Source organism: Helicoverpa zea, chromosome 10 (genome assembly GCF_022581195.2).
Source record: "Helicoverpa zea isolate HzStark_Cry1AcR chromosome 10, ilHelZeax1.1, whole genome shotgun sequence".
In the NCBI taxonomy this organism is placed as follows: domain Eukaryota; kingdom Metazoa; phylum Arthropoda; class Insecta; order Lepidoptera; family Noctuidae; genus Helicoverpa; species Helicoverpa zea.
In genome coordinates, this window is record NC_061461.1 from 7,835,721 (window position 1) to 7,979,899 (window position 144,179).

General features: G+C 36.4%; 2 protein-coding genes across 3 annotated transcripts; both read right to left on the minus strand.

The window, feature by feature from the left end:
* Positions 1-23,225: 23,225 nt before the first annotated feature.
* LOC124633860 (alkaline phosphatase-like) lies at positions 23,226-121,222 on the minus strand. Of its 2 annotated transcripts, XM_047169227.1 has the most exons (14): positions 120,948-121,222; positions 91,188-91,221; positions 49,897-50,003; positions 49,045-49,152; positions 45,601-45,682; positions 39,787-39,928; positions 32,949-33,123; positions 30,023-30,201; positions 27,975-28,182; positions 25,123-25,302; positions 24,739-24,933; positions 24,191-24,394; positions 23,975-24,105; positions 23,226-23,703 (listed from the first exon to the last, which is right to left on the minus strand). In XM_047169227.1, the coding sequence occupies exons 4-14, from the start codon at positions 49,139-49,141 to the stop codon at positions 23,461-23,463; spliced, it is 1,836 nt and encodes a 611-aa protein (XP_047025183.1). In that variant the 5' UTR covers positions 49,142-49,152; positions 49,897-50,003; positions 91,188-91,221; positions 120,948-121,222; the 3' UTR covers positions 23,226-23,460. The 2 variants fall into 2 exon arrangements, with proteins under 2 accessions (XP_047025183.1, XP_047025184.1); XM_047169228.1 differs by lacking the exons at positions 91,188-91,221; positions 120,948-121,222 and having other exon boundaries at positions 23,226-23,700; positions 49,897-50,190.
* On the minus strand, positions 62,999-63,901 carry LOC124634141. The gene has a single exon (XM_047169564.1). It carries the CDS (start codon positions 63,899-63,901, stop codon positions 62,999-63,001), a length of 903 nt encoding a protein of 300 aa, XP_047025520.1.
* Positions 121,223-144,179: the final 22,957 nt, after the last annotated feature.

The following is a 144,179-nucleotide window of genomic DNA, read 5'->3' on the forward strand; positions in this document are numbered from 1 at the left end:
ATATCAAAGCGAAGAACCCAGTGCGCTAGACAATAGGTATACCCCTCCTTTGTTCGTGGTCTTGCATGCACGGGCGTATGGATTAAGCGATACACAATGCAAAGTCAACTTGCCTGACTTTGCAGATAAACAATCTGCTGATTAAATTGTGGTGTTAAGTAGGCTGTCTGTTTTGTTCAGGATGGTCTTATAAAGCCAGGTGGATTGGTGATTTATGATTTGGTGTCTTTGTTTTATAACGCTGAGATAGGGCGACCTTTCGGCTTTGTCCCTCAAAGCCGAAATCTGCTTCGTCTTGTTCAACCGCGGCTTTTTCAAACCTGATTATGCGGAGTCAAGATTGGTCCTCTTTAGTCTCTTTAATCCTGTGTTCTATTTTATTTTTATTCTTGTTTAGATCAGAAGATTATTCAAATATAATATAAGAGTTTAACTTCAAACAAATACCCTTAGATAAAGCTGTGTAAATAGTCAAGCTGGTTGCATTATAACAATGGCCGTTCCTCGCAGCGAGTAGGTACTCTCAGAATCACCGCAGTACTCCAGCGAAGAACATCTTTAACTTAATTAAGCCTATTATAACAGTCATACTTGTTAGACTGTAACTTTGCAGTAACCATTTCTGATATTTTTAGAACAAATATTTGTCTAGGTTCATAATAACTTTTATAAGGATTCAAATAATAGGGAAAGTACATTAGAAATTTAATTTTAAGTGCTTTTGTAAAAATGTATCCGTATTTGAATTTGTACAGCCTAGGTGGTTTTGTTTTCTTTTTCAATACCGTATATACTTATATTCTTCACTGTACGAGATGAATCCATGACAGATTACATATTATGTCACATGTCCTTACATAGATAGGTACAACCCGTACAACGAGATCTTACTTCATTAAGCCCAGACAACCAACCCATACAAGGAAGCGTATTCTAGTCACATTCTTACAAACCTCCTTTGAGAACAGTACCTACATACAGTTCGGGTAAAAAGCAACGCAACTTTGAATAGACGGGCGTCACTATTCACAAAACAATGGTCTTTCCACGTCCCAAGTCCACTCAACTTGAGTCACCACGTTTTTCAGTACAACGAGAACGTCCTTTAACACGTTCATGTTGAGTCAGCGGGCTCCACAACTTGTTCGAGCATGTCGTTGTGTAGGTACATACTGGCCAGCTGAACATTAATAAGGGTGTGAGTGTATATGGAGCTAAGCCGCAGTAAGTTCGGGATTTTTCTGTAATTTTTGCAGATGTGTGTGTTTAGGATGCGTGTGTGTTTTGGGCTTGGAATGAATGTATGAATTTTGATTGAAGTTATTGATTGTATCTAATGTGGTGGTCTGATTAGCTGATCATGATGGGGATCATTTCATAACATAACGCAGTTATATTTATAAATTAAAGTTTAATCAAATTGACAATAAAGCTTGATAAAAAAAACATTCTCGATAGGTAGGTATGTGTAATAAACCAGAAAAAATAAAATAATATTTCGTCATAATTGCTCAACTTACTCACTTTAGAATTCGCTGTATTTACTCATCAATATCAGATCAAAAGGATATAATTACAGGTTTAACTTTTAAGTCTAATACTATCTCTTCTTTCACTGGTCAACTTTCCTTACCAAGGGTCGAATAATCCGATCGTGGGATACAAAATTTCGCTGGAAAAGGTCTAAAATTTAGCCACTGACGCACTGAGGTCCGAATTCGGTTTTGTCAGACTAATATTTGACAGACAGAAAGGATTCCGAGGGTAATGCCAGTTGGTAACTTTAATTGTATCTCATTTACTCTTAATATACCTACTGTTGTTTATTTTGAACTCCAAATTGAAATTGTTGGGATTTATATTTAATTGGGCGACCGCTATTAGGTAATTTGTATCCGCTATTATTTATTTATAGACCAGAAAATGTAAGTTTTATAACGTAATAAAACATTCATTTGAAAATTGGTTGAATAATGTCGTAAGCAAAACTGACTTCACAAAAAAGATGCGATAAATTCACATACGCGTCAGTTCTGAGAATTGGACTTTTAACTTGATATTCTCGATATGTAATGAATAAATATACATACAAGACTTGCATACAATTTTATTTTATTGCCAACTCCAAAAAATATTTACCTTCAATCCTTTGAAAGAGTCGATAAAAAACCTTTCAGCCCCCATTCATTAACAACACGCATACAAAGGTTTTTAAACGTAACGTTTTTGTACAATTAAACATGTGCAACTGTTTACAGACCTGCATCTTTTAGCGCAGATAACAATTCAAGCCATACGTTTCACCACAGAGGAAGGAAAGATGCGCAGATATAACACAATGCAGGTAGGTCAGTTGCCTTCTTTTAGGTCAAATACGTACGGTGGGGATAACCGAAACGATTAGTTATGAGTGAACAAGCAAGACGTTCGGGTTCTTTGAGACATCTGTCAACGATTTTTAGTATTACAATAAATGATCGGGGCCAAAGAAGCCGTGTAAGGGGAAGACAGTAACGTTCCTCATCAAACGCACACTCACATTTTGGCAGACTACTTTCTTTGGAGATTTTCTGTTATGGTACCTCTGTAAATCATTTTGTTCTCCGTAGGTTTTACCAACGCGTTTTTGAATGAATAACGACGTAACTGTGGTCGCAGCTTGAACATTAGCATACACTGAAACATTCAGATTTTTTACGGTATTTTTGTTTATTTACAATGCACGCTTGCATCGCAATGCTTTATTGGTTAATGTCAATAAAATGTAAACGTCGAAAGCTATGCGCCATTTGTTTGTTTAAAACAAGTTTATTTGTTTATCTACAAAAGCTATGGTATTTTGTTTATACAAAAAAACACTGTCAACATAAAAACTTACACATGAAAATCGAATACGTACCTATAGTTATTTTTTTAGCTAATGCCAAAATTCAATCTCAAATCGAAAAACAACGGATGGATCGCTTATAGAAATCCGCAATAGGTAAGTAAATTATTTACCCACAACTCGATAAATCTCCGGCAAGGTCAGTTAGGTTAAGTATTGACTATCCCAATGTAGGTGAGTCGGTAAAGAGATTGATTGATGATGGACGTTCCTGCTCTCATAGACATATGAAGTTGGTTTTCCTGTACACTTACCGATAAGTAACTATTCTATACGCTTTGACTCTCTAGAGTTCTCTAGAGTCTGACTAATATCGAGTTTTTATTTTAAGAGGCAGTCTTGAGCCCAGGGATAACGAAGTATGTCAACTACAAAATTATGTATAACTAGCTTTTGCCCGCGACTTCGTTCGCATGATATAGTGACTTCCGGCATATTTTTGGTTTGACCTATTGGTCTATATGTCCCGAATAAATTTTATTTTTTATTTTTATATTTTTTTTTTGAAATAAAAACTATCCTATGTCCTTTCTCAAGTTCCAAACTATGTCTGTACCAAATTTCATACAAATCGGTTCAGTAGTTTAGGCGTGAAGAAAAGACAGACAGACAGACAGACAGAGTTACTTTCACATTTATAATATTAGTTAGGACTAGACGATTTACGAGTATCTACATAAATATGTAAGTAGCTGATAGCTTGGTTTATTTACTAGAACATTCCCAAATATTAGGTTAGCAGCTTAATAGTCGTATTTTCTAAAATACCCGCTCTTTATAGAGCCAAAAATAACCCTTTCCGTTACACATAATACGTGATTTATTTCAATTGTTTTATTGTGCAACAAGATAAGGAAATTGCTTACTTGTAAGGGAAGGCCCTGTGATCACACGCGTCACGCGCTTCGATCATACGGTTAAACGGTCACAAATTCTGGCTCAAGGCAATGTGTTTTGTTTCAGAATTTGTTCCAATTTATGTCACTATTAAAACAGCAACCTTATGGTATAAAACTAATGGTTGTATTTTTGAAATTTTATTCGTATTTGTTTTTTTTTTATTAATAAAAGAAATTGTATGAGGGTTGCTTTGAAAGTACATATAGCAAGCATCTTTTAATTCACTTACTTACTAACTTAATATTTCCCACGGGCATACTTTGATGTAACCTCAATTAATTACTATTAACTTGAGGGTCGGATACCGTCAAAGAGCAATAAGCAAGCGTGATGATTAATACTTGGTCCCTTTGCGCATGAAAAGATCCCTTTTGAGTACAAATATGGAGGGTCGATATTACGTTGATACCATGTTGCCTAATCACCCGATCTCAAAAAAGACGATCGCTGTTTGCCTTCGAGCAAAAATTACTCTCGGAATATTGTGGAAGCAAAAAACGAATGAAAAAACGTTCTACGAGTAATAATCTCATGAAAATTTAACGAATGAATCGAGTCCAGCGATTTTTCGTGATAATCTGAAGTAGCTGCTATTAATTTCTAGAGCTTACTACACTGTTCGAATATTTTGAAGTACGATTTTTCGTTGAGCCAAAAAAGTTTGTAATTAGCGATGAGTTTTTGCTGAAGCATTTATCTGAATTTCACACCACTTTTTATTTGTTTTTGAAGGATGTAGGTATACGAGCTTTCGGCCATAAAAGGTTTCAGTAAATAAAAAATCAGCTTGTAATATTTTTTAGTAACGAGACTGATGAATTTAACTGCCACCACATTAAAGTTGTGCCGTATAATTTTAAGTAACAATAGTAGTAAGTAACATTTTAAGTAACTCTTAAAAAAGCTTTCAATACACTATGGAAGTAGAAACTAATATTCAATTTATTCATCGAAATAACTTCCAAAACGTTAATAATATAACCTACTAAATATTGTGTGTGTAAAACGTGACCTTCGTTTGACCCCTAAATCATACGTTTTAATTGCTGTAAAATTGTTTGCCAAGTCTTTCATGTGTTTGAGAATGTTAATAGCCGAGTTATCTAATATTTTCTACTACAGTAACAATACATTTTCCCTGGGTTTGTTTATGGAGACAATATTTAATTTTATTCAAGTATGGCAGTTGAAACAGCAATTAAGACCCAAGGTCACCGACAGCATAAACTTCAGTTTTTCTTACAATTGTCCACTTTCATTTTTCACGTTAAATTTTCAAAATAAGTAGTTGTTTTAAGAAAAAACGGTCGTTTATGCTGTCGGCAAGGCTAGGGCCCTAATCAAATAGCCTTTTAATCAAACTGCTGAAAACCGCATCAAACTGCTTGAAAGAGAAGAAGGCCTCTTTATGTCGCACATCTTACATGCACCTCAGCTTACTTATATACATATGTTAGATAACACGAAGCCGAGTAACAAAAATAAATTCAATTTAACGATATTTCAATTGTGTAAAAAATATTTTAAAGGCACAAATAGGTGAAAAGTGGGTAAGTTTCAAAATAAACACACATGTTATAATGTCGGGTATTTCCGATATTGCACCATTCATCAAGTGTTAAACAACGTGTCTAGTGTTTTACAATAAACGTCACTGGCTTCATTCGTTAGGGAAGTAAGTATGTAACCTACGGGTATTTATCGGGACATAATTTTGCAACTGATGCGGAGTAATGTTAAAAGTCCTGGTGGCTAGTGGACAAAGAACCAAACCTCTCAAGTATGAGGGCGCGGTTTCGATTCCAAGTCAGGCAAGAACTAATCCAACTTTTCTAAGTTTGTATGTACTTTCTAAGTATATCTTGGACACCAATGACTGTGTTTCGAATGGCACTTTAAACTGTAGGTCCCGGCTGTCATTGAACATCCTTGGTAGTCGTTACGGGTAGTCAGAAGTCTGACACCAGTCTAACCAAGGGCCCGGGTTGCCCGGGTAACTGGGTTGAGGAGGTCAGGCAGGGCAGTCGCTTCTTGTAAAGCACTGGTACTCAGCTGAATCCGGTTAGACTGCAAGCCGACCCCAACATAGTTGGGAAAAAGGCTCGCAAGATGATAAGACAGAGAAGTATTGGAAAACAAAACTACGGTGATGATAATTGTGTACAGGTCTATTTTGGCAAGCAAAACTTGAGAAAATAATAAATGTGAATTGTATGTTAAAGTACATTATGAAAGTAAATGTCTAAATGTATTTAGGTACCTTCCCATTATTTTTCTTGTTGGTATGGAAGGAGATAATATTTTCACTACCTTTTACGTAATCCTACATTGTGAGTAAATATTGGATCATTATCTTCACCAAAGTACTTACAAAATAAAAGACGAATCATATAACCCTGTAACCACAACACATTCTTTATTTAAACACAAATAAGAGTATTGTATTACAAGTGATATTGTCTACACACAAAACGTGCTTGTAATATACTGTACTGTTATAATATAAAGTATTACATTACAGAAAAGGTACCGATTCTGAATAAGTCCTGAATTAATTATCGGCGTGACAATGGATTAAATGTAATTAATCCAGCGGAGCACGCGAGATAATTTTACCGTTGAACCGGGACTGATTTCCGAGAGAATGCTTAAATCATTTAATGTGGGCTAAGCTTGTTTATTGCCGTTATATATAGCAGCCCTTAAAAATAAAAATAAAAACTATTTATTTATACGTTATGTACATAATTGGTACATTAGTGGACTTAATGCCGTAAGGCGTTCTTTACCAGTCCACCATCGGGTTAAAGGGAGATAATAAATAGGTCCAAAAATTACTAAATAATAATATAGGTACTATTCGGTATAGTTATCGGCACGAATCTTGAGCTCTGATCTTCACCTGCGCAGAAGTAATTTATTGGGTCTCTTTTGTGGTATGAAGTGAGGCGCGGGGGCGCCGTGCTAAAGCGGTGATTGGCCCGCAGCGCATCGCGTCATAGCCGTCACTTGGGATTGATTTTTTGCTAATAAATCACTTCTGCGCAGATGTAGGTCAAAGCTGGTCAAAGCTCAAGATTCGCGCCGATAACTGTAGTACTTTGCAAGATAGTAATTTAGGCCTTTTTCAATAATTGTCTTGGTAAATGTAGTATTTGCCTATAGTCAAAGTCAAATCATTTTATTTCATCTAGGGCTTTACAAGCACTTATTTACGTTAAAAATATGAATCAGTTTCATTCCAGTCAATATGTAGGTATATAAATACGTTTTTATTGTATTTATTATACTGTGTTGGTGTAATGAAATTTTGGTAATTGATTAAATAAATGTATCTTTTGTTGCCCAATTCCCATAAAATAATGTTTTCCGTGAGTTTCAGTTTTGGAATGAATGACATAACGTAATAATGGGTTTGCTATTATATTATAATATACTAGCTTCCGTCAGCGGCTTCGCCCGCGTGGTGTGTTGATAAAAAGTAGCCTATGTGTTAATCCAGGGTATCACCTATCTACATACCAAATTTCAATCAAATCGGTCCAGCCGTTTTTGCGTGATTGAATAACAAACATACATCCATACATTCTCACAAACTTTCACATTTATAATATAAGTAGGATTTGCGTTTATAGCTAACTAAACATTCTTCATCGTAAATAGGTGTTAATGTAATGGATATTGTGGTTCCTATAACATATTGGGACATTAATTGATAGTTATATAATTTTGTGTGTATTTGTTGAATTAATGTAACTCAATTACTTATAATACTTACCTGGTATTTCAGATTGTGTTCGCATTAATAAGTATTGAAATCACATTTATATTATACGAGAAGTTTTCATATAAAAGCAATACTTAAAGATTTCAAATTATTTTTGAAACGATACTATCACTATTTTAATCTTTGCTCTAACATTATTTTGAGACATTATCTGTGTCATAAAGATTAGAGAATAGCAGATAAGCATTGCATTTCACGAACTGTGGTGTTAATACTGTTGATGTATGAATAATGTAAGAATACATCAGGTACCTACCTATAATACAGTCAAAGGCTTACAGAATCCTTTTTATGGAAAAACTAACAAATATGTGATATAGCAACCAGCAAACGAACAATAAGCCTAGAATTATGAACATAAAGTCTTTTAATCAATACCCAAGAGAAACTAACATAACGAACTAAGGTCGATCTCGTTAATCATTGAGATAGGTACATAAGGACCACAATAAGCGGCAAATATGCCGCCTCCATCATACCCCATCGTTGGCTCTTGGCACATCCAATTTGCCGGTATGATACCCGAACAATCTCACTAACAATAGAACCACAATGAATGGAGCTTGATCCACCCGTAAATATATCAAAATTATGTTCAGCCTCCACGGTATAAGTTGAGAAAAATTATTCTCTCCTACATTTTATTTTTCCTTTGTGTTCTTATTGAAATTAATTGGTGTAATATTAATTTAATTAAAGCTTTGATCGAGGTTCATTAGTTCAGCTTTTGGTGTGTAATTAAGTTACTTGCATCATTGCGTTCAATTACCTGCACTTGTTAACGGGTAGAAAAGTTCAATCCATCATTAATGGGTTATAATTATTCTGTGAGCATAATATATTTTGTTGTTGTTTGAATGAATTATTCTCTCGATCACGAAATCCAATACAAAGACTATCGGTCACAACTGTAGAGAGATTAGGTGCTGAACCGACAGCTTTAGGAACGTGATCGTCGAGATAAGGCAAGGGGTAAATACTCGCACTAAAGTTGGTAACACACTATAGAGGTATTATTTACGGTGGCTCAAAGTTGCAAAAATATACGATGAAAAAGAGATAGCAAGTTTGTTTATAATATTTATTACAATAATGACTACAAATTACTAATTAAATTAATAAAACGGAGTATCTTAATAACAAAAAAAGTGAATATAAATAACAAACAAATTGCTGAAAAAATCCTCACCATCGAGGTACACATAGGTAACATTTTATTCGGCAACTGGTCATCACGTAACATGCTCAACCTTTTAGATTGTTTCATAAAAAATGTAAGAGCGTGCGAATAGCTTTGTTGCGGCAGTTAGACCGGCCACCACGACCCTGAAGAAAAGCCACAGAGAACGGAATGTTTCGGAGGAGGTAAAAGGCTCATAAATTCTCCGCTAACGTTAAAGATGTTAGATAAAATAAAGGAAATTATAAGGAAAGCTACGACGTGCAATGCTGCACCGAGGTTTAACAGCTCTGTGTTTATCTATTGTGTAAATATTACAACAGCCACGAATATGTTTTAGTTCGAAGGTTGAATATAGGGGCATTGTATTACTGAATAGTGAGATACAATTTCCTAAATATCAGTTAGATGTGAACACAGTTTGATGAATCTATGTAGCTGAGCATTATTATTGTAATATTTTCAAGTACGTAACATATAAATTATTATTAACTGTACTATTTAATACCATAATATAAGGCAGAATGTTTGAATACGCTAGTCTAAGCTAGCTAAGACCGATTTAAAAAAATCTTTCAGTACTACATAGCTTACCGATGGAAGCCTATGGACATTTTATACAGGCTCCCAAAGGTCACGAGTGAGACCGTTGGCGGAAGCCAGTATTTAATAAAGAAAAAACATAAAGCCATACCATCTTACCACAAAAACTTTTAAACGTCAGTTTATGCCTTGTCTAAAAAAATGACAAATTATGACGTTAAGATATTTATTTTTTATTAGTTCATTTTGCAGCCAAAATTTTTTTAGACAAGTGTAAAACAGGGTTTTAAGTTTTTGTAGTAAGGCCACTAATGTTCAACCGTTCACTCCTATTTATGTATAAACGACCCAAAGTCCTAACTGTGAAATCCCAGCTGTGTTGTCCAAAACAGTTCATTCAACATCATTTAACGAAGTATTGTGTAGTAATACTAGATCTAAGCACTAAGCAATAACATATGTCTCCAGAGAATTGGACCGATTAAGTTTACTCGGTCCCCATTCGATCTTAACTACCCTTTCATGTAATTCAATTTTAGAGACTAAGTACTCGTAGGTGGATCTTATTTACTTCTGTTTGTAGTTAGGTGTTTATTAGTAGATTTCAACGGAATAATTGTAGTCGCTGAGTGACATTTGTAGGAGTATATTATATGTATAGAAAGACTGACATCCAGTCTTACCAGGGCGGTACTGGGTTGTCAAGGTCAGATAGGCAGTTGCTCCATGTAAAACTCTGGTTCTCAACTGCATCCGGGTAGACTAAAAGCTGACTCCAACATAGCTGGAAAAAGGCTAAGCTAGATGATGGTGATGACTGGTGATACGACAGTTATCACGTAAATAATGATACTTACTACATATATTTAAAAAAAAATTTGAGTTTTGCTGTATGCGAGAAAACCTTTTTAAAATCAGGCCCAAGATTTCCAGGATTTAGGAACTTATTTTTACCCGATATAAATATTTGCGAAGTTGCTCCTTCATAATTCACAATTTTACCAGTTATCCATTTTATCGCAAAAACAAGTGGATCCAAGCATAATATTAAACTTAAGATGGTTTCTGAAATATTTGCTTCTAGGAAAACTTGTATTTATTGTTTGCTTTTGGTTGTTTTATTTAATCTGGAAGCCGATCTTTTAGCCTCTTAGAATAAGTAGTTTGTTTTTAATTTTTAAATAAGGCGGCCTCGAAATTCACAAGAGAATTGTCCAATAAAACAAGAAAAAAGTTGTGCAATAAAAATTTTGTTCAGTACAATTAATTGCGCAATCTTCAATATTAACCCTAAATGTCATTGCACAATTCGTAATATTGCGCGTTTTAGCCCAAGAGCGGCTAAGCTTATGGGTATTTTTAAAATATCAAAATGTATGTAGGTATATTCTTATGGCCGACATAATCATCTATTCCCGTCCACAATATTGCCTGCGTCATGTGACGTACGAGTTTGTCACATTGTCACACATTTTTTTGCTTCTATTTTGATGTTCTTTCCTTATTGCCTGAGTGTGGTAACGTCAGGTCATAAAACCTTATATTTCGTACATTTCTCATCGACTTGGTTTCCCGTTGCTTTATTTCTTCAACCTGGTAAACTGACCTTATTTTGAGGTAGCTACTCGGCTATGTAAACTGCTAAATGAAACTAACAGGTATTATTGCACTTTGGTATTTAATTTAGGTCAGACGAGTTTGAATTGTATTTACACTGAGTATCAAATAAGTTCAAACATACACGCTTCATTTATACTATCGAAATTAATTTACGAGTTAGGAAAGTTGCTAAAGAGCAAAACATAGTCACTACTTTAGCACCCATATTACAGAGCGAGTACCTACAATGTAGTATTTACTTAAGTAGGTAAGATGAGGAAAAATGCAGCTAAAGTACGTGACATCTATAAAATATTTCTAGTTTATAAAAGCCTTTTACAAGCGATAACCAGGACACATCTCACGCCGTAGCTTAGCAGACCCACAGCTGTGGTGAAGCGAGTTACGATGAATGTTAAGTGAAACGACGCCCGCATCCCCAACTCAAAACTTTATCTAACACGCCAAGTTTGGCTCACGTGCTTATGCTTGTATCGCCGGTTCTTGCAACGAAGTGTTTGCTCAACTTGCAGCGGAAATACAAGACTACAATAATCATGCATTCTGGAATATTGGTTACATCGTTTGTAGGCCAAGATTTCGTGTAAAAAAAATGAATTTATTTGTAGGTAACAAATAAATACTCATTCCATCATAAAACATGGTCTTAAAAAGTGACACATCCCAATGACTGGGTTGGACAGCATACAGGGTATGTCGTTCACAATCACATTAAATCCTACCGCGTACATTTTATGATATTCTATGGCGAATTGTAAAAAAAATAACCTAATCCATTCAGTGGTTTAACCACAGGAGTCATCTTTCGTTTTTATAATTTACAATATCATGTATAAAGCAGAGATAAAGTTAGGAGGCTCGAATGTTTTGATCAGTTGACAGCTGTCAGTTTTCAAGGGAGAATTTCAGTTGTTTTTAATGACTGACTCATATATGGTGTTCTAATTATCGCACATTTTTATTCTATTTACTTTGTTTGAAAAAAATATTTTTTTTATTTGAGTTAATCGACATATATTAACCAGTATATTAACACATTTCATTTAATGTGATTGTGAACGACACACCTGATATAGTACCTATATAGCACTAAGAATAATGCCGTGGAAAATGCGTATATTTTTACTCAAAAAAATTTGTAGATCCGTCTATTTCTTTTTTCGGGGTCTTTAAAACAAATAAAAATTCCAAGAGCCATAAAAACTCCCTAACTTTTCCAAATCCTTCTTTTACATCCATAAACTTTCACAAACGGAGTAATTAAACGAAATAATAGACTCAATTACAATTGAAACGTACGATCCTTCAGTCGTATCTAATATTGACGTGCGTAAGCCTCACGAGATTCCATTTGTCATGTGACGGTCTCCAGACTGTCTATACCCGACATCTGAGTACAGTACATAGACAGTTCTTATCATCTGAACGTTCAGTCAGAATAGAGTTCGTTGGAAATAGGTCCTTTATGAATAACCGATAGGCTTGAAATCAAGTGGCCATTAAATAAAGGTAACCTCGGAGATCGAAAGCCGATAAGCAACCTTGACGTCGTTGTGGAAAGCCCTTACTGCGACGGGTTCTATTAGGAGTACTACACACTGAAGCATTCTTTTTAATCACAGGAAATTATTATGAACAGTTTGTGATGAGAGAACAATTACTACTAAGGTACATTTTTTGTGTAGCTGTCTTCGAAATCCATGATCAAAGTATTAGTTTTATCTACGATTTTTAGTACGACATTATTTATTGCTATACAAATTGTGTCATACCTAACCTTTTCTTGATTATTGACAATCCGATTCACGAACGAACGCGTTATTGTTAAATAACAATTTATAACAGTATTTTATTACAATTATTAATGAGAGAAAACAGCATATAAAACATAAATAGTGTCAAAGGACATTGTTCCGGCTCCATACATGTTCTGCCTAAGAACCGTTTGAATGGAAAGTGACTTCTATAAACTCTTAAAATTATATGGAATCCTATGAAATAAGTTTTCACGAACGGACACTTCAGGAAACTAAAATAATTACGAAAAAAGTTAATATTTTGAGTTTATAAATAAAAAATAACCAAGCTTGCGTGAAATATCAGAGTAGTGTTATCAAACTACACTATACAAAATATCAACAATACTATGTACAGCTCTATATGTTCTCTTCTAGATCTAGGAAAAGACTACTCTACTAGATACTAGGAAAAGAGATAGTAAATAGTCAAGTTTAAGATAATTCTTTGACAATGATCATTTTATAAAGTTGCATTTTCTGTCTGTCCCTATGAATGCTTTAGATCTTTAAAACTACGCGATGGATTTGGGTGCGATTTTTTTTTATTTTTTTTTAATAGATAGAGTAGGTCAAGAGGAAGGTTAACACCAAGGTTTTATATTGCCACCGTGCGAAGACGGGGCGTGTGACTAGTTTTCATAAATGCTTAGAATTTTTATGAAAAACAACTACCTAAACGCTTTTGCTTTCAACGTTACGTTTCTTAATATATAGTGAATCCACTTTGGATTTGTGATAAAACGTATCCAAAATGGAAGAGTTCCATTCACCACAATTCATAAAATATCGATATTATTACGATAGAGAATTATTTATTTAAATGATTGTTAACTACTTTTATATTAGACAGTTACCTAGCTATCTACATGCCATAAGGCGGGAATCGAACCCGCGGTCTATTACCAAGAAGGTACAGACCATACTAAAAATGTCATTACCACACAAAATAATTTAACAGTTAAAGTAAGGTTTACCAATAACAATGAAAGAGGTTTTCGAGGATGTGCAATAAAAACAATATTTATATTCAATTAAAGGTTTTTAATCATCAATATTTCTCAATAATATATTATCTAAGAACTGAGCAGGGGGTTCAATTGAGTTTTGGTATCTCGCCCAGCTTAAATACCAGATAATAGTCATTATGTGGGCACAACAGCCCACTGTTCTACGCCCAAAGATACAATTGCAACAGTATGCCTGATGGTAGGAGCTTCTTACAAAGTACACAATTGCGTCCAACAGTGCATTGCATCTTATTATGCTCGACTGCTTGAGACCAACACGTCGTACATATAAGGTCATGAGCTTCAACCTGTAATAATAAATACAAAAAACATTAGTAAATATCAAGTAACTTGCAATTGTGGCAATTGATTTGAAAACCGAGAAATTGTGTGCTTATGAAAACATAAGTAGGTAGTAACATTCTTATCAAAATTAGAAAAACACTTTCGTAGACCACTTACCATACGGGGAACGGTCCATTGTTGTATGCAACGAAGTATATCTTCGTTTTCTAATACCAAAGAACCTCCAGCAGATCCACAATTTATACAATATACTATATTCTGCATCCATTGTTGTAATTATAATATAACTAAATTCGATCACAGACAGAGCAATATCCGAAAATGCTAGTAAAATCCAGTTCTTCACACAAAGCCGAGTCTACCAAGTACGCAATCTAATCGGAGTCCGTAATCAAGCCAAAGTTGTTAGAATAAAACCATGAAACGCATAGAAAATCACAAAAGAAACGATAGTCGCAAAGCTATCAAACTGACTTCTAGCAAACTGACTGAAGTACACCAGTGTTGCCAATTACGAAAACTATAATCCTACTCGAGTGCCAAGCTAGAAATTCGCGATTTCGCTCAAAACCATCTTAAAACATTATACAAATACTAGTTTTTTTCTAGCTAGTCAGTTTAGGTATTTAAATGAATAAAGTGTTAGCAACTAATTTTAATAACCGACTTCGGAAAGGAGGTTCTCAATTCGATCCGTATTTACCGAAATCCCGAAAACTTCCGAAACTGGCAGCACTGGCCGACGGAAACATTTTATAAGGCATCAATAATTGTGACCCTACTTTTTATTTGGAATTTTTTTATTTGAAGTGTCCGTGGAATACTAAAATATGTTTCAAACAATATAAAAATAAATAAAAATTATAGTATAATTTATATTCACATCGGTTCTTAGGCCAAAATTGAACAATGTCCTTTCATACCTATCTAAAGAATTAGGTTGGCAGCAATGATCCCGGTGACACTAAACTATTTTTCTTCTCGCTCATGGCGTGTGACTATGGATCTTATTACTATTGAAATAAGTTTCATTTTGTCTTGCCAAATATTCTTTCTTTTTTTAGTCAAAGGTTTTGCTAAGAACGGCAATCTTTAATTTGATCGCTAGCCGGGGTCATTGACAGTTACGTAAGTACTTTACGACGTGACTGTCTCCTGTAAACATGATATTCTAAATTCTAAACAATGAAAATGAAAAATAATTCCTGTGGCGAAACCACTGAATGGATTCAGTAAAAAATTTTGGAATTCGTCATAGAATACTTACCTCAAAAATTCTATCATATATACATACTGATAGGATTAAATGTTATTAGATATGACACTCCTGATTGAACAATTTCAAATCTTTAAAAATCACGACTGTTATCTAAGTGCGAAGAGTTGTACTTTGTGCATAAGCCCTTACGGAGTGTGACAGCTTTCCGTTCAAAGAAAAAGCCTATAAATCGATGTACAGAAACCGCTCAATGCGATCCCTTCAGCCCACTAAAAGTCGCCGGTTCTCCATAATACTAATAAAATAGTAATAACTACGGAGAAAGGAAATATAGGAGAGATGCCATTAGGAAGGTTAGATGCCTTCTTGTAGGTCAAGCAAAGGCGTGATTAGTCACTAGAACTAACGAGACGTTCGGGTTTCCTGTGAAATCAAAACAAATCTGTCAAAGATCTTATTTTATTTCGAAAATAATCAGCAGCTTCCATAGGTGTGTTATGGAACAGCTACTAACATTCCTCGTCCCCCGAACAGTTTTCTGAGGAGATTTTGCGTTCTTTTGGTTCTCCATGGTAAATTTAATACGCACACATAGACATGCGACTGTTATTTTTATTCTAAGTAAAATACCAAGGCAATGTATTGTAGGTTTTAGCAAAATGGTTCACTTTCAGTATTCCTTATACAGCGCTGTGTTTTGTTAGAAAATTCCATTTCGTTTGAACGACACAACGAACAATAAAATAACATATTTCAAGCTTTTCTGGAATGCTGAGAAAATAACCTACTTAAGTTTGGTGTTTTCTCTTGGATAATGTAGGTGAAGACTGATTGTCGTGTTGATACAACATCTGTTTAAATGAGGGTGAAACACTTAGCAACGTTAGTGAAATTGAAATCCTTGAAGCCAACATTTGTGTAATTGAAAATTTAATTGTTTTATTTTGTCTAACAATATTAAATCCTATGGTAATTTGTTTGAACATGGGAGGGGAATTAAAATTATTTGTTAGTTTTGAATTAGATTTAAGACTCATTGCAATATTTTATATACTTACTAATGCCACTTCGTTCCATACAAAGTAGGGCAACTGCGTATTTCAATTTTAATTAAAGGGCAAATATGTAGGTACACACGTTTTTGAAATTTCAGTTAATTTCCGCACGAAACTGAGTAGTGAGTACCTACCTCATTAAACTCCCTCTAAGTTCAAATATACGCTCTGCAGAACATACAAAACCTAAGCCATAAAGTCGAGAAAGTTTCGTCACAGTTTGCGGGAACAAAAACCCAATTTAGAAATTCCTAGCCTTGTATGCACCGTATGTTGTCAAAACTTAAACATGAGACCGCGACTAGCTTAGTTCAATTTGTTAAAGTTTATATAATAATGTATTTTATTTTTCTTTGTGCCAGCTATAGTTCGGCCATTCAGAGAATGCGTTCCTGACACGTCGCGATTGAACTGACGACGTAATAACATTCATTGATTATTGATATAATAATGTTGTTTTAATGCTCCTCAATTGTTAAAACGGTAAACAACCAGCAAAAATATTTTTATCGTAACTGCAACGCCATTGCAAAGTTACGTCGTCAGTTCAATCGCGACGTGTCAGGAACGCATTCTCTGAATGGCCGAACTATAATTGGATCACATTTGGTATTCTTTCAAAGTTATTCCCTGTTTTATTGTTATTTCTGATTTTCTATTTCCTTTGGATAGCGTTGAACTTTCCGGCTGATATGTTGATTCACCGCCTATATTTTCGTCGTCCTTTTCAGAGCAATGGCGGTCCACAAAATCACTCTAGCAGCCTTGTTCAGAGATTGCAAGCTCATCCACGTTCTGAACAACATACAATTCATCAAAAGCATTTCACAAGGCGATATCATCAATATTTTCCTCAGCATTTAGTGGGATGGACTGGAAGTTAATCACTTATAGAATTTCCTTGGTCACGATGTCTTACTTCTCGTAAATCATCGTCAATTAAACTGTCACCTTTATAAAGAGATACAACCTTTTTACAAAGGGCCGGCGCCATTTGCCGCAAAAAAGGATCAAGTTCATTTTGGTGACGTCACTAGAACGATATGGACTATCCCAGTTTTTATGACGTATAAGTGAACAATTTTTCGCAAGTGATAAACATTGATGATGTTTTTCCACAGCAGATTCTGTATGGTGTTTACTTTCTACTGTATTAGTTCTGATATTAGTTCGTGAAATACGTTGTCACTTACAGTTTTGTGGATATATATTTAATGGGAAAACTATGTTTCTTTGTTCAGGGAGACCTTTTATTCATGTGAAACTTTTATCATTTTGTGGCTTCATGTTTGGTTAGGAGTATTAACATTTCGGTGTGGCTGTGTAAAAATAGCTTGGTTCTGAAAGTCTGGCAACGAATAAAAACCTTAAAAAGGCTACATAGTAGAATATTATTAAAACCGCACATGGTTAAAAGTCTAGAAAAAAAAATTGTAGATTTATTATGAGACGTAAATGATGATTCAGATTTAACTGTTAAACCATTCTAAGCTTTTCATATTCAGTTGAGTGTTATTAAAATTTGTAGGATTGCAGAATTAGACTATCTACTTATAATTTGCAAATAGCAGTGGAGTGTCGAGGCGAGTACAATTAGTGCATATTTTGATTCTACTTGTATGTTTATTAACTCGCAGCAGAGAAAATTCTGGCATTACGAGAATTTGTATCTAAATAAGGGATTCATATCGGTGCATGAAAAAAATTTAGAAAAGCAAAGAGAGAAATACTTGAAACACCAATAATCCTATCGATATAGCTTCGAGCAGTGTAGTCAATATTAGCACTGCATCTGTGAATTTTCCAATAATTAAATCGCAAAAGTGTGACGAAAATCACGCTCAGAAAATACTGATAAATAAGCTGTAGGTATACGAGTATGAACAGATTATCAGCTATTCCGAACCATAGCTTTTCCGAGGTAGAAGGTTCACTGAAGAATTATGCATTAAATCAATTTGGGGACTAACTGTAAAATAACGTACTTATTTGCACTCGTCACAACTAGGTCCATCGTTATTTTTTTTCACTTATAGATAAGTCGTGGTGGCCTAGTGGGTAAAGAACCAACCTCTCGAGTATGTGGGCGTGGGTTCGATTCCAGGTCAGGCAAATACCAATGCAACTTTTCTAAGTTTGTATGTACTTTCTACGTATATCTTAGACACCAATGGCTGATAAAAAGGTGAAGGAAAACATCTTGAGGAAACCTGGACTATAGTCTGAAATCACCAACCCGCATTGAGCAAGCGTGTTGATTAATGCTCAATCCTTCTCCGTGTGAGAGGAGGCCTGTGCCCAGCAGTGGGACAATAAAAGGCTGTAACAGTATAGATAAAACAGACCAATTTACATAAAACAATCTGAAAACTGCATTTAATTAGAAAAATAGAAAAAAAAATATCCATATACAACTCAATCAAACACTACAAAACCTCACTAAGATTAACAAGACCCACCAAACCATTCCTGAACTTACACAGGCTACCTGTAATGTAACTAACCAGTTTATTATCTCGCTGGACGGTAAACGTGGGTAACCGCCAATACTCACAAGTAATAAAAATCTTTATTGTTACTTACCAAGTTTATAACAGAAGCAATGAAGAGGGATTACAAGGAATGGGTTATGTATGGCTCCGGTCTAGATGTGATTCTTCGAGTGGGTATGAATAAAGCTATGTTTCATAGCCGCCACTGCTGTATAAAGGCCTCGCCGATGAGCTAGGTTTAGGAACTTGAGTATACCACATTCTTCAATTGTTTCAGGAATATTAGCTCTTTAAAGTTTAAAAGTATTACTTAAATGTTGTTATCAAGTAGTTATTAAGGTAACTCCCTAAATATCCAAGTACTTATATTTGTAGATTTAGGTAAAAATCAAAGAAATATGATTAGACTTTTATTAGCCAGGTGTCGTGCAGCGGTAATCAAAACGCACTTTTTGCAAACACTTGATTTGAAACAAAATATTATGCATGCTTGATAAGTTTTTTTTTCCTTCACCTATGTATGAGATGCGCTCCGTAACTCTTCATACTCTTACACCTAACCTTATAAAACAAGGTTCAACCCCGAAACGTGCTCACGTCCGACCTATTTATTGGTACTACCGACTTACGGGCAGCTAGGTAAACACCCTGAAAAAAATATGAACGTAATAGAATTTTTAGTTCGACGCCCAAAGTATACGAAAACGTTTCAGTAATAGGGAGCCCCTTAGTAGTGCGTCCTTTGATCTATGAGCACTGAAAATGTTTGTGATTCAAATATGATTGATTGGATAAAATATTATGTGTAGTGTTGAGTGTGATATATTTTTATCACATTTTATATTGTAAATAATACTATTTGTTTGTACCAAAAGTCTATAATTTATATACAGCATATCTTGCAACTTATGTAAATGCTAAGATGGGTTTCAGATAAGCACATTACTAGAGTTAGCATCTTATATGCGTTAAGTTTATACTTTTTCGAATAGCAAAAGAAAAGCAAATTAATGCCTTGACTTTTATTAATGTTTTTTCTGAGGAACAGATTACTATTTTTTTTCCTCACTAAAATTGATACTCACCCAAACTTCATTCTCTCACAGCTTTTACGCTACCTGCCCACGCACGTAAAAGTATATATCGAGTTTTCATCGTTTTATATGTCACAAAGTTTTTTCTGAGAATTCTGGAAGCTGATCAAAAAAACTTGATTACCAAGCTCTGCATGAAATATCTTATTATGTCTACGCGTATATGATTGTGTGAAAATCTTTTTATCTTTATACAAGATGTAGAACAAGCTAACACAGTTTTCTTTGGCTTCGGGCCTGAATCGTCGTGTATTGTAACAATTTTTATAAACCCGTGTTATGGTTGCAAGCCTCTGTAGGTTTTGGGCACGTACCGTTTCTGTGCCAAATTGTGTACGTAGTAAATAATAATTGTAGTGTATTTAGTGCCGTATTTTCATGTGTCAGGCGAAAATAATTCCTTTGTTTCTGTGTAAATCATAGCAGTATTCGAAACATACCGAATTCCTTTGCAGAAAAAGTGCTGTTTTTTATTTATGATTAATCTCTTCTCTCTACTTAGTGCTGACTAGTGGCCTGATTTTTCTTTTTTATTGAACAACTTTTGCACTCTTCTGCCTCGCATACATACAAATATGAAAAGAGTCCCTATGTCTGTATGTGCATAGACTAGAGTATTATTTGATTATCGCAGATAACTCGGGAAAGAATTTAACAACATTAACATGCACCTAATTTCTATAAGTAATACCTAACATTTTTGCACTGAGCGATGCCGTTAAGAATATCTTTAATATCTTTAGAGTGAGGAAAACAACTTAAAAGCATTTTAACAACTATATGTACGCAATATAAACAATCCTAGCTTTATACAATACATACATACATCCTTAAGAAACTCTTGACTTTTGTTATAGGCAAAAACATAACGATGTAATTAGATGATTCTACATTCGGCACGAATACAAATAATCACAAAGCTATAATTCTGTCGAGACAGTCATTATGTCACCGAAAAGAAGACATACAATTTGCATCAAAAAGTTCCACAGTAAACCTTCTTACATAACTTCCCAGAACTAAAAATCCGTACAAATACTTTGTTACGTGGCATAAAGAGGCGAGCAATTCCTTTCAGTGCCGTTACGAGCATTACTAAACTCCAGGAACGTGTGAAAAATACATTTGGTATAGTTTCCTTTTTCCCTGAGACGGTATAAAGTAGTAACGTTATCTTATTTCTTATGTTGACTTCGTTACGCGCCATTAGTGGTTACCCAACACCGCGGTGGAAAGGATTACGATACTGTTATACGTACTCGCGGCAATGCTGTGGCTTTTGAATGAGCTGTCTTCAACCATCGTACTCGAGGGACGTATATTTTGAAATGAATTCTACTGTTATGATACTTCCTGGTTGGATTGTAATCGTGAAAGTTTTTGAGAGTTTAAGACTTGGTTTATTTGTTATGAAACGAAGATGTATGTGTTACAGCCATAGTGATTAAATCGATATTATTCATAATCACTGGTCATTATGTACAATACCCAAATTGACCTGACAATGTGATAAATTAATCACTTTATCTGGATATTATTCATAATAGCTATTCAAAGTTAGCCAAAGTAATAAATATGGTATAACCAACGTACTACTGACTAATTCTTAAAAACGGTTTAAGTTATTGTCGACTTTTTTTATGATAAATCATCAAATGATTGCTCCCGCTGTGGGTTAGGAGTGTCAGACTGTTAGTGACTTAAACCCAATGGGGTTTGCGGAATCTCTTCGTGGAGCACGTGGAACGACGCGCGCTGTCGAGACGGGCCCGTGTCTTCTAAGAGACGGAAGGGCCATGAGCCACCCAAAACTCACCGCCCACAGACCCACGCCTACGATGACCGGGAGACGTCACTCGACACCCGGGGCGCCCTGGTGTCTTCCACCGGCCATCCATGGCAGCGGCTGGGATGAGAGGTGTTAACTTCTCTAGCGTCTGCATGAGACGAAGGCATCCCATTACCTCTCACCCCGGACCATTGCTTGAACCAGGGCCGGGCACGAGAGGTCGCCGCTGCCTATTGTCTCGACGAGGACACGGCGGTGCCCTTCCCTAGCAGGGCCCACCTGGACTGTGTGGTTCACCGTGTCCTCCGGGCCGTCCGTACCTATAGTGGGCCCGAGCCACACCTCAAAGAGGGGACTTTTCGCTACTATTATGGCGTGCCCTGCACTGGGCTAAATTGCCTTTTTCGAATAATATTAAGGTCAGCTACCAGACACGTAGTTAACATGAAATAATAATGTTTACCTACTTGTTTTATTACGTTATCCAAGTCTATGGAGATATTATATAAAATTGCTAGTTAATGTGATTAATTCTGTGTCAAATATCACTTTATCCAAATTTAGTAGATATTACAAATAATAGCTAGAAAATATATATAATATTCAGACTTATTACTTTGGCCGTAACATATGAAAAATGCTGGTGCAAGCTTCAGCAACTTCAGATGATTTAATAAAGGGGTATGTGATTGTAGAATTATCTCACAATGTATAGAAACGTAACTAAATAAAGAAGGAGGTAAGTGTACTTACTTACACATAGTTTGCTTTAAAGTTTATATTTATCTCCAGAGTGCAAGTTTCGTAATACATTGCGCAGTCTACGGCAGTCGATTCCATCAATAAATAAAAATAAACCACCTTACCGTTGAAATTTGACCAGAAGCCCCAGCACATACGCAGCATATTATTTATTACACGAACTGCGGCCCACGCAAGATAAATGCGATAGTCCAACGTGGTTTCGCGTTATTACCTAGATATAAATCTGGTGCACACCTTGAAAGCGCTTTCATTTTGGAACAAAGCGACACGAGTCACGCTGAAAGCGCCACAAAAGCTGTCACGTCTATTTCGGTGTTACTATTGCGTTATCGCGCTTTGTGACAACCCTACCAATTGTAAGATGGAATTTAACGCTCTTTATTGTACAGCAATCGGAAATTCATGAATATTTTAATGTAAAATAAACATTTTTGCCAAATACATAAGGCATATGAAACCCTTTTACACGTCTACTGACTCTCAAAGTAGGATACTGTATACATTTTTTCATTTTTTCACAAAAAGTTATTGTAAGAGCACACCATGAACTAACATATATTAATAAAATTAGAGATTGCATTTATTGTATTGTAAACCATAGAAGTGTTAAATGTAGACCTCTTTTATTCTTCGCTACATTTCTTATTGAGTTAAGCGGGGTGAAAGCCAATTTACTTGATTGAGTTACATTTACCGGCTCATAGAACTACCCGATAGAAAAGATTAATCCTATGTCTTTGAAATCGTACAGTTTTCCAGTTTCCTGGAGAGAAACCAGCAGCATCTTTTAAAAATCCATTTAATGATGAGACTAAATATATCAATTGTCACTTAACTTCTTTATATTTACAATTGTACTATTTTATTTACAATCCAATCAAAGTAGGTATTTACAATTTCGTATCATGTACAAATTGGATCACTTATAATTTTGATAAATTTACACTTAGAGGCAGTACACAGCTGATCTCCCCAATTGTACTGTTCATATTTTAATATTTACACTTAAGTCAATTCTTATAATTTAACGACAAATAATACAAAAGTCAGGCGGGTGACGTATTCGATTAGCCTTGACATAAGGTTGCGCGATGTGATAAGCGGAGCGGGTAGCGGGGCAGACGACCGTGGCGCGCGCTCGTCCGCCATGACACTTGACGCAACAACAATGCGACGACCACTGGAACCGTCATTCCTAGTTTCGTCCGCGGCCGAAACGCTGCTCACTTCTGGAGGCACGCAGTTCGGAGGCTTTTCCTGCTAAAGAAATAATAATGGCGTCATTCACCTAGTAGTTGACATTTAATTTATTCGACGCCAATAAAGTTTTTGCATTATTAGGCAAAAATTTATATATCAAATACAAAATAAGTGACATTTTGTTTGGAGACAACAGTGTCTTGTTGGCAAAAACATCTACATAATGTGCAAAAACTTGTTTTCTTTCAAATTTTCCTTTGTCTGCAAGTTGTTTTGTAAGTAAATTGTACGGTATTCATTAACTGATTTATATTGATTTGTTTGGACTTACCGGTGGTTGAGTAAAGTTGATTTTTTCTTGACACCTCCGGGATTGGTGTCCAATGCACGCAGCGTACGCTATCGCGTGAGGAATGTAGCTCTGCTCCACTACTCCAGCGAATAATATCGTCGCCATTGGACCTGGTTTACAACAAATTATTAATGCTGAAGTTGTTCAAAAACCTTTTTGTGTTCTTCTACTTCTTGGTGTTCAATAAAAATATACCTAAAGCATAAATAGGTACATCTTCTCCGCCATGGGTTGCCCACTGCCTAGGAACTGCAGCTGCATGAACAGCATCGGCCGAAGCAGCAGCCGATGCGGTCGTATTTAGTGGTAAAGCTCTGGGTTCTGAATGCCCAGGCCCAGTGCCGTAAAGAAGAGTAGTATATCGCAGACCGTCAATGTCTGAGACCACCGTATCCGCACCTTAAATCACACAATAAACTTTGGAACTTCGAAGTATAATAGAAAACAATTTCTAAGTAAATTCTTTCAAAGCCGAAAATCCTTGAAGTTAAAACATTGTTTAATTAATTTTAAGAACTCTAAGCTGCAATTTCAAATGAAAGCCAATAGCTATTACTGTGGTTTAGAGAACATCATGTAAACGAAAATGTTTGGCACACGACTTCAATTAGCAACTTTTGTGCTCTCTGCCAAATGTCTCGATACATTTGGCTTCCCGTTACACACATTTCAACTTTATTATTAAATAGAAAATTGGCTTGAAGAAAGTAAAATGTATTTGAATTTTCTGTTTAGATTGTTACCTAAAACGGGGTGTCCTCTCGGCGTGGCCTGCCCGCCAAAAGTCATTACATGACCGTGATCGGCGGTGACTACGATCAAAGTTTCAGCAGGATTAACCCTCTCTAATGCTGCCAACAGTGCGGTTTCTAACTCCAAAGTCTCGTCAAGAGCTCTATATGGATTGTTGTAGTGATGAGCGTGGTCTATTCTTCCACCTACGTACGAAAACATGAACATTAAATTACAACTTGTACTACAATTCACTCAGACAAATAGGACAATGAACATTTCCAAGGATTACGATCTTTGTGCTCCCAACTCTAATAAAATTCGTGACATTGAATGATCAAAGTACCTACAAATAGTAAGTATCCAACAAAATACAAAATGAAAAAATGTCTTGCCTTCAATAAGTAGAAAAAATCCTTTGTCGTTTTTAGTCAAAATTGACAAGGCGGCGCGTGTCATATCGGCCAAGGACGGATCGTCCGCTTTCACAGCAGAAGTCGCACTCGCCCCCTCTTCCGCGTCCGCTACCGCCCCGCGCTCCGCGTTAAACTCCATGTGCGAGTATTCGAACAGACCTGCATATTAAAAAAACATAATATTATACTACATCTACATATTACAATTGTCTTTTTGAAGTAAATAATTTCACTGAAATGGACATAAAAATACCGTGGCAGGACATTTCAGAGCAGTAATTTAATTTTGTAATTTGCTGCCATGGCCGTTTCAATATCCAACTTCAGTTTCAACGAGAGAATGCTCGATGCCTCTGAATTGTCTACTCAAAAAGGCAAAATCATTAACTTAATAAAAAACGAGGGGTCCTTTCAGATCCGGAATAAATTAAAAATAAAAAAATGTGCGAAGAATCGTCACCCGTCGTACTCTGTTTGTTGAGTTTGCAAATTAACATATAATTTTGTGTTAAAAAATATACACGCATACTTATGAGCTTGTTTTGGTCTCCAGTGAAGTACTGTCTGATATAAAAGGACTCCTTTAGCGCTGATAAATTCATCTAATATCGTATGTAACCCAAAAATTTGCGGGTGACAGATGCAATTAAATACTAAGAAGCGTGGTTAACAATACAATTTTTGAATTAAGGATGTTGGTAACAACATAATCCGCATTTGAAATGCAAATGCTACTTTATGTGGGGCGGGTGAGATTAAAAAGGATTCAAATGGGATTACCAACAGGCCGCACTGATCATAATGTAAACTCGGTAAATGTAATCTGGGCGAACGTAAATATTTCATAAACTCCACAGAGGGACCGGAAACATTTTGGCCGGAGTTTTCTTAAACCAAATGCTGACTTCCACACTCCTGTTGTCTCCCCTTATTAATTTTTCACGAGAAATTCATTACATTTATCGTTTCCTGATCTTTTGCGTAACCGGGAAAAGTTAGGTGCTGTTCAAATTTTGGGATTCCCGTGTAATCTGTTGTAAGGTTGTAACTTAACAAAGAGGTTATTGGGTTTCTGAGTTTTATTTAGAGGTTTCTGGCTTTATGAATAATGTTTTTATTTTTAAGAATCTGAATAGTTGAAATACAATACAATAGTACAATTTAGTATTTGTCAAGTCTAAATGTAATTAAAATCCCCTAATCTCTAGCAGTCTTTTCAATGATAAACTCAGCAAATTGTAATTTATCTTGATATAAAGGCCTTGTAGTTCAATCTTAAATTCGTTAACAAACACCTACGTCAACTAAAGCAAATTAAATACAGCTAGTTCATCTAACGGTTAATTTGAACCTTTTAATTTATATTCCTTCATTGTGTACGAGCTTAAAATGGGGGTCACCCGAAACAGGCTTTGTGGGCACTCAAATTGCTGAGTAAGCTTTAACCCTTAAACAAACCCAACAAAACACACAAAAGGGCCCAGTTTCTTAAATAATCCAACCGGTAGGTGAGGCGTTTTAGAAAATTTGTATAAAAACGCCGTTTCATAAAAGTAATGGCTCTTGAACTGACGCTTTAAGCCATAATTTAAAGACATTATAACGAGTTTTGGGTAGTTTTCCCGGAAGTTAAAGTTTAATACGAGTAATATTTTATTTGCACTACATAATAACACGGAAGGATTTGTCATATTTCTGTTATTTATGAGGTAACTATTTTGAAACCCTAGATATATTATTTAAAATATTTTAGAGAAGCTTTTACAGAAAATAATATCACTCTCGAATGAAAAACGTAATCATGCTGCCTGAATAAAAACAAAAAAAAAAACATGCCCCTAGTTTCTGGCAAAATATTTTTCTTTATAGGTTGTGATTAACACAGTTTCGGTGCGACGAAAATAAACGAACATATTTTCAATATCGAAAGAGCTCCGGCCACCCTTTGGCTCTTTTTATGTTCCCACATTTCAGCCAGAATGTGTACTGTATCGAAAACCATAATTTATATCCTCATTCATATCTTATAAACAGACATTGGCAATATGATTGACTTTTGCGTGGCTATCAGCTACCCGCCCATTACACTGCGGCCATATTTCACTTGGTATTGTGACCTTCCCTTGAATTATGTAGATAAGAATACATCGATAGTATTAGGCTTCTTGCCTATTTTCTTCCACTTAAGTTTTGGTATCCAATGACAAAGTATTGGGAGCAGATGTTGTGTCTACAAAGTTTGGCTTAATCTTCTTGCGGAAGACATGTTGAGCTTAAAACTGATATCCCCCAAAATGGTTGAGAATCTAACCAACCGATTCAAGCTCTAGAGAATCGATTTTCACACTTATTGAAATGCATAGTGGATGCAGACACGTTTGCATAGTACTTAAAATGGAATCTTCAGGTCAAATGGTTTTGAATAGAGGAACGCTTTTAGGATTTCAACGTCCATCTGCACGAATATCTTCATCAAAATTCCTTCAAGGATTTTAACGGGCAGATATATATATCAGCTTTGATATGACTGTAGTTTATGGATGCTCTCTAATCCGAAAATTCATAAATTCAACATTTTGTTTGGACATTAAATTCGCAATTACCGGTTAATGGAACTTGATTAAGTGTATGTACATTGGTGAGATAGTTCAAAGTTCAAGATCCTAGATACATTTTTATACTATTCTTAGTTTTTATTATTCCGTGGAAATTGTATTCAATCTTCAATTGACGTCATTGCGATGTGAACATTGCGAGTATGAGATCTGCAAAGGTCGCGTCGCTTCAGTGTGTAAGACAATATATCAAAAGTAACGCTCTCGTTGTCTTACCTAACAAATAATCCACTGTTCGTGGATCCAATTTTGCGAGTTGTTCTCTTGAGTGTATGTATTGAGCTCGCAATCGCCGCCTTTTCTTTTCTCTCGCCCAATCCTCAGCTAAATTTCTTCCATCTAATCTTCTCCCTTCACGGTTCGGATGTTCAGGATCTGGGGTTACAGTAGGCAGAAAATGTCTTCTTCCCCCACCCATAATTACCTGATAACAGACAAAAGATTCGTCAAAATAATCTTCGGGAATATTATCATGTAATCAGAACTCTTTTCAGTAATTAATAATTAGGAAGCATGTGGTAATATTGTTGCGTAGCTAAAATTAACCCTTTGTGTGCTATGAATGTGGATCCAAATACAATAGAAATTGTATTGTCTGAGGTTACAGAACCCGAAAGGTATCTTTATAAGAGAATAACATAAGTTAGGTAAATAATGTGAATAGTTAGATTATTATAGGTTCTAAACAATTCGGTTAAATGAAGCCGGTATAATTCCAAATAGGTTCTAAGTTTCGTTTGAAATCTAATATTCAGAAATGGCGCGATCTAAAATACTTTAACTTGGACTTAATATTGACTTCATAGAAAGCTTATAAGTATCATAATATTACATTGGAAATAACAAAGGACTATAATGTGAAAGTTATGAATCCCCTTGGAGGAATATTTTTCAGAATTTCTTTCATTTGTTTGGTAACAAGTGAAAAAAATACTGGAAATATAATGGTTAATTTTCCGTTTTATTGTAAGCAATGCAGATTGGTACAAAGTAGCTGAAGGCGGTCACATTCTCAAAGTCAGAAATGCTATTCAGCATTTCATAAAATTTGATTAAATTCCACCAAGAAACTGTATTGTTATTGTTGCTTATTTCATTTGCATTTAACTGAGTTTCATATTAACATTTCCATAAATATTTTTTATGTGAACAGTTATTTAAATTCGGTTATTATGAAATTCGAAGATATTTTTTGGTGTTTTTCCGTAATACGGTTATTGAGAATTCACGTAGATTTTGTATATTTAAATCAATTTTATTATTTGAGTATCAAATATAATAAAAACACGAATAAACCACATATACACATACACAGCGTTAACAGTGAAAAGGTGCGAAATTTATTCCGTAGAACATTACTAAAGACTTCGAATCATTAAAAATTTTCCTCCGTCTTTTCCGTTTACCTTGTGATACTGTGATCTCTCAGAAGGATTATCTACCCAATCCCCGTCGCTTAAAACATTTTGTATTCCCTCCTGATTATTTTTAAGTCCCTAATCTTAACTGTCCACAATCGTTCTTTAGTAAAATGCATCAGGTCATTAACGTCACCACAATTTTTACCTAAAATAATAAAAATGCTCAACACAGGCTTCTTTATAATACCTATTGATAATCCGAAAACTTAAGTACCGTACAAATTAACCACAATGACTAATTTACAAAAGGGCTTAAGTACGATTCGCTATACAATTTTAATTCATCCCCCGAGAGCTATTAATAAAAATAAGAGATTCGTACTTCTGTACCTTTTAAAAATTCAAGGGAAAACTCTCCCTTTCTTGAGCATTGCAAGTTTTAGCCCTCAAGCTTAATTTAATAAAAGATTGTACTGTATTTTGTTTTCAAAATGTTTTCGTTGATATGAATTTTATAAAAAGGAATTAGCGTGTATTTTTAATAAAAATGAACAGAGATTATGTAAAAAGTCTTAGTGCTGTTTTGATGCAAATGTATTTTTCTCGCATTTGTGTCTTTAAAAATATGATAAGGGCTCCTCGCTACGTAAAGGATGTGTAAGATTTTATTTTCTTTAACCTATCTATTTCCTACTTTAATTGAATTAGCTTACCGTAAATACGTAGTTAAGTTACATAGTTACACACAAGTTACATGACATTTTATTAAACACAAAAAAAAAGTGATAACCTCGTCCTTTTGGGAAGTCAGTTAAATTTTTTGTAAACAATTAAGACTGGACCATTCATCGTTTAGAAAAAATGTTAAAACAGTCTACGCATACCAGTAACAAACCTACTTACATTTATACTTCTTCCCGGTTCATTCTCTACGAGCTGCATGGCGATATCCTTGCAATCTTTTCTCACAGTGGGGGGGACCCGGCTGTCATCTTCCCAGTATCTTGACGGCGCGTGCGCGTACAACGCTGCAGGCGTCGCGTGGGTTATCCGCGCTGTTGTTACTATGCCGCTGGATTTACCTGGACATGTTAAAAAGTGATGAGAAAAACGTGTCATGTATCATTATTTATTTATTTAAAATACCTTTTTATCAACACAGGATTTACCCTTATGCGAGAGCTAAGAACTTGAACTAACATTAGGTTGAGGTTCAGAATACATTTCGCTTGGAGACGAAGTAATTTCGATTGGTCGCACTGTCGCTTTTAGATGAAATTATAAAACCTTAAGCATTACAACATTGACGTCGTTAAAGATAAAACTTGTAGTTAATCTACCGCAAAACAAAAAGCGAGACAAAAACCAAACAAGGCAGAAAAATCTGTATCGCTTAATTTTCGCCTAAATAAGCTGAACAATTCAAAAATAATAAATGCAAAAATGTAAAGTGAAAATGACTGAATATTTTAAGAAGCTTTAACCATGAACTTTAAAAAGCCTATTTGGTTGATGACATACAGTTTATAAAACATAAACTTTGCTTTCAGACGTTTTTATGTTTATGATTATGATCTGAAGAGTTTGTAAAGAATATGCCTTGCCGTGACGGAGTTAAACGGTGAAGGTTAGGTTTTAGTAATAAAATGTGTTTTATAAATGACAAGATGGATTCTAAAGGATTGCTTCGTTTTGTTTTGTGGAGTCAGTTTTTTTGAAATAACGATAAGCAAATAAAAACTTTGATTACAAAATTTCTAGATTTTATATTTCTATACGTTTTAAATACAAATTGAAAATAACAACTGCTACTGAACAATTGAATAGGTACTCGATATCGAACAGCCATAATAGAACACTATCTTCACAGGCAGTGATGTAACACACAGCATATCGATGTATCAATGTAATACAGTCTCGATACGTCCGCTCACTTTCCATTGAATAGTTGTCTATCGAAGCGAATACTTCGCACAATGGCGCTTGACGTTACCAATGCACCTATATTTTACCGACGCGACAATTTGCCATACTCTGTAGACATTCCTAATTGAAAATTTATCGATAACTAGCTGTAGGTGTTATGTTCTGACAGAACTACGTCATGTATCCAGCTAAAGCCCTTTGCCTTTGCATATTACTATTGTAATTCCAATTCGTAGTATTACCATGAATATTTAAATACAGTGTGTAGATAGATAAATGAAAAGGGAATGATAAACAAAAACAACAATATTTAATATATTTAATAAAGTTGACTGGAGTATTATCAGAATTGGTTTTAATTCCAACCTCTCAGAATCTTTCATAAAATTATTGAAATCATTACAAATGAAACTGTTGGTTGATGAACATTATCTTTTTATGAGTATTCTTTTACGATGTATTATGTTAACAAGTCATAAATATGTTTATTTTATATTCATATTATGTGTTTTTTTGTACCCTGAATACGCCGTAACTGCCGAGTCTCATTGAAAAATTTCTGGTTGATATAGGACGTATTTTATCTGGTTAACGGAAGTGGTTTCCATGGGACGCGGGTAAACACACAAAAAGCAGCTAGTTTGAAAACATTAACAGTACATAGATAATATCAATGAAACATCCTTCCCAATGAATAAGTAGGTCAGGTTTAAAATATGTCTCAACATTCGATTCTAACTAAAAATGGAAATTGAAAAGATTTCTATGAAAATCTTTGATGTTTGTCACAAAACATATGTGAATGCCTATTGTGTTATTGATGTTACTTTTATTTAACAAATAATGTTCCATATTGATATTAATATACACACATGTAAAGAAAGAAACCTTATTTATTTGGATAGGTACTACGTTTCTCTGAAAGTTCGAGTAAGTTATCTATATTCTTTACATCCTCCGAGCCTTTTCCCAATCATGTTGGGGTCGGCTTCCAGTCTAACCGGATTCAGCTAAGTACCAGTGCTTTACAAGAAGCGACTGCCTATCTGACCTCCTCAACCCAGTTACCCGGGCAACCCGATACCCCTTGGTTAGACTGGTGTCAGACTTACTGGCTTCTGACTACCCGTAACGACTGCCGAGGATGTTCAATGACAGCGGGGACCTACAGTTTAACGTGCCATCCGAAACACAGCCAATGGTGTCTAAGATATACTTAGAAAGTACATACAAACTTAGAAAAGTTGCATTGGTACTTGCCTGACCTGGGACCGAACCCTCGCCCTCATACTTGAGAGGTTGGTCCTTTACCCACTAGGCCACCACGACATTCTATCTTTATTCTTTACAGCAGGCTATTTATTCACCCCAATGGTATCGACTGCACAGATTATAAAGCCGGTATCCACTACGTGACCCCGGCTTAGAAATAGCTTAACTAAATCTTTGCTGACATTGTTAATTACTGTTCGCAGTTATTCACGGTATAATAAGGTTAATTTCGACGACTAAGCCAGCATTTATTACTACTGTAATTTATTAGGGGTGCAATTTACCAGAATTAAGATTTTGAAATTGGTATTGCAGTGTTGAATAACTTAAGTTATTCTGAGACGAAGTTTTGTCCCTGTAGTTTGATGACTGTTGAGTTTTTGAGGCATATTCAAGAGTTTTCTTATTCCAATCTTATTTATAATAATGATGATGGTTAGTGAATTGGTAAATGAAAATATAAATAGATTTAGAGAAGGCGATGAAAGCGTGAGAAATGTCAAGAACATTCAAGAGATTCACACGCAAAACCAAAAGGGCAGCGCAAACGCTTGCGGCGATTTGACAGCTTGCTACGTCTACCCTCTCAATGCAAATTGAACCTTATTCACATAAGAACAATCATACTCACCGGCTTCATGTGCCCAGTCGACCAGCGAGGAGACTTTAGAGTTGATAGTCGAAGCACAGCTGTTGAACCTGCCACCAGCGTCAAGGCCCAAAGTTTCGTACCTCGCCTTCACACCGCAAAGAAGTGCGGTGGCACACGCTGAAGACTCCCCAGTTTGGGCATCTATGTTATAAGTCTGATGGCAAAGAAAAGTACTGTTAAAAAAATAAGTTAAAACAACATATATTTTGAGAGCCTATGTATTATTCCTTTGATGATAGATGAACGTTTGCTAGTTATATTCCTGAATTCTAGTAATAATCTTCCACGCCGATTTCGGCAACGGCGACCACTTCGACCCTAATGGCGTGCGTGTGCTCTCATGTGGCTGGAGTATCCAATTTTGTGCGTGAAAGTCCGCGCACACTGCGGACATGTCAGGGTACCAGCCACAAAGTTGTAGTTGATAGCTACAGGTGGTCGAGCTTTCAACTCATCTCGTTTGGCATCCAACTCAGAAAGTCGGCGTGCTTCAAAGTCAAAGACTTTGGCTTTAACGCGGCTTCTCCAGTCTCTGCGGTTGGATGCCAGATTCTCCCACTGAGACGGGTCAATGGAACAGCTTTTCATGTGACGCTTCAGCACATCCTTGTATCGCAGCAGCTGTCCGCCACGTTTCCGCTTGCCCTCCTGCAACTCGGAGTAGAGGATGCGCTTGGCCACTCTAGTATCCGGCATGCGCAGTACATGCCCGCACCAACGAAGCTGTCTCCTCATGAGGTATGCTTCAATGCCACCTACATTGGCTTTCCTCAACACTTCTGTGTTACGCACACGATCAAACCAACGGATATTTAATATTTTGCGCAGACATTTGAGGTGGAAGCGGTCTAGTTGCTTGATGTGGCGTCGGTACGGTGTCCATGTTTCCGCTGAGTAGAGTATACAAGGCAACACAACTGCCATATACACAGAAACCTTTGTGGTTATCTTTAGGTCATGGGAGCTGAAGACCTTCTTGTCGAATTTGCCGAAAGCAGCGGCTGCAGCACCAATTCTGCTATTGATTTCGGCGTCAAGGTCGCACTTTGCTGTTATAGTGCTCCCCAAATATCGAAATTTATCGACCTGCTTCAGGACATCTTCACCAAGCATAATGGTCAGTTCTTGACGTCCGTGATTGTCTGAAGACATTACTTCTGTCTTTTCGATGCTGATTTTTAGACCAAATGTACAGCACTGCTTGTGAAGGTTCGTGACTAGCTGTTGCAGGACTTCAGGGGATTCAGCCACGAAACAGAGGTCATCTGCATACATAATGTCCTGTATATGTGCATAGGACACCTTTGTGGTCGCCTTGAGTCTATTCAGGTTGAAAAGTTTGCCGTCAGTCCGATAACGAATACGAACTCCTTCAGGAGAAGAATTCAATACTTCCCGGACTACAACTGCGAAATATAATGCAAACAATGTGGGAGCCAGGACACAACCTTGCTTCACTCCACAGGTTACGGAGAAGAAGCTCGATTGGTCATCTTCAACCGCTACACAACATTGCATGTCATCGTGCAGGAGTCGCAGGAGTCTTATGAACTTCTCTGTACACCCCAACTTTCTCAGTACCTTCCAGAGGGCCTCGCGAGGGACGCAGTCAAAGGCTTTTTCCAGATCAATAAAGCAGAGATACAAGTGCTGTCCCTGCTCTCTACTTTTTTCCTGGAGTTGACGGACTGCGAATATTGCCTCACAAGTTCCTCTGTCTGGTCTGAAACCAAATTGGGTTTCCGGCAGAATCTTTTCAGAGAGGTTCCTGAGGCGGTTTAGAAGTACTCTGGCGAAGACTTTTCCAGAGACAGAGAGCAGTGAAATACCGCGGTAAGAACCACATTCCGACCGGTCGCCTTTGTTCTTATAGAGAGCCCTGACGCGTGATAACTTAAAAGTTTCAGGAACTTGTTCTTTCTCCCACATAAGCACAAACATTTCCCAGACGCGCGAATGCAGTTCCTCGCCGCCGTACTTCAGAAGCTCACCTGGTATAAGGTCTAGGCCAACCGCACGCTGATTTTGCTGTTGTTTGATGGCACAAAGCACCTCATGTTTAGACAAGGCATCATCCAATTCTTCTGCTATTTGAAGTTGAGGCAAACTGTCTATGTAGTGTAGTTCGGCTGTTCGATCTACATTAAGTAGATTATTGAAGTGTTCTGCCCAACGATCTAACACTTCATTTTTGCTTTTCAGCAGACTTTTACCATCCAGCGACTTTAGTGGTACCTTTATGAAATTGGTGGTACCCAGGAGATTGCGAATTTCGCTATAGAAATCACCGAGCTGATTACTATCAGCAAGCCACTGGATGTATTGAGCCTTGTCTTGCCACCATTTATCTTTAGTGTGTCTCGTGAGTTTACGCAACTCACGGTCACTCTCTCTTATAAGTGCGCTGTTATTACTGCGCCTAAGAAGGTCTCGGTGTTTGGCAATAGCTTCAGAAAGAACTTCGTCGTTCTCATCAAACCAGTCTTGCTTGCGTTTATTTTTTAGCCCTATGGTGTTAATGGCTACGTCAAGAATGGACGACGATAAAGCGTTCCAGTCTGCATCAATATCACCGGTATTTTGATGAGAGTGTATATCACATGCCAGCGTTTCAGCGTATTTGCTTCGGGGTCCCGGATGTTTGAGTTTCTCAATGTTTATGTTCTGAGGCTTTTTCCTGCTAGCCCTGAATGGTCGCCGAAGGCAAAGACGCAGTTTGGTGACAATTAGTCTATGGTCCGTCCAGCAATGAGCACCGCGCATAACACGAGTGACTAGGACCTGAGAGATGTCTCGCTGCCTCGTGATGGCATAGTCAATGAGGTGCCAGTGCTTAGAACGTGGGTGCATCCACGTAGTTTTGTGCTTAGCAGCAAGGCGAAACATGGTGTTTGTGATTGCAAGTTGGAATTGAGCACATAAACTAAGCAGCAACTGGCCATTAGAGTTGATGTTGCCTACCCCATGTCTACCCAAAACTTTAGGCCACGCTTCATAATCTTGACCAACTCTAGCATTGAAGTCTCCTAACAAGAGAATCTTTTCTCTGTTCGGTATTTTATGGAGACATTGTGTAAGTTCTTCATAAAATTTATCCTTGATGTCGTCAGAACTACCTAGCGTCGGTGCATAGACACTGATAACATTAAGGAAATTGTCACCGTCTAAGTGAAGGCGCAATGTGGTTATACGGTCCGAGATGTGGATTGGACATTCTTGAAGTGTCTTCACAAGATTATTCTTGATCACAAAACCAACTCCCGACCTTCTTGGTTCTGTTGCAGCAGTGCCCTTCCAGTAGAAAGTGTAGCCACCGCCATGCTCGACTAGCTCGCCCTCATCGGCAAGGTGGGTTTCGCTTACAGCAGCTATATCAATATTGTAGCGGCGGAGTTCTCGAGCAACTATGGCTGTTTTCCGTTCTGGGCAGGCGTTTGTCTCGCGGTCGAGAAGGGTGCGAACATTCCATGCACCAAAAGTCAGTAAAGGTGTTTTACGTTTATTACTGTTGTTGTGTCGACCACGAATAAAAAGATGCGGAAGCAGCCGTGGTTACTGCTATCCAAAGAGTGTTTGGGGTGAGCATTTTTTTAGGGCACCTTTTCTAGCCCCCTCCCAGGCTGAGCAAGGAAAGCAGTGCTCCCCTAAAAAGGGCTGCTTTGTCGCTCTGGGTGCTGCCGGATTCCCTCTGTCCCCCCAGCTCAAAGAGAAAACGACCACGGCATGTACTCACACCCCCAGAGCCGCTAGTGTGCAGGTCTCAGACAAAGCTCAGGTTGCATCAGCCCGAACCTCTCTACCTCAACCTATCGCCACTAGTCTTCGCCAAATCGGGGTCCATTATACGGAAGCAGTCAGATGCGCAGGATATATTACAGTACAGTACAGTAGTAGTGAATTCTAGTACATAATAGATATTAATTGTCTTTAGATATCACTTGAATCACGATATCTCCGATTGAAATTCGAGTAACAAACAGTTAAACTTTGGAATTTACTAGGTATCTATTATAAGAAGAGGATATAGCTGATCATATTCTAAGTTAAGTACTTCACATATTGTTCCTGTTGACAAAATTATACTGGATCACTTGAAGTATTTTTGCAACTTATGCGTCGAAATTGTTATCACAAAAACACACATGGGACGGATATTCACAATGAATGTTATTTGTTCGCAGGTAGCTAAAGTCTCAGTATAATCCTTTAATAGCTTACGACACACATAAAAAACAATGGGATACTCTCATGCCGGAAGGCATATGGCAATAACTGCTTATGTGGAAATATAAGAAGAGAATTCTCATCGCTTGATTGCTTCGAAGCTCGTGTATGTAAACAAAAGAATGTAGGTTACAATGTTGAGAAAACTGGGAAGCTGCAACTATGTGTGTATATGTATGCTCGTAAATATCCAACGCTTTGGTTTCCCTCAAACACCGCAACAGAGTATGAGTTTGTAACGATCATGCTGTAATCCTCACTCCCCGCAATATTGATTCGTCACGTCAGTGCTGTATTATTAAAGTGCTAATTTCGAATTTTAAGTTAACGGTCTCGATACGTTTTTACAACTCGGCTGAAATAAAGAGTCGTATGTTACATTATGTGATTTAAATATTCCAACGTCATTCATTTTGCTGAATAATAACTACTATGTCGTGAGTGAGAGCCTTTAAATGCTAATTTTAAATTTTAATGCCGAAAACGGCTTTATTTACTAAACAGTTCTGAAAGTAATGCTACGTGAAAAGAATGATAATTTTCGGAAATGTAAGTAAGTGAATGTTTCAAATTAAAGCTGATTATCATGAAAAGCCTTCTTACAAATATGTAAAAAGAAAATTAGACGGGAAAGGAGAATACAAAAAATGCCCTCCGAAAATTGACTGAAAAAATTAGCAATACCTACTGAGTAATAAAAGGCGTATGAAAACAAAACGCTGCCTTATATTCATTGTTTTTCCATGTTGTCGAAGATTAGATGATATTGTCTATTATACATGTAGATTTTATACGTTGCTACAATTGTCTTAAAGTGGAATTAATTTGATCGACTGACACCGCTATCACATGGGCCGATTTTGCTACGAGCGGGAACGAAGGTTTTGTATTTTGCATAAAGAATCAAATACCCACTTGAAATGAGAGAAATACTTTTCAAATATACGTCCAAGGCTATTTAATATATGATTCCATTCATGAAGATATGAGAAGAAATAAAAATCTTGTCGTCTATAGATGTAATCAGAATTTTGGGAATATGATATAATATTATGTTCAGCTAGATGAGACTTTTCGCTTTAGATTATTTTTGGGATATTTAATAAGTTGTCAAGTTTATTTAGGTAATTTACATAATTAGATTGGTTAGTAGGTTCCATTTCATCCTATAGTTTTTGCAGAATTTCTTAGGACCAAAGCCAATTCTAACTTGCTTTATTATTCAGTACTGATTGTTAGATTTCTGTTTAATCCGCCTGCGCAAACCAGCGTAGTATTATGTTTCATAACATCTATATTTACACTCATTAAAAATTAATATGTTGGTGTTTACTGAATCTTCATTATAACAACTGCTTACGTAATGGAGCACCGTTGCGTATAAAAACAAGCTTTATTACAGTTTCTAAAGTAAGCAAAGAGAACTTAATTGGTATAGTAATGTTTGTGAAACCTTGGAAACTTTGTATCGTATTTGATTATGTAATATGGATTAAAATGGTTGTTAATCTTGCCAATTTTTAATCCATCCATCCATCCGTTTAGTCCATGTTGATATTATGAAAGATTATGCGAAATTAATATTGTCATTCACTGGATGGATGTTTACAACGCTACTTGCTTTACATATCACTTGTCATTGGCAGAATCGTCAACAGTAACATCGACACGAATTGCCATAAATAAATATAGAATAGAATAGCATTATGAAATGGCATTTGAAACTAATTAAAAAAAATCTAACTAGCAGTTACTACGATAACATTACACTCATTTGGGCATTGGTGTCGGTTCCGAGATATCAAGATCTTCAAAATAAAAAATGCTTTAAGCAAAACGGTAGTTTTTGAGAGAAAAGGCCTATCCGATTTATGCAATATCCAAAAGGAGAGATAATAATTTTTAATTGGCACTCAACATGATACTTTTGAGATCGTTAATAGCACGTTGGAAACTCGTGGTAATCCATTTAAGGAGCTTTAATTGGAATAAAGTTCAAGTCAATATCGGTTCTGAATTTATACTTTGTGAATCATGTTCATGTATGTATCGAACATTTTATTTACTTATGTACATTTCAAAGTATGCCTGTTGCAAAATTTATTTTCAGCAACTCAACAAAGTCTTTGGTATACCTAAGTAAGACTCAATTTGCGTCTATCTATTGATAACAAAATCATGATCATTGAATCATTCTGTCTGTCGAGGTTTCACGGTGAAACTACTGATGAACTATATAAATTCTTACACAAATATTCTAGCCGAAGACTTTTCTCATAGGCCGTTTACTACTGACTGTTTTATCCGATTGAGGAAAGTGGTCCTTACTTGGATGTTGGTGAACTGTGGGAAACGGCTAATCTATACTAATATTATGAAGAGGAAAACTTTGTTTGTTTGGTTGTAATGGATAAACTCAAAAACTACTGGACCGATTTTAAATATTCTTTCACCATTAGAAAGCTAAATTATCTGCGAGTAACATAGGCTATATTTTATCCAGGTGTGGGCAGTAGCTCCCACGGGACGCGGTTTCACACCGCGGGAAAACGGCCAGTAATAAATGATAAAATAAAAGATGAGAATACTTTACCTTAGCCAAAGCGACTGCTGGGAAGGTGTCCCAGGCTAAGTCGGTGTCTTCTCCCGACTGGCCTCGTCTCTGACCTCGGAGGATTCTGGCTGCAGTGGCCGTGGTGAGGCTCATACCGTCCCCCACTACTAGTATCACGTTCCTGCACAAAGAAATTGAAGTTTGTATGAGTTTATGTAAGTCTATATTTCTTTATACTAAACATGTAATAACGCTTAAGAGTTTGTGTGCTTGAAAATTAATATGAGCGATAGTTTTTTTTAAAGAGTCTCTTCAGAGTTTTTTGCCGGTTCTTCTCCATAAGACCCACTCTTTGAAACCATGCATCTAGTTTGCCCTTTCAAAATAGCTGTTATAAGCCTATTTGAAAAAAAAAAAAGACTTTTGAGCGTGCTAATCTCAGGACGCGAATCGATAAAAAAAACTTTTCAGTATTAAATAGCTTCTTTATCAAGGAAAGCTATAGGCTACTTTGGTCTGGGTCGTCGCTGGTGAAACCGCTGGTGGAAGCTACTAAAATATAGTCACGTTATTACATTGCATCAAATAAAAAAAAAATAACTTAAAAGTCTGTTCTACAACTCTACTATGTAAGTTCTTATAATTACCCAGGGAATACAAACTTAATTATGAATTTCCACTCCTTTGTACGTGTAATAATTAACGTTGAAAGGGAACGTTTCTTGCATACTGATGGGAATGCCACCATAATATTCCATAGGCGACGTAGAATCTACAATCTTAGTTCTTTCGAGGAATGCTTAATGCTTCTAAGGCAGAATTATGCCTACCTTGTTACAAGTCAGCTTGATCTCTAGGCCCCAATATGGGTCAATGATATGCCTTTTTGGAGTCGTCTTATTCTATAGTATTTAAGTTGTATAATTTTTTTTTTTTCTAAATTCGGTAGTTGTGGTGTGGTGGCAAATGAATAAAGCGTCAACCTCTATATTAAGAGAGTGTGGGTTCAATTGCATGAACTACTAAATATTTAATGAAAACATAGAAAAATACACGTTTATATTTTTTGATCTATGGTTAGAATCCTTGAACACTATGGTTGTTTTAACCACCAATTTATGAACTGTGTTTTAATAAGATCTATAGGTAAGCCTTAATAAAAGCTACTTTTTGATTAACTTTTTCTTTTACAACAGACCCATAAAATCACAAAAGATAAAAACTATGAAAGTAATCGGTCTCTACGGACAAATATAATTCAAAGACTTTTTTATTCCATAAACCTAGCTTAGGTCATTTAGTTAAGAACAGATTACCAGATTGACATAAATCCGATTTCTCATAAAAATAAGTTTAAGTATAAAAAAGTAACAAAAAATAAAATAAAATCTAATCAGATTAAAAGGTCTGTAATTTTTCTTTTAATTTTTATGTGACCTTTGACCTTCTAAATATTACAAGGTCGAGGCGTTCTGTATAAGACAGATTGGCTATCGTTTGTTCTAATTAGCCAAGAAGAATGTTGCTGACATCTTTGTAATGAATCCCCGTCGGACTATTTAGTTAGAACAGTTTAATTGCGTAAATTGTATCAAAAATTAAGTTATGTCACGTAATAGCAATTTGTTTTGATCTTGAAAATATTCTTATTATAAGTTGTGGGTAAGATGAATATTGGTTACTTTGTAAGTTTGAGAATAGCTTTGTGAGCTGATGATACATAAAAAATATTATACCTCATTATCCTCCGAGCCTTTTTTTTCCCAACTATGTTGGGGTCGGCTTCCAGTCTAACCGGATTCAGCTGAGTACAAGTGCTTTACAAGAAGCGACTGCCTATCTGACCTCCTCAACCCAGTTACCCGGGCAACCCGATACCCCTTGGTTAGACTGGTGTCAGACTTACTGGCTTCTGACTACCCGTAACAACTGCCAAGGATCATAAGTATAACAATTGAAAAATAAAATATATTGGACTTCTGCGCAGAGAACTTTCTTTATTTGTTCAGTTTAGAAATAACAACAAAAAACGGTATCACAACAACGGCCTTCCCTATTTTTTGTATCACATTTATCAGCGTCAACGCTCACTGTGACTAATGTACCCCAATGTGAGGATCTGGGGGCTTAACTTGTCCCCCAAAAGGGACGAGTGGCAGGTATGTAAACCGAATAATTAATTACATTATCTGTCTATTGTGGGGAATGGAGATAAAAATATTCTGGGAAACCAACGGAAATCCGAGAAAAACTAAGCACTATTATGTTACGGAATAAGGTTTAACATACAGTACTTTATTCATCAATATCAATGTTAAACGTTAACATACCGACATAAACAGTTATTTTAAAACTACTCATAATAACATTATGATCATAATGTAACGTAGATGTGAATAATGATAGCAGTACTCAGTATGAAACATAATTATGTACCTACTATCTCAATCAAACTGCAACTTTGTCTGCGTGAAACAAAGTTGCACTCACTAAAGGTGGCCACACACTAGCACTTGCTACCCTTCGGGCCACAGGGTTCAATATTCGAAGATTTCCCGCTACAAAAAAGGGCTCAAATATTTCGGTGTGAATACAATATTGTATATTGCATGTCGAGCATACTACACACATTCTCAAACACATGCGCAATTACTGCAGCATCGTAACCTGATGCGAACAGTGTGAGATCCACCTAACGTCATATCTCGCGTCCAATATAAAAGAACGAGTTTGACGTTGACACAGTGCTCCACTTGATATGGAGATTTTGTTTGCTTTAAATTGGACAAGAATAATAGTCTCGTCAGCGTTTCTGGATATAGGAGATGGATTTGCAAGAATCTGAAATATCGACTTGGATAAATGGCACGAATTCATTTTTCTCTATATGATATATCCACATAGTAGGTATGTGCCAGTACTGCCAGTCTAGAATTACTAACGTAGTTGGGTTCTTTCATTGATTCAATAAACAGACGCAACTATCAAAACACTAGTAAGTATCTACTCAGCTGCATCTGGATAGACTGGAAGCTAATTCTAACAAGTTTCGAAAAAAATTATCATGTCATGTCAGTCATGTTATGAAAAGTATTTAAATACACATACCCCAAGATTAACTAAGACTTGGTTCTGACATTAATTGATAGGTAAATTAGGTTAATATTATTCCGCAATTCACTTCAATCTCTGAATAATATTCGTATATTAAAGCTTTGAAATTGCTACGCAACTAGAACCTAGTCATTACCTTTCAAAGTAATTACATTTAACGTAGAGAGCCCATTACAAGAGATATACATTCAGTATATAGTTGTAACTATAAATTACAGAATGATATAGTGTTATTACAAATACACTTCTCGTTTGTAAAGCTCAATATCTTTGATTAATTTACGTAAACATTGACTTATTAGGTACATTAAAATTAAAAACTATGCCAGTAAAAAACTTTAAACTTAAAAGCATAAAATATTCGTCCCAATCGATATGAGAATAACAATAATGTTTCTTTTTTATCGTGAAAAATTATAATCACTCACTTTTCTTACTAAGATAAAAATCATAGGTACTTACAATGTTAAGAGAAAAAAATACCGTGTAAGCATTTTCTAACTTTACAAGCAGAAAATAAGAAATTTCATGAGCGTGGATCGCATTACAATAGGCTCGGAATTAATCTATCTTGAAAGAATGTCCGTACTATGTACCTACATATATTGTCGAACCCATGAAAATAAATGTGGTAGGTACTCATTTAGTATTTTGTTCAAACATTATTATAGCATAATATTTTTAAGGGTGCGTCCACATCTGGCGAATGTGCCGCGAATGTGCAGCTCGCGAGCCGTTTGCGACCTGCCCGCGAGCTGCGCGCGTGCATTTTTGTTCGTGCGCCGCTTCTGCGCCGCCCGCGCGCAGTTCGCGCGCGACCTAAGCGCCGTACACGATCAGCGCGCAGGCGGCGCGCGACGCGCTCTTTATTAAATAATAAACGGAACTGTAAGGGCGAGAACAGTGCGCGCAGATCGCGCGCTCTATACGAGCCTTGCATGAGTTGCGCTAAAGAGGCGCACCAAGCTATTGCAGTGACTGCACGCGCGCAGCTCGCGGGCAGGTCGCAAACGGCTCGCGAGCTGCGCATTCGCGGCACATTCGCCAGATGTGGACGCACCCTAAGACTCTACGAGATGAAATTAAATTTTGTCTAATTTATCACAGTCACACTAATAAAATTTCAACTATCATTTTGGAGTAAATACAATTATTAACACGAATATCCAAATAAATGATCAGTTTCCTACAACATATTATAATTTCCAGTATTGCAATATACGAAGCTTTGTTTTCACAACTCATTCATGTGAATATAACATTCAATTTACTAGTACAACAAGATTCCTAATATTTGTACTGGATATGTTGTTTGTAATATATTGTGTGGGTCTACGAATCATAGCTTGGGCCGAGTGTTTGTTAACATAAACAAAACAAGTGTAATAGTTGGTATATTGCCCCAAGGGACAAAAGCTAGAGAAAATAAACATATGAAGGTTAAGAAAATGGAGAACATGTACCTACCCATTTCTAGGTTCTATGTAGTAATTATGAAATAGTGCTGTCGCGAACACTCCCGCCTGACCACTGCTAAGTTGATTTTATTATGACTTGCCCTTCAGAAATAGAAGCACATTACGCTTTTCTAATACGGTAAATCTTAAGGAATTTGCCTTAAGCAGCGCCATTTGGAACGCTTTCACAAAAGTGGATTTTCCGAGCCGTTCTGTACATATGGACAGTATCGCGTGCCGATGTATCTGTTATTTGCTGTGTTTTGTGTGTGATTAAACTTGATTAAATAACATTCACTTGGTATTACAACTTTTTATTATGTTCCACATTGTTGTACAAAAATTGACAGTTGCTAGTGCTGTGTCCGTTCAGAATGAACCAAAATGAATGACGGGACTAGTGACGTCCCTCAACAGTACCTACTGCAAGAAATAACATGCAAACAGCGAATAAAAGTATCGCATTTAGCAAAACCGATAGTATACGCAAAAGAAAATCCGCTAGTGTGACTGCGCTGTTATGTTACAAATTTTGCAACTGTTCAGCCAGAAAAGTATCCGCTGGTACACACAAGTTTTCATTCAAAATATTTTATGCTGATTTTACGAAAACAGTTTTTCACAAAGTTACAATTTCTATTTAGAAAGTATAAGTCCGATGTGGCCCACATAGGAACTTGACCGGGTTTCCCGCGTAAGTATTGCTTTTGTGCAAATCTCGGTCATGTTACACAACCGACACGTTACGCCAAAATGCTGGTAAATAACCATGTAGGGTATATGGTGCGTTTGGAATCTCAATTTTGCAAAGCTGGCGAAAAAATCCAATATTTTGTTTAGTTACTTTGTAGGTATGTTCCTAAGTCTGCACTTTATTAACTAAGTATCTTATGAAATCTACGAAAACACTTTTATATAATAAGTAACAAAAAAAACCGGCTAAGTGCGAGTCGGACTCGGCACGAAGGGTTCCGTACCAGATCAAAAATAAGCAACAAAATCACGTTTATTGTATAGGAGCCCCCAAAATATTTTTTTTTTATTCTAGTTTAGTATTTGTTGTTATAGCGGCAACAGAAATATATACATCATCTGTGAAAATTTCAGCTCTCGTACTATCACGGTTCTTGAGATACGACCTGGTGACAGACGGACGGGCAGAGGAGTGAAAACAATAGGGTCCCGTTTTACCCTTTGGGTACGGAACCCTAAAAATGAGAAATAAATAAGGTTCTTTCGTAAAATAATGTAGGTTACTAGGAATATGTTATTTCATACTCACTTTGCGACAGGTTTCTTATCAGCTGCGTACTGAAGTCGTTTCTGCAACGTTTCCTGCGCCTGAGTGTACCAGTAGTGGCGATCTGTGAAAGTATAAATCTATGATAATATAATCAGGAGGAAAAAATAATGTGTACGTGCGTCCACATCTGGCGAATGCGCCGCGAATGCGCAGCACGCGAACCGATCGCGAGCTGTCCGCGAGCTGCGCGCGTGTATTTTTGTCCGTGCGCCGCTTCTGCGCCGCCCGCGCGCAGCTCGCGCGCGACCTAAGCGCCGCACGCGAGCGGCGCGCAGGCGGCGCGCGACGTCTGCCATCTTCGATAGTACTGAGCCAATATACGGGACTGTAAGGGCGAGAACTGATTGCGCGCAGATCGCGCGCCGCTCGCGCGCTCTATACGAGCCTTGCGTGAGTTGCGCTAAAGAGGCGCACCGAACTATTGCAGTGACTGCACGTGCGCAGCTCGCGGACAGCTCGCGATCGGCTCGCGTGCTGCGCATTCGTGGCGCATTCGCCAGATGTGGACGCACCCTTAAAGGGTTCGAAACTACAAAACTGATTTGAAAAATTCTTTCACTGTTGGTAAAGGTACACTCTTCTAGAATAATACCTATAGGCTACATTTTATACATTCAGTTTCATATTTCTTCTAAAGAAGTTTCGAAAAAAAAATGTTTCAAGACGTATAAATTGTCGCCTTTGAAATATTTCGTAACGACGCGTCTCAAATAGGCAGCAAGAAATAAATTGACGTACATAAGTAATATCACATATCCAATTTACATAGGTAAAGGTAAACAAAACACGCACAATAGGGCTGTTTGTTAGGAAAACAAAGAAATATTTCGGTGTAGAACACAATGGTAGGATGTAAATTATAATAAGTAGGTTCATAGAACTACTAGTAATGCTCTTAGTAACAAATAAGGCTTCTGTTTAAGCTTACATAGTATAAGTTGGAAGTATATAGCGAAACAGGATTATTGTGTGGCTACCAACAGCTTAGCATTTGTTTGGGTTTTAATGTGATTATAGTTAAGTAAAGAATAACATAATGTGGCAACAAGTTTTCTTTTAACGTAAAGAAATGTTTAGGTACACTGCGACGAAATATGTATGTATATCATATTTTTTTTAGATGGGCGATCTTTGCCCCGTTGAATGTCGAGCTTAAATATACGCAAGACACAATTGATTTTATATTGTTTTATAATTTCGACATACAAGTGGTTAATACATTTCTATAAGTACCTACATAGGTAGTTAAGGTTCGATTCACAAAAATACAATCTTTTGCCAATCCATGAAAGTATCGCCTTCAAGGTGTTTGAATATTTGTTATTTTACTTTCGCAACCCCGAGATTTGGACTTATCTTGCATGACACACAGAAAAGCATCTACATGCAACAAGGTGAAATATTTAAAAAGGCTCACTACATAGAAAAGTTTTCACAGAACAGCTTACAGAGATACAATAGAAACCAATGGCCGAAAGGCAAGCTGCAGATAAACTTTGTGTAAATTGTATCAAGCTTTACTTCTATCCACACAGTTCAGAGCCGTTCATAGTAGAAAGACTATGGATAAAATTGTGTTACTTAGATAGTGACAAAGCCAAGAGAACGTCTCTAAGAAACATACAAAAGGTTCCTGTGAATTCTTTACAGTCTGTTAGAAAATTCTTGTGAAATAAAAACAAGCTATCTACACAGAGACCTATAAAGAGTCTGACTTATAAAAGGTGGCACCTGAAAAGAGCTGCAATAAAAAATATTCGTAAACACTGTGTTTTATAAAGAAAAAACCACTTGATACTTGTTCTATTTGAAATGCAATTAGAAAGTAGAACATTAAGAAAATAAAAAGTATCAAGATGTTTATTTTTTATGAAAAACATTTTTTATTTGTCGCTTTTTTTTGTGTGACCTTTTATAAATGAGGTACACACTATCACTATTACATTATACTTATGAGTCCAATAAACAATACTAAAGGTTATTTTAATAACATAATTGGAGAAAACATCTTATAAAAATATAAAAAATACAAAAACATTCCTGAAAAAAGATATTAGGTAGGTATTGAAAATATTCAATAATCGCCAACAACTAATCCGAACTTCCATTGTTATTGAATATTAACTTTCAGAATTATTAAAATCAAATATTTATTCCGTGAACTGAGTCCATTATTCTTACGAGTCAAATGAGAAATGAGCGTATTTAATCAGAACGAAAACAACTGGAAGTCGTTACTGCCGCTTTGATGCCCATTATTTAAATTTCTTCAGTATTGCTGGGTGCTTAACTAAGCATTTTGTTTATTTGGGCTATACTAATGCTTGTTTTATTACAATGTTTGTTTGACGTGTTATTATGGGTATGGACTGTTTATACTTATTATAGTTCGGCCATTCAGAGAATGCGTTCCTGACACGTCGCGATTGAACTGACGACGTAACTACATTCATTGATTATTGATATAATAATGTTGTTTTAATGCTCCTCAATTGTTAAAACGGTAAACAACCAGCAAAAATATTTTTATCGTAACTGCAACGCCATTGCAAAGTTACGTCGTCAGTTCAATCGCGACGTGTCAGGAACGCATTCTCTGAATGGCCGAACTATAGTGACGGTATTTTGAATTGACTAACACGCCAAATATGGTTCGACCTCTGTGTAAAACAGCGCAGAGATTTTGGTTGAAGAATTTTATTAACGCTATTTAATTAATTAAACATTATAATTATCCTTGTAGAGTAAACACAAGGGCCAGCTATTTAAAGTACTAATATAATAGAAAATGTCCGCTTACATAATTTAATGTACCTACGAGTAGGTAAATACATTTTTAGCATGCTCTTCAAAACCAACGGATTATAATACTATGTAGGTAATATTTTTTTATCGACATAAGAGATTCATTAGATAGCTGGATGAAAAAATCTAAATTGGGCTCTACGTTGGAAGGATTTATTGTAATATGATAAACGACTTGACTGATAACAACCCAATCTACACTATAATAATATTATGGGGTAATTTATTTGTTTAAGGGCGGATTTATCAATCGCCAGATAACTATTCTGAAAAATTTGTTTTACGTTTTGACAGCTTTTGTATTGAAAATATATCAGACCGCCATATTTATTCCCCAGATAAAAGTTTACTGATTGAAGAATCGGCCATAACTAAAATTCTTCTTCTTCTTCTTTCTCCTGCCCTGTTCCCAATTTTACTTGGGGTCGGTGCAATATGTCATTCTCTTCCATTTTCCCCTGTCACTCGTCATACTGACACTCACTCCCTTCCTATTCATATCGTCTTTCAGGCAATCCATCCATCTTTTCTTAGGTCTTCCTCTTCCTCTCCATCCATCTACATTCATACTTAGCACACACTTTGTTGCATGCGTAAAATTAGAGTATGTATAGTTACCGTATGCCTCCTTAGCCTCAGTCTTTTGCGGTGCCGGCGACAAAACACTGGTGCTGATAGCAGACATCATGATCGCGATGCAGCACCAAGCACTCATGATTCGCAAGCCTACAATCAAAAATCGTTTATTCATACACGGCTTACCACCTTAATTATTTATTACTTGCTATGCCAACAGTTCTTTTTTGCATTATGTAAGGAAAAATCGATACCTATACGAAAAAAAGTTACAAGTTAAATACATAACCATTTACAGGCACACACCACATGTTCTTAAAAGTATTAAATATATCTAAATTTAAAAAAGACAGCTCCCAGAGCGCCCACCCTTCACCACTTCCTATGTATTTTTGCTGAGAAGAAGTGACGCAACAAACTCCCCAGCAACACATCTCTGTCTGTAGGTTAGAAGAACCTTTGACTTTGACTGCCTCGTTGGTCTAGTGGTCGCAAGCGCGTCTGCTGTGCTCGAGGTCTCGGGTTCGATTCCCGGGTCGGGCCGAAATCGCTTTGTGGGTTTTCTTAAACTTTCACAAAGCAGCCCGTAGTCTGGAAGTTGGTGATTGATTCACCCGTGCATCGAAGAGCACGTAAATGTCGGTCCTGCGCCCGATCTCTTTCCGGTCGTGTCGGATTGCCGTCCCATCGGGTTATGAGAGTGAAGGAATAGAGAGTGCACCTGTGTCTGCGCAAATGCTCGTGCACTATAATATGTCCTGCGCAGCTGGCTCATCTCCTTAAGTGAGAACAGCCGCCGTGGCCGAAAACGGCCGTGAACGCCATTAGAAGAACCTTTCAACATTGTTTGCTATATACATTTGTTGCATTGCTGTGCACAATATGCAATCATACCTCATCGGTACTGCAGTCTTGTCCGGGCGTATTGAAGAAACACCGAGTTGTCGTTACGCACTACCACTTGCGTTTTCGAAATAATTACCGAAGTTTCTCCACTTTATCTGCAAAGATAAAAAAGTTTTTGTTAATTTTTATTTCTTGAGGAATGATAGCCTGGGGGTACTTGACAGTAAAATTAATAATCCTCTTTTATAGTACCCATAGGGCAATTTGCGTTTATAAAGTAAAAAACAAACTATGGTATTTCAGAAACAAGGTTTTGTTATTTTAAAATTAATCGGCGTGGTTGTAAAATTTCCCATTCAAAATTAGTGTTTTTTTGTTTGTTTGTTTTACTAGGATCGTTTTTATATGTATTGTAAATATGTTAATATCTATGTATATAAATGAATAATTAATATTAAAAATTCCTCAAAAATAAAATAAAAATAAGTTAGGCCAAAAATGCAGTTTCCTTGTATTTCCATTAACAGGTAACTGATTGTAGTCTTTGCATCAGACCGAATTTCCTTACTAACAAAACTAATTTCGGAAAAGCCTACCATTACATGTTTGGATCATCATGACCAATTACGCTTTGATTTATGAAGGAGAAATGTTGGTTGATGTTACACACATATATTACTTACAAAAATAATACTGTAGAATCCCTTCATAATACAGGTTATTTTCCTATAAAATTATATTATGCGCAGAACAAAGCAATATGTTAGTGGGTATCTACCTATAGATATCAGTTTCCTAATGATTTATGCGCAGCCTATTCATCAGTTAGATGTTGTAGGATCTAGAACGTTCCATCAGTAAGTAATATTTTATGTTCCTACATTATGCTGGCGAATATTCGACAGCCAGAATATTGGCCAGAATATAGACGGAATATTAATTAAAAATTAATATAAAAAACGTAATAATAAATAAACGTAATAATAAATATACAAAACGTCGTGGTGGCCTAGTGGGGAAAGGGCCAACCTCAAGTATGAGGGCGCAGGTTCGATCCCAGGTCAGGCAAGTACCAATGCAACTTTTCTAAGTTTGTATGTACTTTCTAAGTATATCTTAGACACCAATGACTGTGTTTCGGATGGCACGTTAAACTGTAGGTCCCGGCTGTCATTGAACATCCTTGGCAGTCGTTACGGGTAGTCGGAAGCCAGTAAGTCTGACACCAGTCTAACCAAGGGGTATCGGGTTGCCCGGGTAACTGGGTTGAGGAGGTCAGATAGGCAGTCGCTTCTTGTAAAGCACTGGTACTCAGCTGAATCCGGTTAGACTGGAAGCCGACCCCAACATAGTTGGGAAAAAGGCTCGGAGGATGATGATTAATTAAAAATATAGTTACTTATAAATTATGATTGTTTCCATATTCTTTAAGGCAAACAATTTGATAATTATAAGTCTTCATCATATTAATGGGTCTTCAATCATTTTTATTATAAAAGCATGACCTATTATTTAAAAAATAAATTATGTGTACGTGTGGTGTGGGTTCGATTCCAGGTCAGGCAAGTACCAATGCAACTTTTCTAAGTTTGTATGTACTTTCTAAGTATATCTTGGACACCAATGGCTGATAAAAAGGTGAAGGAAAACATCTTGAGGAAACCTGGACTATATAGTCTGAAATTAGGTACCAACCCGCATTGAGCAAGCGTGGTGATTAATGCTTAATCCTTCTCCACGTGAGAAGAGGCCTGTGCCCAGCAGTGGGACATAAATAGGCTGTAACAGTGTACGTAATACATTCAGACCACTCTCGAAAAACATTGTCTACGAAATATTTGACTCTGAACTACCTACATTGTTTTAAAGCCCTTTGTTGCTAAAATACAATAGCTCTCATATGGAACTAGTCTTCCCTGGTATCTGAATGTAAATCTATTCAATTATTTTGGGCTAAACGGAAAAAATAAAAGATAATACCTAGTTTGTGGAATGAAAACCTTAGGGTGCGTCCACATCTGGCGAATGCGCCGCGAATGCGCAGCACGCGAGCCGATCGCGAGCTGTCCGCGAGCTGCGCGCGTGCAGTCACTGCAATAGTTCGGTGCGCCTCTTTAGCGCAACTCACGCAAGGCTCGTATAGAGCGCGCGAGCGGCGCGCGATCTGCGCGCAATCAGTTCTCGCCCTTACAGTTCCGTATATTGGCTCAGTACTATCGAAGATGGCAGACGTCGCGCGCCGCCTGCGCGCCGCTCGCGTGCGGCGCTTAGGTCGCGCGCGAGTTGCGCGCGGGCGGCGCAGAAGCGGCGCACGAACAAAAATGCACGAGCGCAGCTCGCGAACAGCTCGCGATCGGCTCGCGTGCTGCGCATTCGCGGCGCATTCGCCAGATGTGGACGCACCCTTACAATGCTACTTGCATTGTATAATTTATATAAAAAAAACATATATTTTGGGATAAATCTTATATGAAAGATATTCATGAAAAACGATTAGCGTGGCACCCACATGCTTATTACCCTTCCCAGCAACTAATTATAGAATCAAGCTGACCTAAATTTAAATATCTGGGTCAATAAACTAGTAAGAGCAAATGATGGCAACCCGTGCAATAAATGACACCACCTAATCGGGGTCACGAACAATAAAGAATTATCTCTCGCTAAATACAATAAGCATTTTTCTGGCAGATATACCACAAAGCGTTCTCATTTCCTCTGTACATCTAAGGAAATAACCTAAATTATGATTTTGATGGTCGCTTTGAGAATAAATCTCGGCACACATAGCGACAGAGCGATTAAAGAACAAGAGAGAATCTCATTTATCTCGAAGGAACTGCGAATACGCTGATAAGAGGAAGTTCCACGAGGTTACCAGGGACCGACAGCCGTGAAGTTCCCAACTCCATTCTTCTGATTGCGGTCAGCGAAACGGCGAACTTTAAAATTGTTTTGTGCCCGAACAGAGGTCCAATCAATAGGAATTTGTATTATATCAAACGATTTATTCAAATCCCTGCGGCTCTCCTTGTTTAATCAGCGAGTTTCGTGTTAACAAGTTCGGTGTCATGGCCCCGAAAGAAAATGTTAATAAGCCCGCCTAATTATTTTGTTAAAGATTTCTTCGGGCGGCGATAATTGAATGATTACGGCGGGTAATTTTGCTTTAAGAAATTAGGTTCTTGATACTGGAATTAGACCGTTCTGAATAGTTTGGTAAGCCTGAAAAAATGAAGGGTAAAAATTCTCCGCATAAGTTAAAAATGTCATACTTAATTTTAATTATAAAAGCGTCCCGTGGTCGGCGGTGTAGTTGAGGCGTACATAATGAACTTCCGAAGCCTTCAACGAGATTGCGTCCCAACGCTTCCTGTATATGACATGTACGTAACGTATATGATAATACCTATACGTATACGTATACGTATACTACATGTCTATTTGTTTCAGGAGGGATGTGTTACAGCGTGTAGGGGTGACACAAATAGTTTCAGCCGCGATAGTTCGCTCGCTCTTGTTTTGAATTCTACTTTAGTGTCAGATTTAGTGCCGATAACTTTGTGTCTAGTCTGGCACGCTAAGCGATGTCCGATATTCAGTTTGCAAATGTTGCGGCCAAATATTCCGGGAAATAGTAATCAAAACAGTTTACAATCAATTAATCTGGTATTTGACATAGGCGTAATTTCCTAATTCGTTGTTGGCACAAAACATAATTTTGACTTTCGGTATGTTTGCACCAAAATGAAAATCAAGCTCTTAGTTTGCATTGATAAAATAATTTTGATAATGCATGTTTCATTTATTCGTCTCATTTTTCAGTAACACCTCAGTTTTCATCATTACCATCATAAAACACACGACCACAATGAGCACATACCACAGCTTACATTCGGCAGCAAACAGTTTAATTCAAAAGTCAAACAATAGCATAGATACAATGGTTCCGCAGCGACATTCCATTATCAAAGTTGGAATGGCAATCCGAAGTTGGGACACGCTGCGTAACGGTCAATAATCTGATATCAACTGCTTGAAATTCTATTCCGTTTATCATATTGTTCCTAATGAGCTTTATTTTCAAACAAAAGTGGCGGACTACAATGGAAATAATAAATCCGCTGGCCAACAAAAGATTTGAGCTTATTTTAGTTTGTATGGAGTTGGCGGAAGTTTTTGGTTTATAAGTTCTTTGTGAGGGATGTCGCCAACAGTGCGGTCTACAGGAATTCAAGGTGAGTGCGCAACTTCTAGCAAGTTTGTTCTTAAGCTACCTACATGACACACTTTGTTGGGGCAGCCACATTAATATTTTACACGGAAATACCGAAACCTAGTAGCAAGCTTTTATGATATAAAATTGAACGGCTTGCTGGCGAAAATTGTCAGCTGGGCTCTTGTGTCACGTCATGCATGAATAACTCAATACGAAACTCATTTCAAGGAAAAAATACTATTTCGTAGATCAAAAATATAGTAAAATATTGAAATTCAGAGTAACGATATGTGTTGTTGCTTTGAGACAAAATAAATACAAATAAAAAGAGAAAAGCCTAACATTTTACGAGTAGTTTCCAAGAAAAATAGAATAGGCATTGTAGTCAGTGTTTTTTCAGATAGTAGAGAAAGAGAGTCGAATATATCTAGGCAAATGCTATTGTCAATTGGCGAATCCTCCCCTGGGACCGGAATATAGAGTAGTTGTGACCGAATGATGTATGACTGACGTACAGCAGATAGATTTATTCACTTTTTCCTTAATCTCCGCAGCCTTGTTCCCATGGAGCCAAATGCCAAACAAACAATTCCGTTTTCCTTAAAATAACACATTTATTCCACATAAATAATTGTTATACCCAATTATGTTCGAGCAAAAAACTAAAACGCCTTAGAAAATTACGCTAACACAGCTGTAAATTTTCAATTCAACATGCGCTATAAAAGTTAAGGCGAGCTATTATGTCAAAACTAACATAATGGCGTAATTAGTCTCAATTACCTTACCGTAGTTTATTTAAGTCGTTTGAAGCAATTTGCACTTATCAAGTCGCCGGAGAAAATACTGCTTTTAGTAAAAGAAAGTTTTTCTTATTATTTCGCGGGTTCTGCTCACGGTTTGATTAAGTCTTCAGAAGATTTTTTTTAAAGCTTCGAAGTAGTGGCGACGTTGCAGTTGCATCTTCTAGTCGGACTTGCAAAAGTTTATGTTTCTACAATCACGTTTCAATATTAAATACTTTTAGTAAGAAGCTATTTCTACCTCTTCAATACTTGGTGAATTTAACCAGCTAAGTTTTTTTTAAATATTTTCTACACAGGAGGTTGGTTTACAAACTCATGTGCACTGGCTACAACTATCTGGGTGTACAAATATTTTGTTTACCGTGTACAGCTTTTGAAAACTTACTCGTACTAAAATATTCTAGTGACTAGAAATAACATTTATGGCAAGGTACATTTTTTTTAATTAGATGTAGTTTCCTTCAACTCTACCTACTCAGCGAAAGATGACTAAGCTATGATTTGTAAATAAGTATAACTTAGAAAAGTTGCATTGACACCAGACCTGAATTCGAAATCACGTACTCGCTTGAGAATGAGGAGCTTTAACCAATGAGCCAGGCGACTACATTTCTATTGTAACAACCAAACTCTAGAGAAACCTAAAGAATTCCTAATAAAGGAACTTGTCATATTAACCATTATACTACCAAATCATTACGCCAAATACAAACATAGTTCGGATAGTATAAGAAAAGAAAATGTAACTACAAATAAATTCACCGAAAAACAACTCCTGAAGGCGATTTTCAAACACAGTCACATAGACAAAAGAACTCAAATAATGAGATTTCCATTTCAACGGAACCTTAAGAATACTACAAATATAACCTGAATCACGGTTTGTCACGCAACCTAAAAGAATTACGTGAATCAGATTCACAATGAAAAAATGCTGAACAATTTTCCTGTAGATGTAAATCAAATTACTACTTCTAGACATTAGCATTTCTTTTTCTCCAAAAAGATTGTTGGAAACGATAACTTAAAATCACCTTTTTGAGGATAATAAATTATCATCAGATACGTTTTAGCACTATATATCATTATTTATTGATAAGCAAGTCAGAAAATAGTACTCTTACATTCAGATTCAGATTCATACGCCAAACAACAAATAAATCAAATGATTTTTTCTAAAGAAATTCTTCGCTGTTCTATAATGCCTAAGTATCAAAAGGCTCCTATATTTTTCCAGTGACTACGTACCCTAAAGATTATTTCTTAAGAGCCTATAAAGAAAATAAAAGAAGTCTAAGTATCTGTTTGTGAACTAAAATAATCCAAATTCAGGTCACAGAGTCACAGCTTTATAAAACTATGTCAACGAGGTATTTATACCAAGTAAATGGGAAATATATTTTACATAAGAGTTACTGCAAATAATTGAGTCTTGGAAATTTCTAGTGCTATGAAATGAATGCCTATTACCAGGCTTCGGAACTCAGGTTTGTTCGTAACCAAGTTAAGTATATGTTGAGAATTCAGGGCAAAAATTAAGCCGCGTAGCGCTTTTAATTTTTTATTGAGTAGTCAAACAAGCTTGGTCGTTTTGCAATAGATTTATATGCAAGTTACATATAGGCTGACTTACTTAAATATTACTGATCAGTTAAGTTCTCTCTATAATAAATTATGTACTTACCTACTAATATAACTATAGAAAAATGCTATATATTTTTCTAAGTCTTGATATATTTTATTGTCACTATGTGCAGAATTTTATATATTAATTTTTTTTACCGCATTACGACATAAGTTAATTACACTACTCAAATATTGAGTTGGACTTTACCATTCGGAGAAAATTAATTAGAAGACCTACCGATGATGTTTTATTAAATGAAATTGCAATGCAGTTTTGCTTCTACGAAATTGCCTCGTTTATTCATACGCTGAACTATAATAGCCCCCTTATTTGGCAGAAAGTTTTTTTTTTCTAATATCGCGATACCGTCACACATGGTCGGTTAGTCCCATGGGGCTATTCCATTTAAGTAGAACTGAATGTTATATTCAGGTTCTAACAAAATTATTAAATTAATCTAAACTACGGAAATTCATAAACAAATTTCCTTTCTTTCCCAAACTCTCGAATGATCGAGCAAGAATTACGACAAATAATTTTCTTTCATTTATTTTTTAATTTATTGCTCGACCACCGACCGGCTCCCGAATGTTACTTTTTAATTTTTACTTCTTTTATGTCTTACGCAGCTGTTATACCGGGTACGTCACGAATGTTCAGCCAGCCATTACAAAGTTATTGAGTACTTTACTTGCCCGAAAATGTACTTAGCCATTCCGGATAGTAATATAATGCTTTTAGGCGAAAGGTCTCAACGATCGTAAAAAACAAAACTTTGGGATGTTGTTTTAATTCTTGAAGAACAACTTGAGTTTTAGGGTTGATTAATGAAGTTATTTGATTTACTAGCTGGTGCCCGCGACTTCGTCTGCGCAGGTTTAGTATTTCGAACAATATGTTTACAAATTGTAGCCTATGTGTTATTCTGATGTATAAGCTATATTATTGTAAAGTTTCATTAAAATCCATTCAGTAGTTTTTGCGTGAAAGAATAACAAACATCCATACATCCATACATACAAACTTTCGCGTTTATAATATTAGTAGGATTTAAACGCAGTTGAAATCATCGCTTTAGAAATGAAAGCTTTCCATTTATATTACAATTGACTTAAAAAAAATACATTCAACGTGATCCATTAAATGAATAAAACCCTGGCGGCATCTCTAAATATTTTCTTAAAACACTTTTATGTAAGAAAGACTGAAAGGTATCCAAAACAGCTTGTAAGTATACATTAAATAAGTAGATTAGCTTTTGTTTAAAAAAACAAATTTAAATATGGAATAGAGAAACACCGACGCAAAAAAGGCCGGGCTGGGGTATCTACCGACTCCCATTTAACTTAACCGGCTTCTAAAGGAATGTTAGAATACTTTTCCCCCTTCTAATTACTTGCCAGATTAAAGTCGCAACAAATTTCTGAACAGTTGAATTGGGAAAAGCGAGAAGAGCTGAGAGAAAACTTCATTGCTTGTTTTTATTTTGTGTATCCAGCAATTGGAATGGGTAGAACGACAAAAACACAGATTTTAAAAGTTTTTTTTTTCAACCGGTGGCCGGTGCTACTCAGCAAGTTTATAAATATGGAAAAGCGATACAGGTTGGAATGTTGTGTTTTGCCACAAAAAATACATTTCACAAACCCACGCAGGTAAAATGTACACTGAAAAGGTTTCAGAAGCAAAAGTCATGTGCGACTTGCGACTATTTGTACCTAATACTCTTTTTTAAATATCTATGTCCATACAACGCATCACTCGAGTTTTTAGAATGAATGGACATAATCCGCTCCTAGGAGAACTAAGTCTTGATTGTAATTGACGTAAGAGAATCAATCTTCATTAAAAAATAGAGATTAATCTGAAAATAAAGATTAACTTGGACTCTGTCTGAAATTGAGCTTCATTATAATTTAAATTAAGTTTTGTTTTCACGTAATTAAAAGTAGAATAATAATTAAACCTTAAAATACTATCAGTTTTGGAGATTTATATCTACTGTTTACAGAGATAATTATTGCAGAATGTTTTTACTAGCTCATAAATCAACCGTTTGATAAATGACCATCTTTAACTGATGTACATAGAACATAGATAATTTACCAAATATAGCATTGACCCAAAGAACCTTACATAGGTAAATGTGTGTACTTTTTCAGCTTAAAAGAAGCTTAATTTTTATTACCCTTTTTTTTTACGAAATATTTTTAAACAGCTTAGTTAATAATATTCAAATCAATCAAATATACTATGCTTTGCCTTCGCAATTTCCTATTTAAGATCGCGGTGACAAAAATACCTACCAATTAACAACAATACAAATGAAATCGTGTATTTGTCTCGAGAGAGTGTTAGGGAAAATCCTTCACAAATGTCCTACAAATTAAGTGTCCGTTGTAAGAATACATGATGTTTCTTACATGACGCGTTTTACTCACTGACGTATTGTTCCCCGAATAAATACATACATATGTAGTTTGATATAATAAGTCGCTCCATTCATTTCTTTTTTGATTACGTTGTACAGGAAGCCTGTCTGTTATTAGTTTCCCATTGTTAGAGACAATGAGGAAATTCACAAAGAAATATATTGGCTGGAGATGAGTGGGCCGATGTTTTGATTCAATATCAGATAATAAGGTTCGATAATGAGCTCGAAACTATTTTCGGCTCACGGATGTTAATTTCGTTTGTTGCCAGCATTAATTATAATTAACCTTTTGGTTGTATTGGTACGATTTATCATTAATTAAAGGTTCATGTACTTACATCCATTGTTTGATTTAAAACCTCAGTACAATTTATCGAGATATTTTGAAATGGTGATGTTCAATATTTGGTCTTTGCGGAAACGGTATCTGAACCGAAATATGGCTGTTATAACCACAAAATAAAATTAATAAGTGGGAAATCAAAAGGAATAATGTACATTTCTATAAATAAATAAATAAAATTCGTTAGTGCAGAAAATTCGCTTTAACATATTAATAAAAGACACTTAAATGCGTTATGAAGTTTACAGTACGTTTGTAACCAATGAATGTTTATTAATAATGTATTAAAATTTGTAAATAATATTATAATGTAATCGTTGACTGACATGTTCTATAAATAGTAAAATTTGTTGAATTTTTTTAAGTTCAAGTATTAAAGCATTTAAACACGTGTAGATAAAACAAATGAAGGAAAAACCTTTTTCTCATCGGGATCGCATGTGCTTGAATATTTTATTTTTCATTTCATGCAAAATGTTCGATGTTTATCCCAAACCTGAGGGCGCAAACTATGGAGGAATTTATTTTTATTTTTATTTTTTTTTTCTTTATTGGCCAACCAACAATTATTTACACTAAAAATAACATAAATGACTTTCAACCACAACATAAGTTAAGTGCAACAATTTCTTATAGGCTAGCACTGCATGCTCCATAAACATAGAAGCTGTGAAACAAGTAGGTACAATTTATAATTTGCTTAAATGTTAAATTAAATTAAGTTAAATTAAAAACAAAAAGAGACACAATAAAATACAAAAATAACTATAAATAAAAGAAAAGACATAAAAAATAACAATTAAACGCTACTGGTAATCGTTCTACGGAACTTGGCATATGAGTCAAAATGGACATCAATGAGGTCGCTAAAGCCATTAAGCAATTTACAAATACGAGGCACGACAGAATTAGCACCAAGCACAGTTCTGCGGAGAGGAGGGTGTAAAGGAGTAATGGGACCACGCGGTAGTCTAGAAGGTGCCCGAAACTGAAATTTGGATAGTAAAAGGGGACAATCTATTTTACACCGGAGTAATTTATATAAGAAAATGGAGTCACTAATCCTTCTTCGTTTCTCCAATGATACCATCCTAAAGCAAGATAATCGGTCCTTATATGATCGTATTCGTTTCGCCTTTCCACTGGCATAGGCTAAATGCCAGAGGAATCGTTTTTGGATTCGCTCCAGTCGAAGAATGTGCGTGGAGTAATGAGGTCTCCAAACTGTGCTACAGTATTCCAATATACTACGAACCATACTGTTATATAATAATATTTTTGTTCTGCTTTGCTTAAAACCAGCAACATTCCTTAAAATAAATCCCAGCATTCTGGATGCTTTTTTTATAACGTTTTCAACGTGAGGTACAAACGTCAAGGAGTTGTCAAAAACCACTCCCAAGTCCCTTATTTGATCCACCTCTTGGATTACGTTATTACCGATATGATAGACACTAGCCGCAAATTTCTTTTTTCGAGTGAATTTGACGTGGTAACATTTTTTTACGTTTAACATCATATCATTATCGGTGCACCATTGAACCAACGAGTCTACGTCCTTCTGAAGTAATGTTATATCGTTTTCAGATTCAATTATCCTACAGAATTTGAGATCGTCTGCGTACATATAACATTCGGAGAATCGAAGGCAGTGCGGGATATCATTAACGAAGACATTAAATACAATTGGTCCAATATGTGAGCCCTGAGGAACCCCTGACGACGTCTTGTAGGTTCCAGATTGGAAACCATTTACAACAACAAAGAAAACACGATTTTCGAGATAAGACTTTAGCCAATCATAGAGTGTACCGGTAATTCCGTACGCAGATAACTTCGACAGAAGTATATGGTGGGGTACGCGGTCAAAGGCTTTGCTAAAGTCTGTGTAAATGACGTCCATCTGCTTGCCGCAGTCTATGGCATCCGATAGCATCTCAGTAAAAGTCGCTAGATTGGTGCAAGTTGATCTAGAGCTCACGAAGCCATGTTGAGAAAAGCTCAAATACAGTTTAAAGTGTGCTTGTATATATGGACAGACTAAGGATTCGAAAACCTTGGCAAAAGTAGACAAGATAGAGATAGGTCTATAATTTCTGACGTCGTCCCTTTCATCACTCTTATGTATTGGAATAACCTTTGCTGATTTCCATAAGTCCGGGAATATACCTGTGCTCAGAGATCTGTTAAAAATCTTTGTTAGTGGGTATACCAAAACCGAGGCACACTTGTAAATAAATATAGGTGGAATACCATCAGGGCCAGCACCTTTCCGAAGATCCAATAACTTAAGCTTATTAAGCAAACTTTCGCGATCGACTACCGGTGCCGTTAGTGGGAGACTATTATTTTTCATATTATTAAGAAAATCGGACCTTGGTTCATTATACTTATCTTTCGCATCACTAAATGCGGAAGAAAAGTTTGATGCAAACAATTCACATATTTGCGGACCATTTGATGTTATTACAGTACCATTAGTCATTGTAGCAGGAAAAGAGCTAGAGCCACCTTTTTTATCTTTAATGTAAGTCCAGAAGCGGTTCGGATTTTTAGTGATTTCATTTTCTATGTCTCTCATATAACTATTATAACAGTCGGTAGCCAATTTGGAACATCGTTTGCCCAATAACCTGAGTTCGATCTCATCCCTTGGGTTCTTATAAATTTTATAGCGAGTTCTTACCTTTTCTTTCTCTTTTAATGTTCTTATTAAGTTTTTATTAAACCAGGCAGGATATTTTTTATATTTATAAGTAGACTTAGAAGGCTCGTGTATATGTATAATATTAAGAAGTCTGTCATAAAACATACGAAGCATTTCATTAACATCACCCGTATCCCTGAAAACTTCATCCCAGTCTATATCCTTTAAATTCTCACAAATTTTTTGGTAATCGAGTTTGTAATAATTCGTTTTTTTAGTCTGGGGATTGTATGGAAGTCCTATCTCTTTACTCGATTTGAGCAGGATTTCGATTGGGGGGTGGTGGATATCAATAGTACTTAGGGAGTTTGGGGCCGAGGCAACGCTACCTGAAGGTAAGTTAGTTAAGACTAAATCCAAAATTCGTCCAGACACATTCACAACACGATTAAGTTGTATCAATTTGTGCATGTGAGTAAAGTCTATTAGTGCATTGCTAATGCCAGGAGGAGTATAATTATTCACTGAGTCATAAACCAAGTTCCAATCTATGTTACCTAAGTTAAAATCACCGATTATACAGACATGCAAGTCTATCTGTTCAAGTATCACATTACAACAGTCCAAAAAATTTTCCAAGTTACTACGTAACACTGGAGGCGGCAAGTAAACTGCGCACAGAGCTATTCGACGAATAGATTTCATAGACGGTACCTCAATAGTAACCCAAAGATCCTCACATTGGCTTTCCCAGTGAACCATGCGTTTTGAGTTAATTTTCTTTAATATGGCGATTAATACACCTCCCCCGTCCTTCTTCCTACCATCTCTATCCCTTCTGTATACTGTATATCTATCGTCGAAAAGCTCTGAGCTCAGAACACCACTATTCAGCCAAGTTTCAGTCAATACAACAATATCATAGCTCTCCAACGATAACTGACGACAAAAGCTATGAGTTTTCGTGCGTAAACCTCTCGTGTTCTGATAGTAAATATTAATATTATCAGTAGAAGCCGAGAATTGTAACATTTTTTAATGCCAATACTGCGATAAAAAAAATGATAGAAAGTACTAAGTAAGCTTTTTTAAAGTGTCCATATTTCTCACCAAGATGTGCTCTGATTCTTGTGTTTTACGCATGAAAATTCTACCATTTCTAATCCACACAAAGCTATAACCAATTTCTCTGGCTTTTATTCTCGCAGCAGCATGCAAAGCTCTGTATGTTGGCGAAAGATGTTCAGTCACAAATATGGCGGATTTTTGTCCTGGGTAGCCTAGGTGCATGCTGTTTAGTTTATTGTCTTTATTATTTTTATTAAAATTAATAATAGATGCCAGGAATTGATCACGAATTCTAGGGGAAGCCAGCTGTACTACTATGGAACGTGGTCTACTATTGTTTGGATTGATTTTCGCAACCCTGGTACAGTGCAATATATCTCTGCTTTCCATGACACATCCCGACACTTTAGCAATTTCTGACACAATGTTAAACAGGTTTTCGTGCTTCTTTTCAGGTAAGCATTGAATTTCGATGTTGTTAGCTCGAGTTTGCTGCTCTAGCTGGTCTACGCGCATGTTTAACGTTTTAATATTATTTCTCATTTCCAAATTCTCCTTCTGCAGTTCAATAATGGTATCCTTAGATGAAACATGTTCCTTTAGGAGGTCCTCATACTGACTGTTAATAAATTTCAAAGAGTCGTCCATGGCTGAAATTTTTTCATTGATAGGCTGTAACTTACTATTCAGTAGCGCAATCATGGTGTCATTAAATTTAGCCAACATTATAGATAATTTAGTTTCCATCACTTCCTCAATAATTTCACGAACATCATGTCTAGATAATAATTTTTCAGTAGTTTCCTGAGGCGGAGATCCAAGTGCTTGCCTTTTGTTGCCTCTAGTGGTTGACACATTTCGCAGAGGAGCTTTTTCATGTTTGTTTGTGGGAGACGTGTCATCAGCCATTTCAAATTAAAGTTAGCGAAGCAAAAAAAAAAAAAAAAAAAAAAACAAAAATCGCTTATTATGGCAGAAATCCAAGCAATCGTTTCAAAACACAAACAAAATGCAAGCAAAAAAAAACTAAAAGGACGTTCAAAAATAATTGTGGTTCATCGGATTTGAACTTGTGATCTACGGCGTGCAGTGTCGATTCGAACTCCACTAGACCACCAGAACATATGCAGTGGTCGCGAAATAAACAATCGGTCTTTCGTACCTGTGTGCCAGTGAGCGGGGCAATAGTAGATTTGTTACCATATATGGTGACGCACCGAGCCGTTTCGTGTCTTCTGACTCACCACCAGCCGACGAATAGGAGCAGCTCACGAACACAAGTCACCGCGTGACTCACCAATGTTTAGAGTTTTGTTGCTTCTCATAAATTTTGATTTTGTGATTTCTTCGTGTTTGATGAAGAAATCATAGATATTATTTCTTCAAAGCTTATATTCACATATGAATTACTATATTAGTGCAATAATACTGTTTTGAAAGCGGTTATATTAACAGATATATTTAATTTTTTACGGAGCGACTTGCAACACGTCTAACTGCTAGCGCTTGCGCGGAGATGATGAATGAATTGAACAGCATGTACAAGACTATAAGCCTACAATTTATAAAAAACAGGCAGTTGAAGTTTCTTCTTCTTTCTCCTGCCCTGTTCCCAAATTTTACTTGGGGTCGGCGCAATATGTCATTTTCTTCTATTTTCCCCTGTCACTCGTCATACTGACACTCACTCCCTTCCTATTCATATCATCTTTCAGGCAATCCATCCATCTTTTCTTAGGTCTTCCTCTTCCTCTCCATCAGGCAGTTGAAGTTTGTTTTATAAAAATAAATTAAGTGACACGGTAGTAAGAAGCACCAATTTACTGATAACATCTTTGGGACGACCGACGATGAAGATTACAAGAACACGAAGAGGATATAATTAAAGGAAGTTACCGAGACGTTAATTAACAAAGGGAGAGGGAAATACTGTCTTATCCTTCTCATATTTGGGGAAATACAAGAATCTTTGAACTGTCAACCTACTTATATCGACAAAATACTTTCAAACTCAAATGGTTATTAAGTAAGTATTCTAATTTATAAAAACCATGCTCGCCCTTAGCAGTTTTGTACCAACCATTATCTACAATATCAAAGAATAAAAAATAAAAAAATGTTCAAGCATTTACTAAAGTGACAAGGGCAAAGAAGTATCATTATCGCAAATTGAAACATCTGCCAGATTAAACGCTTTATAAGTAGAACAATACGGCCTCTGTGTCACAAAGTACCTAACACAGACTCTAATCTCATGTAAAAACAAATAGAATTTTCCTTCGAAGAAATAAGAAACGTTCAAACAAAGTGTAGCTTACTCACAAACAATTCTTCATGTAATCAAATAAGTGCTGCCTGCCAAAAACCCAAAGGATCGAATAAGTTACCAAAAACAATAATGTTTTCGCTTATCATCCTCTTTACCGATTATACCTACTATCGATTAAAAGTTATATCGAGAATCGGAGTCATGGGCTATAGATGTATCATTTTCTGCAATCTTTTTCCGGGTTCTTAGTGGGTTTAACTTTCCCATTGACTCGGTCGTGAGCAAATATCATTTTGTGATAAGAACGTGATCGATACGTTGGGAACACTTAAATATCAAAGAAAAACACGGTTTTCCCTGAAAAATATACCTAGCTATTCTTTCACGTTTATAAGGCATTCCTCTACTGTGATACTTGTAGCATAGACTAATATTTAGTCTATGCTTGTAGTAAGTCTAACTAGTTCTCTGCCTGACACAAGTACCTAGACTTTTGAGTTCAGAACTTAACAGTTGGTGTAATGTAGTAGGGTAAGATATTCGCAAACAAACTCTACACAAAATTGTTGTCATTAATTACGTAGCTATTTTCGTCTTTCAGTTTAAACTCATTATTAAGCTAGCATGAGAACAACTAAAATAAGTAATTTCATTCTGTTTTTCTTTAATTTCCCGTTCATTATAGCAGCCACCTGAAATGGAACGACATTTTCGGTAACGTACATTGTATCGTGGTTACGGGAGACACGGCTCGTGGATGCGGGTGTTAAAATTTAAATATATGTAATTCGAAATGATCTGCTAAAGCGTGTTTTTTAAGTGTATGTCTGTATTTTAATCATACAAAACTTCAGAATTTCGGAAAAGTGAGAGTTTAAACTTACTTAATATTGTCTATCTTGGATAAATAACATAAGTGTTCAAAGATTGTCAGTAAAATACTGGACTGGAAAGAATGCCTATGGCATTAAGTCTGCCTATGTAATATTTTTGTTGCATAAAGTTTAAATAAATAAAATATAGCTTCAGACAACAGTTCCTGGTTATATTTTTTACAACTGTTTTTTGTATCGAGGAAAATAAAACTCTTAGTTAAAGTTTATTCTCAATTATAGCCGTTTCGGATACCGCCCAAGACTAACAAAACTTTGGCTAACTTAATTTTTCTTAGATTTCATTTTGCAGCTTTTTCAATGTTTATTACGGCACAGTAATTTGAGTAATAAAATACATATTATTTAAAAAGGCTGCGCAGCAGATTTCAAGTGATGAATAAGAAAGAGACCACCACGATCGTTGATCATTAACTTAGGTTAGATTAAGTTACCTTACGTAATAAGGTGATCCACAAATAAACTCTTATTCATACATACACTGAAGTTAAATAACAGCTGTCTAGAATGGACACTCTTTAACTGTTCATTCCCATTTATAAACCAAATAAATCATCACATATAACCGCTTGTTTAATACCAAAATTTCCCAGGTGAACAAATGCAGAAAGCCCACGCCGAAATCTGCACAAACGTATCCAACATAATACCGAAAACCCACAGAGCCTTTATTATTTAAACGCAGCTCAGTTCTAACATGGTTGCGGACATAAACTTTCAATATTTTTTCATGAGGCAAACCGAGCCAATCTCTTCGCAGTCCCCAAACGGGATTACAGTCAACATCGAGCATTTTATTTTGTTTTGAAACATTCGGTAACAGTCAACACAAGCGTTATGATGTACCGGATTATTTTGGGCAAAAAAATAAGGTTGTGTGATTGTTTTCTATACTTTTCTATGACTTTCCCAACTTACTACTTACAACACTACAACTATAACAACTTGTTACTACGCCTACTAAAGCTTTCAAGATATCGTGCAATGCTTCTCCCGTGGTCGTGCTTAAGTCAAGGCATTTTTGTCCCTAGCGTACATTAGCACTACATCATATAAAAATAGGATTTCGTACAAAAAATAATCCCTAAAATAAACCATATGTAAGGAAGCTGGTTTGATATGAAAAACAGTACCGCGACCTAAATGCTTTGTATAAAAATTAGTGCAACGACATTCAACCTTTGAAATACCGTAGTAGCTTCGTAGACATTTATTAAAGTTATTGTGCTACGAAATGCAGCTACGAGATGTTGCTACGATGCTACGGCGCTTGTTAAGTCATGTCTGTGTCCCTAAAGTTATATTAAACTTTTGTTTTGTTTTATACAGAATTAAGGCTGTATGCACTGTGGGAATTCGCAGACTTAACTATCCATATTCTATAAGAATAGTTAGATTGCCCATCTATGAGCATAATATAGGTATTGTTTCTGTTATCTATGAAGTTTTCATTGTAATAGTTTAAATGCCACCTCAAATGTTACGATAATGGACAATGTATACAATGTGTATCTGTATACATAAAGGCACTAGGTTTGTAACTATATTTAAAGTTCTATCGAAGCGATTATTTATAGACAACAATTATGTTTAACACAGTTCAACTTTCTTCAAGAAACCTAATACTGTTGTAGAAAGTTAAAACTTTGCTCATTACTGGGAACTTGAAAAATAATTCTGAAATCAAATAAATTAGTTATTTACTTATAATTTTTCAACAAATATATATTACTTTTCAACAAATATATATTACTTTCTGTTCATAGTCCCATATTTAGGCACAGATTTTTTTAGATTCCTTAAGTAGCTCACAGATTCATTACCTATTTTGGACACACTTTAGTTTTAAAAGTTTGCAGACATACTTAAATAATACTGCAACAAACTATGGATAAATGAAAATGTGGGCACAAAGTCATAAGTATAATAATAATAATGTCGGGACACCTTTTCACACACGGTTGGTTAGCCCCATGGTAAGTTATGAATTAACTTGTGTTATGGGTGCTAACACAACTGATAAACTACATATAGCTACAAATATACATGTTTATAAATACATATTGTAACACCCAGACCACGACCAACAAGCATGCTCATCACACAAATGTCGACCGAACCGGGAATCGAACCCGGGACCTCAGATTCGGCAGTCCGGCTTGGTGACCATTGCGCCACAGAGGTTGTCAAAGTATCTAAATATAAAACCTTCATAATCTACAGGCTTAACGAAGTAAGTGATGAACTTTAGTTACCCTATTCCCTTTGCCGTCACTTAACTAAACAGGTAGTAAATAATGAGACAGCTCTTAGTGCTAACCTTTTCTATTATTCACAGTACGAACGTGACCCCATTATTAAGGATGTGTGTCTTTCAGCAGCGTGTAAGCGGAAAACTGTATTACTGTGTAAACTAAAAGGGTGGAAAGTAGCGAGCTTTTTAAAAGCTATGTAAAAAATTATGTCTCTTTCATTTTAAATAGGGATGCACAGTTCTTGACCACCTTGAAAACCTTCATAATCTACAGGCTTAACGAAGTAAGTGATGAACTTTAGTTACCCTATTCCCTTTGCCGTCACTTAACTAAACAGGTAGTAAATAATGAGACAGCTCTTAGTGCTAACCTTTTCTATTATTCACAGTACGAACGTGACCCCATTATTAAGGATGTGTGTCTTTCAGCAGCGTGTAAGCGGAAAACTGTATTACTGTGTAAACTAAAAGGGTGGAAAGTAGCGAGCTTTTTAAAAGCTATGTAAAAAATTATGTCTCTTTCATTTTAAATAGGGATGCACAGTTCTTGAAGCGTAATTTCAAAGTATTTTTTAATAAGTAAAATATTGTAAATATTAATATTCCTTCTCTGTGTGAGAGGAGGCCCGTGCCCAGCAGTGGGACGATAAAAAGGCTGTAACTAACTATAAAATATTCCCTGATACTTATAAGCAATTCTGTGGATGTTTCCATCGTTCTCATCAAACAAGATGTAGACAAAAATAAATAAGAAAACAGATTTCAATAAACTTTATTACATTCCATGACTCCGATTTGCTCCAAAGGTCATGAGATCAAAAATGTAGTGGGAATGTCATTATTTCTTCCACCACAGCTACTGTATTGAATGGCTGAAAACGCAAAAAGTTAACGGTAATCTGTTTTTGGTCCCAGATTTCATATTTACTTTGATATCAAATATTTAATCCGATTGAGTCACCGTAGCTTTTCGATGCATGATGGTATCCCGGGGGTTAACCAAAAGCAAAACTTACTATATTATCCTCCCTCAGGGGTTTAGAAAGTTCCATAAAGGGTAAGCGAAAGGAAATGTTTTTTCCTTATGGTTTGTTCAGATTAGGCGACAATCTTTTTATGTAAAAATGCTTTTCTATATTATAAGATAGGATTATCTGAGTCAGTGTTGAAAAACCAAATACTTATAGTGGTTAATATTTTACGGTGTGTAAACGATGAAAATATTTCTTCAGAGCAACAGTTCTATTTACAAATTCCATAACCCAAAATTGTATGTAAATGCAGAATCCAAACTAATATTATAAATGCGAAAGTAACTCTGTCTGTCTGTCTGTCTTTTCTTCACGCCTAAACTACTGAACCGATTTGTGTGAAATTTGGTACAGACATAGTTTGAAACTTGAGAAAGGACATAGGATAGTTTTTATTACAAAAAAATAAATAAAAATAAAATTATTCCGCACATATAGCGCCATCTATTGGTCAAATCAAAAATCTGCTGGTAGTCACTATTCCACGCGAACGAAGTTGCGGGCAAAAGCTAGTAGATAATATGTTAGCTGAATTTCTAGGATTATATTATGTAAATATACCAAGATATGTTCTATCTGAAATCCCATTTTCTAGGAAAGACACATGTGTGCCAATTTGTATGAATGATCAAACGAAATATATTCACTCTTTGTAGTACCTATCCCTGCTTTAGTAAGTTACTGAACTTACTTATTTATGTCCTTCGGGCCTATACGTCTGTTAGGAATATACGGAAAAAATAAGTAAGTACGTCTTTCTTTGATATAAGTTCTTTTGTAGACATATTAGGAACTTTGTAAGATAATAATAAAAGTTTTGGTATAGTAGGTAGATAAGTGTTCTGGCAACTTGCAAATTGTAGTTTCATAGTTCTTTGATAAGGATTGAAGCGGACTATATACCTTTGATTACAAGAATATATAAATAAAGTAATTGCTAGCTTTCACTGAATAAATTATCATTTTGACCAGTAAGCATCTTAGTCGAAATATTTAATATCAGTCATATAGATTTTGTGTCTTTCATGTCATGTTACATATCTTGTCAAAAATAACAAATAAACTTTTTTACATGTTCAAACTTCTGTATCTCTATTCTCATTTTAAACCCACACTAAACAAAGAATCACTTCTGTAATAATAAAAACTGTGGTGTATCACGTCCTTTTAGGTAAAAGCTCTCTTATCATGAAGCCGAATTCTACGCCAGTAATCCGATTATTCAGTTAATTTCCAGTAACACATTAGAGGATCCCAGATAACAAGAGAATCAGTTTAACTAAATTACTGGATTGTGTTGCACCAAAATGTGTGTACTGAGCTAACTTAGTTGAGTTCGGCTTAAAATCTGTGCACAAGTAAGTACAGCTAACAACACTAATAAACTTAGGAACATACTTTTTACTGCGGTAAGAAACTGACCAAAAATATATTTAGTTTAATCATGAAAAGCTGTTTTAATAAGTACAGCACCACATTTTTTCCTATACAAGGTGGTGCGTATTTTATGTTTTGTTTGTGTTCTCCGAAACTACTAAACCGATTTGATAATTCTTCCACTGCTAAAAAATAACACTTGTACCTAACACAGGCTATATTTTATATAACAAAGTCAGTAGTTCCCACGAGACGCGGGTGAAACCGCAGAAAAACGGCCAGTATTTATTATAGGCAAAAAGTTATAAAATGTTCAAAGTAACGCAATCACTGCTACTAATCGCGGTCGCTCTTGTATTTAGCGCTCTGAGATTGATAAAATGTTTTGTTTTCAACATTCAACCACTATTTAGTTTCTATCCTTAAAGCGCCTGCAGTCAATAAACTACAATGGAGACTATTTGCAAACTCAAGTTACCAAGTAAACATAAACATTCAAGCGCACAAATAAAGACAAACTTGAACTCTTGTTGATCTAAACCTAGTCAACAGCTAAGCTAACCCTAAACTTAATCGCCGAAAGTCGAAGATTAGGCTAAGTTACACTAAGTTATCGAGTTAACTAAATAATTACTCGAAATGAGCACGAAAACTGGAATAAATACTTTCGGTAACGGTCAACTTGAAACTTATGGTTACCCAAATTCCGTCATTACGCATTCACATCATAGAGTAATAAGTGACTGGAGTGTTCAATTAAGACTAAATAATAGTTAACACAGTTGAAAGTGTGATAAAAAAAGCTCTTATGCATTGTGATGAAAATAATGCACAATGGTGAAAGGGACAGCTTCAGAAAGTTTCAAAGGACTCATATAAAAGAGCATGCTGCCAGTTACTCTTGATGTTAAATAGCATTATAAGTGACTGTTTGTTGTGTAAATATTGTTAGCAAAACACGATTAGATACATCACACATATGGTTGATATCAGTACTCCATTGACTACGCAATCAGTGGCCTTACTAATTAATTCATGCTTCTCGTTTGTGGCATATGGCCGTTGAAATACAAATAAAATTTTGTATATAAACCGGATTTTAGGAGCCTGTTGTACATATATCTTTGTTTATTATGATGTTGTGTTGGATTTGTGTGGTCTCGTAAATTACCGAGTTTGAATTTAGGATGAATTTTAAAAGCATTTTCACGTTACGGTTTTTATCGTAAAGTTACATTATATTTGGCTTTTTCAAGAGCGTTTGTTTAAAAATTTAGGTGCTTAGCTATTTGTTTCTTTATTTTTATAAACTTAGCCCAATGTATTTCTAATCTTGTTGGTCTTTGGTTCATTTTGAATCCAAATTGTTGAGGCTACGTTCATTTAATCCTGTAATCCTGTGTTCATTTAATAAGTTCCTGATCTGAATAATGTAAATTAGGCATATGAAGCTTTTAACAATAAAACAAGTAAAATACTGTAGAGGTAAGAAACTAAATTTAAGGTAAGTAATTAAGGTTGGCTTTCAGAATGAAATAAGACAGTTATTAAATAAACAGGCGTCTGTACAAACTGAAAGTTCAACTTTTATATAGAAGTTTCTTCTCCTTAGTGTGTCTAGAACAAAGAACAAAGTCTCAGTCGGTAGTTTGCTTAGCATTCATCATTCAACAAAAACTAAACTTCTTCATAATAAATAGTGTTTTACTAAGAGCATTAAGTTACTTTTTCTTCGTGCAATATCTGGTAACTTAAGTGGACAGGAATTTCTTTTGTGAAGTTCCGTAATATTAAAGTGAAACCATTATGTAGAAACTCAGTCGGAAGTTTTTTAAATATTCTCTCTCTTCTTTTGTTCAATGGGAGCCTATTATATTTACCTGGGTACAGATACTTTTTAAAGCGTATTGTTCTGTAATGTTTTTGATGTGACTTTAACAACTGGGAGTACCCATAAAAATTCGATGTAAAGGAATATTTTTGCACTTGCCACTTGATCGGATGCAATTTGAGCTATAAATAAACACTTGAAATATTTTGTTACCTATGCTTTTACTTTGTGGTATCATGCCAATGAAGTTTAACTTTATATTATCATGCACAACATGTTAGAAATAATGTTCTTACTTATGTGTAAAACGTAGCGTAAAAGTTTACAATACAAGATATTAAGTGAAATGGCCGCACAATGTTATATTAAATAAGTATCTTGATTACAAAATTAGAATTATTATACATAATGTATACTATGAAACACATGGTAATATGCAACATGACGCCCTGCAATCCAAAATGTTAATAACACGCGACACGATGCGACATAATCCAATATCAATTTGCAGTAGTTTCGGCGCTTAGGCTAACATTCCCACAGATATTCCTCATATTACATGGCTTTGGATGAAGGTATAAGATACTAAAAGCTGTACGAAACTTAGGAATATTACTGACATTTGTTTTTAAAAATATTACACGTTATTTTTTGTAGGTATAGGTACTGGGCTTCCGCGGAAAACATCTATACTAATATTATAAAGCTGAAGAGTTTGTTTGTTTGTTTGAACGCGCTAATCCCAGGAACTCGAAAGTCTCGTCTTCTTTACTAGTTGTATTTTCTGATTTAATGTTATATTGCTAACGGCCAGTTTCTTCATCAAAAGTTAAAGTTAAAGTAATGTCTAAAGTAAAAGTAACGGTCAAATACGTTTTTTCAAGGCTAAAGTGACAGCAAAACTAATAGAAAAATTGAATTTGACCGTTACTTTTACTTTAGACATTACTTTGACTTTTACTTTGGCTTTAACTTTTGATGAAGAAACTGGCTGTAAGCAAAATATAACCACACATTAAAGATTCGAAAAACTGCTACGGTAAGCTAAATAACAACGTAACATATACAATTTACGTATTCACCTAATTATAAGTGTATCATTTGTATTACAAATTCTAAAACTATTTACATCAACTAACCAAGTTTTCGTCATACATGTAGTATAATTATTTGGCCATCAAACCACCGCTTTTGGCTAGCACTCGCCACTGCGCTCATTACTACCAACGAACCACAATTTGGTCGCACAAAATCATAATCCAACGTTCATTTGATTTGATTTTGCGAAAATTAGTTAGCGTTGCTCTAATAGTGTTGTGTGAGAAGCGTGTAATATGGTCAATTTTGGTGGCACTTATTATTTATGTATACTTTTGGAATATTCTTAGATTCAATCTAAGAAATAATAGTAATCGTAAAGTATCGGTTTTGTTATTAAGTGTAGTCTGACAGAATTTTTCTAAACGGCTATTCATACAATTGCTACCAGTTCTTTATCCGTGGTTCCTCCCGCTTCATAAGGGTGAGTACCCAACAAACAAAAACGTCATATAAGGTTTAACTTATACGACATAAAGTTGGATAGCAGTCTTATAATGATAGTGAGATGACTACTAGGTCCTGTAGACGTCTTTGATTTAACTTATTAGTAGTGCGACGAATATGTCATAATAAGCTGGTCTTAGCAACGTTGATAAGACTAAACTAAACGACGTTATATTACAGTCTTAGCTAAAACGTTTTTACGACAACGCAAAAGTCACACTAACGTTATAGTCTATTAAACGTTTTGAACTGACCAAATTAGGTCTTTGAAAACCTTTATATGACATCTATGTAATGTAGCAGTTGTATAAACGTTTTCACAGTGACGTTTATATAACGATCACGATCCTGTTTTACAGCGGTCAATTGGAGACTCTTAAATGAATTGGTTGTTTATTTAATACTCAAATATAACATATATATTACATGATGTACGTTTAATGTCATGCCCTAACTTTAATCAAACTTGTAGTCGCATTTAAGTCAGTTTTTGACTGTAAAACGGCTAGTCCGCTCTATTTACGGAATATTTAATTAAGTTGACTACGAAAAATTGAAGCAAAAAAAATGTGGAGTAGACTTAAACGTAGTGGAACTTTCAAAAGGAAAGTAAATCGAGATTTCCTTAATGGATCCTTGGATAACTAGCTGTCATGGCGTATTGCATGGTCTTGAAATAACCTTAATACGACTTTATGTCTTTAAAACGTCGTAAAGAGATAGGTGTGTGACAAAAGCAACAATGTCCTACATTTTTAGAAATAAAAACATTTTTATTAATAAAAATATAATCATTAAAACACAAAATTGCGAGGGGGCATGAAAATCTGAAATAAATACATATAGGTATAGTATCATAAAACTTTAATACCAAGTCGAACTAAACGGCATGAGAGACAGATACATTTATTAGCGAGATATATAAATATAAGTTAAATAACACTCATCACCTTTTATTTCCTTGTAATTTTTTATTACAAAACCAAAAACCCCGTGTCACTATCAAGAAAAATGAATAAGTTTTACAGGTGTTGTTCCTTGACTCAAATAAAACGTTTTAATCATTCAAAAACGCCCTTATGACGACAATACAACAAACAAGCCGTTGTAAAGTTATGATGCGACTTCTGCGCGACGAAAGTGGTAATTCCATAACGTTCATACGACTTTTGAATGACTTAACGAAGTCAGCTTGTGACTTTTGTATGTCCGTTATACGACAATGTTGGTCATATAACTGGGGCCATTTTCGCGTTTAGTAAACGTTATTATAACGCAAGTGCGACTTAGGTATTACGATCGATGGAATTAAGATAACGTTTATTAAACTTTTAAACGACGTTAAATTGTTAGTTGGGTATAGACTACATCATTTACTTGTAACAGAACAACGAGCCGTGTATCATCCTTTTACGAAAAAAACATCGAGCGCGTTCGCCTGTTTATTACAAACCAACGAGCATATTGGTGTAACATTTCGTCTAGCGTATTGGTGTAACATATCGTCGAGCCAAGTGCGAGTGATGCGCGGTTGCTCTCCTTCCACGTCACCCCGCGGAAGGAGAGGGACGAAAGACTTGCTCGCTGTGAGCATTTACCCGTAACATAACGCCGAGCATTCGCACGAACGTTACATTACATGGAAATGCTTTGGAGACTGAGCTTTTGCCTGTATTGTACCTTTGGCTAGAATGTTGCATTAGGTACACAGAAATGCTCGAGAAAATGTTGTAGTCTATACTCACTCTAACAGAAAACAAAAAAAAACAAATGGTGACCTATTTATAAACTCTTGATTTCTTAAGTAATGATAACTCAGGCTACATGTTTACAGTTAACGTTGACGATAATTTCATAACGAAGTCTTAGGTTCAGTGTATTATGATAATAGCCCAAACCATTAACTTGTATCTGACATCTGTACTACGCAATTAGCTGTGCTTGCCCTGATACGATAGTATTAATTCAGGACAACATTTAGTGTTAGTCTAACACAGTAGGTAGGTAGGTAATACCCTAATGGCTCCATTTAGTCGGGTCTCCTTTTTACCATTTCCTAGATAAGCCTCAAGCCAAAAAATCCTCATAATGATAAGGAAAATGCGAAGTTTTCTGTATCATTAATGTTCTTTTTATTCCAAGCAAACAATTAGTGAAAAAAATCTTGTATCAACATCATCTACGTAGTCTTTTCCCAACATATTAGGGTCGGCCTCCAGTTTAACTGGATTCAGCTGCGAAAAACTGTTTAACATGGTATGATTACCTTTATGACCTCCTCAATCTAGTTACCCGGGCAATCCGATACCCCTTGGTAAGACTGGTTGTCAGATTTACTGACTTCTGACTACCCGTAACGTCTGCCAAAAATTGTATTTATTTATTGGATTGCCAACAGAAGCCAAACAATTATATTCGTTAGTATGCCATTTGATTTTAATGTTCAAGATGTTCAAGTGACATCCAGGACCCAAAAGTTTATCGTGTGATGGAAAACAATGTCATCAGCACATTACCAACGCAACAAGAGTCAGGTAAACTGGTAAACATTAGGTTTACTCGTACGTGGCACATTTGGGCCAACACGATTGTTACCTCTGCATCGTGTATTTGGTTCGCGGTTTTCAGTGCACGGAAACGAAAATGCACAATTGATTCTGAATTGTACCCTGGTGATGTTTTAGTGCGGTGATGCGATTTCCTGGCGTTTTGGCAGCTATTGGTGTGAGGAGAAGTCAGTTTTCGGTGTATATTGTACATGAGCTTACCGTCAACCGACTTCCCGTAAAGGATGATGTTCTCGATTCGGATGTTTTATCAGTTTTAAGTGTCAATCGATCTGGCTTGAAAAAATATATGGCTAAATAAATAATTAATTAAGTTCTAAACAAACTATGTTTTAACAGAGAAAAATTACAATTACCTACCTAATTGATTCTCGCTAAACGAAGTCAAAATCATCTACAACTGCTAAATTAAAAAAAAAAATTACACAATTAACCTACAAACAATTTACTGCCTTAAAGTGAAATAAAAAAACTAAGCTACATTTAACGTTCTACGCATCAAATAAACGTTAGTACAATTTGTGTTAGTTTCTTCAGGCAAGGTTTATTTGCAGGCAGGCTACTAAACTGTCACATTTAACTACAACGCGACGTTGCTATCTCGGAATTCTATCACTATCCAGCAACTTGTCCTATTTAATGAACGCTGGAAGTCTTAAAATTACCTTGAAAACACAACATTACCTATACATCTGAAAAAGGTACCTACTTATATACTCGAAAACATGGATATTGTTTCGTCGTAAGTTCTTAATGATTTTTTCTTCTGCTTTGATCTTCTTTTATTTTTAAAGTAACATGACGTGTACGGATTTTAATTTATTTACTATTATGATAGTAACATCAAAATGACCTTTCAAGTAAAAACACAACGGTATCTAAACAAACATCAGATTTATTTACTATTCCACTCATCCTTAACTTCTGCTTTCAGCATTTACTGGCTTCGAAGTAAATAAACGAAATAATCAGAGATTTTTATGACAGATGGACGAGACCGTCTAGCTTCGAAGATCTGTCCCAGTGGCCATTTCCCCCAGTCTTCTTTTACGACCGACACAAGTACCACTCAAGAGAATATAAAAAAAATCTATACAATTCTCTAGCTCGTACATAATAAATACAAGCGCGGATTTCTGATCAAAACTACTACTAACTGTATGAAAATATTTTTATGTGAATTGACTATTTGGCTACTATTCAAAATGAAGATCAAAATTGTAACGCTGGAAGTAATATTATTTTGAGTATTATGGAGGTATATTCGTGTTTATTATAACCATGCTAATCCTTGTTAATAGTATGAAACAAAATAATAATCAAAAATATGAGTTAATTGTTTATAATAATACACATAACCTGCTGAACGTATTTAAATAGGATGTTAGTTACCCCTATAACCTGGATATTAAAAACAACCAAACCAGTCTTCTATAATATTTAGTGAAAGGATTTTATTGCGCTGTAAATAAAAAATAATGCCATTAAAAATAACCTGATTGTCAGAACCGCAACAAGGAAAAAGATTTCTAATCGGGTCTCAAACCGTATAAAAATGTAAATACCTCGATATTGTAGCTTTTACTTCGCGTGATATACGACTATAAAACTATGCTTATTATGTTAATGTCAATAAGAGAGGCAAACAAAATCGACATAGCTAGCTATACTAAAACTTTTTTTCCCATAACCTCAAGTACACTGTTATAACTTGATTCTGTAAATAGAAATAGTTTGAGTTATAAATAATTATAAGCTACAATAAACCACATCTTGTTTGCAAAACAACAAGTTTTTATATTGAAACTTACATAGTTTAAAGATAATAAATTCAGTAAAATAATCACACTGTTTTCTTTTTCAGAATATTTTCACGTTTTTATTAAAGTTTTTTATATAATCAAAATATCGTTAAAGGTAAAGTCCGCAACATTAGGTATTACTTACGGCCAGTTTCTTCATCAAAAGTTAAAGTTAAAGTTATGGCTAAAGTAATGTCTAAAGTAAAAGTAACGGTTAAATTCAATTTTTCTATTAGTTTTGCTGTCACTTTAGCCTTGAAAAAACGAATTTGACCGTTACTTTTACTTTAGCCATAACTTTAACTTTTGATGAAGAAACTGGCCGTTAGTGTACTTAATATTGCTGGATATACCGCCGTGTGCTTACTTATCCCTTCCAAACAACTCAGTTAGACCAGTTAGTATGTAAATAGATGTTCTAACTCTAACGAGGTTTTAACTAGTTTAACTCACAAACGCGAGCGAAATATGTATAACATTATTTCATACATCAATGATTTCATTTTATACATTCTCAGAAAAATCAATAACTGACTTATTCTACTCAAAAGATAATAATGTCTACATAATGTTCATTCATTGTAAAACTCGAAATATAATCACAAAACAATAATAAAAACGATTTAACACCAAATCCCTTTACAATATTTCGCGAAACATACCAAAGAATTAATGACAAGCGTCTCGATACCTATCAGAAAAGAATCAATTGTTATTTTATTATAAAAATCCCGTTCAGCGGAACACAATTCAGCCTAATCGAATTTTTGTCGCACAAAACGAGTTTACCATTTTCTTCGACGAATTCAATAAACCCTGTGAGGGTAACTCGAAAAACAAGTCGACCTAAATCTGGAATTGACGGCGAACTCAAAATCTGACAAGCCAAGTCATTTAACTTTGTTTATTTCCCTAGGCCCTTGAATTCAGAGGCGTTGGTAGGGGAAATCTAGAATACATATTTTCTCGTTGATGAGGAAACAATGAGAGTTTGTTTGCTGAAGGTTTTAAACGGGCAAGAATCGTAACAATAGTATAGTGTAAAATTGTACAGTCATGGACTACCTACTTATAATTGATTCACCTAATGTTTGACAACTTTTTAGAAATTTACTTTCTAATGGATTTAGTGCCTACCTCAAAACTACTTATTTTGAAAGAAATTCATACTTATTAAAAATCTTTCTTTTAAGCTTATACTATCTACAGTGGTAAACTGAACCAACCAACAACTACTGCAACATTGTAAACGCATGCGATTGTGATGCGTTCGGCATTCGCAGATACGTGCCTTTCGCAGGGTTGTATTTCCATTGAAGCTTTTCCCTTGTTACTGAGGTATTTTTGCTACGAAAGCCAATACGAGAAACCAATCTAAAACTGCGTTGCGAAATACTTCGTGCCATAGCGGTAGAAAGGGAATGTGTTATTTTTGCGTTGGAGCTACGTGCAATCTAAGTGACATTCAGAGTTTGAATCCGACGTATCAAAGTGCTTCTCATATGGACTGGTTTAAAAGTCGGAGTCCAATATCCGGATACATAAAGGCTTATACCAATACGTGGCTCAAAAAAGAACACATATTTTATTTGCTATGTCTATGTGGGTCTGTGGGCGGTGGGTTATGGATGGCTCTCCGTCCAACCGTCTAGCGAAGATAGGCCAGTATCAGCGACGTGTTTTGTTCCTCGAGCCGCTCAAAGAGAACTCACCTATCTCTACAGTGCCTAAGCCCGAAATAGCTGAAGCCTGTCAGAGCTGCGGGATTGTTCGAAAGAGTTACCTCAGCCCTGGTTCTCAAAAGGCTTCATAGGGAACAAAGTGGGTTTAAAACAGTAAAAGTCTATAAATCTATGGGGACGGCTCATCTGATAACTTCCCATTTCCAAAAAAAGTTCATAAATATGATATTCGTAGCACAACACTGCTAACTCAAATCTACATATATGTCACAGCATACTCGCAAAATCTGTACAGTACCATCTTAACAACTTCACGCCTCGAGCGTTGCATCTCGGAATACACATACAATGAATGTATAGAAAAGTGTTGGTACAAAACCCATCTGTCATAGAAACAAGATTATAGAGCTATTATTACAATGCATACTGTTGAAATCCGATCTTAGCCTGAACCGCATTAAGGAATAAATTATTATCAAGTGTAAATTAGTTAGGAATTATTCATAAGGCCTGATAGGTTGCTGGACCAACACCATCTGTTATTAACTTGGAGGTAGGTATCCTAACTTCTTGCTTTTGAAAACATGTTTTATTATGTCCAGTAGTCAAAATTGAACATTTGTGCCAATTTTTTATTTTTTTTAATTGAAGAACGATCTCACAGAGACGCATTTTGATAGATAGGTTCTAAGATATTTAATTAGAAAGAGCTTCAATTTTCGATATAATTTAATAAGATATTGGAACTTTTTCGTAGAATTTATATTTCAGTACTTAGTATAAATAACATTTCTTAACAGTAATTTAATAAGCTTGTGAATTCCAAAATAAGCGTTCACTGTTATTAGAACTAATTAATGTATCATGTTTTATTTTACTGTATGAGGCTTGAGCGCTGTTGCGCTATGTCAACCTCGTAAGGTTTGACAAAAGGACAATGGGCAAGTTGTATGGGATTTGGTACCCGGTCAAACAGTAACGTTTGATATATCATTAGAAAGGTATTTAAGTATATGAGGACAGTAAATAAGGGAGTATATGAGGACAGAACATAAGGGAGTTAATTGGGTAAGTATATGAGGACAGTACATAAGGGAGTATATGAGGGCAGAACATAAGGGAGTTAATGGGGTAAGTATATGAGGGAGTATATAAGGACAGTACATAAGTGAGTATATGAGGACAGTACATAACGGAGTATATGAGGACAGTACATAAGGGTGTATATAAGGACAGTACATAAGGGTGTATATAAGGACAGTACATAAGGGAGTATATGATGACAGTACATAAGGGAGTATATAAGGACAGTACATAAGGGTGTATATAAAGACAGTACATAAGGGAGTATATGATGACAGTACATAAGGGAGTATATAAGGACAGTACATAAGGGAGTATATGAGGACAGTACATAAGGGAGTATATAAGGACAGTACATAAGGGAGTATATGAGGACAGTACATAAGGGAGTATATAAGGACAGTACATAAGGGAGTATATGAGGACAGTACATAAGGGAGTATATGAGGACAGCACATAAGGGAGTATATGGGGAGAGTACATAAGGGAGTATATGGGGACAGTACATAAGGGAGTATATGGGGACAGTACATGAGGGAGTATATGGGGTAAGTTCATATGTGATTATATGGAGTAAGCACATAGGGGAGTATAGTACATGAGGGAGTATATGGGGTAAGTTCATATGTGATTATATGGAGTAAGCACATAGGGGAGTATAGTACACGAGGGAGTATATGGGGTAAGTTCATATGTGATTATATGGAGTAAGCACATAGGGGAGTATATAAGGACAGTAAATAAGTTTGACCAGACATTTCAATGATGAATGAACTTCTACTTTTTTCACCCGTTTATTGGGTTTGTCTTTTAATAAATCAAACCGGATGCACCTGGGCACCAATATTTTTCAATGTTTTTTATTTCTTTGTAGTTTCTTTTTTAATCAGATTTCCTCTGGAAAGAAGCCTGGGCAATACAATAAGTACCTCTTGATAAGACACGCTGCCAGTTTTTCTGTATTGTGACGGCCCGTTCCCCGATACCACCCATCCCAACATCTACCATAATACCTACTTTAAGAAAAAATAATGAGATTATCATATAGCTACAACGTATTTAGTGAAAGTGGAAATATTATTCTAACCCATCTCGGTTTCTCTCCCGGTCAATGTTCAAAACAACGAATAGGTGCCAACGTAACAGGAATGCGCTTGTACTGTAACTATCTTCACTGTTTGTGAAGTCAGTTCAAGTTCGAAGTTTGCTTTGAATAAATAAGTGGAGGAAATAGACTGTTCTATTGTTTTAAGTTCTCTAAGTTCCTTAAGTAGCAATTCTGCTAGAACGATAATTATTGTTTTATTGGAGCTTTTGTTAAAGGGTGAAGAAATTGTTTTGAATTTGTGTCTAGAAACATTAACCGTCTTACCACAAAAACTTTTAAACGTCAGTTTAACACTTGTCTAAAAAATGACAGATTAAATTCTTGACCGTTATTTGAAGCTTACTAGTTTGAGATAGGCACCTACGTGTTTTCCGCTTTTATCTCTGTCCTTTTCTACCCCATATCTTGCATGTCTCTCGCACACCGACCAGTTTCACTCCCCACCAGGCAGGAGGCGACGAGTGTTCTCGGCGGCCACAGTTCGTCATTGGCGTCTTGTTTTCCGCCCGAGAAGGTTGGTCTAACCAACCGCTGTAGTATTTCGTTGAAAAATAAACTCAGTGCTCTCGCAGAACACAGGTGAGTTTATAATATTTTATACAATTTGTTAACGGTTTTACCGTTCGATATTCGATTTTGCGAAATCAAGTGTTAATATTTTGTACATCTACCCCTTTTTTGTCACGAGTTTCTTCCGTGTACTTTTTTTTTCAGTAATTTGTTTTCAGAATGAGTGACTTATAAAGCAAATACGGATGCGGTAAATAATAAAGCTACCACAGCCCGTGCACGTGACTATGGAAAAGAAAGCAAGCCCGAAGTTCCTAAGGCACCTGTGGCCCTAGTTCAATCCTGCAAGGCGTTCAACTTTTTGACAAAAAAGAATGGTGTGAGGTGCGGTCCAACCAGCATCTCCTTAGTTCGGACTGGTCACTACCGCACTTGAAGAGGGCTGGTGGTGTCAAGAAAGCTTTTCGGCCTTGAAAGACTTGGTACGCTCCCCTGGGACTGCCAGTAAGTCTGTTAGCCACCCCCCATGGGGGTCGGCTCATTATCACGGCGTGTGATGGTTTTCGGCCTTGAAAGACTTGGTACGCTCCCCTCGGACTGCCAGTAAGTCTGTTAGCCACCCCCCATGGGGGTCGGCTCATTATCACGGCGTGTGATGGTTTTCGGCCTTGAAAGACTTGGTACGCTCCCCTCGGACTGCCAGTAAGTCTGTTAGCCACCCCCCGTAGGGGTCGGCTCATTATCACGGCGTGTGATGGTTTTCGGCCTTGAAAGACTTGGTACGCTCCGCCTAGGACTGCCAGTAAGTATACTAGCCACCCCCCGCAGGGGTCGGTTCATTATCACGGACCCGCGCAGGGTACCAATCTTGCATTTTGCGAGTCGCAGCATCATTACAAAGCAGGGACCAGTAAGTGTACTAGCCACCCCCCGCAGGGGTCGGTTCATTATCACGGACCCGCGCAGGGTACCAATCTTGCATGTTGCGAGTAGCAGCATCATTACAAAGCAGGGACCAGTAAGTATACTAGCCATCCCCCGCAGGGGTCGGCTCATTATCACGGACCCTCGCAGGGTACCAATCATGCATGTTGCGGGTCGTACCATCATTGCAATCTACCCTCGCAGGGTGGCTTTTTGGATCGACTTTCGAAGAGTCGCCATTATAACCTTCCCTCGAAGGGAAATGGTAATCACACTCACGCTGAATGGCGTGTGACGCAAAACTCTAAAAGCTCCCTTGGGATATCACGAGTAAATTACAATAGGAACCATGTCCAACAGAGGAAACAGAAAGCGTCCAGGACCGCAGGCGGACTTTGATGCGTCCAACAAGGCACGTAAGTTATGACTTTCCAGGCGGGTTGCCTAACATTATATCAAGACCAATGGAAAGAAATGGGAGCTCCGCCTTTCTTGTTAAAAATAATAACTGGGTATCGCATACCATTGGCCAAAAGCCACCTTTGATAGATAATGCCAGATTTGACCAGAGAGTCCAAAGAGATGGATGTCGTCATATCCCAAATGATAAAACAAAAAGTTCTATTGATAGCTGCAAATTCTGCCAGCTTTCTTTCCAATATGTTTCTTGTGCCCAAAAGGCGACGGAAAGAACCGTCCAATACTCAATCTCAAGGTTCTCAACAAGTTCATAATTACGGAACCCTTCAGTTTAATAAATGTTTTTCGGGTGCTAGAGTTTCTTCAGAAAGACGAATGGCTGTGCAAGTGGATCTCGCCCAGGCTTACTTCTACCTTCCGGTAGCCGAAGGTCACAGATATGTTCTTCGACTAGTATACAGAAGAAGACTGCTTCAGATTACGTGCCTACCATTTGGCTTAAGCACGGCACCCAAGACCTTCGCCACAGTGACCAATTTGGGTGGCTCAAACTTTGAAAACTCAAGGGTTACTCATAATTGTGTATCTCGATTTTCTGGTGGCTCACCAAGATATATTTGCCTACTTTGGGATCATTTGCACCATGTTTTGGATGGCAAGTGAATAAATCGCAAGCATTATCAACAAGATAATGACAAAACGCACTACGTGACAAACAGCACGACAAACTTAGAAGACCTGCATAGCTTGATAGGACTTTTAAACTTCGCAAGTTTTCGTTGTTCCATACGGCAGACTGCATTACCGGGCTCTCCTCACTTTCCTCAATGCAGTGTTGAACAGCAATCTATACCTACCCTATTCATGGAACCGTGAGCCAAACGGTGAACAAACCATAAAAAGGGTTCTTATAAGTCACGATTGAAATAATGATCATATTTTATAAAAATAACTACGAAAGTAATATACTGACAACATTAGAAATGATATTTTAGAACGATGTCTGTGGAACTTATGTAATCTTTTCAAACTTAATTGAAATCAAATATGTATAATAAATGCCGTAAATTATTTTCTTAATTTTAATGAAATATGTAGTAAATCGTTTACATGTAAAATGAACCTAGAAGTCTTGACTGTCATACATAGAACCCTACTTAATTGAAGACCACAGATACTAAGAACATTTTACATAAAAATGTGACGTTTTTGTCATCGGTCGGGTTATACCCACCATTTTGAAAAAGTGTCATTCTTTGGTTACATTGTGGGCTCACGGCTCGGTGAATGGAGTATAGCAATGTTGAACCTACCAGCAGATACCTTAGCAGATCTAAAGTGGTGGCTGGTCAGCTGCCACCAAACCTTGGATATTCATTCGCCACTTCCCTGTCACCTTATAACCACGGACGCCTCCGATGTAGGATGGGGGCACAACTGAACGGAACTCCCGTAATGGGTTCATGGAACGAGAGAGAAAAAGGCTTTCACTGCGATCTGAAAGAGATGCTTGCAGTATTAACTGGAAAATCACGGCAAGTTGCTAAAGAGATCAACAGCCATTTTTCAATGCAGAAATGGGACTGTGGTGTCATATCTAAGAAATCAAGGTGGCACCCGATCAAGGAGCCTACCGAACTTGACGTACAGAGTATTCAGTTATCTTGAGCTGTATCAAATCTATCACGTCGTGAATCATATACCAGCCCTATTCAACAGTCAGGCAGACCATCTCTCCCGACACAAACCTCCACCGGAGTGGCATCTTGTATCAGCAGTGGACCTATTTGCCTCGAAGCGAGCCCAGGGACACATAGTTGTGTACTACGTGCCCCTAGATCTGAAGGACCCGAAAGCGGGGTTCCACGATGCATTTTTCTCAAGTTTTGACTTACCCGCTAGCATGGGTATTACCGCCACCTTACCTTATACCGTAGGTCCTCAGTCATCTCAATTCAGGAACGGGAGTTAATCTCATAGTAGTTCCTTCGGTGGCACCAGGTATTTTGGCGAGCAGATTCCCGAAGTCCCGATCATTAGCAGTACCCTACACACTGATGAACCTCGAGCAGAAACCGATAGACACAGCAACGGGGATACCCCCTGCCAAGGTCAAGGAAATGGGGGGGGGGGAGGGACAAGGAGTCTCTCCGACTGAAGTCTTCTTCAATCCACACGCAACACTTATCAATCAGCTTGGAGTCGATGGTTAAATTGGGGCGAAAAGTATGAAATTGGATCCTATGAATCCTTGAATCCCTATTTGGACCTATACTTACCCAATTTTTAGCGGACTTACACATAGTAAATAAACTAGCATACAATACTATTTTATTACACAAGTCAGTTATAGCTACACTATGCAATGCAGAAACCACTCTAGAGCTAGGTTCACACGTTCTAGTCGGACACATTTTAAAATCAATAGCGCTGAGTAAACCTGTTCCCCGGGAAGCCGTCCATCTGGAATATTGACCAATTGGTAACCTACTTAAGTGCAGTAAACGTAGACGAGAATAATCCATTCGCAACTTCCAGGCACACTGCTGCTCTTTCTTTTGCTAGCTTGTTTCGGAAAGGCGAGTCCATGATCTTTCCTTGCTTGCAATAGACCCAGAACATTTCAAAAACAACAAAGATAATTTAATCTTATGGCCAGTCTTTGGCTCTAAGACCGACAGTTCTAGTCATAGGCAGTCGGGTTGTTGTTTGATGGATAATCAGGAAAATATAAATCTAAGTCCAGTGTATTGGGTCAGAAAGACTAAAGCCTTGTTAGAAGATAGACGGACATCGGCTAATTCCTTAAATTTATTTATATCCGTTAGAGGCCAACCAAAGGCAGGCACCCGAACGATGTTACGGGTGGATTAAGACATTGTTAAAAGGGGCAGGAATAACTACAACCCCAGGAAGCTTCCACTCGGCGGTAGCGTCAAAATCTGTGTTGACAATATACCTTTGGACGATATATTAGCAATGGGTAATTGGCGATCAGGCAATACATTTGCCCATTTTTACAGAAGGGAAAGATACCCACTAAATAGAAGTAGCAAGTTATCTCGATTATTTAATTAATCCAGCTGATTAATGTCTATATTTTTGTTACTATTGTTATTAAGAAGTATCGCAATGTTTTTGTTAATTACTATTAGAAAATGAAATCAATTTTTGCTTTTGTTCTTGCATCTCTCTTTTAATTTTTATTACTCATCCTTCGAGCCCCTTTCCCAACTATGTTGGGGTCGGCTTCCAGTCTAACAGGATGTAGCTGAGTACCAGTACCAGTTAACTTTGATTACATTAGTATTCCAGGACGCAATACACATACTTACATGTGATTACTCGTGTACCTAAGTACCTATTTACATACACAATTTCATTGTGCTTTTGCTCACATTGGCGTCCACTTCCACCAGGCGATAACAAACACGTCTCAAACTAGTAAGCTTCAAATAACGGTCAAGAATTTAATAGCAGCGTTTTACCTGAAATAAAACGCATATTAAATACTTACCTTATTTGAAGCTTACATTTTAATTTCTGCCTGGTGTTTTCGACTCAATGACGAACTGTGGCCGCCGAGAACACTCGTCGCCTCCTGCCTGGTGGGGAGTGAAACTGGTCGGTGTGCGAGAGACATGCAAGATATGGGGTAGAAAAGGACAGAGATAAAAGCGGAAAACACGTAGGTGCCTATCTCAAACTAGTAAGCTTCAAATAAGGTAAGTATTTAATATGCGTTTTATTTCAGGTAAAACGCTGCTATTATGACGCTGAAATAAGGTCAATTTTGCAACCACATTTTTTTTAGACAAGTGTTTGACGCATGTTTAAGTTTTTTGTAATAAGACCATAAGTAGCTATTGTTGTAGTAAAGGGTTTAAATATTAACATTTCATTCGTCTTAAAATGAAAATAGTATTCAAAAGAATTATCTGGATAGCTCAAAATTAAAAAATAAATAATACTCCATTTTAGACACTTGTTAACATAATTATCGTTTTGAAATTACCTACGGAATGAAAATTAAATTCATTCAATAATTTCACTTTAAACGATGATTCAACTAGTAATTTAAACCAACTTTCTGCAATGTAAAGAGTACCACTTATAACTAAGGTATGATGCTCATACATTATTCTGCATTTTCAGTGAAACGAATTCACAAATGAACGTCAGCCACATGCGAATTAAATTTCTAAGAACTGAAAATCTAACGGGAAACATTATGTTCCACAAATAACTGCTCACCGAATAACTCGTAATAATTTCACTACACAAACTCCACTCATAAAAAGTTTAGACTGATATTCAAGTATGCGTGCAGTTACCAAATAAACTGCTATAAATTGTGAGAAAACTAGTTAACAACTTTTACTGTTTATCATTCACCTCATGTTTACAAAAAAAATTAAACCGACTTCCCAAAACACTAAAAAGCAAAAAAAAACTATTTTTAGGTGCATCGGCCTAGAAGTCGGTGTCTAATGGATGTTACTAAGTTAATTTTGCCACCGACTTGTAGGCCGATGCACCTAAAAATAGTTTTTTTTTTGGTTTTTAGTGTTTTGGGAAGTCGGTTTAATTTTTTTGTAAAAAAGTTTTTTATTTAAAGCTTTTCAGTGATACGAATAGTTGTCACTATCCATACAAGTGGGAAGTTCTCATCAATACAAAGAATATAAGTCCAAATACGAGGTATTTTACATATTCAGTTGTCGAATTCCCTCGACTTTCTCTGGTCTCCATCATCAGGTCAGCTCCAAACCTTCACTGTTGCAAAGGTTTTGTCAATACAAATAATTTAAGCCCAAAGACGAGGTAGTTTACATATTCAGTTGTCGAGTTCCCTCGACCCTCTCTGGTTTCCATCATCAGATCAGCTTCAAATCTTCACTGTTGAATAGTGCTTTTGGGCGTACACCTGAGTGTCAAGTTTTTACCCTATGTATGCCTACAACTTTCGAAGGTTGCCCTCGATTTCTCAGGGTTTCCATCATCAGATCCTGATCTGATGACTATGGGACCAACTGGCAGCTATTCCGAGTCGAACAAAAAAAGAATCACGTAAATCGGTCTATAAACCTCGGAGTAATCGATGTACATACATAGAAAAAAAAAAAAAAAAAACATACCGGCCGAATTGATAACCTCCTCCTTTTTGGGAAGTCGGTTAAAAATAGAGTAACATTATGTTCGTTTAAATACCGGTAAATAAAAACTGAAAATACAAAAGGTCTCAAAAATATTTCCTTATTTTCCTATTAAATATTGAGACCATCAATTTTCGTGAAACAACAGGAAATACTATATCATACTGCCAATGATATAAATCTGCCTGGACTGATTTTACTCGAAAATATAGATAGATTTTTTAATTAAATTAAACGATAAGAATGGTAACGAATTTAAACCTGTTAGAATGTAACACGACGGCGAGTGTTTAGAATTGTAAAATATCTTTCTAATAAAAATTCCACAAATACCCATCACGAATTTCTCTAGAATCTAAAAATCTGGAGTGACACTTAATTAGCGTGAACTGGGTAGCGCGAACCAAGTAGAGCGGGTTGGAAGGGCAGCCAAAACGGTACGTTTTTTCAGTTTAACTTTTTACCCTCGGACGGTAGGTATTCAATTAGTTAAATTAAGCGGCGCAGTCGCTTTGCGTTTTAAATATTTTTTCATTCAAAACGTTTTTTTACTGACGAAAATAGTAAAAAAACATTCGAATAACGAAAAAGTTTCTTTCACAGGCAACCTCTGTTTACGCAGAATTGCAATCCTAAAACAATATTTGAAAGTGTAGCGATTTTCACTCGGTTTCTAAGAACTAGGAAAATCATATAACATAAATATAAAATTACTTATTTATAAAAGACTGACAAGGTAACGAGTTTTGTTTAATGTAAGTGATAATAATTAAACTGTGATTGTGTGAAGAACAAAAATAATCTAAAAACATTCGTGCATATACTTGGAAGAGTTCATGAATTTATCTCATCCATAATTTCTAATTTTATTATTAATTTATGCCGTCATAATTCTCTGTAGATCGAAATTTAAATAAAAAACGTGAAAAAATAGATAATACTTTTTCTTTCACCACAATCTGCTTGAATAGGATCACGAATTTACTTATTTTCCGTTTTGAATTTTGTTACTGGAAGCTGCGGGCTATTATCGAATGAAAGAATATTCTAATCGCTTGGGATGTTTTTCTAGGGTGAATGAACCCTTTATGGTTACCCAGAATAATGACAGTCTTGCTTTCTATATTTCTTTTCTGGGTATAATACATATAATAATTTAGAGGTTATTGAGAAATTGGCTTCTGGCCAAGTAGATACTTGATATAATAGTCCTTATTTGCCGAAAAAAATGGGACCTATTATTATTTTCTTTCAAAATATATTAGCATCACTAGCAACTCCAAGTTTCGGTAACTAGTTTTATAGATCGTTTAAAAAAACTTCTGAATAACCGCGCCAAAACAAAGCAGTAATAATTCAGGGATTAAAAGGCAATTCACACGTCACGTCATTGCCAAATCCCGTCAGAGTTGACGTGAATAAATATTGTTGCATACATTTTGCACGATTTGTGCGGTTGCAGTGATCGACGCGATTCCGTCACGTTTCGGTCGACGATCTCGTGACGTGTAAATATACCGAAAAGGACGGCCAAATTGGGATTTACAAGGATTTGTCTTTAGTGAACTTGCGTAGAATTCCCAGCGGTTTTTTGGGGACAGACTTTCGCGAATTGGGATGTAATATGTCGACTATGGTCCACATTGATTGATATTCGTTTCTTGTTCTAGAGTTTTTAGTCACTAAATCTGCATTCTTTGCATCTGACTGTTATTGCTATAAAAATATATTTATGCAGCTTACCTTCAACAAGATTGCGAGTGCATTTCGTCTCGATCTGCAAAAAAAGAAAAGTAGCTTATAGAGAGTCGTCTTCAACATAATTTTCGTTAAGTTATTGTACATCATAAAAAAATTGATCTAGACAAAAACTGACTAATAAAACCTGCAATAAAACTTACACTGAAATAAAAGAAACCGAAATCCAATAGAAGTCGATTGCAAAGCACTCTACAGTGGCTTATAGCTACATCGGCAACCAAAAAATGCTTTTTATGGTGCACACGCCACTGACTTTTGCTTGAACACAAACGCACCGTTCTTTGACTTTCAAATAAAGCTTTTCAATAAACTCAGTCGTCAGTCCACTGGACAGAAAACCTTTGGTATTTTACTGACGGACGTAAAATTTTTTTCAGTGTTGATTTTACGCGTGGCGATGGAATCTGAGAATTTAAATAAATTTTTGGGTATTTGATGTTTCCGACGCATGCCTCTTGGCATATAATTAGTAGTGGAAGTTTAGTACTTCGGATGATGAAAATGAATATTTTCGATTAAGACAACTGGTCTAGTACATTATGTGCAGGTGAATTGCTTACTTTTAACCACAAAATAGTAGAGTAAATATAAAGAAAGAAGGTTATAGAACCTTTTGGTAATGGATAAACCCATAAATTATAATTACGTATAACATGCATTGACTTATACACATGCACATAAACTATAAATCATACGGTTGTTTAATTGTTTATAACGACGGATAAAGCCCACTTTAAATTTTTAACACATTATAAATTATGCAACGGCGAAACCCTTTACCACAGTCCATAATGCATTGGCCGAGTAACAGTCGATTAACTCTCGAATCACAGTAAAAGCTTTCCTACTGAAATCCCAACACAATATGTTTTACACTACCATCGGAGTCCCTTTCCAAGTCTCATACTTATCTCCATTTATCACAGGAAGCAATAAAGACGCTAGTAGCAAATATATTTGCGTCTTACTCCCGTATATTGTTGCTAATGATACAGTTCACAAATAAAAGGGAAGCTTTTAGAAATTGTGGACACGTTCTTATATTGTGAGCCACTTAATAGCACGTGTTTATTTCGTTTTTTGACAAATCGTTCCGAGAGCTATTGTTGCGCATCGTAAGTGGGTACGATGAAACATAAGGTGGATTGAATCGATAAGAAACCGCTTATGTGACGATCAAGTTAAGAATGTGAATGATCTTACGGTGGTTTGCGCCATTTAGCTATAACGATAACCAAACCATAACCTGTGTCAAATGGGCAATTTCAAGGCTGGTTATGGTTTGGTTATCGTTATATGGTGCAACTCACTCTTACAGTATCAAGATTTCTGTCAGTGTTAATCCAAAATATTTTTTCGAATGCTTACTCTTATTTCTTACTTTACCTATGTAGGTATATAAAAGTATATGTTTACTTTGCATGACACCACAATATGACCCGTATATAAAAGTCCCCTTCGTAAAGTGAGTTGAAGCAAGCCACAAAATGTTTACAGCTCATTACGTTCCACCACATTTTGTCGCTCACGTGTTTCATATAATTTTCCATACATTGCGTTATGGCAGTACATTGTCGCGAATCCCCCGATGCATGAACGATTAATCAAGATGAACATAACGTAGGACGATATATTACTTAAGCCTGTCTGCTTTTACAGAAGGAATCGGTAAAGTGGATTACACAATAATACAGTCTGCGTCAAGACCGCCGTCACAAATCACCGATCCTCTCGAAATATATATAGAGAGTTGCTACCCAATTGCTACCAGCTACCATTAGTTGCTACCAATTGCTACCCTCGTGGTTTTGAAGATATTTAGCATCCTAAGGTGACAGCCATTCTGATATCAGGATGGCTGTCTCTTTTCCCAGTGTGAAGAAACGGCGCAAAAGTATTGAGTTTTTTTTTCACCCAGAGTTGCTACCTAATTGCTACCCTCCTAATTCTGGAGGGTAGCAATTAGGTAGCAACTCTCTATATGTATTTCGAGAAGATCGGTGATTTGTGACGGCGGTCCTAACGCAGACATAATACAAGCTTGTTTTCAAATGTTGGCACGGGTTACGATTTGTTTTTGTACTGCTGATACAGTCGAGAGAAAAGTTTTGTTTGTTCAAGATTTCTATCGCAATAGCTGTGAACTGGCTGATAGAGTGCACTGCTGAAGTTAATGTATGTTACTTTTTAAATCATCAGAAAATATATTATACTAGTTTCTTCCACGGCTTCGCCCGCGTAGAGTTCGGTTATATCGCGATATATATTCCAAGAGAATTCTTCAAAAGTCCGGGATAAAAACTATCCTACGTTCTTTCTTAAGGTCAATTCTATCTCTGTACCAAATTTTATTAAAATTAGTTCAGTGCTTTAGACGTGAAAGCGTAACAAACAGACAGACAGACAGAGTTACTTTCGCATTTATAATATTAGTAGGGATTTTTTCTAATAGCGTGACATAATGAAGTAGAGTGAAGTTGTTTGTAGCCAAGAGGTATAGTATATGTACGTACCTCTATAATAAATCGAAGTGCACCATCTGCACTTTTGGTTACTTGCTTTTTTTTTCAACCTACTTCAAGAATCTAACTACCACTGATTGCAAGCTAGTCTTGGCAAAGTATCATTAGCGTCGGCATAACATTTTTTTTAATACGAGCGCTTCCGAGCAACTTAAGTACTTTCGTAAAAGCAATTTTGTTGAAAAAAGTAAACGTACATTAATTTTATCAAAAGACATTAATAAAGCCTAAGGAAATTAAATAAGGAACATTTTTTAAGGTAAAGTTTTGTGTACAATATTGTGAGCACGATAATAAAGTAAAAAAAGAAAATAAATTATATTACGTACCCAGAGAATTCACGGGGGAATACTTTTTGGTATATTTAATATGCCCGTACAAGAACTCAATCCATAACAACTTCATAATTTTGAGCTTTTAGCAATGAATAATTTTACTAAAATACTTTTCTTATACACGCATAGAAATGTCATAGTAATTTTCAAAAGAAGAAGCATTTCGCCTGACCTAAATAACAAATTGGTGGCAAAACTGAAAATTCATTGACAATTCTTCTTAATTTGTTAATAACATACTTAGATAAATATAAATTTAACAATTAAAATGAGGTACAAAGATTCGGAGAGTGAAATATTCCTAACGCCGATTTTCAGGTATCAAAATGTACAACAAACTTCGTGCTCATATATTACATAAGTGTGAGGTTGTAGACTCAGTTACACTATCTTAAGTAAATCGGTCGGCAGACAGACGCAAGCGATGAGCTATCAGGCGTTAGGCTGTCTCTACGTGCTCTGCGAACCATAAGGAGGATTGAGATGAAACGGTCAAACATCCAAGTATTGACCGCAAAATAAACTTGAGTCACTGTTAATAAGCTTCAATGATCAATGAAATGAAAAAATGATCGGTAGATTATGTAGTTATAGTTATCGTTTAAGTGCAAATTTCAATAAGCGATCTATCTGTTGTTTTGCCAACTAGAGATAGGTATTTGAAATTACTTGTATGGAGCTAATGACACAATTCTATAGCTAGTAAGCAAATCAACTATATAGTAGGCAAAATATTGGAAATGGCCGCAAGTCTATTTCTTCCCAGATCGATTTTGAGTTTTGGTATTTTTACCAATGTAGTTTTTCAAATCAATATGACTATCTATTACTCCAACAGTTACAAAAAAATAAGCTAGTTCTTAGTATACCACTTGCAAACGATTAGAAATCTAAACTCGCGAAATGAGAATTACTCAACTAGTATGAAATAGACATAAAACTTCGTTTCTATTTGCAGAAATAAGTTAAAGTTTATTTATAAATCACTTACTTGTATGTGAGTTTAATTACGGTTTTTAATTCATTTTTTCCTTGCTGTGCAATATACAGGTATTTTTAGCAGTTAGAAAATCTTGTTGTACTTAGGTAGCCTTCTAGGAAAAACAAACCGTAAAAAAATAATTTTCTTTTAGTAAGTAGATATCTAAGTTTATTAATTGTATTTAAATGTGTGAAACTGTCTGAAATCTCTTTTTGTGCGCTTTTTGCCCAAGTTAAAACAATTTTATCTATTTATTTTAAGTATTTGCTTTAGTCACAAATCTGTAGTAGCTACCTGTGCCCATCTTTCCCTTATGGTAATGACAATATAATAGTTAATACACGATCACCAAACAGTTTATTACTAATGATGTGTCATAATGTCAAATCTAATGGAAGGGAAGCGCTATTATGGACTATCGGGGAATTTCCGACGGCTGGTGATATTGATTAGGCTAAGATTATGTATATTATATTATCTTATATCAGACGTAAAAGATAATTATACCTATTAAAAATAATAATTTATTACTCTACCCACATATAACTACCTAATACTCTTCCAAATATTATTTTGAGCAAACAGCAAATTCACCTCGTTTTTAAAATCGAACCTTATAAAACTATTTTTCTAGTTCGCATTAGGTGTATCCTCCGAACTGCGGCTCAACTATCTTCAAATATCTTTTGAGGCAAAACTTCAACAAAAGGGAACTTTGAAAAATAGAATCGACAATCTCTTTGATATTTCTCTCGTTATTTTATTTTTCTGTAGTACCGCATCAATAGAAAGTTTCCATCGTTACGTATAAAATTTGGAAGAACTAGCTACTTATGGAATTAACTTCGATTCTGTTTTCCGCTGGTATTTTATTCTATGTTCTAAGTAATTGCTCTGTTTCAGATGAAATATGTTTAGGCCTTGTGTTACATGGGAAAATTGTAAGCAAAAAGTTGGTTATTTTTTCACAAAATCTCCTTTTATTAAACTTCACAGTGATATAGATATAGCTTACTCATCAAGATAATAAAAATATTGGTTGGTTTCGGTCTGAGGACGGCACTGAAGCTGGCCATAAAAAACTCTATAAAGCTATAAGTAGTTATAGTAGCACTCATATCAATTAATATTGACGAAGTTAATCGAACTAAAACAGATTATACAACATGATAGATTGAACAATATCTAGAATTGTTAGATCGGTTCGCCCTATCGAATGGAAACTAGAAGCCAATGTTTATAATTACGCTGGAGGCCATGTTATGTAAATTGCCATACGGGTATTCGCAAAGCAATTAGATGCAATAGTTTCAAGTGTGGACTAACCAACTACTACTACTAGTGTGTGTGTGTGCGTTCTTTTTTTAATGTGACGTGCCAGTTTGAGTAGTGCTTAAAGAGTTAATAAGTAGGCACTCTTCTGTTTCGAAATTTGTGGAAAGTTTGTTCCCAGCAAAATCACATAGGAAGCGGTGAAATGCGGATGTTTTTGGGGGCTGTTTTATAAACTTGACCTTCAAAAAGTGCTGATTTAGGTATAGCTTCCTTTTTTCAATGTTTTTCTAAAACACCGTAGTGGGAATAAAATGAATAGCTGTTAGTAAAAAAGACGACCCTTTGACTCTCTTGGTTAAGTGTTTGTGTGTGTTTAGGTTCAATTTGCAATTTCCATTAGGCGCTATCCGAAGGTCAAGGAACACATTAGCGCCTAAACCTCACAAACTCTAGCCATCATCTGCTTATCTATCAGGTACAAAAAACAGCATAAACGTAAGTACACAAAAAGGGGATCTGACCCAGATCCTAAATAGTGAGTTTTTGTAAAGAAAGCTGTACGAGGCATCATTACTAACAGCCGACGTCAATTTGCACGCTCGCTCGAACGTTCTTCCATTTATACTGGAACTTACAGACTAAAGATCACCTAAGATAAAAAAATATTTTGGATACAGGTGAAAACGGTGATAGGAAAATACGTTCAAGAGCACACTGCAAACTTTTAGAACGCCGATAGTTATTTTGGGTTCCTAAATCAATGTGAAGATGAATGGTTCACACGCACATTAAAAAGATGAGGTTTTATGAGGATTTATCCAGTTTCAGACCGACTGAAAAATCAATTGTCGGCCGACTGTTTAGGCCGACTGTGCAGTGTGCTGTTAAGATCACCCAAGAGTAAAAAAATATATTGATTAGGTACAGGTAAAAAGGTGATAGGGAAAAAAACGTTTAAAATGGACTTCCATATACCAAATTTTCATCAAAATGTAAAACTAAATGTAGTACAAAAACTAGTTAAAAAAAGTATTTGTAAAATCCAGTGATTTTGTTACACGTGAGCTATGCAATACGATAGTTTTTGAATTCGAATTGACAGGTGGATGTTATCCATTTGAAAAACTATCATGTATGATAAATTGTATAAATCAAAATAAAAAAGTTTTTTATTTAATATTCCGAACCAACAACGTTGCCATATTGGAACACTTTTAAAATATATTTTTTTGTGTTGATATTTTTTTCATAAAAAAGCAAAAAAATAAAAATACCTACTCAAGTTACGAAAATCAAAGTATTTTACCCGTGCCTAGTTTTGATGAAAACAAAGTTAAAGAAAAAAATTAAACTTTTATATCATAACTTCTGCGAGGCACAATATTAAATCGTTTATAGTTCAGGTCAGGTCAACCTACAAAGCCTTCCGTGACGCCATAACTAATGATTTGAAATAGTAAGCTACAAAGCAGAAAAAATAATTGGATGATTATAAACTGGTAGAAGCACGCAAAGCAACGTTGTATTAGAACATTCTTTGATGAAAGTAATCAACTGCTTAATGACTACTTATTTTCCGCCTTATACTGTAGAAGCAAAGAGCTTTTATAATTTCATCCTTACTTATAATTTGTACGATCGTTCGGTCTGAATTATTCATCAAATAATTGTTGACAATTTCGATCATTACCGTCTCTGCGTCTGTCCTTAATTCGTGCTTCGCTGCATAGTATCAAGCAAAGTCGCTTTTTCTGTCCCTATATCCTCGTGTCCCTTTGTACACTTATATCTTCAAAACTACGCAACCGATTTTCATGTGGTTTTTTTTGAGAAAGGTTTATATGTGTAGTAAAATACATTAAATATAGGGGAACTAATGTTATACCATGCCAAGCCGGATCGGATCGCTAGTCTATAAATAAAACAACAAAATACATCAAGTATGATATTACCTACTTTAGGTCCAAAAATATATTTTCGAAAAACTCACTCGGAGTAAACCAACCCGCAAAACGTGCCCATACTTCTGAATTCCATTTGAGCATTAAACTAGCGCGACAGATGCCTAGTTAAAAATGCATCAATCCTTATTCTGTCAGAGTAATTATGTAACATGCCAACAGTATTTCATATTGTTATTAGTGAATAAATTATGTAAACTTTATTCATGTTGAAAAATATAGAATCCTTTGTTTTTTTTTTTTTGCTTTTATTAGGTATATGTATATTTATCTTATCACTTTGGAAAATCACAAAAAATAAACAGGTAACTCGTGTGCAGTGACCGTAGTCCAGATTCTACAGTACATTGCCAAAAATGACCACATAGATTTGAATACATTACATTACTCCTATCCCACAGCGGGAGGAGGAAATAAAAAAAAGGTCACATACTATTTAGAGTTAAAGAAGCAGAAAAAATATTACTTAAATATTCAAGTAACGAGTAACAGGAATGCATTCGAAAAATATTTTAGTATCCTTTTCAGGTTTCCAGATAAAAGTAAAATATCTAGATATAAAGGTAGGAATCGCGACCAAGGTGCGAGACAGTTTGCGGGAATTCTATTACCGTGCAATATTTTCCCCTTTATCAAGTTTGTAGAAAAGCTCACGTATGATCTAAATAACATTATGGTATGAGGATTTTCGCTGTAAAATTTCAAGCGCTAGTTTGATGCGGAGAAGGGGTAATTTTAAATTGGTATAAAGCTTCTTGTAGGTAAAATATAATATCTTGTAAACTAAAACAACGTTTTAACAAATATGAAATTGGTGGTCCCTGTTATATCAGAGCTATTATCGCATTTATAATATAATATAACACTTCGCATATATTATGTAGGTATTAGGCAACGAAGTCAGGATTGCAGAATATCTCATAACAGAATCAATACCTGATCTCAGTACATAGGAAATAATTACAACAATTACCTTGATTTCACCAATTCCTGGTACTCCTAACAAGAACATAAGTTTGGGAATTTAACTGAACTACAAGCCGTACCTACTAGACATAGTTCGGAATCTCGACTGTAGAACTAATTAAGTGAATCAACCTCAAACACAAGAATGAAGCTTTGAAACTTGTAGAAATTATCCTTATCATCACTTTTGTTTAAATTGCATTAGATAAACGAAAATAGGAAACGCTAAGGAATATTAGCCAGATCTATTCTCATGATTTTAATTAAGCATACCTATTTAACAGTTAGTTCTTCTTAGAAACAGTTTTTTTTGTCTAAAAATGATGTACATAGGTATAGCCAACTTGCACATTGGACTAATTCATAATTTTTATTGTAGTAAATAGATGTAATTTAATAAAGAAAATAATAATATGTTTGTTTATAAGAACCAATGATTTTTATAACAAATAATCTGTTTAGTTAATTTCTAGGTTACAAAATAAATAATTTCAGCATAGTTTGAAAGCTTTGCCAAGTTTGTTATTCTGTCTGACTATATAATTTAAACGTAATTTAGACGCAATCTCATGGCTACGTCTGCTCTACAAAATTAGCTAGACTGGAGATGTCAAAAAGGAAAAAAATAATTACAGTTCAAGTACTAATAGCTGCCTAGAACGAATATATAGATTACTTAGAAAAACACTTCAAGACTGTTGTTTACGATTTTCTTTCTCTATTTTTGGAGTTTACGGCGTTTGTTTTGTCATAATAAGGAGATTCAGAATTGACATTAATCCTTATTTTTTTTAATATATAGGGCTTTTTTTGAATAGTTTTGTCAGGTTTTATTTAGGTTGTCATTAATTAGTTAGTAACAAAAAATGTGTACAAGTGTAAAGTATTAAGGTTATTAAAATATACAAGAAACAAGTAAGTTATTAGTAAAATAACAAAAAATATCGACCCAACTGAATTGAAAAATATTTTACGCTGCATATAAAACACTGACTCTAATATTGAATATTAAAAGAAAATTCCAGCAACTCAGGTACACTATCCATGAATCGTTCAGGAGCTTTTGAAATTGTAAATTCCTCTTGCTATTAGCCTTTCAAATATGGCCTAATTAGCGACCCACTTAATGAGTAGGCAGCAACCCTAATTTCTTCTCTACGTTGCATTAAATGAGCTTTACTTAGCTGACAATTTAATTATTACGCTTTAAAATGCCAGTTTTATTATTAAAAAATAATTTAAAGCAAGGCATTTTTTAATAAAATGTTTGATTAAAATACCAATTCACTTTCATATAAACTTTACTTAATTCCGCAGGTGCCACTGAACTCCACGTGTGAGATGCAACAAACCTCAGACGTTATAGGTGCAACAAATATTTGTTCTCTGCAGTGATGAGACCGGCAAGACCCAACGCAAAGGCTAATTCCACTACTATGCCAATCTTCCTGACATTTGCATAAGACTACCGCCCCATACCTATGCATTCACAGCGTCTTCAAAATTAGAGCATGTTTGTATTCACTACGGCACCGTTGCATCGAAGATCCTTGACCATATACAGCAAATACCGGTTCAAGAATTTAATAACCTCTTGTCTTAGAATCAGTGTACGCTTTATAAGGTATAGCTTTAACTTCCGTATTGATTTATTGTCAAAAAAAGCTAAAAGCATTTGATATTTCTTTTTATAATTTTTGTTGTAGGTTTGGTATTAATTTCAGGATACAATTATTAGGTATACCTACGTATATATATTTCAGTCTGATTGCGTAATATACTCACAATCAGACTGTGAATAATATTAGCATCCACATATCGATACGTAATTCTTTAGGCACCGCCGACGCTTTTGACGCTCTTTCAGAATTCTTATTCGATGAAACTCCATACACGTAATAAGACATTCTGAGAGCCTTTGATTGCCAAAATGTGACACAATTAGGCTTTTATATCAAAAATAGTCCTTGAAGACGCTAATTGAGTTTTATTTTTTGCGTCAAGGGCAAGGAATGTTCGTTCACATACATATAATACTGGTATGGAGGACTGATCATCACTACCTATATCTTAAAAGGATTTGAGGCTCCTTTTAGCTCCTCATGTGTCGTTTTGTCTCGCTTTCATCTGTATACCAATACCTAGTTAATTTATGACTGCATACAAAACTAATAAGCTTGTGCAGGTGCTACACGTCTAAAATTATCAACAATCATAAGCAATAACCAGTTACGTGTTCTTAGTGTTATAAAGTAAACAAATTCGTATTTTGCCCTCATTTAAAAGGCTGAGATTTGCTTCATGGTGGTGCTGACTCAATAACGCGTAAAAAGTCTGTAGGAAACAGAGCCGAGTGGAAAGGGGGGATTATCGCTGACTATCCCATTGTAACTCTTCAAGCTTCTGAACAGCAGCTTTAATTAAAAAACGAGTTAATGCGAGTGCACTTAGTGCTGTAATAAGTAAGTGTACATAGCATTTTGATACTTTTGTCTTATAAATTATTCGGCACCTCGCACTTCTATCTTAGTTATAAGAAACATTGTCCAGTTAGTAGGAATCACGGATAGACTCAACCGCATTACGCGAATATCAACCATAAAATAAATGCTTAGAGTACATATTCAATAATAAATTCAACTCGCTTTTCATAGTATATCTTTGTAAACCATTCCAAATGCTGGCCACACAGTGGTCATGCTTCATTGAAGTCGAGCATTGTAAAAGCAAAAGGCGATTTATTAGTAATTTCTCAGTAGCAGGATGGTGGTTCAGAATTAACCTGGTGAAATTATAATCTTCCATTTACATAAGTACACTCAAATACATAAATAAATGCTTACCGTCGATTCAATTCTGAGAACGAATTGTTACTACAAGCGGGTAATAATGTCTGAAAATAAACTACGCTAACATTTCAAACACTTATTTTTCCACGAACGTACATATTCAAACAAACCTCATTTTGTTTCAGAACAAATCAATCTCGAGCTAGACGATGACTGTGTAAAAGGAAAAAGACCTTGTCATTTACATGTTACATAACTTGTCTTCGAGTTGACTTCAATTGGCGAATGTAAGCGTTACTGAACCTTTGTTCCTTTATTTCTTTCTTTCGTGTAACGTGAGTCGAATAAGTACGACTGTACAAACTGTTTTTTTTTTCTGTTCAATCTCTTCTCTAGAATTTATTTTCGAATTAGATAAAAATACAGATAGAAAATCGTCTGAAAGGCTCTATGGAATCCTGAATAAATAAATCTGACGGCAGCGGAGTTATTTTCTATCTTGAACTATCAATCGTTTGGTACTCCGCCAATGCAAATGTTTATAAGAAATATAAAATATTTCACACAATAAATCTCCGTATTTTGGTGTTCCCTACAAAAGCATACCGTGTCAATGTTTACCTATCCATTGACAAAACTCAAACGCGACAACAGGAAAGCTATAAATCAAACAACACAACAGTATGTTAGCAACAGATTGTACAGAATATAAACACCGTTTGACGATTCCACTTGTGCGTGGATTGTCAGGCCCCTGCTTCAGGGCAAAGGTCCCAGGGCTGCGGGATTGTTCAAAAGAGTTACCGCGGCCCTGGTACATAAAAGGCCTACGAAGGGACATGGTGGGTTTTAGTCAGTAAGAGTCTGACACTCCCTCACCGCTGCTAACCCACAGCGGGATAGTTGTCATTTGATAATTTCCCATCGGAAAAAAGGGCAAACTATCTAGCCATACTTTTATATAGTTGACACCATAGGTACACTACTACATTACCCTTTGTGTCTTGCAAAAACAAAAAACGTTCGCAGGCATGACAGCGAAGTGCATCCGATTTTACGAATTAATTCGATTTTCACAATCGATTATACCGCTCGTAAAATTTTTATTCATATCGATGGCAACGCTAGGACACTTCAAAAGTTTCAGTGGATATATGAAAGTGCACTTTGGTTTTTCTCTTTCAGGATTACTAGGCTGGAGTAAAAAGCTATTATTGAATATATAACGCTCAAAAGAAGGCCATAAAAGGCATCAGAGAAAAAGTGTAAAAGGTAGGCTTTTCCATTTTTTAACCGACTTCCCAAAAAGGAGGAGGTTATCAATTCGGCCGGTATGTTTTTTTTTTTTTTTTTTCTATGTATGTACATCGATTACTCCGAGGTTTATAGACCGATTTACGTGATTCTTTTTTTGTTCGACTCGGAATAGCTGCCAGTTGGTCCCATAGTCATGAGGTCAGGATCTGATGATGGAAACCCTGAGAAATCGAGGGCAACCTTCGAAAGTTGTAGGCATACATAGGGTAAAAACTTGATACTCAGGTGTATGCCTAAAAGCACTATTCAACAGTGAAGATTTGGAGCTGACCTGATGATGGAGACCAGAGAGGGCCGAGGGAACTCGACAACTGAATATGTAAACTACCTCGTGTTTGGGCTTAAATTATTTGTATTGACAAGACCTTTGCAACAGTGAAGGTTTGGAGCTGACCTGATGATGGAGACCAGAGAAAGTCGAGGGAACTCGACAACTGAATATGTAAACTACCTCGTATTTGAACCTATATTCTTTGTATTGATGAGAACTTCCCACTTAGGTATATGGATATTGACAACTATTCGTATCACTGAAAATCTGTAAATAAAAAACTTTTTTACAAAAAAATTAAACCGACTTCCCAAAACACTAAAAAGCAAAAAAAAACTAATTTTAGGTGCATCGGCCTAGAAGTCGGTGGCAAAATTAACTTAGTAACATCCATTAGACACCGACTTCTAGGCCGATGCACGAAAATTAGTTTTTTTTTGCTTTTTAGTGTTTTGGGAAGTCGGTTTTTGTATGGCTTCTATTGTCAATGCCGAATATCAACGACAATGTAGTGAGGTTTCAAATTCTTTCACGTTCATCAGTTACGCACTAGAAATATTTTGAGTTAATTTTGCCAGCCCCAACATAGTCATCCACGACTCAGATAGAAAAGAATTCCAGACAAATGGTTCTCAATATTACTTTTAGCCGTCAAGTGAAATAATGATGTGTAATGAAAACTCCGAAGGCCACGTACGAATATAGGCGAATAAAATTACATTTTATTGAACAAGAATATGGTACCTATATTATTCGTGTGTGGGATTTTAGGGTCTAACAGAGTTCCAATAGGTTAGGCTCTGTCTGACAAATGAAGCTGAATAACGAAATTGATGAACTGTGGATTTACTCAAACGTTTTGGGTAGCTTTAATAAACACGCTTTTACGCACATAGGAAGGTCGTATAGGCCTGAAAACGTCAGTTACCTATTTAATTAAACATGGCGGTAAACCAAGCTTTTGTGATAAGTACACAATATAATTTACTACCAGTTCGCTTTGCAACGCTTTATAAATAAACATAATAATTCCAAACGATTCGGTTTAATTTTTGTTTTCCTCGAAATTTCACCTCAGATTATACAAAATTGAGCAAAGCGTTTCTACTTGTTTTATTTATCAAGTATGGAATTTACCGCATGCATTTTACACAGTTTTCTTATTCATTGTGTAAATATTAAATGATGAACAATCATTTATTCGGCCGTTAGTACCGACATCATCAAATTCATAATTAATTAATTTGAAAATTAACTTCATTCAAAATGTGTTAAGTGTAAGTTGTTCCTTGTTTTTCCTAAGAAGAAACACAGTCTTTCCAAACAAGTAACATTTCCCAGCCATTTAAAGTGCAACAAAACAAAAACTCAGTGAATTGAATTGCTAAAGTGTCAAGACAATAGTCCATTTCTCTTAGTGGATCCTTATAACCTGAGAGAATGAACTGTTGTCGTATACCGTTTGCATTATACCATTTTAAAGCAGCTAGTTAAATATTGGACAACGTCACGACGTTGAGAAGTTCACATTTTCCTGGAAAATATTCTTTAGTAATAAATTGCGCAGAACAGAAACTGGTTAATACCCTTCCATTTTACTTACCCACATTTATTACAGTAAATATAATTAGTAAAGTAACCTCAATCAAAACGACGTTGCTTATCAGTAAGTAATTTTGTAAAATTATACAAAACAACCATTACATTAAAGTAATTTTTCAACCACAAGATCGCATTGATTAGTTAACTTTTATTGAGACACTGAAAGTCAGGTGCGCTCAACATAGAAACTTATAATTAGTTCCAAAAATATCATAAAATTATTGCAAATACCCATCTAATTTCCCGAATACGCACTATGACCATAAAGTAAATGTCTTGTCGCGAACGTTAGGCCGTTTCATCGAAGTTAGGAATGCTATCACGTGTGTGTAATACCCCTTAATTGTACTTCGGCGGTCGTTACTTTTTATTGCTCCTAACTGTTCTTAATTTCTTTCGCTCCTTCTATTTCTCTTCAACTAAGTCCAGGGATCACTAGGACACGAATGACCATGGCGGTGAAAGGCTCTGTAATTTATAGTTTCTCATAAAAAAGAAAGATTTATTCGCCAGCTCTTGGTCGGCGCAGAAATCTTTGTGGCCCGGTCACATAAGTGTTATAATATCAGAATTCATGTATTCGGTTATAACCGTTATTCTTGCAAAGGATGACAGTATCAGGCTTATTTTTATGTTGGCAACTTGAACTATGACCGATATTGGTCATCTGTCGAGATATTATGACGTATGAAATGTTTGGAACGTTCTTATGGCTGTGAACTCTCTCGTTGGATTTTTAGATCCATTTTAGTGTCAATGGAGTTATATGACGCAATTTTATCTTTGTTCAAGAACAATAAAATTGCTAAAGAAAATATGAAAAGTTGTACCCAAATCGCACACTCGAGAATGTGAAAATTATTTCTTATCCCAAGTTGCTCGTGTCTAAGTTTTAACAAGTCTAGAAAAAGAAATAAGAACAAAAGCGTAGATTTCTTTTACTATGAATAATATATTCATTGTTTGATACAATGCATTCTAAAGTCATCATAGGACTTTAGTTTCCTAACGAACTTTCACTTTAATCAACCTAGCCAAGATCCCAAAAAAACATTACAAACGATAAAACTCATTTACTACAAATTAGTTTCTTACTAAGACGAACAGATTTGTTTTCGGGCAATAAAAACTTTTTTCATAGCATTCCTTACTTTATATCTGTTGATAGCACACTACGGTAAAGGGTAAAAGTCCTACAAATCTCCAAACACATTGGGAAAGTTAAGGATGTTGATGTTTTCTTTAGGAACACAATTCCATCGGATGTCACGAGATGAGTACAAAGCCTACACGCATTCCTGAACAAACAACGGTTCTTCGCTAACATTACCGACTTTATTCGAGTAGGTAAGGGGAGTTGCACAAAAAATACTCGTGGATAATGTATGTATACTGTAAGGTATAAAAGATACAGTGTTAGATAGAAAAACTACCTAAAGGAATCGATTGCGAGAATATTTACAATTATTGATGATTTATAAAATAAATAGGTATTTTTTGTAATTTAGCACTCGAAAAGTCGTTCTTGAAAGGCATTCGGTTCAAGTGTTTAGTTAAATAACATTTAAATTATAAATATCCTGCTGTTTTAAGGAAATATATGGTATTTAATTTACTACTGAATATAAGGTACTTACTTTCTTTTATACACTGATTTGTGTACTGTTAATTAAAATAACAAACCATGCATTACTTTGCCTAAAGTGCAATCTCGATTGATCTAGACTAATGAATGTGTGTAAATAGAACAAAAAATCAGTTTGCATTGTGAAACCAGCCTACAGCCATAGTTGAACGCAATACCAAGCGTGCCGAAGTGAAGCCCAATAAAACGTTATTTGCTTAATTCATACCATCCAGTGTTTAATTAAATGCGTTTTTCATACTAAATAGTCACGTTCAGCTGTGTCTACGAATTAGAATTTAATTGAACCGTCTACTAATTTGTTGCAAGGGAATATTTTACACAGTTTAAGAAGGCAATTTTCGATGCTTCGGATTTGTGTAAGCAGGGTGGACAGACATTTTAATTTGGAGACGGCTACATATTTTTTCCTTAACTGTTGGAACTTTAACAATGTAAAGAAATAATTTTGCAAAAATGGACCAAATTTCTTCATAGTTAAGAGCTCATCACGCCAAGTTTCATCTAACTTGGCGTGATTAGCAAAAGACGTTTAAATCGAATGTTACGCAAGTTTGTAAAACACATATCTACTCAATACGTAATTATTATTCTCGTGAAGATAAAATTGTGGGTCTCTATTTCACAACGCAGCAAAATAATATATCTTTGATTAAACCAGTCTCATCGAATGTGAATAGGTATACTTAAAAAAAACGTAGATACATCAAAGTAGGTATATAAAGACCATATCGGTAACGACCACCTAAAACCCGAGCTCAAACTTAACGCTACCAATTCCCTTAAAATTGTAATGTAAGTAATGCTTTTCAACATAACTCAATAGCTATTTGGTATACAAATTCAATAAAATGGCGACGCAATTCAAACGAAAATTGTGACAGAGTCAATAATCTGACCGTTGAATTTATTCAGGTAAAGAGAAGTGAACGCGATAGAAAGACCTTATTGAATTTATTTGAACTGAGCCCGAAAAGCTTTATTACTGAGCGAACGATAATCCACAAGCTTTCTGCAGTCAATATGCATGTAAATGTAGATATTTCCTGGTATTTCTACTTGAAAGTTTATTTTTAAATCGCTGAGAGATGTTCAATCATTGGATTTTTCTTCGAGAAACTTACGAATTACCCAATGTATTTTTTGAATGAATTAATTAGCAAATAGAGTTCATTGCAGTATCGGATAGTAATGTTTATGAATAACATCCAACAGTTAATAACTCAATTTTAAAGAAAACTGTTCCTCCTTTGAATAAACAAACAAGCTGACAAATAAAACTGATCATAGCATCAATCACTTATTTTTGATTATCTCAAACAAATGACGGTATTTGACCACTATCGCCTGTTATATCAAGAAAATATTTTCTGCATGGAATGCACAATGCACCAGCTTACGCTTGAACCCATTTTCCTAACCAATTTCCGTCCACGGTCCGCTTCCCTAGTAGGTACCAGTTCTCTGTAACAGATTTCTCGTTCCAGCACTTTAGCGGAGCTACTTAGAATAGTTTAGTATTAAGGAGGTGTAAATTACTCTAAGTTCATCTAGATGGCCTGATTATACAGTAGGTATACACCTGTACCTACTATGTGTTCAAGCGGGTCAAGCCTTGAACATGACCACTATCAATGGCACTAGAGTAAAGTTGTAGGTACTTACGTACATATTTTAACTGAAGGGGGGTCGCTAAAGCCTCACTTGGTTATCAAATCACCCTCAGTGAGAAGTAATTATTCATTTTTTTTTCAAGTCCTGTGCCAAAATCTATCACTGAGCTATCGACTAAAACGTTAAAAGACCTTAGAATATTTGCAAGAGTTCATTAATTTAAACAGACAAGAATACTCTTCAAAACATAAAACTAAACCATTTAAAATTCACCTCTAATTAAAACCAGGTGTCCTAGTTTCACGCGTAAACTAGCTAGCAATGTTCCTTCATAACTCGCCAAACTAAAACAAAGAAAAAATTCCCACACAACAATTATATAGCAATAAGTCTTAAGAACAAAGAAACTGTGACAGTTATTGGAATGTGAATATTCATAGACCAGTCTTAAGACTTTTGTCTAAAGTGTAACGAGGTTACTGCGACCACCAACTTATAATGTCCCACCGTACTACGGTCTCTGCATTGTAGTTTTGGAGTATATTTTAATTGCAGTCGAGGATAATGAGTCCGTTTTCTTGAGAAAATTACTCGGTGCTAGTAAGTTTCCTTAACGAGACAATTGTGTAGTTCCTTTTTATTCTGATCTAGGTTGATTAAGAAAGAAATTGCTCGAACATTTCGTACGAGCATTGGTCTGTTGGTAGTCTTTTGTTTCACTGTGAAATTAGTGTAGCCTAAAATATAAAATGACAGCAATCAATTCGTATGTCACAAAGTGTGTAGTCAAGCGTAGAACTAAGGTAATTTTGCCGTAAACAATAGATTAGATCATGTGGAAGGCTCGTGCAGGTTCATTATTGACCAGGGCACGTTCAATGGTCACTGTGTTCCGCCTCACGTCATGCACAATGCTCTTGTGCATTATTACATTATTGGAAGACGACATGCAATATTAATTGGCGTATAGTTGTATTTCACTCGGTTGGGACAGAACAGAATCAATTATGTGAAATAATTAATGGTTCAGAAGCAACATGAGTATCTAAATATAGCATCGATTACTTATTATTTATAGATTTGTCAGCAGGTAATGTTATTTTTTACTTTTCGCTAAACAAAAAAGATTCTGTTTGGATAAGCTAAAATTAGATAAATAAAGAATTCATGACGTGTGTTTTTCAAAAAACCACTGCCTATTCGACGTCTGGAAGTAGATTTCAGCTTACATTATTCATTTTCCCAAAATAGCCGTAAATCGGAAAAGCCATACATAAACTAGAAGCCAAAGGCACCTATAATAGTTGGATGTATGGACTCCTACGTAATGTTTGAGTACTAGTGCCGCCCCACGCCTGCGGTTAAAACTTTTAACAAAATTATTGGCCCTTTCAGTACGTGATGAAATACGAATATATTTCATTTTGAATCCGCGGGGAGCTATCCATCCTGACGGGGCTTCCTGCGGCCTTTTTAGTAATGTATGGATATTAATATGGATTTATTTATCCTATACGTACGGCTTAATGGATTTGTCAACGAGCGTCAAAAGGGTAACGTTACAGTTTATACTGATGGAAATAATTTTATATGCGTAATATGCGAAAAAGCTATGTAAGTACCTAAGTGTATGCTAATTGTAATGCTCGTAATATTTAATATAAATTTCTTTTAACAACACTGTCAGAGAGTATAGTACTGTTTATAACCAGAAATTACAAAAAAATGTCATTATGAAAAATATCTTAAAATCAGTAGGTATGATAATGTAACGTGAAGGCATACAAAACCAATCAAGTTTCACAATACAATTGAAACGTACCAGGTACCTATCATACAATTTCATCATACAGATATTCATCTTGAACATAGTAGCGGAATTTCGTGGAAACTAAATTGGATCGTACGAGTACGTCAGCGTCACTCGTTTCAATATTGGTACCTACACAACCTTTGATAAATCTGAAACTGAAACAAATATGCGGCATAGTTTTTTTTAGCACTACAAAATACACCTTCACGCAAGATCGGTTTTGGTACAATATTCTTTTGAATAAGTAAACGCTATTTTTGTGAGGTTTAAAAAAAACTTGCCTATTCTGAACGTAGTTCTAAAAGTTGCAAAAGCTTGGTCAAGAGTATCAATTTGGTAAGCGCTGAAACAAATAGTTTTTGGCGATATTTTCATCATTTGTCGGAATTCTCAGCCTCAGTGCGAACCAAATCCATAATTTAGAATTACTTAAAGCTGAAAAAAGGGCCGACCAATACTTTTATATAGTTATTGTCTAGTATACAAATATTGTGATTTAAATCACTTAACTCTATGACAAACACTTATAAATTTTATGTAATACCGCATATAGGTTAAGAACCCTTTGAAAAATTACAATAGAAACAGCGTCCCACTTTCCTCTGCGTATGATAATGATACCAGTAATTCGCAGTAACTTTATTGACATACGTTCCTTTACAATTTCCCTTCTCGTTATCGCCTAGTCTGCTTCGTTAAATTCATTAGTTAGCATATGAGTTGCGAGTATTCTTGATGGAATAAGTGCACAGCGTATAGAGTTTCAAGGAATTATTTTTAATTGGAATCATGTCGACTGAGAAAGTTCATTGCACACCTACTTGGTGTACTTAAAGATTAAAGCTAGGATTTTACACTTTCTAGTTAGTTTTTGCACAAAAATATAGAGACAAAAATATTGGTTCCGAATATAATTATATGATACAGTATGTGGTTAATTTACCCTGTGCTTAAGGAGGGTAAAAGGTGAATGGCGTGAACCAATTACTGCTCATAAAAAAGACCTTTACAAATATCAATCAGTCTTATATTTAACGTTTAAAAATACATTGTTTATGGAAAAAAAAACACGAGGAAAGTCATTTAAATGTGAAACTCGCGGAGCTGCGGATCTGGTCTACACGTGGAAGATTCATAAAAAGTGATTTGTAACCGAAATATTACACATAATTAATCAAAGAAACGACCACAGTTTTCCTGATTCGCGGAAAAATATAATATCTTTGAAAATTGATCATAGCATTCGGGAAAGGACAATGCCCGGAAATAAAAAAAAACTAATTTTTTGGTAAAATTTACAAAATGTGTAATCATCATTCAGTCACGTTTCAAAATTCTGCACCAAACATCAAGAACTACTCGCTGACAAGACAAGATAAATGCGTTTCCTCCAAAACGGTCTTTACGGGAATATTCAATAAGTGACGACACTTTTACGAGTTTGATAGGATCGCTCGGCAACAGTCTGGACGGGTTGCACCATCTGTCAAATGTCTGTATGATCTTTGACACTTTATCGTTGAGCTCGTAAATCTTGTCCGTGTTATCCAGCATATTTTACTTTTAGAGTCACATGTGTTTTACAACTTGCATAAAGTGAATGTATTTTATTTTGTGCTTGTTCTATGCAAAATGTTTGATGCTATTTTTACATTATCTACCAGGAAATCATAATTTTAAACCATATTGCTTGTAAAGAAATTTCTTGGTAGTCATCTCATCGCTAATTTATTTCGTAAGAACCAATCTTATACCCAAAAGTGTGCTCTCAACAAAATTATGTAAAGAAGTATTATATACTTAACTAGCAAACCCGGCGAACTCCGTTCCGCCACCAGATGGCTTCGTTTTATGTAACATATTGTTTGGTGATATTTTTTGTTTTTCCTGAATTTTCTTTGCTATAAACCTCACGGAGCCCGAGACCTTTCCAACGAATGCAAAACCGTGGAAATCGGTTCGTGCGTTCTGGAGTTATAGCGTCAGGGAGGAAAACCGGACTTATTTTTATATAGTAGATAATATTCACTGTGCTGATTTTCGATTCAACTGAAATACGTATTTTTGATATAACGAGTTACTTTGGGTCAAGGGTCAATTTACTTGGGACTGCTGAATTTTTACTTCCTAATAACCCTAAAAAAATATTTTCTATAAAAACTGCTATTATAAATACGATTTCGACCTCGTGGTTAATTCATTCTCGAGAACTATAGGCACATCTTTAGGGTAGGCATAACGGTTGTCTAAAGGGCACTTGTTGGCATAGGTACTCAAACTCAACTTTAGAAGTAAAATATTCAGTAACCCAGACATAAAAGGCACTAGGCCAGAAAGAGGCCAAAACTAAGCTAGATAATATGATAAGATGTGATAATCAGACTATCATTAACTGCTACTTAGAGTTACATGGCGCACCTGCACGTATCATCGGATTTGATTCCCGGTTCAGGCTGAAATCGTTTTGCGGGCTTCATGAAACATTCACACAACGGACCCGTATCTGAAAGTTAGTGATTGATACACCTATGCTTCGAAGAAGATTTCATTCACATACACTGCGTAGTGCGTTTTGCGGAAAATACTGCCTGCAGCCGAATCAAAAGTAAACATGTCGTTTCTTAGGCTTTACACTCTCTATGTACCTAAAATTTAAACTGGTTCTGTAGACTTGGCGTCGAAGTGACAGACAGACGACGGATTAAATTGAGAAAACAAAAAAACTACCGCTATCTGACTCTAGTGGAAAACCTGTCGATAGTTATTAATTCAATTAGTTATTGGCAAACTGCCCTAAAACAAAGTTAGCATCAGCTATATCAATTTCAACTTAAATTGCGTTTCAGTAAATTCCATCAATTGTTTAATTCAATTCGAAACTATCAGTTATATAAAAGAAACCATATAGCAACCAATACTTCGAACACTTTTGACTATCAACTGTATTGTTTTAGTTACCACGTAACACGGGCTTCTATTCTCTTTATTCAAGTTTCCAATAATTATATTATTGTTTGACTAATGCTAACGTAATACCTACCTCTGCAAATGTTACATAATATATGAAGCGTGTTCTTGTATTGTTTAACCCCCTTACTTATAAAATCTCTAATCACCTTCTAAGCAACATTTTAACTAATCACTACTTAAAGTCTTAAGTAGTGATTAAATGTTAGTTAAGACGTGCTTAAGCAACTTTTATAAGTAAGAATTTTCTTAAACAGCCCTTAAGTATTACCTATATTTAATTCACGTTTATAAGTAAGGCTGTAAAATCTAAACTGTATTTAAATACCTACGCAATATTAGTCTGATTATATAACATATTCATAGCCAACTTTGCACAAAGACGTCCCATAAATAACTCAGCGAGTGTGCCCGTTAATAATTTGAGCAAAACTTTACTTACTACCTCGAGAAAGTTACTCTTAACTGCTAGTAAATTTAACACCAGCAAGTGTGGTTTATTATAAAACCTCATACTTTTAAGTTGTTGGTCAGAGCAACTGGCTAACTTAAATACTAACAGCCTTACTTATAAACGTGAATTAAATAATAAGTAATTCTTAAGGGCTGTTTAAGAAAATTCTTACTTATAAACGTTGCTTAAGCATGTCTTAACTAACATTTAATCACTACTTAAGACTTTAAGTAGTGATTAGTTAAAATGTTGCTTAGAAGGTGATTAGAGATTTTTATAAGTAAGGGGGCTAGTCTTTATTTCCTAAGTTCCTTCATAAGCTTAGCTTTTCCGGACTATGAGAAAAATTGGTTTAACTTAATCGACCGCGTACTAGAGAGTACAGTTTTCAGTAGAGACCAAGGCACTGAGTCATAAAAAGACAATGCATATATTCATGCACAAAAGTATGTGTCACCTATAATCGTGAAATAAAACATCTATACCAGTGTTATACCTACATTCTTTATGTTGATATTATACAATTATTTTTTACAATTACAATTGAGATTTCAGATCACATTTATCAAAATCTGAGAAAAGTATCATTAGCGTGCAGGTATTTATTTATCTAGCCTATCTGTTTTTCAAGTGTTGTTCACCGTTAAATTAATTACCATATTTTTCAAAGTTCAACATTAATTTTCAGTTTTAATTGATGACAGACGACAGCTTCGCATTAAAGCAACAACAACTCAGCCGAAGGGCCGCTTAGCGCAATATTAAAACGTTTCGTTGCGTCACTGGCCTCTGAGAAAGCACCGGAGATAAATCTTTCAAATACATTAGTCTAGATACCAAGTGATTACGGCCTTATAAATTGCAGCAACAAAAAAACTTTGTCAAAAGCTAACATTCATTACTGAAATCGGTTTATCAAGGAAGGAATATAGAGGTACATATAAATTATGATGTTCTAATAACAATTAAATGTTGTACGACAGATGTTAATTGGTTCATTAATAAAACGTCATTTACAGAATCTCTGCTTAGTTATTGATATCTATTCGATAAATTAAGTTTTGAAGGCAAATTAATTCTATTGGAATACCAATTAATTAATTGTATATTGATGTAAATAGTCAATTAGTTGTTATGGATTTGTAATTAAATTAGCTATCGACATTTTGGTACGATTGACATTAACATCCTATTTGATTTCAGCATACCTTTCTAGTAGATACATTTCATTAGAGGTCATCATCCTCCGAGCCTTTTCCCTGCCATGTTGGGGTCGGCTTCCAGTTTAACCGGATGCGGCTGAGTACCAGTGTTTTACAAGGGTGACATAATAGGTAAAAACATTATTAAAAATGAAACGGCATTTTTTTAATATAACCAATATTCAAAAATGGAATACAGATAGGCGAAGTTAAATAAGTTTACGGGTATCTGATTCCAAATAGAATTTCATAACAAATAAAACTGAAGTATGGAAATATATTAAATTTGTAATTCCCAGACTAAACCATCGGATTAAAACAATGGCATAATTATAATATCCACAATAATGAGGTTATTTTAATTAACTGCCACTATGATGACATCGAAACAGCACCGCATATCATCGACTTTATAACGCAGGACAAACAATATTGAAAACCCGCGGAATATATTTATTGTTGATCATTGTAAATACTATTAATATCGCTTATTGTTAAAAAGGCATATTATAATGTTAATGATTATTTCACAGATAAACGCAGAATATGGCAGCTCTGAAGTGGAACAAAAGTGCTTTATTTTATTTTGTATTTTTCGGTGTTTTAAATTAATAATTGATGAAATTGAATTGTATAATTGTAAAATAAATTAATAATAATTAAATTGTAACAGACAGCTGTGTTGCTGGGAAGTTTGTTTTTCACCGCTTCTTCTTTCCAGCCATAACACTAGGAAGTGGTGAGAGGGGGGCGTTTTGGGGGTGCTGTCATTCTTGTAAAATTTTGACGTTAAAAAGTGCTAATCGTATTAGCCTACTTTAATAAATGATTTTGACTTTGACTTTGACTTTATTGAATTAATCGGACATTACGGTATTTATACGTGCAATACCCAATATTGAGTACTTTAACCAATTCGAGATTATGCAATTTTCTAAATAAATCACAAACTGGACAGTGCCATCCTTTGAATCAATATTTATTTATCAACTACACGAATTAATACCTAACTACGGAATAATATACCGTCTGATAAAACCCCAAGACTTGTCAAAAACTTATGAAGAAAAAAATAAGACAATAAAAATAAGGTTCCGTTTGCCAATTATATTTATCTGTCCCCAGATTGTAGTGAGCCGCAACACTTTCCATTTACAAAACCCAGCTTATCTTCCCATGAAAATTTAGGCAACGCACCCCTGGGGTTGCGGAACAATTCCTAAGATTGTTAAGATGCCAAGGCATTTTGCCACAAATGATTCCCAAGTACATCCACTGTGCGAAGTGGAAGATTTTTCTTTGTCATAACATCAATGGGAAGGAAGTAATAGCGAAGATGGTCGTTCGCAGATTGAAGAGGGGGAAATAAACGAAATTATGTTAGAACGGTTATTTGTAACGTTATTATGCACTTGAGTTGTCATTTGTTTTTATGAGTGTTCGTGGATTGCGCTCATTGTTCGTTGACTTTTGGTGACTAATTCATTAAGGAATCTTAATTTTCTGTTAAACGTGCACTAAACTCAATATAAAGTAGCAATATAGTCGGTTCCGAATTAACTCTCTTGTCGCAGAGGACGAAGTTTTGGCGAGAAAAAAAGGGGTGACAATAATTTATTTTACGCAGCTCTGCTTATAAGCGAAACCGAATATACATTAGTGGCGCGATAATCGTCTGTGTGGGACACCGAGCAAAAACAAAGTAAACGAGGGAAAGTTTTTGCGTGGCCGACACCAAAGCAACGCGTTCAGAATTTCCCCCATTAATTTTGTCCACAGGAAATCGTTTGACAGTCCACTGGGCATGTCGTGAACCTATTATGCCTACTTAGACAGAACACTGACCCTTTTATGTACGACTTTAGAATAAAACTAAATGGACCAGTTGAGTTTTATCATAATACCAAAATAGGATGCGGGACCTACCGCTAACAAAAGTAAGGATACGTTTATTTTCTTTCAACCTTTTGTTCTAAAACGAGTACGCCTACTGAGACGTGATAGAATTAGATGTCAAAACATGAAAGAAACAAGTCATTTAGTTGACGAACAAGGAATATTATTGAGTTACTCTTAAAATACTCTTGAATAAATTCGTATAAACGGGTAACTAGGTAGATCAAAGGCGTAAAAAAATCATACAATTTTAACATGAAACACAAGGTAAGTGCCCAAAACAATATCATAACATTTATATACCTACATAAAAGAACGTAAAAAGCTTAGACAGACATGTGGTATTTTTCACCTTCTCAAAATAAAACTTTATTTTACTACAAGGTATACCTAATAAGATTCCCTAAATATCCATCTAATGAAATCATAATCGTGCTAGTGTAATATATAACACAGGTCATCCACGTAGTAGCACTAGAAATAATTAAGAGCCATCCTTATATTGGACACAAAGGGTCATTAAGCGTGTGCCTACGTAACCGCTTTCAAATCGTAGTCAGAATTTTAGAAATTCAACAAAGGCTTCAACAAAGAGCTTTGCCACCAACAAAGCTCCCAAATTGGTAGGATACAGTCACTATTACTAAGTGGGTGGCAAATTTACGAGATCCCCTTTATAAAAGAATAAAGGATTCGCACATAAAACGTGTTATCTTTTTGCTAAAATATCAAAAGGCATTCAATTGAAAAAAGGTCGCGTTCTTCGAAGCTGGCTGAACATTCTGTAATTAAATTGTCACAGTTGCTTGATATTGTTATCTTAGTTGAAACTGGTATAAAAGAAAAACGGTAAATGTAAGTAGAACATTTTATACCACATCTAAGTAATTAGTGTGGAGGAGAAAATCTGGAAATGTCAGCGGTGACTGGGTCCTTTGTAGAACTAATTCGTGGTAACTAATACTCTATGAGTAGACGACGATGATAAAAGCCAGGATCTTTTTTATCCACTATATTCCACAAAAGCCTTCCAAAAATCGTATATGATAGATGCAAATCCAGGTGTCCTTGGGTCGAGTCATTATTCAGTAACGTTGCATAATATTATATCATATGATAGTCACGCTCAATTTTTGTGCCAACCTCCCTATTCTTGAATCGGGTGCCGGTGTCTTATTCCAGCGATAGATCCTACTTATATTATAAATCCTACTTATATTATAAATGTGAAAGTTTGTGAGAATGTATGGATGTATGTTTGTTATTCAATCACGCAAAAACGGCTGGACCGATTTGATTGAAATTTGGTAGGTAGATAGGTGATACCCTGGAATTAACATATAGGCTACTTTTTATCAACAAACCACGAGGGCGAAGCCGCTGGCGGAAGCTAGTACATCATAATTACGTGCTAAGAGAAATGCTGTATCTACTGATCTACCAGAAAATAAACGAATGAATGCACCGTACTTACTGCATATACCTTAACCAACAGAAAAAAGCCCAAATTTCAGTTATTATAGCACAAAGAGCTTTAAATGTGCGGTTTAACGTGCTTACGTTGGCACTAAATTAATATCTGGTTATAAACGGGCTAACTAATAGTGCAGTGTCAGTTAGCTAGCCACTTAGTTGAGAGACTGACGCTTTAATTTATAGCGGGTCTGAGATAGAATGCGTTGGACAACTTGAAATGTAACTTGACCGAAGAACACAAGATTTGTGTTGAATAAATTGACATTTAGGTTCTTACAATAAGTTCTATAAACGCAATATTTTTTCCCCTTGGATATTCGAGATACGCCATTGCACCCCATAGACGAAAATATTATTTGAGTAATCTTTTAAAGGAGCTCAGACAATCTTCCAAACTAAATAAATATTTGATCAACTTTTTATTCAAACTGAATCAATTACTTTAAATATAAACGACAACACATTAATCGGAAGCTTTTAAAAATAAAGATATCTATCCTTGTTAGAAAAAACTGAGAGAAGTCCGTAAATTACCTACATTGGTGCCTACGACCTTCTTGTAAATGAGCCTCACATGCAGGTTCCTTTGTTTTTCTACGTAAAATATGGGCTTAGGGCTTTATGGCCCGCGTATCTTTTGTACCTAACTTAGGTATACAAATGTGGCTGTCATGCTAAGAAAATGGGATTCTTGAAACTGAAATAACGGCGCCAGATTTTTTGTGAAAAAAACTAAACCTTCAAAACAGTAACGATATATGGGGCCTTACTACAAAAACTTTAAACCCTGTTTTACACTTGTCTAATAAAATTTTGGCTGCAAAATGAACCATATGTCAACGTCATAATTTGACATTATTTTAGACAAGGCATAAACTGACGTTTAAAAGTTTTTGTAGTAAGACGGATTATGTCTAAGATCAACCGTGATCTACCATCTTGATATTGTTTATCTTCGGAGTAAACCTTATGTAATGTTACAATACGCGCTTAGCTAAGTCCTCAGCTATATATATCGATAAGTAACCGACAAAAAGTCATCGCCTAATCGCCGTTCCTTCCAAAGTATTTCGAACAAAATCCCGAACATATATAGTAGTGATAATAATCTAAGACTACGAACACAGATCAGTCACCACATGATCGATTGCTCGGTACCTAATCGATCCTCTCGATTAGACGGGAACAGGGATAAGCTTAACTTCGTTCACGGTCAGTAGATAATTGGCAGCGGGTACGCCTAAAGTCACAACTTTTTTTCGGCAATCGATTTTCACGTTAGACTCTTTTCTACAAGACCAGGACAGTAATAGATGACCTTTTTAAAACTGGGAACAATGTGTCTTATTAGGTACATAATACATACCGTAGGTATTTTTAAAAGAACCATTTAATCCTATATTTACGTCCCTGGATTACATAATACCTAATATGTAGTACATATTAGGTATCATAGATAGTACTACTACTACTACATATTAGGTATCTATGATACCTAATCTAAGGTATCTATGATACCTAATATGTAGTACATATTAGGTATCTATGTTACGAGAAAAGTAACAATTTGGATCGCGATTCTTTTCGTTTTGACATAAACATACTTCACCTCTGTAAACTAAAACTACAAAAGATCTGCAGCAATAAATTAAATCATAAAACATTTTCTAAGACATCTAGGTCCTAAAAAATTACGAACAAACAAAACAATCAATCTTATCATTCAAATTATAAAGTTGAGAATTGCTCAACTGAACTTCTCGAAACACTGATTTCATCCATCTTCGTTCATCACTGGCTAACTAATAATTAACTACAAAGAAATTTCAAAGGGATCTATTGTTGTAATTATCTCGCTGAGATAGCACTTGAATAACTTTTTAATTAATAGCTCGGTACAGTGAACTAACAAATGAAGTCTATGAAAAATATAATATACCTCTGACTTTTTTTTTCATACGCTTGTCATCAGCCCTTTTCGCCAAATTTTTGGTAGAATATTACTCATCAGCATCAACATAAAATATACCTAACATTGCATTATAATTATTGCCTATAATTTCATTAAATACATTGAGTGATTTATTAATAGGTACCTACAACATTACCGAAGCGGATTTACACAATTCTGGGAAAACAATAATTTCCTAAATAAATTGATATGATAAGCTTATTTGTTGAAAGTACGATAGTATTTAACGTTATTTGAACCTGATGAATGTTAAAATAATACTACTATGTATCATCATTTTGGGATTATAGGACTTGGCACGCAGACGAATTATAGTAGGCCTACGTAGTTAAAAGACCACAAAGATTTTTTACTGCTTCTTAAAATTTGAGGAAAAAAATATCTTCTCCAATTTAATCATATCATTTTTATAAAAACCCAATAATATTCATAATTAGGTAAATATTTTGATTGAGTACCCAATCGTGAAATACATAATTAAATCTCAACCTTCGAGCTAATTAATTATATGATCATATAGAGAGAATATGATTATTATTCTTTCACTATGTAAACACTGCAAACTGGATCCTGTAATATATGGCTTACCTAAACTTAAAGATTTTGGTAAAATTTAAAAAAAGTTCCCGTTATGTATTTTTTTTTTTAATAAAAAACTGTGCAGATAAAAACGATCAACTTACCAGACTCCTTCAAAACTCAAAACTCGAGCAAACTAATTTCAAGTACATACGAACACTTTACAACAGTCACACATGAAAAACCACTGAAAACTCATTCAAAAAACAATTTTAAAGTTGTAACGGCTAATAATTAGAATTTACAACACATCGTATTTACCCAACTTTAATGTATTATATCACCATTGTTTATAATTTGAATTTTGTGAACGGTGTCACGAGTTTTCGTAACGTGGGACGTAACGCGGCTCGATCACCCTTGTCCGCTTTCACTCGAGTCTTGGAATAAACTGGTTGTACAGAAAGGGTGCTAGCACCGCGCATGCGTAAACTGACGAATGACACTATGAGAAATTAAGCCTACTGAACTTTGTTGTGACAAAAGAATTCTTCAATATTGATAGGTTTACAAAGTTTTGCATTTTGTAACAATTTGTAACTGAGTCTTGATTCTTCTTTTTGACTGATTGTTGTTGATCAAGTTTCTATCTACAAAAGCTACAAATTATTTGATAGCGCATATTCTTTTTTCTTAAGGTACTTGTCGTGTCTTTAACAACATGCTTTTGAAATATCTTCAATATTCATGATAGAATATTCTCTTCTGGAAATAATCTGCACATAGTATAGAGAATATAGTGGCCTTGTCGGAAACTATATTTTCGAACCGTTTGGGGTTGAAACCCTCGGGTCGTGGGGTCCGAATGCCCACATTCTATTCAAGGATCTCTCTAGGCGGCTGGTTGACGCTTCTCGTGACCAGAAGGCTGGCTATTACCTCGGACAAAGAATCAGCATGGCGATCCAACGAGGTAATGCTGCCAGCCTCTTGGGCACGCTCCCAGTTGACAGCGATGGGGACGAATTTTTTGACGCTTTTTAGTTGTTTGTTTTACTAGGATAGTTTTTGATATTTATTGTAAATATGTATTGTGAATATGTAAATAAAATAACATCACAATATTAAAGAATAATAAGAAATTCATCTGCACAACATACAATACAAGAGACAAGCTATCCTTATTTCTTGTTATTTCTCAGTAATTTCCAATTTCAAAATCGTTTTACCTGGCACATGCTTGTTTGAAGTGAGCTGACATAGTACGCTTTAAAAACGCTCCAGGCAGACACGACATTCTAGTGGAACCAGTATAGAAATTGCTGTATGCCGATGTGAACGAATATTGCAAAAAATGTTACCTACATTCATATAACTAAGCGTGGCGTGCACTTGGAGAGGCCTATGTCCAGCAGTGGACTGCGATAGGCTGATGATGATGATGATGATATAACTAAGCAACGGCACGGGTCAATATAAAGTGGTGTATGTTATGCAAGAGTGCAATTATGAATTTGGGGGGGCTTTTTTGGTGACCATTCAAATGACCATTCCTAATGTGGGTGCAGCGTGTGGGAGTCAGACTTCTTACTGACTATAACCAAACATGTTTCTTATGGAGCCCTTTGTGTACTAGGGCCGCGGTAACTCTTTCGGATAGTCCTGCGGCCCAATGTACTTATGATCTGTTTAAACTCAGATCTCAGAGTTTCTATTTACCTATACGGCTTTCAAAAAGTTAAACAGTGTTAGAGGTTTGCGTTTTTAAGGGTGCGTCCACATCTGGCGAATGCGCCGCGAATGCGCAGCACGCGAGCCGATCGCGAGCTGTCCGCGAGCTGCGCGCGTGCATTTTTGTTCGTGCGCCGCTTCTGCGCCGCCCGCGCGCAGTTCGCGCGCGACCTAAGCGCCGCACGCGAGCGGCGCGCAGGCGGCGCGCGACGTCTGCCATCTTCGATAGTACTGAGCCTATATACGGAACTGTAAGGGCGAGAACTGATTGCGCGCAGATCGCGCGCCGCTCGCGCGCTCTATACGAGCCTTGCGTGAGTTGCGCTAAAGAGGCGCACCGAACTATTGCAGTGACTGCACGCGCGCAGCTCGCGGACAGCTCGCGTGCTGCGCATTCGCCAGATGTGGACGCACCCTTATAAGTTCTTTTAAAAGTGCTTATTCTTTTAGCGTCAGGTCTGCACTTAAAGCCACTGTATAAGTTATACTTAGGTGTTACAGTTTCTGTTCATCTACTTAAAAGAGTGATACCACAGTGAAACACGAACAAGAGCCAAGAAGGCATCTTTCTTTTAATACCAAAAATAATTACACCCTTCTAAACATAAAAATCCTTGTCAAAAGTCTTTTCTGAAATCTTGTCTGAAGCTTTGCTCGAAATCTTGTTTGAAATCCTGTTTAAAGTCTTGCTTAAAGTCTTGTTTGTATTCTTGCTTCAGATGCTTTCTCACTGGACAATTCATATCTGATCTTATATTTACACAGCTTCTTGGCATGATTTCGTTGACGCTGGTTTCACAGATATCGTCCTGGAATAAAAACAACGTTTTTTATTTTGAATAAAAGGTAAAATAGAAAAATTACTCGTGTCAAGCAAGTCCATCAAAATCTATGAAGGTTATCAGTTATCAACTGTCAATAGAACTTCAAACAGAAAAAGAAATATTTCAGAACAGTCAAATAAAGAGTTTTTATTATTAATGAAATATTCACGATGAAATCAAAGTGTTACAACTTTTTGTTTTAATAAATTGCAGAAACTTACTATATTTCTTTTTTTGGTAAAAAAAAAATATTAAACCGACTGTGCACCCATATAAATTGTCATTTGATTACGTATTTCAATAAGTAAATCATCGGTCTCGAAGGTACCTATATAATATTACTTCTTCCCTAGATTTCCCTACGTTCACAGTGGGTGTTCCTTATATAAATGTAAATTACGAAATTCTACAACATTGAATAAAATTGGTTCAAGATGATCATTCTCAGACAAAGAACCAATGAAATTGGATTTTAAAACTTGAAATTAAACTGTCATTGCTGCCGAAAAGCAGGCGATTTTTTTTCGTATTAACAATGCAAATTCTCTTTTATCCAAACTCATCCAAATACTAATTATTCGTATGAATAATATCTGAGATTCATACTTTAATTTCCGCTGCGGTGATTGTAGGACATTTCGTTGGAATGAGATTTAAATTGCCTTTTGTCGTGCTTTCACATGATTGGGCTTATCAAGATTTGTGGCAGCGTACGCAATATTGAATAATTAGGAATCACTGCGGCGATTAATGCAATGTAGCCCATTTTGATCATTGGTTTTATCGAATGATTAGCGCTGCTGTGGTGATTAATGTGAATATTTCTGACTTTAACTTATTCACTTATGCTTACTGGTGTGAATTCGTGCAGGCACGGTGTAGAAAATTAACTATTTAGTACATAACGTTTTACATCCATCAGGAAAATCCCTATAGGTATGGCCAGAAAATCTGTATGTGGGCAGCGGGCAATTCAAGTTAGGTTAAATACTTAACTATCTAAGTAGTTATATAATATTGCACTAATTAAAAAGGACATTATGAACTGTCAAATTAACCTTACTTGTATTATAAATGCCTAAGTAACTCCGCCTGTCTGTCCTTCCCGCTTTCACGCTCAAACCGCTGTACCAGATAAACAAATACTTAGGCTCAAACCTGAAAAACGACACAGGCTTCTTTCTGTCCAGGTGCGGGAAGACATTCCCTTGGGAAGATGGTTGTACCACAGGGAACAGCATTTGTTCCATAAAATGAAGCTTAAATTCGCACGAACGGTTAGCATGTACCAACGGAGATTTGATTTGATAATTCCGTGAACAGAAAACAAAGCGATTCGTTCAACGTAAGTATCTACTTAAAAACGTAACCATCCCCAAAAATCCTGAAGGGTCCTCCGATTTTGTTTAAAGATGATTTTTGAAATATAACGTTTTCTTTGTTTTTGATTTTATTTAGACGGTTATTTTGTAATTATAATTACAACTCTCAAGTTCCAAAAAGCTGCAAAAAAATATCAGACCACTTGGATTTGTTAAAAACAAAAAAAAATATTGAAGGGGCATCCTTATTCCGTAAGCAACAATTACAATAAGTCAGTAAATAAAATTCTCAATTGTTTATTAAAAAAAGACTACATTTTGATTGCAAGATGTACCTTTCCCCCTAATTCTGTCTTCATACCTATTTCACCCACCGTTTAATTAGGCACCCTTCTCAGTAATGTCGTTATGTTGATGAAGAAGGAAGCAATTTTCTTGATGTCATCACGTTAATCATTCATTATTACTGTCTTTGGCCTATCTTTTTTCCTATCTTTGACCCGGATAATTTATAGCTGTTCTCATATTACGAGAGAAACACCCTTTGGAGGGAATGGGCGTTTGGGTTTACCACAACAAAGGTTCAGGAAGACTGATTGCGTAGTTACAAGGCTATTCATTTGGTTTGAGATCAAAGTGCTTTTCCGTATACAGGTGGACGCTGATGCTCATGTGTTATAATCTCTCTTTTTCGCCCTTCAATGAAAGGTTTGTGGATGTTTCTGTTTTTGGCAAAAAGGGTCATTGAGGTTTGTGCATCAAAAATAACAGATTAAAACGTTATTTATGTCGATAAACTCAGGTACTCGAAAGACAGAATCTCATAAAGCATACAATTAACTGATTTGGTAAAAATATGATATAAGATTTAACTTCTTAGCAGGAACTAACTAGGTCCTAATCAACTAGTAAAAAAAAGAATCATCATTCATCATCAGCCTATCGCAGTCCACTGCTGGACATAGGCCTCTCCAAGTGCACGCCACTGAGATTTTCGGGTTCTTTAATATAATATAATAAAAAAAGAATAAAAAATAGTTAATTACTGATCCATGTAGTAGCTACATGCTTAGGTACTCAAAAAATGCTCCTCCTCTTTAAGCACAATTATCTAGAAGTAAATACAGCAAATAAGGGTTTCAAGCTACGCAATTCTTGGACAAGCCTGTTCCAAATTACGAACAATAAGAAATCATTACGCCTCATTAGCATTTTAATTGCTCCAATTTATTTACTCAAGCCTATCCTCGTGAATGACTTCCTTCTAAGAATAATTGATCTTTATTTTTCTAATGATCTGACGTTGCCTCCCAGCTTCTGTTGGTTCAAATATAAGAATGTTGATATATATTTATTAACTATATATTAACTATATATTTTTATATTAAGCTAGTTATATTATTGTGCTACAAGTTGTGCAGAATTCACTTAATAGTTCCAGGTTCCAAAAATTAACGATTTACCATCTAGATAATATGGCAGCTGATACCTGTAAAACAAGGCCACATAATTGAAGTAACCCTCATTTAAATTCTTCCCGTATATATTACCTATGATAAAAAAGACCTACACTATGTATATTGTATGTATTACCTATTCCCTTGTTACCTGAACCACTCTAAAATGGCGGCTGACTCCTACTCAAATACCGGAACACATCAACACCGACGTGACGGACTTCGTGGTTTCCCAGATTAACAAAACTGTAAACAAAAATAAACTTTATTCCCCCAACAATATGACCTTTTTCACCTTGACGCAGTTTCAGTATCAGTATTCTTAGTTTAGGTGTGCTTTACCTATGTAATCTATAATCCGAACTGGTAACAGGCTCACAGGATAAAAGTTGTGTTCGGACTTTTAATGAGCTCTCGACATGGCTGGATAAACTCATTTTATGCAAACTCAATTTAAAAATATGTGGCTTTTTTTTTCCGACTTTAAAAATCATCAAATGACCCCTCCCGCTGTGGGTTAGCAGCGGTGAGGGAGTGTCAGACTCTTACTGACTAAAAACCGTCGTGTTCCGTCATAGCCTTTTATGTACCAGGGCCGCGGTATCTCTTTCGAACAACCCGCAGCCCCGGCAGGCCTTGGCCCTGCTGGGCCCCGCTGGGGTTGCTGACATCTCTTTGAGGAGCGCGTGGAACAACGCGCCGTCGACACGGGTCTGTCGTCTAAGCAGACAGAGGGACGATGAGCCACCCGAACTCACCGCCCACAGACCCACGCCTACGGTGGCTGGGAGTCATCTCGCGACACCCGGCGCCCATGGTGTCTACCTGGTCCAGCGCGGCGGCCGGGATGAGAGGTGCGAACTCTCTGGCGTTCCGCCTCCTCCTTCTCGAGCATGACCGCTTCGCAGAAGGAGGCGACGGCATCCCATTCCCTCTCGCCCCGGACCATGGCCTGAACCAGGGCTGGACGCGAGAGGTCGCCGCCGCCCAAAGCCTCGACGAGGACCCGGCGGTGCCCCTCCCATGCACACCTGGGCACACCTGGACTGTGTGGTCCACCGTGTCCTCGGGGCTGTCCGCACAATGGTGACACCCGGGCGCCTCCTCACGACCGATGCGGTGCAGGTACCTCCCAAAACAAGCGTGTCCGGTGAGGACCTGCGTCATGCGGTACGTGAGGGCGCCGTGACTCCTCCCGAGCCACTCCTCAAAGAGGGGACTTACCGCCACGATGGTGGCGTGCCCTGCACTGGGTTGCGACAGTCGCTCCCTCCAGGCCACCATGAGATCGCGCCGGAGCTCCGCCCGCTGCGCGACAACTTGCCGCGGCAACGGGGTTTCCCCCCGGCGCTGAGCCTCCTCGCGCCAGTCGTACAGACGCAAGAAGACCCTCGCCTCCAGATCCCACGGTGGCAGTCCAGCAAGTAGGCCAGCTGCTTCGCGGGAGATCGTGCGGTACCCCCGGATTAGCCTAATGGCTATCACCCTTTGGGGCACGTTCAGGTAGTGTACAGCCCGCGGCCGTACCGAACGTGCCCATACCGGGGCCCCGTAAAGGGCCATGGACCGCATGACTCCCGCGTAGAGTTTACGGCAGGGGGCGTTTGGGCCTCCCAGGTTGGGCAGGAGCCGCTTGAATGCAGCACCTGCCTTCTCCAGTTTGGGGCCCAAACGTCGGAAATGCTCGACGAAGTTCCACCGGCTGTCGAGGACGAGTCCCAGGTACTTCATCGCCCTCTCGACGCCGATGGTAACCCCCCCACCGTGACTTGGGAGCCTGAAGGTGGCGCGTTCCGAAGCCCATGAAAGCACATGGCCTCGGATTTGTGCAAGGCCACCTCCAGGCCCAGCAGCAGGATCCTCTCGATTACTGTCGCAACCCCGCGCGTCATTATGTCGGCCGCCTCCTGGTGCGACCTCCCTTGTGCCAGAACCAGCGTGTCGTCAGACGCACGACATCTCTCGCCGGTTCCATTCCCCGTTGTGACCAGGATAGATGATGGACCTATCCGACAAATAGGCCTCGACCTATCTGTCGGATAGGTCCATCATCATCATCGAAGGTAGGTCGGCACCCGGTAAAACCGGAGTGCCTCCCTAATGCAACTCCAGGGAAGGGTGTTGTGCGTTGGCGATGTCAAGAGACACCGCCCAGACGACCCCCCCCCCCCCCCGGGACACAGCATCCCCCGTCGTGAGAGCTCTCACGCGCATGATGGCGTCCACCGTTGAGCGCCCCTTGCGGAAACCGAACTGGTGGTCCGCAAGATCCGGCCCTACCCAAGTAGCATTCGAGGTTCTATATAAGATGTCTAGTCGTTCACATGTACTCTACAAGCTGTGTATGTCAGCTGTATATGAGCTGTATAGCTTGCTATAATGCTTTTATTGAACCAGTTTGGGCACAAATTAGACAACCTTAAGTTCACTATGGCTGTACATTAGAAGTATAATAGCATTATAATAGCAGTTTAAGTAGTAACATCGGACTTAAGGCTGACTTACGGCACTATATGGAACGCAGTGTGAACCATACAACGTACATGAGTGTAATAAAGAGTAATAAGTGGCTAAATACACAGCCTTCACAGTTAAAATCGGACAAAAGTACTCCAGTAAGCTACCTTAAATTCACTTGTGTCCTAAATTATTTCCACATTTTAATATATTAGTTTGACAATTGTACGAAGTGCACGGATTCGGCACAAACTAACTCCGGCGCATTATAATTATAATATAACACGCGGTAGTACCTGTTTTATATACTAAATCATGTTAATGCCATGGGAATGCAACTTTATCGTTAAAAGGTATACATATTGACAACTAAAATTTTCACGCGCCTCTGTAAAAACGCTTTATTCATTTTGAAATATTTAAAACTAGCTGTTGCCCGCAACTTCGTCTGCGTGGGCAATATAGAATCGTCAAAATACTACTTATCCCGTGGGTGCATTCTTTCACGTGACAGTATAATTAGGATTAGCACTTAGCAGTCGCATAGATTCATTGATCAAGGTTGTGTTGTGGATGTGACCATTTATCTAAACAAAAGAAGTAAAGTTTGTGACGTTGTGAATATCTCTGGATCTAGTCAGCCAATTTGGAAAATTATTACGTATGGTGCGTAAGTAATTTTCACAGGAAACAGCTATAATCTATGTCTATATGCTTTGAGTGTGACAAAGCTGTCATTTGAACATTTTCTGCAGCTGCTGCGACTAATCAGAAGCCAGAAAGTCTTGTGTAGTTGACTGGATTGAAGATAGGTAGATAGGTAGTCGCTCCAAGCAAAATATTGGTACTCAAACAGATTCGGTGACTGGAAGCCAACACCAACATAGTTGGGGAATAGCTGGATGGATGATAAAATGAGTCATCATCATCAGCAGGCGCATAGGGTAGGATAGTTTCACTACTGGGGAGAAACACTTGTATGACGGGGATTTTCTGTGCACTTACCTACTCACTATGGTGAGGCTGACCCCACATTAGGCGTGCGTGATCCTCGGGCGTGTGAGTAGCGCGGGCGTCGCGAGCGCGCTACGTGAACGTCGCGTTTTGCTGCCCTGCGGCATGTGTGAAGAGTGCAAGCGACGCGCTCGCGGCGAGCACGCGGCGCTCGAGTTGCGTTCTTACCCCTTCGCCCGCTATCCCCGCCGCCCGCTAAACGCCTTAGCAGTTAAACGTCAAGGAGAGCGGCGCGTGCGCGCGGCGCGAGGCGCGCTGCAAATGCCGCAGGGCAGCAAAACGCGACGCTCACGCAACGCGCTCGCGACGCACGCGCGGCGCCCGCGCTACTCACACGCCCGAGGATCGCGCACGCCTAATGTGGGGGAGGCCTAAGCCGGGACTCCACCGAAATGTTTGCATTAGTTCACGAATAGGCAAAATGTACGTATCTGTGCGAGTCCACTTCATGTGTTCGTACTTGAAACCTGCAATTTTGCCAAGATTTTCAAAATGTACGCTCGCAATTTGTCATTTCTTGGTGGAGCCAGCAAATTAAACAGAAACATAAGTGTTGTATACTGTGCGTCACTACCGCACACCGGGAAAATTTCGCTCTTGCGGAGGGCGTTTATATACCATATTTTGTGTCACACGTAAACAGGACGACAGTAAGTATCCACCGAAACACTTTCAAAGATCTGATGAACGAATAAATCAGACCTGACTTGGTCACCTGGGGCCAATCAGAGCTCTATGAAGCGATCATATGCTTTGGCTCCTACTGTTATTGTGGTTTCTGAAAATTTAATCACCTCATTCAACGATGAATGTAATTCTGATGGTACTATTAAGAACACTTGCTTAGCGCAGAAGCTGACGTTGGCAGGTCAACTCTTTTGACTTCTCGAATAGGATACCATTGGTTTTTGTGCAATGCACACCTGCAATGCATTCTGGATTAGGATAGGATATAGGTGGATAGGATTTGCAACAGAGAACAATTCTGTCTTTGTGATTAAATGACATCAAACGCAGTTTTATATAAAAGGTGTTTTTTTAGACTTGGCTCGGGTCTTACTGAGACTGTTCGTAATCGTGAACAGTGTATTTGCGATCAGAAGTTGAAAGTAAGCATGTCTCTGGTATGCGGCGCGTAATTTCGCGCATAAAGACGCATAAAGCATTTTACGTGTGTATGGTATTAAATCGAGAAAGCTCCCATTTCTTATCTGCACTTTGTATCTGGGCTTGTTTTTAAAGCTACAGAATCCTACATTACCTACCTCACGCTTAGCAGCGCTTGCGAGAGATAGATCCTCATTTCTTCTAGGATTAAGTTTACATATTTTGCATCAGAAAAAATAATTAAGGTCTACTTAATACTACTCACTCAAAGTAATTTGTTTTAAGGCGATTATCACACTGCCCCGCATGATGCAACGTAGTGCGTGGATGCGTTTTTTTCCGTTGCTTGTAAATATCTCCATTTGTATGGAAAACACGCATAGTCCAACACACTGAAAATGCATCCACGCGCGTTCATGCGGATCACGCACATACATGCGGAGAAACACGCACCCCCGCTCGCAGGTGCGGGGCGAGACGCATGGTATGGCACACCGAATCCCGCATTGACGCGCGTGATTTTGAATGGGCGTGACGTGTATATTTGAAAATGGAACTCGATGAGAGCCGCCATGCGTGAATCTACAAAACGCACCTACGCGCGTGAGTGCGCGAAAAACCCGCACGATGATGCAGATCTGCACTCCCGCAGGAACGCGCGTAGGTGCGTCGACACGCAAGATGCAGCGTGCTGCGGGGCAGTGTGAAGATCACCTAAGGCCACCACATTAGTGGAAGATAAGCTAAACTATGTTTATGAAAAAATCCTGATATGAACTCCATCTGTAACTTTAAATGATAATTAATTGTTCTACTAAAGTCATCATTTTTGACATAATGTTCAAAAAATAATTTAGATGGCACCGTTTTAAATTTGGCTGAGAACTATTAATTTTCCTTTCATCAAAGTAATAATTATAGTTGGATTTTGATGTGGCACGGCAAACTGACTAACACTATTAAAATGTCTATCGAAAAATTACACTACGTGTTAAAATATGGTGAATTACGGAAAATACACAACTCCATCTGTTGAAATAATAATCCTCTATGAAGAAGGTATGGTAATATTGTCATTTACCACCTCGCTCCTCGCTGTATTTTATTTACCACAGATGGAGCTACTTTAATCTTGGCTAAACAAAATTTTCATATTATTTTTTTTCCGAAGTTACTTATAAAGGTATGATTTTCTGTGTAAAGATTAATAATAGGCCGATCAACTAATATAAGTACAACATTGAAATGTACAGTTTTGACAAATAGATTGCGTGTCGTAATATTTTACATCTTGAATTCACAAAATTAATCATATCTTTTGATAGAGTGAATCGATTTCGATGAAACAAAAACTAAGTAATACCCCAAGATACGTAGAATTTTTGTATATAAGCATTGTCTGCATTTAATTCGTAGATTTTACGTGAATCCCGAACAAACAAACAGACAAACAGACAAAAATGATGGAAATGGGTTCTGTTAGTTATCTTTTAACATGCTGGCTATTTTTTTTGTAAATTTCTTCAATGTACAAAAATTACTTTTCTACAGATTTATTATATGTATAGACTAGCTGAGAGGAAAATTTACATTTTCAGTTTTTTAAATTTTATTGGCATTATAATTATACTACGGTAATTAATTTTAACATGAAATCAAAACTCATTCGCTCTATCTGCGTATTTTGTGATAAATCTGCATTAATCTTGTAGATTTATTTGGTAAGTATTTTACGTTACGTAGAACAAAATGGTGGAAATGAATTACGGCTATGTGAACTGTTATATAGCCCTTCTAACAGCCTACAGTCCACATGTGAATCATTTAAACACTTCTGTACAGATAGTAAAAAAAAGGTTATTTCCAGTATCACAAACAAGTCCTAACGCAGTTACTGGCTGTATAACAGTCTAAGACAAGTAAACATAACAGCCTTTGGCTTATTAAATGACCAGAAGTGTTCTATTAAAATGCTAACTCTATAACATCGAACAAGTAGGCCGTTAAACAGCGGTTGCCGTATCTCTACCCTTCTACAATGCTCTTAGTCAGAAAGCTGACTAAAGGATAGTTGTTAGAGTATTATAACACCCATAACCGTATAAAAGTATTACTCTACACTCCTGTAAGTCCCTTAGACAGGTATAGGTGTAATTAATTACAATAATGCAGCTAATACATCACAAGTGAACTGTAGTAATGCTTTAAGTTCACCTTGGAACTAAATGTGTACTCTTAAATGGAACAAAATGCTACTTGGGTATCCCCCCAAGGTGCCCTATCCCCCCAAGAATATGTGGCTTCAAGTATACATTACGCAAGCTCTGAAGTAGTAAGGACATTATGCTTAAGAATTACGTCACTTCAGGAAAGGTTACGCTGAATTAATTCATTTATCATCTTGCATACCTATATAAGTATATATTTTTTCAGTTTCCTTGGAACCATTTTCTTGAGTTGATTGCTTTCGATATTGATCAACATTTATATTTCTAAATCCTATTAAAGCTGGATTACAATTGATTAAATAATTATTTCGATGACAATGTGTGTTCCCCATAATCCCTATCATTGTAATTATCCGGATTCATTATTACGACAATCATAAAAGGATGACCGAATAACCCAATTCCGTTTGACAAAACAAGGACCACAAACGTACATTCTACAAATTGCACTCGCGATTGGAACAACGGCTTTAGGTTAAGCTTTAATTAGAAAATATCTGATACATGAATGTAATTAGCAATAAAATTTCCATATACGTTGGTAGCCATTAACATTTTTGGCTCAATGTCCCCGTTACAAAATGAGAACGGCTAAATTGGTGCAGTGTTAGCAAAAATAATGATCACCTGTTTGGTTGAGCTCAGGATTAACAGACTTTTACAGTCGTAAAAGTAGCGCGTTATATTTTATTCCTGGTGCAGCGACAACTGTAGAAATTAACATCTAGAACGTTGCAACAGAATGGGGTCTATATTCTATTTTATTAAGTTCATGAAGCATGTTTTTATCTACTTACATGGGCTAACTGCGACACCATACATAACACTTTCTTGCCGTGCCTAGCACTGGATCACAAAGACATTTGAAAATAAATTCAAATCACAATTTCAGGAAATCAGGTCAGTAAACTGTTCTCAGAGAAGAAGCAAACATTCAACTCATATCAAATGTATCATGGATGTTTGCCAGATTTCTTTAACACTTCGAATGTTCTTCAATTGTTTCCGACCCTGTCAGGTCATTGACCTATTCTCGGAACTAGAGACATTTTAGGACAACTTATTAATGATAATGTTTTTAGATAAAGAAGTTACATCTCAACTGAAAGTAATAATTAGTTCTTAGACGATAACAAAATCGTTAAGAGTTCTATATTGTTCCTTGTAACATATTTAGGGAAGCAATTCGAGAACTATAAAACTGCTATTGTTAGCTGTAATGGTTTCGATTAATGTGAGTTCTAACAGTTTCGTACCTAAAGGAAAAACCAGGACCCTATTACTGAAATTTCACTATCTGTCTGTTCGGCCATCTGTCCTCTAATATAGTATAGAAAGTTGCATTGGTATATGCCTACCCTGGAATCGAAACCACAGACTCCACCTACTTGTAGCTCGACTTAAAAGTAAACTCTCCTCAAACAAACATTTCCTTGATCGTGCTTTATACAAGCTAAGTTCATAATAGAGCCAACGATAAGTCTGCCACATCGGACCCACAATTAACATTGCCATAGAAACTGATTTAATTACCCCTGATTAAAGTTGATGAACTCAAAAGTATGGACTTAACTAATTAAAATCAACCCTACTTGATCGAACAGAAACCTCTAAAGTATTAAACCAAAGAGCTCTTAATAACTTTGTATTCAACGTTGCATTTAAATTAGAGCTAACGGTAACGCTACCTCAAAATTGAAGCAACTATGTACTGGTATATTCAAAGTCCAGTTCCCTTGGTATAATAATGTTATGAACTGACTCGCTAAAACGAGAAGTTTAGTCAAGTGGGCGAGTTAACGAACTTATGTATAAATCCACGGCGTTGTTCGTATTCTGTTTCAAATATAAAGAAAAGTGCAACCACCTGCTTTCAATAGATTAAAACTATGAAAATACTGAATGGTGTTTTTTTTTGGAATTAACACACTTACTTTAAAATTAACGCGTCCCCTGAAATAAGGCCAACCTATTTACTTTACCGGATACTTTATTATCAGAATCCTTTTAGCCAAATCACTTGCACAATAAATGAAAAACAGTATTACTAAAGATATTTTGCCAACCTCAGTTTGTTCAAGTAAGTATCTAAACACAAAGTAGAGGAAATAACCAGTGCACTGTGCTTTATATTCTTCAAGCAATTCCAACAAGTTTGTCGTTAAACAAAACTTAGGCACTGTTTACTAAACGTATGTCGTTTACGTACACCCTGCAAGTAAATTGTCGGAGAAACTTAAGAGTTAAGTACTTTACTACCTTAACTTTTGAGAAAATCGATAGTTTTGCATTTTTTGTTTCATCCGTATCTTCAGTGAACTTTATAAATCAAACAGTTTCCAGTATTTGTGTTACAGCTTTTTTTTGTCGTCCCACTGCTGGGCACAGGCCTCCTCTCACACAGAGAAGGATTGAGCATCGATCACCACGCTTGCTCATTGCGGGTTGGTGATTTCAGACTTTATAGTCCAGGTTTCCTCAAGATGTTTTCCTTCACCTTCTTATCAACCATAGGTGTCCAAGATATACTTAGAAAGTACATACAAACTTAGAAAAGTTGCATTGGTAATTGCCTGACCTGGAATCGAACCCACACGCTCATACTCGAGAGGATGGTCGTTTACCCACTAGGCCACCACAACGTTCTAGTATTTACCTTTATCTTATTGGCAACGAAATTATGTTAGACATATAAATGTTCGCATACAATTTGATACCGTCTGCTTAAGCAAGTAGACCACAAAAAACATTTGTGTACATCACAATCCCACACTTATGGCATCTCACTATAAGAACGCAACAAACCAACGAAGCTACTTTAGTATTTATTTATCTATGTATCAATCATTCCTCATACAACTATGGTATCACTCCTCTTCATATTGTGTACCTATTTCAGGAAGATACGTAGGTAACAAATACCTACTTACGTCAAGTATCTACAATTTACAATGTTGTTCTATAGTTGTTCTTGACTTTGAGAAATATAACTTCAATAACTGGATATGTTGTTTATGTCACTCAGCAATGACGTTTGAAGGGTAAATAGGAACCAACAAATTTGAAGAAGGTATAAAAGATATGTATCCATATTTGTTGTAACGTCCAGTTGAACAAAATATTTGCCGTGTATGGCATTAGCTGTAAATGTTTATTTTTTGATTAGCTCCGTATAAATAGATTTCTAACAAAATAATATTCGTATTTAGAGGTACACAGTATTCAAAAGTATGGTGGAAAATCCAGGAAAATCAGACATAAAATGTAAGTACCTAAGCTTCTTGTAGATGTTTTCAGTGTTTCACTGTAGGAAAAAAATACCATCATTAGCATAATACTAAGTACGAATTTCAAGCAAAATTAATATCTTAATACTGAAAATATCCTCAGCTGCGAAGCAGGCACTTAAAGGCATAAACTGCTCAACATCCATCCATATTCTAACTAAAAACAGCTGAATATTAGAAAACGATTTTCTAAATCCGAGAAAACATTAGCCATGAGCCATGAGCCACGAGCCACGAGTTCAGTGAAAGAGACTGTTGAAAACATTAATCTTTTGCAATGGGAGGTTTGAATATGTCGTTATTAAGGCTGGATGGCCGCCAGAGCAGTTTTCTTTGATGTATTTGTTGTGCTTTTATGCAGTTTTATACGCATAATACATCCGTTGTCTGGTCATTTAGGCCTCTGACCGAATGTTTGTGCTTATTCACAATCAAACGAAAGGGTGATTTATGAAATCCTCCCTCGAAAATATCGTACTTTTCATACGCCTCCAGAGTTAAGTGAAGATAAATAAAAAATCACCATTATTTTCCTGGAATTGTTAAAGTAGAATAGGCTGTATTATATCCTTAAAGAGACCTTTCTCCGCATGACGTTGGAACGTATGTGACCAACACAGGTTTGCCAAGCTGTCGGGTTCCAGCGATCCAGTGATTTACTTACCAAGACATGCTCAGTTTCACACCCTCACACAAATCGTAAGCTACCTCCTGATTAAGATTCCCCAACTTATTTATTATCTGTGTAACACAGTATTGTGACGTCATTTGGAGGATTAACGTGTTGTAAATTGTTGCGAATACCGCGGTTTTACTGAAACGAGAAGTACTTCTTGTTATTGGCTCAATGAATTTCTCTAAAAGGGTGATTCAAACTTGACATATTTGGGTGTTCGGAATTTGCAATCTTGGGTACTTTTGTGGAAGAGGAATCTAATTAATTATGTTTGGGTAGGGTTTTTAACCCGATCCAAATATTTTATATATATTTGTAAAGTATCGATAACTTCAAAAAGGATTCGATTATTTATTTATATCATAATGTTCCTGGGTGGGTTAGTTACCTGTTCCTATCCTCCAAAGAGCTAATCCAGAATCCGCGTTCTAAGAACCCATTTGTTATTTTAGGGACAACACAAACTAGGCCTGTCTCAAATATTAATCACTAAGAGTAAATGTTGAAGTTCTACTTCAATATTGTCTACCTACGCTGACTAACAGTCTATCATAACATTGTGACAAGCGCCTACACATAATCAACAAGCAATGTGACGTCAAACCTCTGAGCATTACCTTCAACAGGAACGACAATTTAATCCATCTTCAATTAATCACGAGCTAATGAAAGCAATTAGGATCATGGCACTGCAGTCGGTACACAAGGTTATTGGTTTAAATCTCTGCGGTTGTCTGTCGCACTGCGTTTAACCTTGATCTAGCCACGGTATTTTAATATTTACTTATTCTATCTGGTTTATGTGGCTTTTTAACCTCGAACCTCTGGTCCTGGTTTTGGTAACCTGTATGTGTTAACTATTCATATGTATTCTCAAATTTAGGTGATTGAATAAAACACGACTTATTGTGACAATGATTGATAACAAAAAAAAAGTGTCAGCCGATTACTTTGTGTGCATTGCCCACTACCTGAGTCCTGATTCAAAAATATAACAAACCCCATAATGAAATTGTCCTGATCAAGGAATACACAGCTGCAAGAGTAGCATTGCGACAGCAGGCCGTTGAAAAAATAATAAAGCAATGGATATTAAAAATAAGATCCAACAACTAAGTACTTTATTTGTTAACACAATAACTGAAAATATCAGAATATTTTAATATAATTATGCTTAACCTAAAAGAATTTAATTATTTGAATAACTACAATCAAATAGGTTGTAATCACACTTATAAACTTTAATATCAGCGTTATATCTACTGAAAACATATCGTAAATGTGGATACGCAACGGCCACGCCTCCACGAGTTGCATAAACGCTTTAGCTTGATCTCTCATTGTCGTCGGCAGATCATAGTTCATGATGATTTTGTTCACAAGACTCTTTGTCTCCTTGCGCAGTAGTATTAGTCTCTCACACGTAATGGACATCAAAGCAATATAGCTGATCCAAAACATCGTAGACAGTATCAAATTTAACAAGTAACCCGTATTACTGTAATTATTACGATAAAACTTAAGACACGTCCACATTATGGCAATTATAAATATAAAAGTACTCATAATTACAGTAAGAATCTGAAAGTTGAACATTTTGTTGACCATGGAAGAAGTATGTCCGATAGTGCCATATATTTTTGCCAGATTACGTATTTTATTATTACTCTCCGACGCCTCTCCAATGAAATTGATCGTCTCCGTAGTTTCAATAGTTCTGTTTCTAATTGTGAAAACCAATGCAGAAGGCTTCTCTTGTTCAGAAACAAACTTTTTTATGTAATTGTTAATAACTCCCAGCCTTTGCCTTAATAAGTCAATGTATCTACAAAATATTACAATTTCCAATCTCTGCACAATATCGAGTATTCCAGCTATTAATGACCACCATGTATTCAATGTACAACATGCTAAAGTAGTAATGGATAATTGAGTGGAAGCAACAAGAAGAACGTATATGTACGATTGAAAAAGTGATTTCTTATAAAAGGTATTAAGTATTTTTGCTTTTAACATAGTATCTATATTGGCAAGCATATTTATGATGCAAATGTTACTTGCATTGAAACAGAAGGTTATTGTGATAGCATGGATAGAATATTGCATAGCCATCATTACAAAATAACTTAAATTAATAACAGTACTGTCAGTAAAATTTTTATAGAAATGAGATGACAATCCGTAGTAACTTTCAGAGAGTAATAAAAATAATGTAGAACATGTTAAAACGATAAAAGCGGATAATATTTTCAATTTCCAATTAGGTTCTCGTAAGCTTCCATGAACAATAGTAAATCTGAATATACCGAGGAAATATTCAGCTTTGATTATAACATTTATAGTGTCGACTATACGCTTCACACTTCTAATGTTGAACTTCTCTGTTGATGAATTTAATTTCCATTTTATTTTCTCTTTCATTGTTAGTCTTGAGCAGTTCCCGCGGAACTAACGCGTTTACTCGAAGCTCTGATACATGTGGTAATACTTTTAAGTCACCGTCCAATTTATTATATCTGACTGTAATAAGTTAATAGAATTTGGTGCTGTTTGTTTGACACTTTCCTTAATTCGTGTAATTCAAATTAGTGATTATTACTCGTAATAGATAAATCTGAGGGCACGGCAGTGCCCCAGCCAAGACTCGAGCAAAGCGGGCACGGCCGTACCATCTTTTCTCGAAGCGTTTCGCGGCTATTTCAGCCCCCTGTATCTTCCATGTGAACAAAGCTAGGAGTTTAGATTTTCGACGACCAAGAGCAAGTATTAGAACAAGCTCAGTCTCAAAATTATAAGATATTTGAATAAATAGTTTACGAGTTATGAACGATCAAAGTTACACCATTTTGTCACTGACTCACTCACTGACCGATCATCAAAAGTCTAAGGTACTTCTAGCAAACTTAGAACCTTCAAATTTGGCACCAAGATAGGTTATTAGCTACATATAAAGGAAAAATTATAAAAACCTTAAAAGTTAATAAAAAAATAGGAAACAAATTTATATTTGCGGTTTTTCAAGAACATTGTGTATGAATTTTGACTGCATTGATAACTTTGTTATTTATTTGTCGGAGACTGTCAATAGTACGGACACTAAACGTCACGCAAGCGCGCCCTCTAGCGGCGTTTCCGGTGAAACAACATTTTGGCGCGCTTGGCAGAGTGATGGCGGTCAGCGTGGCGTCCGCGGAGCTCAGTCTTAGCTCAGTCTTGGTCGAAGCTTCGTGGAGTTGTCGCGTTACTGCCTTTCGTTACGTGTAGTGTACCTGGTGTTATTGCCTAGCGTTGTAGTACCTAAACTTATGGTAAGTCTTGTGATTTTTGAATTGTAATGGTTCTTCTATGGTATGGTATGGTATGGTATGGTATGGTATTATGGTCTATGGTATGGTTCTTGTGGTATTTGAATGTTTTGTAATGGTTGGTATGTGTTGCTGGGGAGTTTGTTCCGCCACTTCTTCTCCCCACCTAGAACACGTAGGAAGTGGCGAAGGGCGGGCGTTTTGGGGACTGTCTTTTGTTCTGACTAATTTGAATAAACGTTTGAGTTGTGAGTGTTTGAGTTTCTTTCAGTTATCTCTTTGCTTAAATACCCTAACTGATGTCGGACGATAGTGCCATCTTGATGACGCCTCCGACATCAGAAGTGGGATGCAATCCGAATGCCCACATGCGTTTCGAATTCGCCATGCGAAGATAAATTTCTACCCACTAACAAAAAAAAAAAAAAAAAAGAATGTAACGTCGATAATTTGAAATGGAGTTTGTGGTGGAAGATTTATTAAGAATTTCAGCGAAGGTACAAGTATGGTAACACGGTTATGGTAATGGTATTGTTTTCCATTGTTACATGTCAAGCTAGTTATTGAAGGTATGCTAGAAAATTAACCGAATTTGTCTTTTTTTCATGTTTCAACAATGACGGTCGTTATTGAACAATATGGCGACAAAATTACTGCGGAGCATCCCAGCTGCCAGGAGCCCAACGTGTCAACGTGTCGTGTGTTATCGTGAGTTCGGAGTATTGGTGCTTGTGCATCTCCGTGGCTTCACGTCCGCGAAAGCCCCCGCTGTACTGCGCGCTATAGCGATATGCGCATTGTCACGCACGTTGAGTGGAAACCCGGTGAGACCGATCCATTTTTGGTTTATTTTTGTGGTTATTTGTCATATGACATTTATAAACTTGAGAGGCAGTTTCAGTCTCGCTGATTAGTGTTGGTTATGAACTGCCTGGGTTCGAGGAGCATTCATTGCCACAAGCGTCCTTATAAAACTGCTGTTAGGTTTGTTTTGATCCGAATGTGTCCAGGAGCAGGAGCAGGAGCAACATAATGTTGACGTGACCTTCATGAATTGCATGGTTGGGAAAATCGTCAGTCAGTGAAATTAGATTTATGCCATGATAGTAATATTGTCATAGTTGTTATGAAAATGTTGTGATAAAATTAATCGATTTCCGATTTCTTTTGCATGTGATAATCCCGTGAGCCTCTCCTGCTTCGAGTGAAAGGAGTCTAGTCTGCTAGTTCGTCGCTGTGGTGTCCGCGAGCGCGACGCCTGGCTTCTACTGCGTGCCGGATTTCAGCCTGAACATACACAAGACGCTATGCACAGAGATGTTAAGAGACGCCTGAATGATAAACATGGTGAGATCAATCCAATTTTATTGTGGCTTGTCATTGTACATTGTACTGTTTGACTGACTCGTTGGCCTAGTGGTCGTAAGCGTGACTGCGTGTCTTGGGTTCGATCCCCGGGTCGCGACGAAATCGCTTTGTGGGTTTTAGAATTTGGTCTCAAACCATATAGTGCTTGATGGAGGCACTGTGTAGAATCGCGATATGTGTTGAGATGTTGATGTGTGATGGTAGGTTTTTTTAATTAATGAAATCGTAGATGATGAAAGCTAGGTTCACAGGGTTGTGTGTTGCGCTTTAATCACAGGGTTGATTGACTGTTAAGTTGGAAGTCACAGAGATGACTGCCGTTGAGCACTTGTCACAGGGATGGCTGAAGTGTGTATCTTATGTTTGGTCACAGGGATTACCTGGTTTATGTTTATTAACTAAAACTTCAAATTAGAATATTTCAGTTTTGCGACATTTGATTGAATTGTGCATCTTGACTATAGATTTTTGGTAAGGTGTTACGTTCACCTACTCAGTAATTTCATTGTGCTAATTTGTACTGATTTGTACCAGTGGTGGATACCGGGGTGACTTGGAAAAGACCCGTTGGCCTGTGTGATGGCATCGGGGTGACCAAGAAGAGACCCGTATACATCAGTGGTACAGTTGGTGTCATATCACTGTGGTTGTGGTTGTGGTCCCTAGGAGGCCAGAATGTGCTGAGGGCTCGGCTAAGGGACAACGGTCACGTGAAGCCTAGCGATTTAGTAATTTACAAGTTGAGTCTGATTAGCAATTCGATCTTTGATTACGTGCTTAGCTTTTAAGGTAGGTATCTAGTTTCTTCATTTGAATAGTGATTGCTATTCTTTAAATCTGTAACATGTGTGTAGGTCTTACTATATTACGAAACGAGAAGGTTTGTTGCTGGCCCATATGTTGTCAATATTTGATGCCTAAGCACTTTCTTTTTCTGGCTTAACAGATATCATCTAAGGTGAACCGAGCCTGGAGAACAGGACGAGGTCTACTAGTCAAGCGGCGGGCGAGGTGCGCTGCAGTTGCTGTTTGGAGCGTCATCCTGCCCCAGATTCGTCGTGGAGGCCGTATGAGTTGCGACAGGCCAGGACATCGCATGTCATCGCACAAGGTGAAAGCATTCTATTGCATTGAAAATGTTTAGATTGATCAGACGTATGCCAAGTGGTCAGGTACCAAATGAAGTTAATGAGGATGAGTCAAATTGTGAGATTTAATCTGTTCCAAGCTAGATACTCTAGTTGCAGACCGGGTCAAGTGTGACCGTATGTGTTGACCGCACCAGTAGTGTCATTGTAGCCGTAGTTCGTTGAAATCGGTATGTGCGCTCAGCCTCTGGGTAGTACACCGTGAGCCCGCGGTATTGCAATGAACACTGGCGGGGGTCGGGTCTAAAAGGTTAGACCGTAGAGTCATGGGAAGACTCGGTGATCCTGGTAGATGGATTGCATAACGTAGAGTCATGGGAAGACTCGGTGATCCTGGTAGATGGATTGCATAAGCATGAGTTGCTGGGCTAGCAGAGCCGTATAGGTCTAATTGGTGTGTGTGCTTGGATACAGATTACCTAAAAGTTTGTTGTGTTACGATACTTGCCTTTGTTACCTGATCAATTGGGTTTTACATGAACTGAACTGGTATTTGATTGATTTTTAGAAATAATATAGAGCCGGTACTCAATTCTATGTCTTTATGATGAAATGTAATTTTGTGTAGACTCGGCGTTCCTATGTGAGGTTCGCAGTAAAGAGTAAAGAGTAACTGGAGGTTACTGGGCTAAGTGTAGCCATGGTCACATGTTGTAGAGCTTAAATGTTTTGTTTTAATTTATCAATTTAGTGTTTATTGTCTCTTGTAAGAGGCAGTGATCAGTTTTACTTTGAAATTCCTAATTTTGATTCTGAATTATTGTAATGAAACGATTATTTTCTTTCTTTTCATTGATCATTTCCCAACTAAATGTAGAGTTTGTTTTGTTGCTTGTGAGAGAGTTTAGTACTCGGTTGCTCAGGGTATAACTTTTGAGAACTAGTTGTCACCTAAATTGTTTGTTAAAGACCTAATTGAGGCCATTTGAAGTTTTTCTTCAATTTCCTTGAGAGAAGTAAGAGAGTAAAACGAAGATCGAGAGTTACTGTTGTGGTCAGGAGTGGCCGAGGCTGTATTGTGTATACTGTGCTGTGTTTGTGTTGTTGCAGATTAACACACGAGGACGTGTGTCCTGTCAGAATGGCCGTGTCGGAGACTGTCAATAGTACGGACACTAAACGTCACGCAAGCGCGCCCTCTAGCGGCGTTTCCGGTGAAACAACATTTTGGCGCGCTTGGCAGAGTGATGGCGGTCAGCGTGGCGTCCGCGGAGCTCAGTCTTAGCTCAGTCTTGGTCGAAGCTTCGTGGAGTTGTCGCGTTACTGCCTTTCGTTACGTGTAGTGTACCTGGTGTTATTGCCTAGCGTTGTAGTACCTAAACTTATGGTAAGTCTTGTGATTTTTGAATTGTAATGGTTCTTCTATGGTATGGTATGGTATGGTATGGTATGGTATTATGGTCTATGGTATGGTTCTTGTGGTATTTGAATGTTTTGTAATGGTTGGTATGTGTTGCTGGGGAGTTTGTTCC

Bases quoted from the DNA above. Each gene is read 5' to 3' on its own strand.
- LOC124634141 (XM_047169564.1), bottom strand. From the start codon at position 63,901: ATGGCTGATGACACGTCTCCCACAAACAAACATGAAAAAGCTCCTCTG.
- LOC124633860 (XM_047169227.1), bottom strand. From the start codon at position 49,141: ATGAGTGCTTGGTGCTGCATCGCGATCATGATGTCTGCTATCAGCACC. The intron at 33,124-39,786 runs GTAAAGTATTCT...CTTTGCCATCAG, and splicing joins CAGCAGTCGCTTTGGCTAAG to ACTTATAACATAGATGCCCA. The intron at 28,183-30,022 runs GTAAGTAGGTTT...GTCTGTTATCAG, and splicing joins AACCGGGAAGAAGTATAAAT to GTAATTATGGGTGGGGGAAG.